This window comes from Peromyscus maniculatus, chromosome 14 (genome assembly GCF_049852395.1).
Source record: "Peromyscus maniculatus bairdii isolate BWxNUB_F1_BW_parent chromosome 14, HU_Pman_BW_mat_3.1, whole genome shotgun sequence".
NCBI classification, from domain to species: Eukaryota; Metazoa; Chordata; class Mammalia; order Rodentia; family Cricetidae; genus Peromyscus; species Peromyscus maniculatus.
The window spans coordinates 6,509,069-6,653,247 of record NC_134865.1 but is presented as its reverse complement, the minus strand read 5'-3'; the positions used below and the strand labels follow the sequence as shown (position 1 = coordinate 6,653,247).

General features: G+C 38.9%; 1 protein-coding gene and 2 long non-coding RNA genes across 10 annotated transcripts; 1 reads left to right on the top strand and 2 right to left on the bottom strand.

Moving 5' to 3' along the window:
- Window positions 1-69,240: 69,240 nt before the first annotated feature.
- Fscb (fibrous sheath CABYR binding protein) lies at window positions 69,241-73,408 on the bottom strand. 8 transcript variants are annotated; one of them, XM_076550578.1, is made up of 2 exons: window positions 71,776-73,408; window positions 69,241-71,697 (listed from the first exon to the last, which is right to left on the bottom strand). In XM_076550578.1, the coding sequence occupies exons 1-2, from the start codon at window positions 73,085-73,087 to the stop codon at window positions 69,416-69,418; spliced, it is 3,594 nt and encodes a 1,197-aa protein (XP_076406693.1). In that variant the 5' UTR covers window positions 73,088-73,408; the 3' UTR covers window positions 69,241-69,415. The 8 variants fall into 8 exon arrangements, with proteins under 8 accessions (XP_076406693.1, XP_076406696.1, XP_076406695.1 ...); XM_076550581.1 differs by having other exon boundaries at window positions 69,241-71,639; window positions 71,793-73,408; XM_076550580.1 differs by having other exon boundaries at window positions 69,241-70,383; window positions 70,501-73,407.
- Window positions 73,378-101,801, top strand: LOC121822293 (uncharacterized). The gene is made up of 3 exons (XR_013044254.1): window positions 73,378-73,537; window positions 80,922-81,055; window positions 100,539-101,801. It is a non-coding gene; the product is annotated as an uncharacterized LOC121822293 (long non-coding RNA).
- LOC121822294 (uncharacterized) lies at window positions 82,061-127,865 on the bottom strand. The gene is made up of 4 exons (XR_013044255.1): window positions 123,563-127,865; window positions 105,235-105,335; window positions 85,636-85,737; window positions 82,061-82,474 (listed from the first exon to the last, which is right to left on the bottom strand). It is a non-coding gene; the product is annotated as an uncharacterized LOC121822294 (long non-coding RNA).
- Between the last annotated feature and the right edge of the window lie 16,314 nt (window positions 127,866-144,179).

Sequence of the window (144,179 nt, the reverse complement as noted above, 5' to 3'; positions counted from 1 at the left end):
GCTAAAAGTAAATTTAAATAATCCTCTTCTATAAACCCTGATGAGCTTTGCATTTTAGTGTTAGTTTTGCCAAAGATTCTATTACTGGAAAGAATGTGGATTTTGGACATATCTTCAAACTTTTCCAGAACTGGAAAGTGGCAAAACAATTAGCAACCTTACAAGGCAGTTTATGTCACATTTGCTGAAAGAATACTGCAGCCTATCAATGTCTTTCCTATCTTAGTGCTGATGGGTTTTTGAAAAGAAAGTTGCCCTACCTCTTTCAACACAAAATCAAGGAAAATATTGAGATAATTTCTTCATAAGCAATTATTGGGCTAGTGAGATAGTTTGTGGATAAGTTGCCTAACCCCAAGTCTAATCATCTGGAATGACACCCTTGAGAGCCACATGATAGGGACAATTGATTCCTACAAGTTGTCACCTAAGTTCTACATGCATGCCATGGTACACACATTTATACAGTGTCTATAAATACACACAGGACTCCAGAAGACACGCACAGCAGCCATGGCAATATCTGGGCTCAGGATACCACCAAGGGCCATGACTTGGTCTGTGACCCTGATGCAGCTGTAGGGGTCTGTGTTGATGTCCATGGCTCCTGTTACTACTGAGAGCCCTGTGGACACTAGGAAGGAGTCTGTACCACCACCTGTGACCAAACTGATGTCCAAGGGATGAGCCCCTCAGGTGCCATGCAAATGGAGGATTCCTGTGCCACCACCCATGACCATGGTGACATCTGGCCCAGACTGCTGCTGGGGGCCATGTCTGGGTTAATGGCCCTGATGTGACTGGGCTCTGAATTGACATCCATGTTGCCCCGAAGGCCATGCACGATGTGAAATTCACAAAGAATCAATAAAAAGTTAAAAACAATACAAACAATGATAACTTCAATTGTACATTAAATCAGAATTATACAAAGGCAAGGTTAGTGTTCTTCAGAATGTGCTCAATTGAGGCACCTGTGGCATCATCCCACTTTAAATTTAGACAGCAGCTTTACATATGTATTAACTTATGCTAGCCCTGAACAGGTCAGGAATGGAAGCCCCTCCAAAAATCTACTGTCAGGACCTGACCTGCTTGGGTTCAAACTAGAAACCAAAAGCACTACATGTTAGGAAGGGGTAAGGCAGTGTCACCATGCATTTCTATCATGTAACATAACTTTCCACTGGGGTTCATGCATTCCTTCACAGGAATCTGATGGCTCCTTGACATCAACATTTAAGATGTATCTAATTAAATTCATGTAAGAGAAACGTGTAAAATAATTAATTCTACTTTATCATTGATAACTCTAACCTTTGGGTTGATTTGTAATAAGCTTATTATTCCTTTCTGAGGCTTTCAAGAAACTTGCTCAAATAATTAGTAATTATTTTGTTTATTTATTCTATGCGTATACTTACTCTAAATTATTAATCATAATAATGGCTAAACTTTATTGGCTGACTGTTACTTGTCAGCAACGTTGAAAGCCAATTAAAATACTCTAGTTCATTCAACAGCCTTAATAACCCAGTGAGGTATATATATTAGTAGCTGAAATCATTTCCAACAGGCTACTTGAGAAAATTGCTCATCTGTGTTCATGAAATCATGGAGTGAGGGCTATTAACCATGAGGGGGTTCTGTTACACTGCCTTCTACAGTGGAACTACTGAGGGGTGGGCAGTCTTCCTCAGTGAATGACAGAATGGTGAAAGGCCCACGTTTTAACAAGTGAGACTGAGACACCACTGACAGATGGATGCTAAAAGAGAGCAAGTTCAAAGGAGTGTGGTGTTCTCTGGCTCCTCTGGGGAATAACGCCTCCACTTGGAATTCTAATTTCAGTCTCTGTTACTAAGGAAGAGGAGCAGCGCCCGACAGCACACGCCATGGAGGAGGAGGAAAGAGAAACCGGGCTGTGAATTCTTAATTAACAGGATGTTCAGGGATGCCAGGGCCAGCTTTTTAAGCCTCCATGGAAGGCTGCGTTTAGCAGAGATACAGAAGCCGCTGCTGCTATTGTTGACTTCAGGAGGTAAAAAGGCACTTTCCAGAGTTCTAGTCGCTGGTGAGAAAGGAAATCATTTCCCCTGAAAACCTTAGATCTCTCTCTCTCTCTCTTTCAAAATGCATTTTCATACTGCTAAATGACTTTGTTAATGGCATGGCTCAGAGGTTCCCAAACTCAGTTTCTGAAACTGATTCAAAATGTATATTCAAGAAATGAAAGAAACAATCTTGTGCAAAAAAAAAAAAAAATGAAACATTACAGGCCCTATTATTTCAACTAATGCTACATTCTCAGGGGAATTAGGGAATTTTTATATATTTGGCGAAAGTAAAAATAGTATCAAATCTCTTTTATCTCTAAGGAAAATTATCAATCAAATAACTATGTAAAATGGTTACTTGTATATGAATGAATGCAATCTGAAACTTTACTAGGTACTAGGCACTGTATTTGGGCAACTAGCTGCTGTGAAGACAGACGTGTATCTGAAGGCAAATGTAGCCAACAGTAGTCTGCTTTCCTCAAGTATACAAACTAGACTAAATGCAGAATACAATATATATGTGTAGAAGGAAGTGCTTGAGGCTTGTTACACTCGTCACTGTCCTCAAAGCTCTGATGACTTCTTAGGTGATGGCTTTGGTCAATGTAATTGTAGTCCACCAGATTTTACTAGGAATCTATACCTGTTAGGCATCACGTCCTGCGTTAGACACAGTAGGGCACGCAGCTGAGAAGAACTCCGCATCCAGTTGGGTTGAGAAATATTCTTGATTACCCTATGTGTAAGGAACACATGTAAGGCCTAGGGTGAACAACCCTGGTCAGGAGTGATAAGCAATAGAATGATGTAAGTAAACCATGAATGGAGTAGTGATAAGCTATAAGCTATGTGTGGAAGTAGGGATAAGACTAGAAACCCAGCCAGGAAAGAATATAAAAGATGAAGCCTCAGATCTGACCAACAGAGCTCGTCAGGCCCTTGCGCGTGACGACTCTCCTCTGCCAGAGACATGAGATCCTGTCCCCAGTGCAGACGTGGCTGACCAGAGGAAGGCTGACCCAAGATCCAGAGGAACAGACGTGGCGAGTCCTGACCTGTACACCTGGAGAGGTACTCCTGCTTCCATTTGGAAGACAGGATGAATATTGCTTGTAATCTTACTGTGTGAATAAATGAGTGCTATACCAAGTCTGAATCAAGAGTGATTATTCCTCCCCCGTAACCAGAGGATGTGCTCGCTATACTATGCCACACATAATTGTCTTCATAGATATATAAATAAACTTCTGAAGGACACTACCTTAGTCTATTATACTTAGTTACTGCTATGAGAAAATAGCATAAACAGGGTGTCTTATTAACAACGTAAGTTCAGTACTTACAACTGACACATGTATGATTTACCCAGGGGTCCCGGGGATTTCACTACATCCGGCATGGGATATCTGAGGGAAAAAAATCTACATATACTATGTTCTTATGTCTGTTAACTTTATTCCTCTAAGACAAAACTTTATCTACACAGCTACAGTTCCATCAGGCATTCAGGACAAGAATAACTCGAGATGCACCAAGCACCTTATCTATCTATTTTATTTCTCTGAGGTGAAATCCTGTCTCCATAGCTTCAGTTCCATCCTGACACTCAGTTCCTCTTTGCCTCAAAGTCCTGCTAACAACTAAGCTCTTGTGCTTCCCACCTCATCTTCGTCCTTTCTTTCCTCCCCCTCCATCTCAACTTGCTCTCTACTCCTGACTCAAGAGTCCTGCCTTACCATCTACATTACCTCTGTGTTCTTCTCTTCTCCCTGATCATGCCATTCTGTCTGCTCTACAGAAAATGCCTGTCCTTTCTTTTTCTAGCCAGGAGGTTCTCTGCCTCCTCAGGAATGTTGCTCTACCTTCCACCTTGATATGTAAAAACCTCTGTTGTTCTCAGTCTGTTGTTCTGGAGACCACTAGGCCTCAAGGCAGGGGGATGGTCTGAGCTTCCTTTGCACAAGAAGCAAAGGTATGCATCTCCTCCAGCTTGTCTTTGCCTACTTGACCTTATCCAAGTACTGGCTCCAGCAGGAAGTTAGTTACCTAAAGTTCAGCAGGTCTGAGGAGCTGAACTGTTTGCCAATTGGTCTGGGAATATTTGGGCACACAAGAATTTCATAGCAGAAGACAGCTGAAATATTAAATGCTGAATAACACCAAATATTCATAATAAATGGCTTGCTTTTTGACAGACCTTGGCCAGTCAACATATAGCTTTAATACACAGCTGAATCTCTATAATATATTCTTGTGGCCTGCCACACACAAGTTGTGTCTGCAGGGGACCATCATTGAAGAAGCCATTATGCCATCACCTCATTTGACAGGCTCATGAGCTCAAATGGCACTGATTCCATTCATTACACTCATAACCAAATCACTTTTCCAAAGATCTTGCCTCTTCACACTATCACCTTGGCTGTTAAAATTTCAACATTTAAAAATGAGAAGGACACAAACCTGAGTCCCCAGAACAAAAGCAAGCCTTCTAGAGTGGAGGAGATAGGTAAGAAGGTGCCTTCCATGGCTCATCATCAAAGTGTGTTGCCTGTCCATGAGAGCAACAGAGAAATCTAAGTGGGGATCCCATGAACTTCGATGATGCTTAAACAAAGGGTGGTGTTCAACAATACCTAGAGAAACTCGGAGAAGAAATGAGGTAAACGTCCAGCTTTCCAACTCACTCTGGAATCTATGCTTCACAGTAGGACTGCCTACAGAGGTCTGAAGATCTCTATTATAAAACTGCTTTAATCAGGACAAGAGTCCACCATCAACATGCACACACGTGGCTCCTTGGTGGCAATCAAACTGATCTTTTCTATAACATGATATGATATAGATCAGCATTGTCATCCCTCTCAAACCATGCCAAGTTTTTTCAGCTTCGTTTGCTTTTGGACTCATCGTCATCCCAAGCACAGATTGAAATCTCCTTCCTGATATTCATTGGGCCCTGGGTTTTCCCAAATCACAGCCTCAACCTCCGTTTTTTTTTTTCCAAAAGTCAGCTCCACATACCACCTACGTTCATCGCCTCTCACAGCAAATACTGGCCATAGGGCTGCAAAATGCTGAAAACACCGGTAGGAAAATAGCTGTTTCCTCCAAAGATAAATTCCAAGAGGTGGTCCTTGCCCAATTCTGCTTGCTCCTCGATAACACTAATGAAGCATATGCAAAGTAGACCCTTGTCTGAGAGCCTTCCACACAGCTCAGGGGAATTGCCTGGTTAACCCTCAGCACCATTAATAATGCCCACATTCAGTACCACAGTGCAGACATAAGTGACTAACATCAGGCATCTCTAAAGCAACAGAGCTGGATGGAGTATGACCCATGCAACAGGAAGTCAGAGCTGTGTACTGCCACTGTCACACACTTCCAGATGGTGGAGGGTGGTTCTGGCAGGTATGTCCCATGTGGGCATGTAAACAAGGTTTGTTAATACGCTCTGACTCCAGAAAATAAAGCAGAAGGTGAAAGTGAAAAGCTAATTTATAGACTCATGGTGCTGACTCCCAGATTAAATGCTAAAAACAACTCTAGGGATGGACGTTGAGGGAGGATTAGAAATAAACATGGTAGGTCCACTTAGATGCCACAAATTTAGGAAATCTAACAAAAAGAACTGTATAGTCAGAAAGGTTAATAAAAAATAGCCAAACAGGTGAAATATGTGATGCCTTTAGTGTATAGCAAACAGTAAAAATCTACCACATATGAAAGATTATTAACTTCCAAGATTATGCCACCAACTGTACCTATAGCAGTTGGTACTGCTATTTTACCCATGTTATTCCTATGACCTATTTCAATATTCTAACACTGATGGCATTCTCATATGGTATTATCTATCAGTCTGTCTATTCTCTCAAGTTTTAATAACTAGGAAAAGTCTACACATCACCCTGTTTTAGGAAATTTTAAAAAGGAATCCATGTTCTCTATGTTTCAGCAATAATAAGCATGTATTGGGGACAGGTTGAAATGTAATCTACTATTAAAAATTTAGAAGTCCTTTTTTTTGGAGGGGAGATTTCCCTAAAAGCTTCTGAAAGAAATTAAAAAGGAAATGGAAAAGTTTATTTTAATCAGCTCACCAAGATGGCATAGAGCAAAGAGTGAAAAACTTTAATAATTCTACAAAGATCAAGGTGAAGAAAGCTTTAATATTTAGGAAGTGTTGCCATAGAGTAGAAAATGAATCCTGGAATACAAAATTCATTTTAGATGGATGCAAAATAGATGTATCCATGCATGTAAAAATTCAAAATTGTACTAGAGACAAGATGACTTTTTGTAAAGCTTTTAAATTCTAATCCCTGGTACAAAATCAAGCTGGAGCCTGCATTTGGGGGCAGGACTTATCTTGGCATCCACAGTATTACATTTCACATTGTCAGCACTACCTGTTGTATGGCCCATCTGTCCACTCTCAGATGATTTACTCCAATTAAGACTTTGCAAGTATTTTCTAGACATGTGAATTAAGCCTCCTTTACTTTAAACTGATGAAATAAACAGACAGACAGACAGATCCTCAATACTCTGTACTCCCTAACAATGATTACATTCTTTCATCATATAAGTTCAAAAATACCAAGTATAATGAACTTTACACAACATTAGCAATTTGTTCCCTGATAAGAAAAATTGCAGTACTCAGATAAAAAGCAGTAGTTGGTAGGCTTTTGTTCCATTATCACATGGCAGTTATAAGACATATCTTTAAGAGCATACTCAACAAAATGAACTTCTTATCATCCCACAGCAAGCATGGGCTTCTGGTTTAGGACTCAGCCTTTCTGGACAACAGTGATCTTTTCATTGCTTGGAAAATTACATAAGGTATGAGAAATAATTATAAGAAAATAGAGGTTATGCATATCCTTAAAGTCAAAACTGTAGAGCCATACCCTTCCTGCTGAAAAATCCTAAGTGATTCCATCCATTACAATTTCCTACCCACCAGCTGTATGTGATTATGTGAAGTACATAAGACATAGGTTATCTGGAGGCAGAAGCCCGTAGTGTGACTTTCCTGGGGTTCTCACTCATGACAAGGTGGGACATTTCAGTGGTGCAATTGCTCCTGCATTGGTAGGAAGCAGTGATAGGAAGAGCTCCACCTCACACTCACATGTGACTCCAAGGTCCTTCCCTCCCCTCATCCTCATAGTCACTCCATCCATTGATTCCAATTATGTCTGCAATTAACATTCTGCTCTCACTGTGTGTTGGAGATCAATTCTGGTGCCCTGAGCACTTGGACTCATGGCTTCACTGCTAAGCTGTGGCTGTGCTGCATAGGAAAGGAAAAATGCTTCAACCTTCCCACAAACCAGATCCACTTGAACTTTAAACATACTCCAACTGAAAGAATATAGGTAATGTCAAGTAATCCAACCAAAGACCTGACACCAAGGAGTGACAGGAATGATGGCATCTGCAAACAAAATTTTTAAAAGTCCCAAAATTTGAACACACCATCGTCATCTCTATTCCCTAAGCAAGACAAGGGTAATTTCTATAATTCATCATAAAAATAATGCTGAAAATCTCACATTAGTTCCCCCCATCACCCACTTCAGAATTCCACATCATAGTGATCCAGAATTCACAACATGATCCAATAACTTAATACAATGAATGAAGGAACAAACCCAATATTAGGTAACAGTGATTAGAAACCCACCTCAAGGTAATTATCAGATAATTCAAATACTATTAGTACTGTGTTGTCTAGACTAATCATGTGTTTTCCAAATGCAAATAAGAAACCTATCCTATGAAACCATTTTAAGGTATAACTTTCAGGAATATTTACTTCAAAGAATTAAAAAAAAAAAAAAAAAAAGTAACCAAAATTGCCCATCTTATTAGTTAAAGTGTGAATTTCTGGAACATTAGTGAAGACTTAATTGAAGTTTTGGAACAATCAGCGAAGTTGATAGGAGGAGAAGGCAATTAAGGTGAATGAGAATAAAGAAAACAACTCTTGAGTCAGCACAAATCTGAGGCCTTTGTAAATTCCAAGTATAGAAGTGAATCAGAATGCAGACTGTCAAAGAGGCATTGTGTCCTGATTTTGACCTTGTCCTAAATGAGCTAGACTGCCCATCTCTGCTACCACACGGCTTTTCTTATTTTACTGCAGGAACTAGCCATACAAAAGAGCAGTAATCGTCAGTCATCTTCCCAAGTACACAGTGAGTCTGCGCTTCAGTTTCCCAGGGATTGCTGCTTCCCTGCTGCTGGCAGTGGTTACCTCACAGAATCCTGTTTCATACACAATAGGGAGGCATACGTTGCATCACCTATTTTGCAGAATCCATAGAGCTTTATAGAAGCAACTGGCACCGGGAAATTAAGTAGAAGTTCCAGGTTGTACAAAGAACAGGTGGGTGCCGGGGAAGTAAGTTTTGATCCATTAATAACTGAGAACAAAACGCCACGGGTAAAATAGAAATCTTGGTTAAGCACCCCAGGCCAAAAACAAGCTTATTTTTAAATATCACACAGCTACATTTGTATTCACTTCTATGTGATCCGTTTTGTACATAGAGCCCCCTTGTTTTATGTCACATGTCTTTTATTCATTTATTCCATGCAGTTATGAAGCCTTTTACTAAACACCTGAATTTTAGACATGGTATCACAGAAATCATTAAGAAACAGTGGCTTTCATGCCTTCGGTGGCATTCATGACTTTTGCCACTAAGATGAGAACCACATGCAGTTCAAGCTGTTAAAATAAGCCAGGACAGACTCTGAACACTAACACCAATAGCACAGTGTTGGAAAACTAAAGTCGGTTTTTCTCATCCAGAAGATTTGGGATCTTCCAGGGGATCCCGTTACATCTTATGCAAGACACAGGAGATGGCCCCACTCACAACTCAGAAGGAGGAGGTAGGAAATAACAAAGGTTGCAAGTTTGACCTGTGAGAAACAGTGGTCCTCACTTCATAGTAAGAGCACTGGAGACTAGGATTTGTGAAAACAAAGTTTATTCTCTTGACCCTTATGAGGTCAGGAGTCAGCCTAGAGAAAAGATAAAGGACTAGTGTGCCATTCTGGAGCAAAGCTGTTTTTCATAGTCCCTGCTGGAGAAGACTTCCTGCCCTCTTTCCTTCATGGCTGGTACTCCAGAGAACTACAATCTCTCCTGCTTGTCTAGCAGAGTCTCTATCCTGAGTTCCTCACCCTCATGGGGATCAAGATCCACCCTGTACTTTGTGACTTGTTGGTACAGTCATGTAGCAAATTGTCTATAATTTTTCAACACTGAGGTAAGTGACAGAGCACCCAGGCAAGCAGGTTCTTGATTCCAGACAGAGAGGACAGGACCCTGCTGTCACCTACTTATCTGTGATTCACTGTTGAGCTCTCAATGCACATCGCACTAAAAAAGGACTATCTCAGTTAGGGTTTCTATTACTGTGAAGAAACACCATGATCAAAGTAAACCATTTAACAGGGGCTGGCTTATAGTTCAGAGGTTTAGTCCATTACTATCATGGCAAGAAGCATGGGCTCACGTAGGCAGACATGTGCTGGAGAAGAGCTGAGAGGTCTACATTTTGATCAGCAGGCAGCAGGAAAAGAGTGAGACACTGGGCCTGGCTTGAGCTTCTGAAACCTCAAACCCCACCCACAGTGGCATATTTCCTTCAGCAAGGCCACACCTACTCCAACAAAGCCATGCCTCATAACCCTTCAAATAGTACCAATCTCTATGAGCCTACCAGAGGGGATGGCATTTTCATTCAAACCACCACATGCACCATAGTGATTTATTACAAACTCTAGTCAGGATGCTGATGTGGCCTTAACAATGAACAGGGAATCATCCTGACACTAAGCCTTGCATGAAGTATTGATCACTTTTATTACACACTCTATGTTTCTGGATTTGCTTAGAATAGCCTTTTTTCTTGTTTCAAATATAACTGCTTTGCCAGTTATATATATTTCAAATATAACTGCTTATACAAAGCAGTAGTACTTATAAAATGTTAGGTATGTGTTTGCTGATTACATGTTATCTCATTAAATCTTTATAATGAATGCTCAGAGGAAGACGTTGTTTCTTGTTCCTACTGCCAAGAAGCCATCATTTCTTCGGTGTTTGGAAAGTACTCCTATTGAAAGTACTTTTTGTTTTTGATTGCTTTGTTTCTTCTAGGAGGTTCTTGAAAGAACCAAGACTGGAACACATACTGTTGCTTATGCTGAGAAACTCATCATGAGTGATGAATTCATTACAACTCAAGGATGGAAATAACATTTGTTGGATAAAATCTATTCTATACTTTAACTAAAAATAGTGTGTTCAAGTACTTACCTCTGAAACTCAAGTTTGAGAAAAAATTAGACATGAAAATTTTAAAGCCAGAATGTATATACATAAACCTCTACATTGCTTCTTGGTTTTGTGTTAATAAAAAGTTTGTACAGAGTAAACCTCTCCTGTGTGTTTTCTAGAGACAATCTCTTTACTAAGTATCTGTATCTGTGCTCACACAATGTACACATCTCTGTCTCACCAGCATATCCTCTGCTTTTCCATAACTCCTCTTTAACCTAATCAAGAACTATAATTTGTGAAATTTGGCTTGTTTTTTTTTAATAACCAGGAATGAATCAACCTTTCTGTTTCATAGCTCTCCTTCCTTGGCAATTTACACATTTAAGAAAGATCAGCTAAAGTTAATGTACCCAAGATCACACAGATTTTTTGTGTGATTGGCAAATTAATATGAATACAGACCCACCTGACACTGACCTATTATTCTCCACCCCCTCAAGGGCTAAGAGAACAAGTGAGAAGTACTACATTAGTATATCAATAGAATAAGCAGATGAATACATGTCTACACAGAAATGAATGTTTTATAAAAAATACAGCATAAAGCAATTATGCTAAATAAGATCTTGCTCTCTTCCTAGTGGGTTTCTGTACCTCAAAAGAACATGAGCAGTACCACCAAGTACACAAAGATGTAAGGAAAGAGAGAGCATCACAATGATGGTTGATATTAGGAAACTGAATGTCTGAGTGGTATCCTCAAATGCATGGAGCACCACATGATGAAATGACCAGAGTGTTAGTGTCTATTTGAGACTTCATTATGCAATGGCTACAAAAGCAGATTCTGAAATTAAACCACTTAAGAATGCCTGGGCCACTTCATCTGCTTTTATGAAAATTACATTATAAACATATTAGTACTTTGCAAACCTACAAAAATAGTTGTTCTTATCATAAATAAATATATTGGCTTTAGAATGAGAGACATATCTATTTCACAATTTCATTTCACTGTTATGTTCAACTAACAAATTCAGACATTCAAAATGAGCATGGTAAATTCTTGTTAAGCAGTTATGTAAGACACATCAGGTTTGAAAGCACACAGGGTGGTTTTGCAGGTAAGATGTGTACATATTACATATCTTTACTCAAAATCTAGAAATCCTGGCAGACAACCTACCTAACACAAAGAAAAGGTCTTCTCTGATATGCATAGGAACTAAGAGATACTAAACCCAAAACTTGAAGAAGTCCTTTAACTGGCAAACATTAGAATGAGGAAATCCAACAGCTGGTGTGTGCTCAACTATTGTTTTACAATGTCTGTGACTATTTCTTCTGTTGCTCTCATTCATGTTCAAGACTGAATAGAATGCTTTTGTCTAAGATATATTCTAAGATCCCAAAATTATCTTTCCAATGGAAGGAATAAAAACCTATGTTTTACACTAATGGATCTGATGTTCACTTGTTTATACATAGTATACATAAGGCTTAAGGCTCAAAAAAAGAAATTTGAAAAGTCTTAAGGGTCTGGAGAGATGGCTCAGTAGTTAAGAGCACGGGTTTCTCTTCCAGAAAAACCTGGGTTCTACTCCCAGCACCCACAATATGGATCACAAGGATCCATAACTCCAGTCCCAGAGGATCTGGTGATCTTTCTGGGCATGAAATGTATGTGGTACACATACATACATGCAACCAAAACAGCCATACACATAAAATAAAATAAATCAAATCAAAAAGTTAAATTAAAAAAGTCTTAAGGAATATAAAATAAAAATTAAATATATTTGGGACTATGACTTCAAATAAAAGCAAAATTTGGTAAAAATAAAGGTGAAATAATAAGGACAGGGAGGCAGCTAAAGTGGTAGAGTATTTACCTCTATTCACAATGCCCTCAGTTTGGCCAGTCATACCAAGAAATAAATAAATAAAGCATAAGCTTTTGTATAACTTTTCTTTAGAGAGCTATGTATTTTGTTACACACAAAAAATATTAATGCCCCAGGCTATAAGTGGTATTTATTACAGCCTTCAGAAGAAAATTTGTAGTACACACATTGTAACAGTCTAAATCTAATTTAACGGGAAAAGGTTATTATAAAAATATTATTTGTAAATGAAATATAAAGAATTCAGACACATAGGAATTCTTTATGGCATCCTAGAGTTGAGGGACTGTACCCCCAGAAAGGCAAACTTGGGAGATGTTTGAATCTTGCAGAAATGGTGTGTTTTAACCATAGGGTAGTATGGAAATTCATTTATTCAATTGGGCAGAAGGTCCTCTGGAGTTTTGGATCGGGAGACTGCAAAAAAATGACATCTTCCAGAGTGCAACTTATGGTGTTGTGTGTGCAATGAGAACAGAAGGTTTTCAGAGCATGCATCACATACAGTTTTCATGTCTGGGGGGAATCAGAAAATCATATTCACCTTAGGCGTCAAGGTCATGCAGTAACTCTCTTCGTAAAGGTCAGTGGATGAAGCCGCAGCAGCCAGCAGACATGATTAAGCCCACATCGGTCTGCATGGGAGTCTGCACAGCAGCTTTTCCTCCTGCTAAGTCCGTTCACATCCTTTTCTGAGAGAGTTTAACTTTATATGCTCTTCAAAGGAGAAATTCCTGGAGGAATGGTATTGTTTATCACAGAGAATATGTTGAAGATTGCATATAGAGCTGAGAGGCAATAAATTAAAAACTGACAGTCAAAGGAACTTTATGAATACTTCCTTGCTATGTTTTCTAGACACTTTTATTCTTTCAAAAATAACTTTTTGAATACTTACTAGTTGTGATAAAAGACTAAAAATACGCCATTCCTGTCTCTAACAGGAGGAGGACATTCAAATAATGAAACTGTTTAAATCCAAGGTTGTGTGTGCCATAGTGTGGTGTGTGTGTGTGTGTGTGTGTGTGTGTGTGTGTGTGCCATAGGTAAGTTCTCACAACACATTTCTGCCTGTGGCATGCAGAAAGGTAACTTTATTATGTTGTAGCACCATAATGTTATGAGGTATACCCAGCAAGTACCACCAAAACCATCCAAGTATTTATGTTTGCATGATCTTATTTTAAGGACTGAATGGAATCAAGCAGTTTCCTCTGAGAGCATCACCATGATTTTCTTGAACATTGATATATTTTCCTGACAGGCATGGGTTTCTTAGAGTCAAAGCAGAAACTATATACCCCAAGTCTGCTGTCCCTAAGCTCAATATGCTTATAGGATTATATTTCATTCACAAAACTGTTACAATTGATGGATATTAAAAGGCATTTGAACCTTAGGCTAGTCTCAGACTTTTATGATCTTGAAATTTCTAATTCAATGCAATTAAAATGAACCAAAACACAGCTGAGTCCAGAGACTGACAGGAGCTGCAAAGTTGATAAAATCTAATAAACAGTCCATTGCACTTTTCAGCCTGAAAATTATGGAGTAGGTAAGAAACTTGGTATACTGGCTTTTGTTCAAGCCATAGGGTTGGCTACAGAGAACATATAAGAAGAAAACTAATTAAGGACTCTCTAGACGCAGATATAGTAATTCTGGGTGTTTGTTGAAGTAATACTTCAGGAGAAAGTGGGTAATAGAAAGACAATGGGGCTGGGCGGTGGTGGCTCATGCCTTTAATCCCAGCACTCGGGAGACAGAGCCAGGCGAATCTCTAGGAGTTCGAGGCCAGCCTGGGCTACCAAGTGAGTTCCAGGAAAGGCACAAAGCTACACAGAGAAACCCTGTCTCGAAAAACCAAAAAAAAAAAAAAAAAAAAGACAATGGGAGTTAAGCAAAAAAGCAATCGAAGATGGTATCCAGCTTCTGCTTAAGCACAATGTTGGTCCCACCTTGAGGCAATTAGGCTAGGCTCTTAGAATAAATCTCCCATTACATGCTGTGTATCATCTGTGGCTCAGGCTGCTTTGGGGAAGGGAACAGGACATGACTTCCTGGTGAGGTAAATCAGCAGATATGTGCTAGTTTCTGCTAGCTGTGGGCAGGTCTTTCCTTTCTCCACTGTGGAAATAACCTCCCGGGCGTATTTTACTAGACTGCTAGGTGCTTCTCAGTGCAATCAAGTTGACCATCAGGAATAACCTGTTTTAAGGAGCAAACAACAACCACAGTTGCTGAATTGAGAACAGTAGCAAGCAGGTGGTCTGGGGATGATAACAACTATGTCTAGTACACACAACCAAAAAGGAACTTTGTGAGATCCATTTGAAATAGAAACCTTGAATAAGAGAGTCCAAGACATCTGAGAGGAAGGAACGGTGTTAGTAATTGTATATAAAAATCACAACAAAATTTAAACTTTGAAAATAGACCAGAGTGAAGCAATTAGAATCTCCTCAGCCAGCACCCTACTTTATCTCTCAGGAGAATATTTTTTAAATTATAAACCTTTCTTAGTGTTTTCTTTTATTGTAAAGAATAATTGATGGAAAACAAAATAAAAGTGGAATTTACACCAAATAGACAAGGAGAGCCACTAAGGAGGGGTCTACTCTCAAAAAAAGGCCATCAGTTACATAGAAGAGAAGCTCACAGTGGTGTCTAGAGTGGCTAGCTTCCCTTGATGCTGTCACTGAGAGGCTTTGAGAGATAAAACAAACAAAAACAAAAAAAACCTTTCACGTGTATTTGCAAATGACAGGCTGAACTCCACTGTAATAAAATAAAAGAGGAACTTGATTATGCATAACCAAATAAGAATATACTGTTTGACAATATCCTAGTGATTTGCAATTTTCTCATCTTAAAAGAAAGTCGCGCTGTATTTTTGACTCATTAAATGGAGATAAGTCTTTCTCCTGACTGAGAAGCTGAAACTTGATTTTCAATTTAACTAAATATTGTTTCCCGTACTAAAACTAGACCGTTTGAAGCAATGGTAATTAACCTCTGATTATTTAATCAAGTCCTAGGAATTATGCACACATGTCTAAGTTCCAAGAAGAATTTAGGATCAAATCAAAACACAATTACGCTTTTACCTCCACTGACCTCTAACTATGGCTGCTGAGGTTAATTTATTCCTTCACTTTTGTCAAGAGACTCTGTCAGACCCATAATTTCCTTGATACCTGTTGAGTGTGTGGTCCTGAGCTACCCACACATACTTTAAATCTACCAGGTAGGTTCAGCTGGGTTTTGCTTATCGCCCGTTTTGTTCTTTGAAGCTAGATAGCATTAGGGTGGGCTCACTACACTTGCACTCCCTAGGCCCACCCAGCATGAATTCACATTCCAGGATACTTACAATCTCCTTTGCCACGATTAATCTGTAAGTCATTTCTAGCTTCTCAAGGGCACGCTCATCACATTAGAAAGAAGGAAGACCACATTTCATCTCTTGTAAAAAAAACCTCCATACATACACACACTTACACACACATATATGTATATATATACATATATATATATACATACATACACACACATATATATACATATATATATATATATGTCAATGGAATTCTGATATCTTACATAGAATCTTTGGGTATTGTGATGGTAAAAATATATCCCAGTTTCAAATAAACCAAAGTAGAGGAAAGAATAGATGTACATACGTTAACCCCACTTCAAAGGAGCAGTTGTTCTAGTCCTTGGGAGAGCTGCAGAGTTCTGTCAGCTCTATCCTTTTCATTTAGAGCATTCTTGGAACAGGGAGGCAACCTGCCTCAGGGTCTCAAGTGTGGATATGGACAAAATAGGTAGCTAGACTCTTAACTAAAAGTTGAGCTTCCTTTTTTGTTTACCAGTGCCTATAAAGATGTCTTTTTTATTTTTAAGCATAAATTACCTATATAGGTACCAACTTTGCTTGGTCGTTGTAAGTAGATTAGGGAAGACTAGCTCAGAGGTCACCTAACACATTTTTTTAGCCTCATTAAACTTAATATTTAAGGAGAATCACTTTTTCACTTAAAGTATTCATGTAATTATTCTAATTTTGTTTCTGCCTACTAGTATGGAACTATCCTGAGCTAAATAGTAAAAAGAAATCTGCAATGAAAATACATCCAATCTTAATAAGATCTGGATAATTAGCTTACAGGATTAAGCCAATACACTTCCCTCAAATTAACAAACTTTTGCATTCAACCACAACTCATAAGATTTCTTTATAATTTGCCTTCCATGTTTTAAAAGCTCTAACAATGTACTCAAAACCACACAGTTTATAAACCAAGGACTGAGCTAATATTTTTACGTTCTTTCTTCAGTGGAAAACACTATCATGGGAGCCTAGAAGGGTATGAAATTTTTCTTCCAAAGCAATAATCTTATATTACACCAGGAAGCTAAAATACTACACTCACAAGTGTCATATTGCAAAGCCTCCACAAGCGATTGAAAGGGTTTCACTTTTGTCTGGAGTCATTATAAAGCAAATCAAATCATTTTATGTAAAACTCAATCCTCGGTAATCTTCCTTTTTTTCTTGTAACTTAGAAAATGAACAAAAGAGAAAATCTTTTTATTTTATCTGTTGCAAGAAAATATGGCAGGACTCAGAAAATACCAATCTCATTTATTAACAGATTTATGGAAAAAGTAGTTTCCCATTCTTTCATCGCCTGAACTGGTAAAATGTGATTAATCCCAGCCTAAAGGTTTGAGGTGGAAAGAAAAAATAAACCAATTTAGTTTCAGGAAAATTTGAATATCTACACCATCCCATACATAAAATGTTAATGTCCCATCTTACTAAGAAATCAATAAGCAATCAAACTCACCTCCAGTATGAATTGCATAGCAACCACCTTTGAAATGTTTACAAATCAACAGTTTCATTGAGAGGGAGCACTCAGCAAATATGGGTTGTTTTTTTTTTTTTTTTCACTAACATCCAATAACATAATGTAACCTAAGTGCATCAAACTCTTTATAAGGATTTTTAATCTCCCCTTGCCTAGTGGAGGAAGTAATCAAAGCAGAGCTCACATTGGAGGGGAGAAAGGTTCTGATGGGCGAGTTAGGGTGATAAGACTCAGATTAGATAAGGGGAAGAAGAGGAAGGCCACTTTAAAATTGTCATTGACATCTGCATGAGGCTTACAGCTGAAAGAAGGTAAGGATTCAGCTTTTGGTTCTTTGTGCAGTGTTGAGGAGAACATGGGCTCACACATGTATCTTAGCCGTTGCCCACAGAGAGTGAACCCCGCAAGTCCTGCTGTATCATCCAGCTTCTTTTTTTGTGGCCTTAACACTTGTGCTCAATATTCCAATAATACCAAATATAAAACTGAGAAAAATGCCTTACAATCACATTTCATGTTCTTACAGTAATAATTGTCAAAGTTTTGCAAAACCTTCTTAAAAATACAATCTATTCTATAAGTTATTACCAAACTTTCTCCAAGGACTTAAGCAAGGAGCTACATTTTGAGAGATGCATCACTTGGTAAGTTTGGAACCATAATGTGGAAATGCTGGCCTAACTTGGGAGCTGATGATCAGATCCTAGCAAAACTATTAATATTATCAAAAATACAGTCAACTTTCAACAATATAGTCAACTTCAACATCTGACAATGAAAGGAACTGATAAAAGATAAAAATGCATAAAATGCAGATAATAGGAAGATAATGACATATCAGCTAGACAGATAGCAGATGACCAAGATAGATAATATATAGATAGATAGATAGATAGATAGATAGATAGATAGATAGATAGATAGATATAGATATAGATATAGATATAGATATAGATATAGATATAGATACGTACACATATATAAAATGAAGTCACACCCATTTCAGGTGACAGTGTTTCCTCCAAGAGTCATATATTAGCTAACAAAACCCAGTGCCAGGCAGGGGAAATCTCCCTTCAAGTTGTTGGTGAGAGGCATCCAAGATACCCCCAACACAATATAGGCAATTGGCATCACCCTTGGCTGCTGCCTTTCAGAACTTGAAGATAATAATTTACTTATTGCAGAAGACACTACATGCTTTAGGCATAGAACTTAGAGTAATTGAGCTCGAACTTATCTGGAAGCCTCCTTCCTGAGGACTAGATATCACATATCTGAAAGTAATGCAAGCTGCCAAGGGAGGAAAGCAATGAAGAGTCCTACCCAGCTGCACATCCCGCAAACCACAACAATGATCAGCATGGCAAAATATATTCATGGGTACAATAGTGGCACTGATGTCTTATAGGTAACCAACAGCTGTCTAACTGGGCGTAAGACCCACTCAATAAGAGGGAATCCATGACTTGTAAGCTTGTTAACTACCTATAGCTGGTGAGATCATGAACCCTAGAGGACATTCTACTATTGCTACTTTTCTAAGTCACTATAATGTCTAATTCCGTTTTAAAACCTTATCCTTTACCCACACATGGGGATATATCTTATCCCTCATCAAAGAAGCTTCTCTCTGAAACAGATAAATCCACAACTGATCAAAAGGCACGGAATAGACCATGGAGTGATGAACAACAACTAACAAATATATAACACAACTCCTAAACCTAAGGCTTATGTATCATCCCACAAGAGGGAATAGAAAGATTATAAAGCCAGAAGACCAGGACATTTACTGCAATATAGTGTTTTCTACATATGATAGCATCCATGAAATCCCACAAGTTGTCATCTAAACAAGACCTGAATTACAATAACACCAGTTGACATGCCAATACAGACAGAGGAGGTCTCACAGGTCCTGCTCCTAGACCAAAAGCAACAAACAATTAATGGGTGGTAGGGTGGATCATTCTTTTCCAGGGAAGAGCTCCCTGACAGATTATCCAATTCCAAATTACTAGCTTTAAATACATTTACATACAAACACTACTAAATGGACTCAGCAGGTTACATGTAAACACACATGTGTTTGTAATTATGTATGTGTGTATATATATATTACACATATATACAATTAAAGATGTCATGAATTTGAGAGGAAGTGGGTGGTACATGGGTGGATTTGGAGGTGGGAAGAGGGAGGGACCAAAATGACATTACAATGGTTCAGATGTAGGGAATTCCTATATATATATATATATATATATATATATATATATATATATATATCACTGTCTCACAACGTGCATGAAATACACATTGAAAAATAGATTTTTCCATTTCATATAATCACCTTTGACACACTTTTCATTGGTATGAACAGCACATTTCAACATGAAAGCATCTCCTTTCCTTTGTTGACTCGGGCAAATTAAATAAGTTAAGAAATAAAACCCCCCTTGAACTTCTTCTACTCTTTTTTCCAAAAATGAAATGAGTAATTTCTCAATAATATGGCCGTATACATGAAAGAGAAAGAGAGAGAGATTAATTCAAGACACTAGAACTCAGTTCCTGCACTGGATTATACAATGGTCATTGTTAGAAAGTTCTTCAATTGGGTATGTTTCACACCGTGATTTAAATTTTTCCTTTATTTTGTACATGGTGGAGATGAAAACATAATTATATACTTTAACGTCCTCATAATGTGCCCTTAAGACAGGAGTTAGCCCTGCAGTGGTTTTCTTTCACTCGAATCGCATACCTTGAGCAGGGTCCCTACGGAGTGCTATTATTCTCTTTGCTCCTTCACTGACGACAGGAATCATTACTAAGGCTCATTTTCCTATGGTGCTTACATTTTCCAGAAGAAAAACTATCTTCAATATAACTTGAAACAGAGAATGATTAAAGTTTAAATTCATTAGGCACACAATAAATGTTTATTGAATTTAGCTGAAGTGCCATGAATTTTTCTATTTTAGACTTCATTATGATTTATTTTCTATTTCATTTATTATGAGAAAACATTTCTATGTTCCAAAGGCTTTGTTATATGTGATTTTCCCCCTGTATTGAATAATTCTTTATTCCCTGTTATTATGTATAATATTTCAAACTAAAGTATTTTTATTTTTAAGTGCCCCATCTCTGTTTCTTTTTCTTGCAACAAAGAATTGTATTAAACATCATTTCCCTTTAATAGTGATTCTTACTACCTACCTGTACATTGTGAAGATTGATGGGCCCATGAATAAGACACTTGAAATTCTTCATTGTTGTTTAGAGCAGAAAAGAGAACTGTAAATGGAGGATGGTGGAATTGCATTTCTAGACATCCTACAATAACTCCTTTAAGAATCCTCCTGTCCTTTTGTCTTTGTAAGAAAATTGTGAGTAAACATGAACTTGACAGAATATGGATCCCATTTAATAAGAGAACATTCATTTCTATTTGTTACAGAAGATAGGTTTACCATTGTCCACTCAATAACAACTAAATGGGGCATGACAAGACCAACTGATTTCAAATTAAGATACAGCAGTTTAACAGTATGCTTCAGCAGTTGGCTTTTTCATAGCTAGCTATCAGCCAAAGGAGAAAATACGGTCTTCTTAAAACCAAGGACTATAAAACTCTTTTATACAGAAATTAGAGGTTTTTCAGGTAAATTCTTTATTATTCTCCTTATTGATTCTCTGTCATTTCTTTGTGGTATAAGACTAAACTTGACATCAGGAACCCTGAATCTAGGCCCGTTCTTGTTAGTAAAGTAACACAACAGAATCAAACCATGTAGAGATCTACTCTTAGAAGTAGATGGCCATGTGAAAATTCTGGATGTAATTGTGGACAGAGTACTGGAAAATCCCAGAGACTTTGGATGCAAAACAGACAAAACACCCCAGAACCAAACAACCAGAAGGGTTTAGTATGTATGAAAGGCAAGCACAGGACTCCATACCAGGCAGAGGTGTGGTATAAACAAAAAGAGTGCCTGGTATCTGCATGCCATGTAGACACAGGAAGCCCTTCATCTTCCTCAGCATGTACTGGCAGTACAGTAGCAAGAGGCCAGCTTGAAAGATCTCTTTTCAGTTTTCTGCCTGTGGGACTCAAGTGCCCCAAAATGTCCCTGTCCTTGGAAATCTTCAGCAAATACTGATCATCTGCCTCAAGAATCAATTTGGCGCCAAGGGAGAGCTTGTAATATAAAAGCACTGAGAACCAGTGGTGGGAAGGAGAAGATCTGGGGCCCAGAAGGTTATGAAATTCACTTTCCCTTAAGAAGATCCACAGCTCATGAAGTTCAGCTGCACCAGTTCCAGCAGATGACTATGTGGTTAAGCATAGGAACTATCGTGGGGACACTATTGACAAAGGACCCGAGTTCCCAGAACGCACTGCTGACACCCTACACTGCAGATAATTCAGCCCCATGTTGTCTTTTCACCCTCTGAGCAGGCTCCACAAAAGGTGCCATAGAGACCAATGAACTTGGGCATCTGGCACCAGCCCTGCCCTGGGACTAAACAATTAAAGAGCACCAGAATGAATCATGTATAGCATCCTGTGCTAGTTTATATTACTTAGGACAGCAGTTAGAGAGGCACTGTAGTTTTTTGTTTGTTTAGAAGGAGGTATTACAACTATATCACTTAACAGGAAAAAAAGTAATCCCATTGAGTACCAAGAAAGAAAGGAAACTTCCAACCTGTGTCCAAAGGATGCCCAGCCTAAGAGGTCATGGAAAGAAATATAGGGTCAGTGAGGACTGCGATCATCATCTCTTGTCACCATAATCAGCCTCCAAAATGGAAAGGAAGCTAATTTTGTTACTAAGACGCTTCGCTCTGTCTCTTTAGATGGCATGGTTGTCCTTTGTCCTCTTTACCTGACATTGAACCCAGGGCCCTGCATAGGTATGTCCTCTACCCCTGAACTACATCCTTCAGCTCCTTTTCATTATTTTGGGAGAAGGGCTACATAAGTTGCCCATGCTGGGCTTGAACTCATCATGTAGCCCAGGCAGGCCTTAAACTCCAACGTATCAAGGATAATTAGTTTGTACCATTATGATTGGCTTTCTGTTTCTTCTTTCTTTCCCTACTTTTTATTTTTTGTCTTTTTAGTTTTTTATCTCATCTATCTGTCTCTTCTTCTAATATTTACTTTGTTTTCTTTTCACATATTTTCTTCTGCTTTACATTCATTTCTCTCCCTCATTCCCCCCTCCCCTTTCCCCTTATTCCTCCTTTTGTACATATGAATTAACTGTTTCCTACAGTGGGATTCTGTGTTATTTTTTTTATACCTTTTATTTGCTGTTAGTGTTGTGGCTGCTCCTGTCTTTTACTTCAGCATTACTGAATTTCACTGCCTTCTCTTTGTATGGAGACACAGTGGCTCAGGCAGACCTTGAACTCTCAGTCCTCTCAAGAGTTCAGATCACAAGCATTTGCACAATTACCCTTCCTATTATTCTATTTCTATGTCTGATTTATGTTTATGTTATGCTTATTCCTGATAAATATTCATATATATGTCATGTTGAAGATGAAGATCAAGCTTGAGACTACATACAGCTGAGCCATACTCATATCTCGTGTTTTTGTTGTCTTCTTTCTAGGCAGCGCTGTGGATCAAACTTAGCATGTTTGATTGCTGTTTTGCTGTAGAGCTATATCCATAGCCCACTTGAGAGGAATTGAGCTTTGATCCAGCCAAGACCTAGTCCTACTTGAACATTAGCATATGTTTCAACTTAAAAATACAGGCAATAAAAGCCTCAAGCTGAAGATCTAGTCCAAAATTGGCATTCAAGGTCTGGCCTGAAATCCTACTCCTAATCAGTGATTCCCATAGCAACATCAGACAGAATTACATATTGTATACAATGCACCAACAAAGGACTTTAGCAGAATTTTTTTTCCTTTCAGACTACACATTACCAACAAGACTAAATGAACACTCACATAGGGTCCATCCTATGTATTCTTCTGTCTATAACATACCTGCCTATACTTTCAGAAAGAGCCTATTTCATTGAGATCTATAGAGAAAGTGAGTCACTCTGGCTGTGATACAGTAATACTGTCTCAAATACCACTAATCACAGCCATAGATGTCACCAAGAAAGCAACAAAAAGAAACCCACTTGGAGTTAGCTCATTATTGTACAAAAAAAGCCAATATTCCAGTGCACATTTATCATTGAAGGCTGGTCCCAAGGAAGATTCTCACATAAAAATGGGAAATAGTTCTACATCAAAAGGCTTCCAGACACCAATATAGAAATAGAATGTGAAAACCAGACAGCATACTCCTAAATGTTTATAATGGTCTACTAATTAAATCCAAAAACACAGAATGAAATGACAAAGGTTTCAAAAGACTGATATTTTTAAATGATCAATGAATTCAAATGGAATAAAAATAAATTGGAGGCCGGGCGGTGGTGGCGCACGCCTTTAATCCCAGCACTCGGGAGGCAGAGGCAGGCGGATCTCCGTGAGTTCGAGGCCAGCCTGGTCTCCAAAGTGAGTTCCAGGAAAGGCGCAAAGCTACACAGAGAAACCCTGTCTCGAAAAACCAAAAAAAAAATAAATAAATAAATAAATTGGATAAAAGTAAAAATAGGATTTAAAAATTGTAAGGAAAAACATTTCAAAATGGTGGAGAGATTCTGAAAAGAAGCTAAATAACAGTCTTGAAAATCAAATGTGGACTAACTCTAACAAAAAGCTCAGAAGATAGCCTGACCAGTAGACTAAAAGCAAATGCTTCAGAGCTAGATGTCAAGGTAGATGGATTATTAAATTCAGATAATAATAATAAAGAAAACAGTAAGAAATTATACACAAAATGAAAATGATGTATAACACATGATAAATGATCAAACAGGAATAATCAGTATAGAATAAATAATCAGTATAGAAAAGAGCTAGAGTATGAACCAAAGGTACTGTGATTTATTTAACTGAACTAACAGCAGAAGTTTCCAAATCTTGAGGAGATTTTTGTCATTGAGGTACATGAGGCATTTAGAACACAAAGAGACATGACCAGAAAATAATGTCTTTATTCCATTAAACTAAAAACAAACAAACAAAAAATACAGAACTAAGAAAGGATCTTAAAACCTGACAAAGGGAAACACCAAGTCACACATAAAGGAAACTGAAATGATAACATCAAACTCCTCATCAGAAATGAGAAAAGCCAAGAGGACAAGGGATAATGTGATTCAATCCTAGGAAGAATGTATCTACCAATCTATAACTGGCAAAATGACCCCGTCAAAGTCAAAGGAGAAATACAAACCCTTTACAATAAGTGTAAAATAAAGGAATTCGTGAGCGCTAAACCAGCACTACAAAAGATACTTAAAGGACTCCTACACATAAAAAAGGAAACAAGAGTCATCAAAATGGATCTGTTGGTAAAGGTGTTGGTTTCCAAGCCTGATGATTCAGTCCCCTGGGAACCACTCAGTGGAAAGAGAGAACCAACTCCCACAATTTGTTCTCTGACTTTCACATGAATGGCATTGCACACACACACACACACACACACACACACACACACACACACACACACACACACCTCTCAAAAATGTAATTAAAAAAGAAAGAAAAGAAAGAAACAAATATAACCACCAAAGCAATTGGAAAGAGTAAATTAACCCCCCTTAAAAGATCAGATGTGCAAATGAAACAGAGGAGAGAACTAAACATGATTAATTCAGAAAACACACGTCTAAGAAAAATAAGAAGGAAAGGAATAAACACAGATGACTCAAGATGAGCAAAAGAGAAACAGCAAGGAGAAAACACATAGGTCTGGGCACTTACCTTTAATAATACCTCTGTCAGCAAATACCCCTGCATCATTTATTTAAAAGAATCAGACTGACAGAATTGATAAAAATTAAATAAGTAAATACTCAGTCTACCAGCAAAGACACATGCAAACTGAAAATGAAAGGAATGGAAAACATTACAAATGAATGGAATCTAAACTCCAGAAAAACCCAGAAGTAGAGAAAGAAAACTTCAGACTAAGAGTAGAAAGGGAGCTGGGTGGTGGTGATGCACACCTTTAATCCCAGCACTTGGAAGGCAGAGGCAGGTGGATCTCTGCAAGTTTGAGGCCAGCCTGGGCTACAGAATGAGTTTCAGGAAAGGTGCAAAGCTACACAGAGAAACCTGTCTCAACCCCCCCCCCAAAAAAAAGAGTAGAAAGGGCGAAGAAAGTTACTACATTTGGATAAAGCCAACAAGACACAAAAAGATGTAACGATGGTAAATATATATGCCCTGAATCTCAGAACATGCATTTCACAAAACAAACATTAAGACATAAAGAGAAATATAGACCCCAAAATTAACTGGATGAATCAGCACTCCATTAACACCAACACATTAAGCACCTAGCCAAAATAATGCAACAATTTTAAGAGTCAATTACATTACAATTTATATAAAATTAATATATTTAAGAAATATCTACAGAATATCCTAGCCAACAGCTGCAGAATACACTTTCTTTTCAGTAGCTCACAGAAGTTTCTCAAATAAAATAGATAATATTTTAGATCACAAATCAAATGCAAGCAAATATGGTTTTTTTGTTTGTTTGCTTGCTTGTTTTTAATTGCATGTATGCATCTGTGTCTGTGTGTGGAGATACACATTTAAGTGCAGCTCCTACAGAAGCCAGAAGGGGACGTAGGATCCCTTGGGACTGGAGTTGCAAGCATCAGTGAGACGCCTGACTGAAGTTCTGGGAACCAAACCTGAGTCTCTACTAGAGCAATATGTGTTCTTAAGCACTGAGCCATCACCTCAGCCTGGTTAAAAACAACAATAATGTGTTTTAATAATTAATGCTTTATTTTTTGAAATTATATGTACATCATTTCTCCCTTCCCTGCTCCCCCTCCAGCCACTCCCATGAACTCTCTTGGCTCTCTCAAACCCATGGCCTCTTTTTCTGGCTTTTTGAACACATAACAATCTAGCACTAGCAGCCAGAGAAATTATAGAAAATGAACAAAACAAGGAGGTTGAACAACACACTGTTCTTTTTTTTAACAAGCAGCAGATCACTGAAGAAGTGCGTATGTGAGGAGAGTAGTTAAGTAGTTAAAGCATCAAATGAAAAGATCAACACAACATACCTGAATCCAAGAGTTATGCTGAGGAAGGTTATAGGTCTGGGTCCAAATGTATCTGCAATAGGTGACCTAATGATTCATCTCAATATCACAGGAAAATGACAACAAAAGTTAGTACAACGAGAGCAGCAGCAAATGAAACAGACGTTAAAGAACTGTATAAAATGTCGTTAGAGGAAGAACAGTTAGTTCCTTTATAAGACAAAGAAAATTGACAAATTCTTAATCCAACTAACAGAAAGAGATGATCCAAATACAGAAAGTTAGAAGCAAAAAAAATGGAAATATTATAACAAATACTACTGAAGTCCTCATGATCATTAAGGGATATTTTAAAACATTATATACAAATAAATTAGAAAATCTACTAGAAATGTACATATTTAAGGGCACATATTTCTTACCAAAACTGAAAAAAGAAGATATAAGAAGTTTAAACAAATCAGTGACAAGTAATGTGGATTAAGTAGTAGTAAAGTCTTAAAACAGCAAGTCCAGGACTAGACACATACATTCCTGAATTTTACCAGGCTTTTGAATAACTAACAGCAATGTTCCTCATACTATTCCATAATGCAGAAAGTGGGGATTCTGCCTCACTAATTCTGTCTCATTCATTCTATGATGCTTGTATTAACCTGTTAACAAAGCCAATTTTTTTTTAAAAAAAAAAAAAAGTAAGACAACCTATAAGCACTTTACTTGATGAGCATAAACAAAAATCCACAATAAAATATTTACCAATTTAATTCAGCGACTAATCTAAAATGACACAAAACATAGTAAAGCTGGTTTCCCTGAAGGAATGCATAGATGGTTTTATAAATCAATCAATAAACATACTACCACATAGAAATAGAATAGAAGATAGTCGTACAATCAATTCAACAGATACAGAAAAGTCCTTTAACAGTTTTGAAGACCTTCAACTCTAAAGCCCTAAGAGGGTAGGTTCATAACAATCTTGTTCCTTGACATGGTAAAGGTAATGTTAAAAAAATTGCTGACAGTATTTCCCTTTAAATAAGGAAGAAGAAAAGCATATTGATTATCTTCAGTTTTATTCAATATTACACTTGAAATTTTAGACAAAGAAACCAAGATTGTTATTTTAAAAATGAAGTTATGCCTGAAAACAGATAATATGAAACCAATATGACCCAATATATCACTCTAGAAGTTCTTAGAAATTATAAAGTAATTCAGGGTAGTAGCTGGATACAAAACCAAAACATAACAATCAGTTTTCTATACAACAATAACCAAAGTGCTATAAAAATTCAGGGAAATGATCTGATAGTGACCTCCAAAAAATACTTAGGAATAAATCTAATCAAGGGACTGAAAGAGCTCTACAAAGAAAACAGTGATACACTTAATTTAAAAAAAAAAAAGTGGAGACATCAGAAAATTCAAAGTCTGAATTCACATGTTCTTAGGTCAGCAGAATTAATATTATGAAAATCGTGCTATTGACAAAAGCAACCAATAGATTCAAAAGCAATATTCATCAAAATTACAATGGCATTCTTCACAGGGTTAAAATTAAAGGAGTCCTAAAATTCACATGTAAACATAGATGGTCCAGAGCAACCCTGACAACTGAGTGAAAAGAATAAAGCTGCCAGTATCGTGGGGGCGGGATTTCCTGCTGCTAAAAGGATTTCACAAAGGAAACGAGGAAAGGCAACCTGTGAGATGGAAAGAATCCTTGTCAGTCACTCATCTGATAGAAGAAGAATACGCAGAATATATAACTGGTTCAAAAAAACCGTCAGTCCCAGAACGAGTAATTCAATCAATACATAGGATAACAATGTCAACAGAAAAAATACAGCTTGCTAGTAAATAAAGATTTTTAAGCATTCTTGGCTACCAAAACTTGAAAGTCAATGCTGCACTCATATTCCATATGTCCTCAACAAGAATGGCTATTATCTAATGTAACTAGAGTTTTCCTGGTCCTGCCTGGCCCACAGTCAGGACAAATCTCTGTCACCCGCCAGTCCCACAGCCACTCAGACCCAACCAAGTAAACACAGAGACTTGCTTTGCTTACAAACTGTATGGCCATGGCAGGCTTCTTGCTAACTGTCCTTATAGCTTAAATTAATCCATTTCTATGAATCTATACCTTGCCACGTGGCTCGTGGCTTACCGGCATCTTCACATGCTGTTTGTCATGGCAGCAACTGGCAGTGACTCCTTCCGCCTTCCTGTTCTTTCTTTTCTCCTCTCTGTTAGTCCCGCCTATACTTCCTGCCTAGCCACTGGCCAATCAGTGTTTTATTTATTAACCAATCAGAGTAATTTGACATACAGACCATCCCACAGCAATCTAAATAGTGACAGAATCATAAGAAGTCATGAGGAAGAGGCAGAGGGAAAGGGACTTACACACTGATGAGGGAACACAAATTGGCATAGTCACTGTGGATATCAACATGGAGATTCTGAAAAAAAAAACACAACTACTAAAATATAAGCTCTACCTCTCTTTGGCATATACTTGAAGAAATAAATATCTGCATACTCATGTTCGTTGTGGCAATAAGTATACTAGCCAAATTGTAGTACCAGATGTGGTGACTGTGTAAATACATAAAGGAAATGTGGCATCTATACACCATGGAGCATCATTCATCAATATAAGAGAATTAAATCGTATCATTCACAGGGAAATTACAGGTCATTGTGCTAGGATAACAAGCCAGAAGCAAAAGGACAAGAATCACATTTTCTCTTACATGTGGAAACTAAAATACATAAATAAAAATTACTTAAAAAGAAAAATAGGGAAAAATAAGGAAGGAAAAGACTAACATGGGCAGGGAAGAGAGTGGGTGAGCAGGATTCCATCATTGTACAATAAGTACATGCACAAGCATGCACAGTGACACCTACTAACCTGTGCTTCTCGTTAGTAATAGTTACAGTAAAAAATGATCTCAAAACTGAAACACAGGCTGGAAGAGACTCAGAGAAAAGAGGGTTCTTAAACACCTATAACACAATTTGCTAAATGGTTTTTCAATAAAAAAACAAAACAATCAAACAAAGAACCCAGAGCCAGAAATTGGGGTGAATGCTGAAAGATCAGAGAAACAAAGGAGCAAGCCACCTCTTACTTCTAGGACTCCTCAGCTTGAAAAAAATCTAGTTCCTTTCTCCTCATGCCTTATATACCTTTCTCTGCCTAGCTGTCCTGGGATTAAAGGAGTGTGTGCTTCCCAAGCAAAGGCATGAGATCTCAAGTGCTGGGATTAAAAGTGTGTGCCACCACTGCCTGGCTCTGTTTCTCTCCTAGACTAAGTCAATCTCATATAGTCCAGGGTGGCTTTGAACTGCCTCCCAAGTGCTAGGATTAAAAGTGTATGTCATCATTGCCTAGCTTCTATGTTTAATCTAGTGGCTTGTTTTGTCCTCTCATCTTCAAATTTTATTAGAGTATTCAATATATCTCCACAGATACCACTTGTCAGAATGTGACTTAGTATAAATATTTTGTAAACTAGTATGGATTACCATGCCTCAAAAAATGCTAAAACATTTATACCATCAATATTGCCACTGGATATACACCTAAGGAAAGTAAATAAGCATCCCCAAAATACACTTACATTCCTTTTGTTTACTAAAGCTCTACCTACAATGTTTAGGATATGAATCAGCCTAAACATCAAGTGTGGTACATGTGTAGAGTAGAATGCTACTCAGCCATAAAAAGACAAGAACTTCTGTCTTTTGTGATAACATAAATGGGTCTAGAGGACATCGCAGGAGGTGAAATATGTCAGATACAGACAAATACTACATTATCTCACACATATGTGTAACAACAACAACAAAATGATCCTATAGAAGTAGAAAGCAGACTACTTGTTATAAGAAGCTAGGAAAAATGGGAGAAAAGGAGATAGCTTGACCAACAGGGACAAAATTATGAATAAGAGGAATAAACGCTATGTTCTGTGGTACAGTAGAATATATGTAGTAAAAAATATAAACCATTTTGAATAGTAAATTAGAAGTGAAGATCATAAATGCACTCACTAGGAAAAAAAGGTAAAAATTTAGGGTATACTAACTATTGTGAATCGATCATTTTCCTTTGTATGCAAAAACCATCACCACATTGTACCATAAATATAAATAAATATCTTGAGCCTATCAGAACAAAAAAGACACAGTGTATAGAACCATGAGAGTTACAAATAATTATCTTTTCAATATAATGTCTTGAATGTTTCAATTTTAATAAAAAAATTATGAGACTCAAAGTGGCATTCAGAGCCAGTTGAGACACATAATTGATTTTTCTCTGTGTTTTAGCTCATTAGGGAACTCAAGATCAACCTGGAGCTCTGCCTTTATATATGGTGAGAATTTACACACACAGGATTTTATAACATGTCCTGGGTTAGTTTTTTTTTACAGATTATTATTATTATTATTATTATTATTATTATTATTATTAATTTACTTTCCTTGCAATATGTCTCATGGTTTTTCATTCCATGGTATATTTAATACAATTTGCTTGTATAGGAAAAGCAAAAATAAGCCATTGGTTTCCTTACAGAAGCTTCCAGCCTCTAAATCTTGGATCACCACCAGTGCCTTGAAATTCCTGAGGCTTCTGTGAGAAATATAAAAACCTTGAAGGGACAGATTTCCTAACTCAGCACATGTTTGATCATCTGAGTGCTTCCTGTCTCTGGGTCAGTAACAATCTGACTCATTCATTAGGTCTTCCCCCACAATTCTACTCTGTGCATTAGACACTCTAGTACTTGTGAGAAACACCCTATAAAGGGCAGGTAATTCCATCATTATAATTTACAGTGAAATGAAATTACTAATGCACAACATGCAAGTACCACTGCCACCACCAAAATTCAAAATCGTGAAGCTACCCATCATAGTGTTTTATCCAGAAATGGTGGCTTCTCTAAAATACCTTGTGGCTCCTTTATTTCAACACTAGGCAGGCCTTGGATGGCAAAAGTTGGAAAGAGGATGCACCTTCGTTAGAGACCTAGAAGTGAAATGTGGAAAGTAATAAAATAAGAGCATATTAGTCATAAATACACACACATTTGGCTTATGCATATTTAACACATATGATATCAATGTACAGAATTATAATTTTAAATCACACTTTAATGACAATTATAAGGAGGAAAAAAAACAGCAAATTTGTACTTTCCAAGATAACATTTTAATAAGCTACAATGGTATGACTTAGGTCAGGGTTGTCTTTGATGTATAAAACTTCAAAAGAAAGAGCCAGGCTCAGCCAAAATATTTATTTAATGCAAATGTATAATAAATATAAGCATTTCTGAAAGATCATTTTGATCAATGAAAATTCCCAATATTTCATTTTCAGCTTTAAATAAATACATGCATGTTTATACAACATTGGGTTTAGCCAAGGTTAATTATTTAGAGCAATAAACCATTAAGTGCCATGAATAGATCTTGTCCTAGCCCTTCAGACATTTTATGTGTAGACTGCAGACCACCTACTTCAGTTGCTTAGGAGGTCTCTTTAAGTTCATGGGACTCATTCAGACCTACAGAATTAAAATCTCTTGGGTTGGGGTTCTGCAACCAGATTTCTTTATTATGGATTACTTTGTGCAATAAAGCCTGAGAGTGTCGACATAAGGAGAATACATGTGGCACTAAATAAATAAATAGCCTCTGTGAAGAGGTTACTTGTAACACAGTGTACAGTATCCAAGACTACAAGTTCCTGGAGGCAAGTAGACAGATAACAAAATGAGATGGGGAATCCCCCACAAATTTATAATGTCATGGGTTTGAAACTTCACTATATGATCACTGTGGGGATTACACATTTTAAAATTAATGACCTAATTGCTGCATTTACAAACTAAGAAAATAATTCTTCATCCCTAGGGTGGTTGAGAGAATTAAGAAAGTTACCACACTAAGTTCTGCTCTATCATTCTGAGTACATGGCCTCCAATCCAATAAGCGAAATCTCTCACTGTCTTTGCTGTAGCCTGAAGCTGTCTGTGCCTCTCCTAGATAGCACTCTTTGCCATCAATCTCAGGGTGATGTGTGGCCTTCCTCTGCTTGGGCTGAATCCCATTTACTTTCACCTAACTTGAAACTTTACTGTGTTTTTTCCTTCCTGTCTTCCCAGACTTCAGTGCTCACTTTATGCCTTGGTTCCATCACCTGTAAGTGAAACCATCTATCACTGCTTAGAGTGTTAGTTTGAATCAGACTGCAACTTCGGATCTGTGCTCTGACATCTACTCCCTCTGCCATGCAAGTCAAACTACCTATCGTCTTTCCGTTCCACCATCTATAAAACAGAATTGATAATAACACTTCATAGGCATCCTGAGAGTCATAAATATAAACACATATAAGGCAATGTGATAGTTAACTTTACGTGTTGATTTGGCTAGCCCACAACACTCAGCTATGTTGTCACTCACTTTTAGATACGATTAACTTTTAAGTCAGTTGTTACTATAAGGAAGTAGATTACTGTCCATGAGACAGGCAGGCCTCTCCTAGGAGAAAGGCTTAAAGAGAAAAATACTGAAGAGCACTTCTTCCCACAAAGAAAAAGGGAATTGATTCTTCCCTGGGTCTCCAGCCTGCCACTAGCCTTGCAGACCTCAGAGGTGGCAACCTCTATAACCCTATGAGCCTGTTTTCTAAAAAAAAAAAAATCTCAGTTTTGCTTCTTACATGTCCATGTTTAATGCTGCACTGTGCACAGTAGCTGAGAAACAGAGCCAGCCCAGATGTCCATCAACTGAAGAATGGATGTGAAAATGTGGTACATAGAAGTGATTTCATTCACCCATAGAGAAAAATGAAATCATGACATCTGCAGGAAAATGGTGGAACTGGAAAGTGTTATGTTATGTGAAATAGGACAGGCTGCAAACACTGTATGGTTTTCTCTCTTAAGTAGATCCTATGTTTTAATGTGTGTGTGGGGGGGGTGTGGGGGTGTGATGGGCAGGGGCGGGGGCGATAGACACTGGACCATGGGAGAGAAAGAAGAGATTTTTAAGGGGAAGGAGAAAAATGAGGATAATACAATACATGTGTCATGTAAGCAGAAAGGAAAAGCTTCTGTGGGACCAGAGTGAGTTTAGCAGGGAAATGAGAGGGAGGGTGAGAAAAAAGAAGTCATCCGACCAAGGATGTGGATAAAAGGTGCTATACTGAAATTCACTGTTTTGGATGATAACTTTGATAACTTTTCAACTAACCTCTATCTATCTATCTTCCTTCCTTCCTTCCTTCCTTCCTTCCTTCCTTCCTTCCTTCTCTCTCTCTCTCTCTCTCTCTCTCTCTCTCTCTCTCTCTCTCTCTCTCTCTCTCTCTCTCTCTCTCTCCTCTCCTACTCCAGATATTGCCTATCTAAAACAGGCAGGATAAAATCTGGCTCAGCCTTCTGAGGAAATATGTGCTTCAGAGCCTAGCTCTCTCTGCCCCTGCTTCTGACTAAACATCCATGCCTCTCCTCAAGAAAACAGTTTGTTCAGAAGTTAGCTCTCAATGGCATCAGAAAGACATTTGTAGAGTCAAAGTGATTCATTGGATTGGGATTCTGTAACCAACAGCTACCTGAAAGTCCCTAGAAACATGTCCTTTCTTGGTCAGAGGTACACAGGGAAATCATCTAGAGCCAAAAGGACCAGTTTGGATGCTTCCCAAGAATATGAAGCATTACAAAAGAAAATGCTTTGTGGTGAAGCTTTTCAGACCCAGGACCATTGTCAGATGAAAATCCACAAAGGATTTTTTTTTCAATTGCATGGTCCTTCTGACATTGTTAAGCAGACTGTTTAGTTCAGTATTGAGCCAGGAGTGAGGTTTAAGTCACATTACAGATATCCATGTCAGTTGTTTTATTAACACATTGACAATTGGTTGTTAACAAAAGAAAGACTGGCACATTGGAAGCACTTAGTTTATAAATAGCACTTTGAACGATAAATGAATTAGTGTATGTAAGTAAAACACTTAATGTAACAGAACATGATAATCAATAGATTTTTTTACCATCATTTCTACACCCCCAGGGCCAAACACACATGGTAGCTGAATGAATGAATGCATGGTTGAACAAAAAAAATGTGAGCAATATAAAGATGTAATATTTTTAAATCCCATATATATATGTGTGTGTGTGTGTGTGTGTGTGTGTTTTGATGTTAACTCCATATCTTAGCCAAGTGCTTGTCTTGCTGGCTTGATGACCTAAGTTTAATCCCCAGAATCTACATAAAAAGCCAGGTATGCTGGTATGTACTTGCAATGTCAGTGCTGAGGAAGTAAAGACAATCAGATCCCTGAGGTCCAACACCTGAAGACTCTGCCCTCCCCACATTTGTACAATATATACATTGCATAGCACAGATGCAAATATGCACATGCACACAAACATACCCATACAAATATGTATTCCCATGCAACTATGCATAAACACATAGTACAGTATTAATCTAGATAATACCATATTTTCACATCCACTGAGTTTAAAAACTGAGAAGGGAAGAGTTTGAAGAAGAGCCATGTTAGTTGCATTTGGGAAAGCAGCCTGTGTACTAAGGCTAAAAATAAGAAATACAGATGCACTGTGGGAGTAGACAATTCAGAGCATTCATACAGGATAGAGCTCTATCTCAAAGACTTTGAGACTGTTGCAATGGCTGAAGAATATTTCAGTGAAAAAGAAAAAAAGAATAAGCTCTGCTGAAACAAAAGGCAGGAAACTTCATAAGACCTGAGCTATGGCAGTGGAATAACTAGTACTAAAGGACCCTGGGAAGGGGAGTTTGGCCAACTGATTAGGCCATCTGTGCTTCCTAAATTGACAAGTTGGCTCCGACCTTCCCACAGAAGCTGGGAAGTGGGGGCTTGTCTTCTCTGATTTTGTTTCAAAGAAATGGTTCACCTGTCCTTGAGAAAGACATTTCTGAGTTATAAGACTGGCTAGGTGATGGGAGACTACACCTCAAAGAGGCAGAGAAATGGCTTGCAAATGCATTTGTAAGTGCTCCAAGCAAAGAGAGGTCAGAGGAAGAGCTCTATGAAAAAATTTAACAAAGTCAAGGGAAACACTAAGGTCATCTTAGTTGGTGACTTCTTTATACATTACATTTTCTTCTTCACTCAAGCTATTTTTAATCTTTCCCCACATCATTCAATCTGCTTAAACCTAAGACTTCACATGCTAAATCTTACAAAGATGTTTGTTTTCCTTGCTTTGTCTACAGCCCTTGCTGCTATTGACTGACATCTCTTGGTTATGTTCAGCTATCCTTAGACTGCAAACACAATATAGATTCTCAGTTCTCCTGTAGCTTTTGACATGGCTTCAAGTGGTTGAAAGTCTTTTGCTCACTTATTTTTAATTTATTCCCCTGACTACTTTTCTCGCCTCCCTTTCCTTTTTCTTTTAACTGTTGCATTCAGCTATGCAATGATTTTTCTTTCACCAAACACCCTTTTCACTATCCTAAGGCAAACATCACAACTTCTAAGAGGAGGAAAATGCTGTGTTCACTAAACAGAGGAAGGACACAGCGGTGTGTTAAATGGGTGGCAAGCTTGGACAGCAAATGCTACCGCTGTGTTTTTCTCTGGCAGTCTCAATTGCAATTCTCCAACATGAGGAAACCACGCACAGAAGAGATAAGTTTACTCTTTTGATAAAATTTTCCATTGCTGCAGAAATTTCAGTTTGTTAGCACACCCACCTTCCCTGTGCAGGCCCACTGTACCCTCTTTCCCCTGGGATGCTTAGGAGCAGCATTCAGGTCTCCTCTCCATTTGAATGTCATAAGCATTTAAAACTCGACAGGCCTCAAGCTCAGTTTATAACCTGCCCTACACCTGTTAATCCCATGATGATCTCCCATTTTATAAGTGACATTTCCATCACTGAGTCCTCATAGGCTCTTTCCTGTCACCCCATATTCAATCCATCACTGAGAACTGTCTGTTTCCTCTCTGTAAGAGCTAGTCATTATTTCTCATCTTAATCCTTGCTGTCTGTCAGTGGTTCCCTTCCACCTTAGCCATTTGTTATCTGGATTATTTCAGGAACTATCTAACAAGGATCCCTATATCCCAAATCCCCTGACTGAAATACATCCTTTATACTCCCATCAAATTCTTATAAAACTGTGTCTCTCATCTTGGTTAGCTTCAAATCTTTCTTCAGACATCCAGTGCCTTCATGAAAAAGTCCAAATTCCTTATGATTGAATAAGGCCCTTCACAACTCTCTACCCATTTCTCTAACATTTATCTCTACTCTTACCCCCAAAAAGCTGCATTCCAGCTGATCTGAGCTGTGTATAGATGTGAGTGTCCTCTATCCCTACTTAGCATGCTTTTCTCTCGTGATGACTAACTAGCTCAAAGACTCCATCACTGGATGTTCACTTATCATACAGCCTTGTCTCAGAATCACTTCCTCATAACCGTCCTCTCTGGGCTTATCCTAGGATCACCTGATAACCTTTCCTCTATTCATTCATGATGACCACATTTGATTCTTCCACAGCCCCTACTGTATTGTATAGCGATAGTTCCTTTCTGGATGGACTGAAAGTACCTGTCCTCTTTCTAACATTTGTCCAGATGAGTCTTATCTAGTCCTGGGCTATAAATTGGGGACAGGGATTGACAAATATTTCTTTATAGTCTTTAATCTTTATAAGATCATGGATGAGTGGCAGTAAACACCCATAATCAAGAATATTGATTATGGAGGATGAAGCCAATAGGAGTTTCTGCCTTTATCAGTATGTTACCTGAGATCCTGGCTAGACTTGTGACCAACTGCTTGAAAGACTGTAATGACTCTACTAATAAGAACTCTCTGTAAATATATGTGAGTCCAAATTCCTTCAATGGAAACATCACACGAGATATTGTGGCTGGGCCTTGGGTTTGCTTGTTTGTCTAATTCTGTCCAGTGTGTGAGAAAGCAACTGAGTGGTGACTTTGGAGGCACCTTGGAATCAGTTTGCCCCATCTTCAATGAGAGGGGGGAGAGAGATTGGGTCAGGGTTGCCTTTTACCTCCCCTCATTCCCTAAAACACCTGGATGAGCATGCCCAATCTGTCACCAAGGAGAAGTTATTATAGTCTAGTCCATCCCATAGAGAGGCCAGACAAAATAGTGGAGTTTCTGCACTCCACTCATGGCTCAGTCCCCAGTCATTTCAAGTTTCCTCCTTTAGTAGGTGATAACCATACAAGCTTCAAGAGGTACCAGAAACTGCATTTACTGACTTCACTAATTTCATGCATGTGATGGACACTGCGCCACTCCAGTCCCACATGATCTAGTAATCAATCTCAGAGCTTGAGACAGAGCCAGATGCACAAAAAAGATGGGTACGTTCCAGCCCCTCAGCCTGTTGTACAGATATCCAGGGGTGTACTAGTGGATGTACAAGTTTTATCTGACTCATTCTGGAACCTACAAACCTACCATTTCAGAGTCATTTGCAGAAATCCCAGAGAAACAATTAGAACTGAATATTTCCTAATTCCAATAGGTAAGAACCAGGGCAATTAAGAACAATTACATTCAGAACTCAGTGTCCATAGTCTGGAACCCACTCAAGGTCTTCTGAGCTTCAATGGACTTGGACAGCTCTACTTCTACAACTCTTCTCTCCACATCACATATAGCTCATCTCACAGGCACAGACAAGTTCCACTCCATAGCTACTGCTGTCCTTGGTGAACATCTTATAGTACTGGTGTCTTCAAAATCAGCACTAGCTGGATGACTCTTACACATTATCAATTTCAGCTACCAGCCTGAGATGTAGCCTTGGCATCTCTAGACCAAGGGCTCAGTTTGCTGACTCTGAAGATACACTTTCTAAAAGATGTCACCTCAATGACACTGGTCTTTTCTTGATCTCAGATGATCGCTCAGCCCCAGTTAACTAGTGTCAATTGTCCCAATTAAGTAAGTAATACACTTTAATGATTCTGGTCATTATTATTCACAGCTTATCCTTCAACACCACATGACCAGACTCACAGATACCTAAACAGCCCTGATAAAGTCTTCACTTTTCTCTGAGACTTCACAATCTAGACTTATTAGCCCATAATCAGTCACAGTTGACAGGCAGCTGACAGGTTTGCCTCTGGTGCTCGTCATATTCCTGTCTAGTACCCAGATAAGCAGGCTACAGATCTTTTGGTGAGACAACTCCTGGTAATACAGGCCTCATAACCTGTGACTTGGCCCCATGTCCAATGGCACCCAACTGAAATACTAATACGCAACTTATTCAACCTACATGACTTGGTCAGCAAGGTCTCAGGACTGTGCAGGGCCTGAATTCAGACCACTGCCATTTACTATCACATTGACTGACCATTTTTATTTAATTTTAAAAGTAATTTTAATGAAAACTATTCCTATCTATATCCACATTCCTTATTACAACTCCCTACATAACCATGAGGTTAAAGGCTGAAGTTTGTAACAAGTAGCAACTGTAACATCATAAGCAAAGGGTGCAATAGGAGTAGCATGCATACCTTGGCAGTGACCAACAGTCAAGTAGTAGACTTGTAGTAGTAAGTAGACTTAAGACCTTCTCAACAAGAGGGAGATCATGCCTGGTACTAGAACCCTAGCTAACTAGTCAGTGCTAGTGAAGTTATGGTTATTGGAGGAGAATTCATAATCACAAATTTACTAGAACAGAATAATCCCTAACAGCAGTCTATAAACTTTTGTCCTTGTACCCATAGGTAAGTGTAGTCCTCAACCCTCAACAAGAAAACTTCTCTTTGCAACAGACAGATACCAATACAGAAAACCACAACCAATCAAAATGTAGTAGTCTGGAGTCCAGTCCCAATGCATATATCTGAAAAACATTAGTGCACCTAAGGCTCAGGAAACACAGTGGAAGAGGATGTAGAAAGATGGTAAGAACCAGAAGGTTGGGAGTTTGCTGCTATTATGTCTCCAATGAATGTCAGAAGCTACACCCATAAAGTCTCACCAACTTGACCATCCAAAGGTGAGTTGAACAAGGATGACACCAATGACCATGTCAAATTGGATGTAGAAAAACCCAAGAGGCCTCAACCCTAAACAAAGTACTATAGGCAACTGAGGAAATCTGGGAATGGAAGAAGTGGCCTTCCCCAGGGAAGAACACACCAATTGGTTGTTCAGTGTTAGTCAGCTCTGAAACATAGCATACAAATAGTAATATAGACTGGACAGGTTATATGTAGGAATATATATGAGTATACATATGCATATATGCATGAAATAACAATTGGTAAATTTAAAATGAGTCTATGATTTGAAGACAATCAAGGAGTGTATGGGAGAATACAGAAGGAGGAAAGGGAAGGGAGAAATATTGTAATTAAATTATAATCTCAAAAATTAAAAAAAAAAATTTAAAGCAGTGGCAAAGAGGGAAACCTCTCAATGAGAGAAGTCTAAAGCCAACCCTGATATGTTGCTGGAGGGCTTCTCTCCAGGTTCCACCAAGCCCCGCAGTCCCACAATCCACGAATAAAATAATCACTCAGACGTGTATATTACTTATAAACTGTATGGCCGTGGCAGGCTTCTTGCTAACTGTTCTTTTATCTTAAATTAGCCCATTTTTATAAATCTATACCTTGCCACATGGCTGGTGGCTTACCGGCGTCTTTACATGTTGCTTGTCCTGGCAGTGGCTGCAGTGTCTCTCTGCCTCAGCCTTCCGCTTCCCAGAATTCTCCTCTCTCCTTGTCCCACCTACTTCCTGCCTGGCCACTGGCCAATCAGTGTTTTATTTATTGACCAATCAACGCAATTCGACATACAGACCATCCCACAGCACTGATACGACATGTTGTATAGAGTTGAAAGGAAAAGTGGTCGTAATCTCAAAGATCATCAGGATAGAAAGGTCTGTGGTACAACTGGTGGACACCTAAAAGGGCACTTTTGGCTGCTAGGATAACACCTCCCTCCGTGAAATTCCATGGACATAGAGATGAAGGCCAAGGCAGGGCAAGACCATGGTGTCTGGAGCGGTAAAGCAGCATCAGTAACAGTGAAACTATACACTGCACCTCCCTTTCTTAACCGTGGACGTTAGAACCTAGAGGAGACTCACCCCATGTGCTCAAAGTACAGCAGAGTTCTCAAGCTTACCCTCTTCTTGTTCTCCAGACTCCACAGTGGTGAGAGGTTTCTGCTATACCTAATGTTGTTTCTTGGGGCTTCCCTGGGAAAGACTTCCTTTATTGACAATAATTGGCATAAAGTATGAAGTACTAAGGAAACATGGAACCTGTAACAGCTTGCCAGAATTCAGTCCATAAGAAACCAGTCCATCTACCTCCCAACACATGCCAGGATCTGCTCAGCTGTAGAAACTTTCTATTTTGGTAGTTTTCACATACTCTGATATTTTCCACTAGAGACCACTGCTTTTAATACTTTAGATTGTATTTAGAAAAGGCAGTGTGCAGAAAAAATATTAGGTGTTCCTTTTTTAAATCCCATAGATTAAAGAGACCCCAATGGGTAAGGACACAGTCTAGCAGAGCCTTTGTTCATGAGTCCACATCTGTATGAGAAAAGAGAATATGTTAGAATGTCTTCCAGATCCTCTCTATTCCCTCTGTGTCCTCTGAAGATTTTATCAAGACAAGCATGGGGACTTGCATCCTCTCCTGCCTCACTAGTGAGCATAAAATAGCAGGAGACCTGTTCAGATTCCATCGTCTGAATAAATGCCTGGCATAAGTGTTCTCTCTGATCCCCCTTTAAATTCAAATTTATAATCTGTAAGAAAGCATGATACTACGCACTTAAGAGTGAATACTTTATCTGTAATCTAGAAAATATGGAATATTTTTTCCCTCAGCCTGCTTAAGTCATAGCAACTTCAAAGTAAAAACAAAAGTGCGGGTGGATGCCTTAGGCATGTCAGGGTGCAAATAAAAATAGCATAGAGGAATAATAGAGGAGAACAAACATAGAGATGCTGGAGAGAAAGAGAAGGCATTAAAACTCAGCAGAGACCTCATCTCCAGTCTTCCACCCAAGTAAGCTGTTACTCATAGAAGCTTGTCTAGCACCTGGCCTTAGGCTGCTGCAAATTCAGTGTTGGAGGTGGAGCCCAGGGAGCCTTTTGTGCATTTAGGCAAGCGTTCTTCCCTTGAGCAGCACCCACATCCCCAGTGATAGCCCCACAGCCAGTGCTCCTAACATTGCCTTCCCTGATTCCCCTGAGCCCAGAGACCTCCCAGTGTCTCCTGCAAAGCCAGCGGAGAGTTCTAAACACACAAACCTGGGGAGCCTGGGCTGGAGAAGGAACACGTGTGAGGAAGGGGCATTGGTCATTCACCTCACAGTCCAGGCAAGGAAGAACCTGTATCTATAATCCTAGCTCCCGCCTCAACGTTCCTATAAGGTGACCACTCTCTCTGAGAGCGAACATCGGTACTTTGTCTCTTGAGAGCTCCAAGGAAGAGCAAAGACAAACCATGATGGTTCTAGGAAAACAGCCCCAACCCCCTCAGGGATGCCAGCAACCAAGAAAGTAAGTATTCCTTCACTGAACTGTCCATTCTAACTCACTCATAGCTGCCACTATTCGAATTTTAGGTACCTCTCACCTTGAACTCTGAGAAAGCTTACTACTACTTTCTTTGCTCTACATTAGAAAGCTTAAAACTATTCCGAATTGCTTATGTACAGATCAAGAAACAGAGAGAAGCTATGTACACTAGCCAGGAGTAAAGAGAAGATCAGCTTTCTTCAATGGAGTGTCACTCATACTCCAGGACAAGCCTTAAGCTCAAGAGTAGTTGGCTAACACAAAATGAACTCAATAGTATTTTTGTGGACTTTCATTTTGTTTTGTTTGAAGACTTTTTTGTCTTAATGGACTTTTGTCTACTTGCTTTAGTTTTAATTCTTGTGTTTTTATTTGTTTCTTGTTTGGTTGGTTTGGTTTTTTAAAAAGAAAGAGAAGGAACACAAGGTTAGGTGTGTAGGGAGGTAGTGGGGATCTGGGGTTAATTAGGGAAGAGGAAATCATGATCAAAATATACTATATAAATATTTTAATAACAAAAAAGAAAGAAAATATTGAGGAAGTCTTCCCTTCCCTCAAACCCCTTACCCCCCAGGTGCTTCCACTTAATATATTTACAGCTCAGGAGCCAGGTATGCATTGAGGAAGCTATCAAGGCAGAGAAATGGCCTTCCCCATGGATCTTTCCTGGGTGTATTGAGTAGAGAGGTGTCTGCCTTCTCCCACCCTTCCTGTGTGAGAAGACTATCATTTCCTTGGGGTCTATTCCCTATCTCTTGACTTAGGGATAGCAGCATAAGCCTCCACCTTGCTGATGCTCTACCACAGCCTCAACAGTAACAACAACAAAATCCTTCCAGCCACAGAATATCCATGTGTCCTACTCCATTAGAGGTAAGTCCCTTCCCTCCCTCCTGCCACTGAAGGTAGGGGCTCACTGGGGTTCCCACTATGTGGGTCATAGACACCAGGAAGGGGCTCTTGGAGTACCAGAAGTCATGAGCACTTTCCTATCTTTCTCTATGATTACCCGTCAACTCCAGGACCCTACATAGAACTCTTGTAAAATTTCAGATGAGCCCTCAACGAAATGAAATGGAGGCGAAGAGGGTTATCTGGGGGTTGTTGAGCTCACTCCCTCATATGAACAAAAATTTAATCACCAAGAAAAACAAAAGACCAAGCCACAGAAAAAGGGGAAAGAAGACAGAGAAAGAAGCCTGAGGCTGGAAGTCTGCTAAACAGATGCTGACTTGGGTATTTTTTAGGGTCCCTCGGTCCTCCACTCTCTGTTTTTCCTGTTTAGATAGCCACCCCTGTGCCTTCCCACCATTTCTCCTTGCAGTCTACTGGAACAAGAAGCCACCATCTTACAGAGCCTGCCTTTGCTTCCTCTGCTTCCCTACATTCCTCTCAGCCGCCCTCTACCTGGACTCTAACTATACCTCACAGTTTCTCCGGTGTCACAACAGTTTCTCCAGTTCTCCACTCTGGGCCAGAGACATGACTGGAGAGAGCAGTTAAGAGCATTTGCAGGAAACCCACAATTTGGTTTCAAACGCCTGTACTGAATTGGGTGGCTCACAACTGCCACTCATTTCAGCTCTAGGGGAACTGAGGCTCCTGGCCTCCTCTGGCATTCCATAGGCACATACACTAGTGTTCACATATCCACATAATTAAAAATAAAACAAATCTCTACAAAAGATATGCAACAAAACACAGGCCAAAAAGACTGGAATCTCTGCCTCATGCTCCAAAGCCAGCTTTTGTCTTGTCCCCTTCCCCTTCCCCTTTCCCCGCCATACTTCTCTCTCCTTCTTCCTCCGCTCTGCCTTTCAATGCCTCTCTATTATGTAGAAAGCATAGATATCTTTTGTATACGCTTAGTTCAACAGGTATCTCCATGCTTGCCTTCTAATCTTGGTGTCAGTTATCTCCAGTCTCCATGCTGGTTGTTACCTCCTAATTTAAGATTTTCATTGTTTCACCCCTTATCCAACCCATCACCAAGCTGTGTCTGTTTCTTCTCACTACCATCCATTCCCTCTCTCGCATCTTTATCCCTGCTGTCAACGTTTTACTTCCGTTCTAAACTATTTCAGTAGCCATATAACAAGTATCCAACAAGAGTTCTCAGGTTATCTGATTCACTAAGGCGAAGGTTTTAAAACTTGGCTGCACCCGAGAAAAAGTGCCTGGAGCTACTTCTGTAAGACCAGGTTCAATCCCTGTGATTATTTTCAATAAGTGAACAGCATAATTACAGTATATCTAATCACTGAAGAGGAACTTAAATGTCACTGTTTAGAGAATGGTTTTTCTCTGCCTTCCATTATATCGGCAATATTTGGGGCTACATAGTTCTCTCTTTTTACAATTTTTCCTACTAAGGATGGGGAAATAAATCTCAGGAAAATTCTGTGACTCAGGGTTACAAAGCATAAGATACCTGATAATGAAATAAATAACAGATAATTCTTCAATAAACCACATTTTCCTTTGAAATGCCACCACATGGAAGCAATATCAAAATGCTGAACAAAGTTAACTACTAAAAGATGTCTGAGGGAGAACTCTTTGCTGTTATTCTGTGTTGATTAAACACATTTGGAAAAAAATAAAATGCAAATAACTACACAGCATAAGGAATTATTGAAACTATCTTTTTGCCAATTAAACACACTTGGAAAAAATAAAATGCAAAGAACTACATAGCATAAGGAATTATTGCAACTATCCTTTTGCCAGGCACAGTGTTTAAAGATCCCTGCTTATCTAGGAATTATTTCCTAAAAGGATTAAAGAGAAATGGTGCTTGTAGAACTAGGTGTTTCAAATGGATCCAGTTTATGTATTACCAGACAGCTTTCCAAACTATTGTTTATGATTTTTTATTTTTATTGTTCACTGTGATATTAAATCTTATTTTTCAACTTAATACAGAGGACCTATCTGCCCATTAATAAACATGTTTCACCTAGAGCAGTTGTTTTCAACCTTCCTAATGCTCCAACCCTTTAATATAGTTCCTCATGATGTGGCGACCCCCAACTATAGAATTATTTTGTTGCTACTTCATAACTGTAATTTTCTACTGTTACAAACTACAATGTAAATATCTGATATGTAGGACTCCTGTTAGAGTCACAACCAACAGGTCGAGAACCACTGACTTAAAAAGTTGGGGGTAGGGCAGGATATAGCTCTCTGATAGAGTGCTTGACTCTCATGTACAAGGTTCCAAGCGCAATGCCCAGTATAGCAATAAATGAATGAACAAATAAACATTTGGGTGTCTTGAAACGATTTAAGTCTCTTGACAGATGCTAAAACTATTTATTAAAATAACTTAAATAATTTTAGCTGAAAATTGGACAAGAAGGACCAAATCGTGATTTAAGTTAGAGGGTATAAAATGATGATAGTGTTATAAAATGGCACAGATATTGGTCTAACAGGTAACAGAAAACCTTGTCATAATTAAACAGTAGGAATAAGGTTCTGTAAAAATACAGAAACAATGAGTCACAGTGATTTCTCACTAGTAACAAACATTTCTACTTAGGAGAAATGTGCCATAATACTCAATGGATATAACACTTAAGTGAATCACAGATAAACTAAGAAAATGTCACTGATGCTTCTGTGTTCAGAGGTCAGTGAGATAGAAAAGTGCATCCCTCAAAGTCGTCATCAGGACTATGACGTTTTGTAAAAGAGACATGGTGAGTAAAGTTACTCCATCTCTGCAGACAAAAGCAGCCTATTAATGATCCTCAGAAATCATGAATGAAAATGTAAAACTGGGAATTGACTGAAACAAATTTTCTAGGTTGCCACATAGATTTGTAATTCAAGCAGACAAAAATGATTCTCAACTGTATTTATTAAGCCATGTTACAGAAAACTTATCTGAGTATCTGTTGTGTCACCAGAGTTTATTGGCAAATATTTTGCAAAGATTGCTTATATATCCTTAGCCAATTCCAAGATCCTGGGAATACTGCCCTCCATGCCATCATATGGCTTTGCAACAGTGGGAAAACATGGTTCCTGAAGACCTCGGTGCCAATTCTAGCTTATCAGTTACTGGCTGACTAATTGACATGGCTTAGATGACTTTAAAATTTCAGACAAATTTAAATTTCTAAAGACTCTGATGAGCAAAATTGATATATAGGATAGGAAAAAGGAAAACATTGATCATGAGAAACAGAAAACATGGAAGATATTACAATAGGCAGATTCTATCACTATTTTTTCCCAGTAGAAAGAATTTATTTATATTCAACAGGTGACACAAGCCTTACTTTAAACATCATTTTTTGAGGATATGACATTTTTATTAATTAAATGTATTCACTTATTTTACATCCCAAGCATAGTTTCTCCTCCCTCTTCTCCTCTGATTCCCTCTGCCACCTCCCCTATGTACCTCCCAATCCATGTTTCTGTTTCTGTTCAGAGAGAGGCTGGCCTGCCATGGGTGTCAACAAAGCACAGCATATCAAGTTGAGGTAGGACTAAGCTCTTCCCCTCATATTAAGGCTTGGTAAGGCAACCCAATATGAGGAATAGGTTCCCCAAAGCCTGCCAAATGTTAATGACAGGCCCTGCTCCCATTGCTAGGAGTACCACAAGTAGACCACAAGCTATACAACTGTTACACATTTGTAGAGGGCCTAGGTCAGTCCCACACAGTCTCGCTCGCTGTCAGTGCAGAGTCTGTGAGCTCCTATGAGCCCAAGGCAGTTGTCTCCGTAGGTTCCTTTGTGATGACAGTCCTACACAATCCTTTCTCCCTCTCTTCAACAGAATTTCCAGAGCTGGGCCCAGTGCTTGCCTGTGGATCTCTGCATCTGCTTCCATCAGTTACTGGATGAAGACTCTCTAATGACAGTTAGGGCAGTCACCAATATGATTACAGGAGATGGCCAGTTCAGGCTACCAGGCTATCTATCCACTATTGCTAGGAGTCTTAGCTAGATGGGGAGAGTAATGAAAGAGATATCTTGATAGGGGTGCATTTTGTGGCCAGGTAGAATCCTGATCCAGGGGAAATTGCCACAAATCTATCACTATTTTTAATAATCTCTTTTATTTTTTGAGCATATAATTACATCACTTTCCCATTTCCATTACTCCCTCCAAACCCTCCTATATATCCCTCCTTGCTCGCCATCAAATTCATGGCCTCTTTTTTCATTAACTGCTATCACACACAAATATGCTTGTGTTCCATGTGTATATATACTTCCTATATATCATATATTAGTTTATTGATTTATGTATTTAGGAATATGTATTTTTATTTATTGATCATATTATTTAGGAATATATGTATGTTCTTTATGTGCTTAGGAATATATTTATTTATTTATTTATGAATTTAGGAATATATATGTACATACATATATAAATTGTTAAATACATAAATTATATCCTGCTTGGTCTGTACAATGTTACTTACATACATGCTTTCAGGGCTGCTCATTTGGTACTGAGTAACTAATTGGTAAGCTCTTCCCTAAGGAAACCTCTTAATCCCACTCAGCATTTGTTAGTTGCCTGTGATTCTTTGTGTATAGTTGAGGCCTCATGTGTACCTCCATCTGTCTATTTTAGCATGTCTGTTGTTGGTGAGACCTTTTGGGTGTAACTTTTGACATTCCCAAAATACACAATCCCACAACAATTTCCCTATTCCTCTGGCTCTTACAATCTTTCTATATCCTCTTCCACAATGTTCCCTAAACTAGAGTTGTATTGGAGGGAGGAGGGTAAGACAACAGTAAGAATGTTTGAAAAGGTCATGAGAAATATTATTAACTACCTAAAAAATACTTACAATACATGTTAGTTGGTGTATAAATATACATGTAGAGTTTAGATGAAGTTTTCCTACTTGGCTGACAATGAGCCTTCCAAGAACCAAAGACCACCTAACAAAACCCACAGAACCAGGCATGAGAAGCCCTTTTGTGAGTTGTTGGTCAAGGCTGTCCAAGAGACTCCCCAACATTATAGGACATTGATATTGCCCTTGGTTTCCCCTAGAAGGTTAAGGGTAAGTATCTGAAGACACCATGCACATCAGACACAGAGACCAGAAGCCCCTTCACTAGAACCAACCCAAATTCCTCTTCCCTGTGCACTAGTGTGGTAATATTTTATCTGTGTACCGCAATAAAGCTTATCTGAGGATCAGAGGAAAAAGCCAGCCACTATATTAAACATAGACATCAGGCAATGGTAGCACACACCTTTAATCCTGTCCCTCGGAAGGCAGAGATCCATCTGGATCTCTGTGAGTTCAAGGCCACACTGGGAACAGAGCCAGGCGTGGTGGTACATACCTTTAATCTCAGCATTTACCATAAAGATCTGGAGTTCTCAGACAGACAGGAAGTGACAGAGCTGAGCAGGAAGAGGAAGTGATGTAGTTGGGTGGAGAGAGGAAATGTGATGGCAAAACAAAAAGCCATATAGGCATGGGTATACAGAAAGTAGCTCTCTTTACCTGAGGATCTCCAAGTGGTGAGAACGTGGCTGGCTTCTTTCTGCCTTTCTGATCTCTCCATTTTAACTCCAATATCTGGCTCCAGGTTTTCCGTTAATAAGACCATTTAGCAATTTGTCTACAGACTAGCTTTTCATGGTACCAGAAAGCACCATGGAAGCTTCCAAGGGAGGGAAGCAACCAACAGTCCTACCCATCTATGATGCTTGTGAACTAAAAGAATGAGAATTATGGCAAAATAACCTGAAGGATGCAGCAGTGGTACCCATACCTGTGCAGGGACTAACGGCTCCCTAATTGTACTAAAGATCAACTTTGAATTTATTTCCATATTATCCCCTTTCTATCATTATTAGAACTATTTATATGTTTATATATCCAGTTATTAAAATAAATAATTTCTCAAACTTAATTTAAAAAATAAATTTTGACATGTGCAAATAAAAAGATACTGTCCTGTCACATATTTAGAATATATATATATATGCATATAAGTACTTAAACATGTGTATAGGTATACATAAATATATGCATATATACATGAATATGCATGTGTGTATAATATATGTGTATATATAAATGTAGAAATACAACTTGCTCAGCCTAATATATATATATATATATATATATATATATATATATATATATATATACTGAATTTATTTCTGTAACTTGTGTGTATATGGCTGCACTGGACAACCAATAAGTGGACTCATACCTGGGAAAGACTAATTTTCCCTCGCCCAGGAATGATTAGTTGTCTGTAGTTCTCAGTATAGGGGTGGGATCTTCTAAAAATTTCCCCTTCCATGTTAACATGTCCGTTGATATCAACAATGTTCCAGTTTGTTTGTACAGCCATTTCCAGCACAGACTGTTTCCCAACAGACTACTTGGTATTCTAGACCTCACAATCTACCCACCCCTCTTCTATGATGTTCCCTAAGCCACAGATTGCAGGAATTATAAAGTAGATTTGTCTGTTGGGAGAGGACTTCCCAAGATCTGCCGATCTCTGCATTATGTCCAGGTGTGGTTTTCTGTGATGGGTTCCAGTAAGTTTATAGCATACAAGGAGTTTTTAAATTTTGATTAAATTATAACCTGGGCTTTTTCTTATCTCTTAATGAAGCAGTTCTCAAAGGAGTATGTTTTTTTTATCCCCAGGGACATTTGGCAATGTCTAGAAACATTTTAACAATTGGGGACACTGTTGGTATCATGTGGTGGGTTAAGGTCAAGGACACTGCTAAACATCCTACAATACACACCACCACCCAGATACATATATTAATAGTATAAAGGTAAGAATCCCTGCTTAGAGAAAAGTTACAGATTCAGAACTTGAATCTTTAAGTTCAGAACAGGGTGATTGCCTCTAGGCTCTGTTGGAAGACATCACCATTCTTCCTAGATATAATGGGAAGCCATACCTTGTAGTTGGAGTTTTCCTGTGTCCACCCAGCTCCTGCAGCCTCTCAGACCCAAGTAAACACACAGAAACTTATATTACTTATAAACTGTATGGCCGTGGCAGGCTTCTTGCTATCTAGTTCCTCTATCTTAAATTAACCCATTTCTATAAATCTATACCTTGCCATGTGGCTCATGGCTTACCAGTAACTTTACATCTTACTTCTCATGGCATCAGTGGCTGGCAGTGTCTCCTGACTCAGCCTTCCTCCTCCCAGAATTCTCCTCTATGCTTATCCTGCCTATCCTATACTTCCTGCCTGGCTACTGGCCAATCAGCTTTTTATTTTATCAGTCAATCAGAGCAACATATTCACAGCATACAGAAAGACATCCCCAGGAATACCCCAAATAGATGCTAGCCTTGTTTGAGGTAAAATTCTTAATAGCTAAGCTTCATAGTAGTTGCACATTAACATCACTTAGAAAAATTAAGACTATGCACTTCCCAGTCTTTTTTTCAGAGATTCTCACTCTGTACATATGTTAAGACCTAAACCACTCATGTGACCATCTCTCTTGGTGCTTCCAACAAGAAACTACATCTGAAAACTGCTAACCTCAAGAAATATCTGGAGTCCTTGTCAAAGATAAAAAATCATCAAAGCTGCACTAGAGCCATTGATCAGAATTTCTAGAGGTAAGGCCTGAGAACCTAGATTTGTAACAATGGTCTCTTTATAACTCTTACTATGGACATGTTTGGGATATAGTGGTCCAAATGATCTTAAAAACTAGGATGTAACTGAAGTTTTCTTGTGTCCCACCTGGCCCATGGGACAAATCTCTCTCACCCACCAGTCCTGCAGCTGCTTGGACACAAACACACAGAGGCTTATATTAATTAAAACTGCTCAGCCATAGCTCAGGCCCACCACTGACTAGTACTTACATTTAAACTAATTCATTATTCTTATTTATGTTTAGCCATGTGGCTTGGTACCTTTTCTCAGTTTTGCCTTCACATCTTGCTTCCTCTATGTTTGGCTGGTGACTCCTGACTCAGCCTTCCTCTTCCCAGGATTCTCCTCTCTGCTTATCCTGCCTATACTATACTTCCTGCCTGGCTACTGGCCAATCAGCATTTTATTTATCAACCAAATCAGAGCAACACACATTCACAGCATATAGAAAGACATCCCCAGCACTAGGATCTGTAAATATGGCCCTCAGAGACAATATCATCATTTCATGAGAATGGGATGACTGAGAGAGGGGAAAAAAGTCAAAGCCAAATTCAGTCTATCAGAAGAGATAATATCATTAAATGAAGGCTAAGAGAGGGAGAATTAGTATTCCTAGGGATGAGCCCCCAATTGATTATGCAATACCAAGTGGTCAGCCCTGAAATGCACATACTAGCCACAATAAACAGGCTGAGCAAGTTGTATTTATACACTTATGTATACATATAGTATACATGTACAAATATACATTTATGTATGTGTGCATATATACATATGCTTGTACATATGCATATATATGTATATATAATAATCAATAACAAGAGGCCATGAACTTAAGAGAAAGAGTAATATGGCATGGGAGGGACTGGAGAGAGGAAAGGAAAGGGGGGAATGATGTAATTTTATTTTAATGAAAATTTAAAGTTATTAAGAAAAGAATGACCCCATGGGATGAAGAATTTGATCTCTCTGCTCTGAAGAGACACTGCTCTGGTTCTGCTCTAATGTGGTTAATTCAAGAAGTGTCTTCAAATCTGTCCCTTTCTGTGGATACTGTAGAGAGACTTTTCCCAGCTGCTGCTTTGGATGTTATGTTCGTATGTGTCAACATTTCCATAATACCTAATAAGGTCAATGAAGAAAGGCAGACACAAGAGCCCATGACATACTCAGTCATTTGCCAGTTTCCTAGGTGACCTCATTATACCTTTGTGCATGGATTCAGCCTCGAAGCACACTCCTGCTAATATTTCTGACATAAGCATTTCAGGAACAGCTCAGGGCTGATGAGAAGTTACACAGTGAGCTGTGTCAGGCTTCCAGCCATCTGATTAGACACCATGAGTGAGTCATATTTTATAAGCAAAGGGAAGGCCAAGTGTTCTGTAGCCACAGAAAATAAACTAATCATCTACATGCCAGCTGTTGCATAAAGCCACGGGCAAAGAAGGAGGCAGTATCCACTGACAACGGCTGCTGGCCTTCAGTTCTCAGTCAACTGTGGATTCAAGCAGTCTTAGCTCAGAGAGAGAATCAACTCTCATCTCACTCAACCACCGTATATTCAAATATTCTGTGACCCTGCCAGCTCAGCAAATCGATGTCAGACTATATGACATATTATCTATCCTAGGATGACTTCCAGTTTGGTTTGGTTTGGTTTAAAATAGGCAGTCTTGAATCAGGACTCGGCCCTACTTTACTAAAATCTCCAGCAATGGTACAATTTCTAGAGCAAAGCTGTATTTTCTGTCTTTGGACAATCTTTGTAAAGTCTTGTTTTATTCTCACAGATTAGTTCTCCATAGCTTCCACCATGGGTTCTAAATCATTCACTTAAGACTTTTGCTTTTGTCTTAGCTAGCTCTCAGTATTTCCATTGTTCAACAAGTGACAAAATATTGAGTCATCTGCTTAGTCTCCCACAAATGTCTCACAGTTAGAGAGCCATAACCCGGGGGAAATGCAACATTCTAATGCAGCACCAAGTGTAGCAGACTTTCTCTCACACTTCACATAGCCAGCTCCCAGGTATTGCATGCATTCTCCACACTGACCTTACCTGAATTAGATCCAAATGCCACTTTGCAATTATTTTACTTCTATCAGATTTCTTTTTCTCCTCTCCCCTCAGAGACTGCTCACAGTCCATTGACTTCCTATTTAATGCTGACCTACTAATCTCACCCCTTTGCTCTTAGTTTAAGGTACTGTCATCAGTATCTTCTGAGGAAGTAGAAATACTGTGTCCCCACCTCACAGAACTAACATTTAAGCTTAACACATAGTACCAAACTACCCAAGCAGAATCACAAACATCAAGGAACTTACCCAATCAAATCTCACATAATAAAACGTAAGTAATCAAAAAAGCATAGAGGAAAGTCTGGAGCATTCTATATGACTATCACATCTTACCTTTTAATGTTGAACTGGTTCCATCTGCCTGAAGAATAGATGAGATCTCTAAATGAGGTTGTAAGCCACTTTATACATTTTGGACTGGTAAGTTTTAAGATCATTGCTTTCTACACACAGACAGCCATAGGAATTACATGACATTTTCACATTTTACAATGTTGTATGTTCTAGGTGATTTTAGCATAATTTTAAGCCAGAAACAAACTATATTGAATATTGCATAGTTGAGGACTCCCCTTCTAGCAAATATCACTGGTCTATTTACCTGAAGGGTCAGTTATCCCATTTACAGAGAGATTAGATGGCATCAGTTGTCCTCATTTTTTTTTTCCCTCAGAAGCATCACCCTGGTACTTAGGGTAGAAATGGTCCACACTTCTCCCTTAAAACTTTTCTCACTGGCATTGTACTGTCCTAGTTTACTTTCTGTTGCCGTGACAAAATATTCTGATCAAAAGAAACTTTTAGAGGAGGTTTATTTCAGCTTAAATTTCAAGGTCATAGACCTTCAATGAGGGAAATTAGAGCAGGAACTCAAGACAGGAGCCTCAACAAGAAACCATGAAGGAATGCTGATTACTCGCCCACTCAGTGGCTCGTGATTTTTGATATATCTCAAGTATACCTGCCCTAGGGATGTTACCACCCACAGTGGGCTGGGCCTTTCTATAGCAATTAGCAATTTTTTAGAAAGTGCCCCACAAATATCCCCACATGCCAATATGACTGAGACAATTTCTCAGTTGAAGTTTCCTTTTCCTAGGTGACTCTAGGATGTGTCAGGCTGGCAAAAAATCAATCAGCACACATGCATGTCCTCATTTATTCTTATTAGAGAGGAATAATCCCGAGTTTATACTAGTAAGTACCCTACATTTGATTCTCTTAGCTGTTCTTTTCACCACACACTCTGATGGGTTTTATTTTCCATTTCTTGGTGTGTCTTCTTTTGCTGTGCCCTCTGATGCAGTTTTAATGTACATGCCAGCATCTTCCCTCTCCCATTACTCCCTCCCTTCCATACCGACCACAGCCTTTTGCTAAGTGCTAGGGATTGATTCTGAAGCTTTACCCTGTGTTCTACCACTGAGCTAAACCTCCAGTCCAGCACCTTTTCTTTACTATATAAATAATTTATTTTCTCCTATTAACAACATTTCTTAGTTAGTTGTTATCCTAAAAGTATTAACATCTCCTTTGTCCTTATGTTTACAACTTGAAATTCAAAGTATTTAGTGTGACTGTTAACTACTAATATGTATCATTTGGGTATTCCCTGAGCTATGTAAGGTATTTTTGGCTGCTCATTAACCATCCCCATCTACATGTTTCATAAGTGCTTGAAACTTCAAAATCTGAAACTGGAAATTGTATCTATTTCCGTTTTCTAGTATGTCTTTATATCTTTTCCAAAACTGTAGTGAGTCAAACGCACATACCTGGATGTGCAGAATAATAGTCATGTAAAATATTCTTTTATCCATTGAGCACGACATCCGCTCAGCAGAAAGCAGTATTATTTCTATCTTCAAGATAACTCTCAAATCTATTTGCCTTTCAGAACAATAAGATTGCTTGCCCTGAGTCATTTATCATGTAAGTCCAGTAACTCAACACCCCCCAAAAGTTGTATCACACATTTTCTAGTCATCATAAGAAATAGCTCCAAATCCTGAACCCAAGGTCTATGAAATCTATCATCCTAGCATGCTGGTTCAGAAACCTCGAGATGGAGAAAATGAGAGAGTAAATAGTAATGCTATGGATTCTGACACTGAGAGTGCTGCATGGTTTCTTTTCATTTGTTCATGTTGTCTTTGTCATCGCTATTGTTTTAGTTTTTGCTCATGTCTATGAGTTGTTTTACGCACAGCAATAGTTTTCCTGATCTTCAGTTCCCCTGGTAACAATTTTAAGCAATATTTGGAGGTAGATAACAGAATTGTGAAATCCCAAATACATAATTCAGGTTGGTACGACTTTGGACCTCTGCAGGAAAGCCAAAATGATAATTTTCCATTAAGAAATCATGTTAGTATCTAGTTCTCAGAATTCTCTAACAAGTCTTAAGTGGTTAGAAATGCACCAGACTCAGTTGTGTTCTTTCCCTTAAGTCTGGGCATGTTTATAATAAATACACATTATATATGCATAATAGTGCAAATGTACAGAAACACTATATTTATAGGGGAAACCTGCAAGCTGGGAACTTATCATGAGTTGGCTGATGCTACAATCTTGAGACAGAAATTCCTTCACTAGACAACCTCAGTTTGGAATTTTAAGCTCTTCATCTGACTAAATGAGGCTCACTCACACTGGGAAAGGCAATACAACTTAAATATCACACACAGAAAGAAAATGGAAAGAAATAAATGAAAATATTCTTTAGTGTGATAATGGCTGTATCAGTTTTTAAAAAAACTCTCAAACTATGTCACTGACCTAGCATATATCAAGCCACTGAATTCAATCCCTAGCATTACAGAAGTAAACAAATAAACTATGAAAATTATTGTAGACATTAATCACACCTGCATAGCATTATCCAAGCACCTGTATTAGTATTTGATTATCCACTGGACACTATTTACTAGCTAAAGCAATATATAAAAAAATAATTCTCAAAACCCACAAACTCATGGAAACTGAATAATACCCACCTGAAACATCAATGGGTCAAGGAAGAAATAAAGACAGAAATTAAAGAGTTCCTAGAATTCAATGAAAATGAAAGTACAACATACCCAAACTTATGGGACACTATGAAAGCAGTGCTAAGAGGAAAATTCATAGCTCTAAATGCACACATAAAGATGATGGAGCAATCCCATACCAATGAATTAACAGCACAACTGAAAGCTCTAGAACAAAAAGAAACAAACTCACCCAGGAGAAATAGACGCCAGGAAATAATCAAATTGAGGGCTGAAATCAACGAAATAGAAAACAAGAGAACAATACAAAAAATCAATGAAACAAAGAGTTGGTTCTTTGAAAAAATCAACAAGATAGACAAACCACTAGCCAAATTAACCAAAAGGCAAAGAGAGAACACCCAAATTCACAAAATCAGAAATGAAAAGGGAGACATAACAACAGACAATGAGGAAATCCAGAGAATCATCAGATCATACTTCAAAAACCTGTACTCCACAAAAATGGAAAACCAGGAAGAAATGGACAATTTTCTGGATAAATACCAAATACCAAAATTAAATCAAGACCAGATAAACCATTTAAATAGACCAATAACCCCTAAAGAAATAGAAACAGTCATCAAAAGTCTCCCAACTAAAAAAAGCCCAGGACCAGATGGTTTCAGTGCAGAATTCTACCTGACTTTCAAAGAAGAACTAATACCAATCCTCTTCAAAGTGTTCCACACAATAGAAACAGAAGGAACACTACCAAACTCTTTTTATGAGGCTACAATTACCCTGATACCCAAACCACACAAAGATGCAACAAAGAAAGAGAACTACAGACCAATCTCCCTCATGAACATTGATGCAAAAATACTCAACAAAATATTGGCAAACCGAATCCAAGAATACATCAAAACAATCATCCATCACGACCAAGTAGGATTCATCCCAGGGATGCAAGGATGGTTCAACGTACGGAAATCAGTCAATGTAATACACCATATAAACAAACTGAAAGAAAAAAACCACATGATCATCTCCCTAGATGCTGAAAAAGCCTTTGACAAAATCCAACACCCCTTCATGATAAAGGTCTTAGAAAGAATAGGAATACAAGGAACATTTCTAAACATAATAAAAGCAATTTATAGCAAGCCAACAGCAAACATCAAATTAAATGGAGAGAAACTCAAAGCGATACCACTAAATTCAGGAACAAGACAAGGCTGTCCACTCTCCCCATATTTATTCAATATAGTACTAGAAGTTCTAGCTAGAGCAATAAGACAACAAAAGGAGATCAAAGGGATACAAATTGGCAAGGAAGAAGTCAAACTTTCACTATTTGCAGATGATATGATAGTATACATAAGTGACCCCAAAAACTCTACCAGGGAACTTCTACAGCTGATAAACTCCTTCAGTAAAGTGGCAGGATACAAGATCAACTCAAAAAAATCAGTAGCCCTCCTATACACAAATGATAAAAGGGCTGAGAAAGAAGTCAGAGAAACATCACCCTTTACAATAGCCACAAATAATATAAAATACCTTGGGATAACACTAACTAAACAAGTGAAAGACCTTTTTGATAAGAACTTTAAATCTCTAAAGAAAGAAATTGAAGAAGATATCAGAAAATGGAAGGATCTCCCATGCTCATGGATAGGTAGGATTAACATAGTAAAAATGGCAATCTTACCAAAAGCAATCTACAGATTCAATGCAATCCCCATCAAAATCCCAACACAATTCTTCACAGACTTGGAAAGAAAAATACTCAACTTTATATGGAAAAACAAAAGACCCAGGATAGCTAAAAGAATTCTATACGATAAAGCAACCCTTGGAGGCATCACCATCCCGGACCTCAAACTCTACTATAGAGCTATAGTAATAAAAACAGCTTGGTACTGGTATAAAAACCGACATACGGACCAATGGAATCGAATTGAAGACCCTGACATTAATCCATGCACATATGAACACCTGGTTTTTGACAAAGGAGCCAAAACTATACAATGGAACAAAGAAAGTATCTTCAACAAATGGTGCTGGCATAACTGGATGTCAATATGTAAAAGATTACAAATAGATCCATATCTGTCACCATGCACAAAACTCAAGTCCAAGTGGATCAAAGACCTAAACATAAATCCAGTTACACTAAACTTAATAGAAAAGAAGATAGGAAGCACTCTTGAACGCATTGGCACTGGAGACCATTTCCTAAATAAAACACCGACAGCACAGACCCTGAGCACAACCATTAATAAATGGGACCTCTCAAAACTGAGAAGCTTTTGCAGGGCAAAAGACACAGTCAATAAGACAAAAAGACAGCCAACAGATTGGGAAAAGATCTTCACCAACCCCACATCTGACAGAGGATTGATCTCCACAATATATAAAGAACTCAAGAAACTAGACATCAAAGCACTGAACAGTCCAATTAAAAAATGGGCTAAAGAGCTAAACAGAGAATTCACAAAACAAGAACTACAAATGGCTGAAAGACATTTAAAGAAATGCTCAACATCCTTAATCATCAGAGAAATGCAAATCAAAACGACTCTGAGATACCACCTTACACCTGTTAGAATGGCTAAGATCAAAAACACCAATGACAACCAATGTTGGAGAGGATGTGGAGCAAAGGGAACACTCCTCCACTGTTGGTGGGAATGTAAACTTGTACAACCACTATGGAAATCAGTATGGCGGTTTCTCAGAAAATTAGGAATCAAACTACCTCAAGACCCAGCCATCCCACTCTTGGGCATATACCCAAAGAATGCTGATACATACCATAAAGATACATGCTCAGCTATGTTCATAGCAGCACTATTTGTAATAGCCAGAACCTGGAAACAACCTAGATGCCCATCAACGGAAGAATGGATGAAAAAAATGTGGTACATATACACAATGGAGTACTACTCAGCAGAGAAAAACAATGAAAGCATGAAATTTGCAGGCAAATGGATGGAACTAGAAAATATCATCCTGAGTGAGGTAACCCAAACCCAGAAAGACAGTTATGGTATGTACTCACTCATTGGTGGATTCTAGATATAAAATGAACAATCAGACCACAACCCATAGAACCATAGAGGCTATATATATATAGCATGGAGGTCCGTAGGACGACTGTGGCATATAATAAATTTCAGTTTTACTCAATTATTGAAAAAAACAATAGCCAAATGAATGGAAACACATGAACTATGAACCAAAGACTGAGGGGCTCCCAGCTGGATCAGACCCTCTGAATAGGTGAGACAGTTGATTGGCTTGATCAGTTTGGGAGGCATTTAGGCAGTGGGACCAAGTCCTGTGCTCATTCCATGAGTTGCCTGTTTGAAACCAGGAACTTATGCAGGGACACTTGGCTCAGTCTGGGAGGAAGGGACTGGACCTCCCTGGACTGAGTCTACCAAGTCGATCACAGTCCTCGGGGGAGGACTTGTCCTGGAGGAGATGGGAATGGAGGGTGGGCTGGGGGTAAGGGGAGGGCGTGGGAGGGGGGAGAATAGGGGAACCCATGGCTGATATGTAGAACTGAATGGTATTGTAAAATAAAAAATATATATCACGGCCGGGCGTTGGTGGCGCACGCCTTTAATCCCAGCACTCGGGAGGCAGAGCCAGGCGGATCTCTGTGAGTTCGAGGCCAGCCTGGGCTACCAAGTGAGCTCCAGGAAAGGCGCAAAGCTACACAGAGAAACCCTGTCTCGAAAAACCAAAAAAAAAAAAAAAAAAAAAAAAAAAAAAAAAAAAAAAAAAAAAATATATATCACAAAAAAAAAATAATTCTCGCAACCATATGACAAGTTCTTCTGATTTTTCCTCTCTGGGCATAATTAATATGACCCATGTAAAAGCCAAGATAAAAATCTGTCAAAGGGGCCCCCAACTGGATTAGGCCCTCTGAATAGGTGAGACAGTTGATTGGCTTGTTCTGTTTGGGAGGCATCCAGGCAGTGGAACTGGGTTCTGTGCTTAGTGCATAAGTTGGCTGTTTGAAACCTGGGGCTTATTCAGGGAAGCTTGGCTCAGCCTGGGAGGAGAGGACTGGACCTGCCTGGACTGAGTCTACCAGGTTGATCTTAATCCTTGGGGGAGGCTTTGCCCTGGAGGAGGTGGGAATGGGGGGTGGGTTGGGGGGAAGGGGATGAGGCCAGGAGTGGGGAGAACAAGGGAATCCATGGCCAATACGTAGAACTAAATTATATTGTAAAATAAAATTAAATTAAATTTAAAAAAAGAACAAACAAAAAAATCTGTCAAAAGGGGAAGCATTTTAGAGAAGAACTTCTTGAATTGAAGAGTATATAATTATTTTTAAGTTTTCATTCATATGCTGTTAAGGATGGAAACACTAGCATTTCACAGTCCCAGAAATGTGCTTTGTTATGCCAGTTCAATTATGAGAACTTGGTATCACAAAGAACTCCTCAGATGATCTGTGAGGTGGTATTGTGTTTCCCAAAATATTGTGCACCCTAATAAACTTATCTGGGGTCAGAGACAGAACAGCCACAATATTAAACATGAGGATAGGCAGTGGTAGCACACGCCTTTAATCCTAGCATTCCAGAGGCAGAAATCCATGTGTTCAAGGATATAGCCACGCATGGTGTGACTCACACCCTTAATCCCAGAAAGCCAGCCTTTAATCCCAAGGAGTGATGGTAAAAAGCAGAAAGGTATATAAGGTGTGAGGACCAGAAACTAGAAGCATTTGGCTGGTTAAGCATTTGGCCTGGTTAAGCATTCAGGCTTTTGAGCAGCAGCAATTCAGCTGAGACCCATTCTGGATGAGGACTCAGAGGCCTCCAGTCTGAGGAAGCAAGACCAGCTGAGGATCCGGCGAGGTAAGGTAGCTGTGGCTTGTTCTGGCTCTCTGATCTTCCAGTGTTCACCCCAATAACTGGTCTCAGGTTTGATTTTATTAATAAGAACTTTTAAGATTCATGTTACAGATCTGGGAATAATACCTGGAGATGTAAACCATGATCATACATATAGAACTGAGTCACACTATTAGGCAAGTTCACCAAAGAAGTGAATGTAGATACAGAAAAGAAGAGACACTAGAACAGATCCCCTGTATTCTCTAGGATTCGGGAACTCAGAGATGATGAGAAACACCAAAGCTACTTAAGCATCACCCACCCAGTTAGAGGGGGAAAACATTCTAGTAGCAAAGGGAACATAAATTAAAGAAGAGAGCATATCAAATGCAAATAATCTGCTGTAATAGGTGAAGTTATCAGGCTAAATAAAAGGAGCATGGGCACTGATTATTGAATCTGATAGTCATTATGGGGGACCTTTCACATGCATTTTTACTGGAAACTGATTGTGTCAGGCTTTCCTCACAATGCAGACTAGTAAGTGAAGTCATAGCTAGAATGTAGAGCCATGGAAGGATTATTTATCTACTTGTGTAAGAATAATAAAAATAAGTGTGTAGGAAAGCTAATGAGGGACCTTGAAAATTGTAATGGGAAATGATGATAAAAGTGGAGAGCTGAAAAACTTCTGTCTTCAAAAAGGCAAAAAAGGATAGGATGGAGTCTCTGTGGAGGAGTCAGCTTTGATAGGAGCGGAAGTATATTGGTAATGGTCATCCAGGTACAGCTCTGTGAAGACAGACACTGACATCAGTGAGTAGCTGTGGAAATGCTGGCTAAGCTGGCTGAGTCTCACAGGATAAACAGGACCACGTGAGTTAGAGACAGTGGATGAGCAGGAGCCCACCAGATAAGAAGACAAAACCTTTAACTCCCAGCACCATGACACTCAGTTCTCCTATCCAACTCTGCTAAGTCCAACTATAAATGCTTCTCTACAGCAAGAGACAACTAAGAGAGAACTCAGAAAAGCAGAGAGCAGACGCTGAAGTGCTCATGGACATAAGAACCAGAGAAATAGCCAAATAGCATGAACAGCCCTCCCCAATCCATAAAAGCTGATTCTGGCAACTGTTTGCCAGTTTTCAGCCTAGCAAGGGAGGGCAGTCCAGGTAGGTTTCTTCCTTCCACTGAACATCAAAGATGTCCCATCATGAAGAGCAGGGAAGCTTTGTGGGAATTTTCTCCATAGATGGACTTGAATAATTGTTAACAAGAGCCAAAGGAAGACCTCTCAACCCCTGCTGCCACTTTGTCCCCATTTACAGACACTGGTGGCACCGAGAGAAGGAATTCTGCAATAATACTTTACCCCGAAGTCCCTTGTTCCTAAGGATATGAGACTCAGTTTTTTTTCCTGATAAAATACTGGGTAACTGCAAAATCCAAGTACCTGACAACAGTAAGAGGTTCTGACTGCAAAATGACCAAAAGCAAATTCAGAATCAATGGTATAATGAATCTGAGGTGTTTCCAACAAAGCTTACACATGTTGTGTCATGAGACTTCATCACAGCGTTGGTTCTGAATACATAAAAGACATTGCACTGTGCAAGACACCATATCACATGACACCTTGACCACTGAAATGGTTTTAAGATTATTAAATGTCATGAACTGAAGTGCTTTACTCTCTGTAAAAAAAAGTTTTCTGCTTTTACAGAAAAAATATTTAATTATGAAAAACAAAGACATTTTATATTTTCCTTCCATTACTCTTCAGAATTTTGATATCAAATTAGTATATGGCTGGCTTCTATTGTTAGAATATTTGACCTGAAAAAAAATATTTGAGTTGCTACAATGAGTTTCATTTTTTAAAACTTAGCTGAGCTGGGTATGATGGCACATGCCCTTGATCTCTGTACTTGGGAGACAGAGGCAGGTGGATCTCTGTGAATTCAAGGCCAGCCTGGTCAACATTGCAAGTTCTAGGACAGTCAAGACTCTATAGTGAGACCCTGCCTCATAAACAAACAAACAAACAAACAAATAAATAAATAAATAAATAAATCTATTTTAAAAAATTGACTGGATTTTTACTTTGAAATAGGAGATAATGCCCTATATTGCTACTGCCATTTTATACTATATGTTTATTGAAAGTGGTGTTTTCAGCATTGACAATGAAATCAAAATATTGATCAACTCGGAAAAATATTGAACATGCTCTATGTTCTTTAGTATCCCAGATTGAGGTGAGATTTAGTTCCTTATGTAAAAATAAACAAGCACACCTGCCTCATTAGCTTGTAAAGTAGCTTTTTTTCTTCTAGAAACAGTAAAATTATATGTATACCACAGAATTTTTTAAAGAATTTATTCATGGTTTGCTATCAATAAATGATTGACTTGTATACCTATTTTATATGTCTATATACCCAGGTCACATAAAATACTTCTTAGATTTTGAGGGGATCAGGAGTAGAAAAGGTTAAGAAGTCCTGATCTAGAGTCTCCATGCCTGGGGTGGGGGGTGGAGTACTCTTATTAGGAAGCAGTTGCTGGCCCAGGGTAAATGAATCAAAACAAAATAGCACCACAAAGACTTTGAAAGTTAAATTTTATTTAAACTGTGACCCACAAAAATAGTTCAGGGCTAAAAGCTGAAGAAAGGGATTCTGAGTCCCAAAATAAAAGATTTAAATAAGACTCTGTCTCCTAACATAACAGCAAAATGATGGACTGAGATTGTCTAAACTATGTGCCATGGAGTGGGGAGAGAGAAGTTTGGAAATTATGTAAATATAGTACATTTACATGACATTCTCAAAAAAAATTAATGAAAAACTACCTCTGGAAATAAGAAATTAAGAAAAGAAAATTAGGAAGGCAGAAAATGTCCATAGTAAACAAAAAAAAAGCAGTATCCAGGACTCATAGAATACAAGTGATAGTGTCACTGAGAAAGCTGTTACTAGATGTAAACAGGTTTTTCGAAAGACAACTTTGAGATATTTCTATAGCCGACTGCAAATTATCGAAGTATATGAGCACAAGATGCTGCATGGCTGTATTCCCAGCACTAGAGAAGATGAAACAGGAGAATTAGAAATGTGAAAGTCAATCAAGAAAGTAAATGACTAAATCAGTACCCTAGAGTTCCATACAATGATACTAGAAAAATGGTACATATATAAAATTTAACAGGAGGAAATAAATGATAAAGATAAAAAAAGCAATGAACCATGGGGGTTGGGGGTCTCAATGAAACCTAAAGCTAGTTCTCTGGCAAGATCAATAAAACTAATCACAAGACATATGGTTTGAGAAGTGTTAATAATTATACCAAAGGTAGAGAAACCTGTAGTAGAATATTATTTTAAGGTGTGTTACTTTTGCTTATGTTGCATTTGTTTAATTCTGTGAAGCTGTGTTACTGTGCCTGTGTAAACACCTGATGGTCTAATAAAGAACTGAATGGCCAGTAGCAAGGCAGGAGAAAAGATAGGCAGGGCTGGCAGGCAGAGAGAATAAATAGAAGGAGAAATCTGGGAAGAGGGATCTAAGATCTAGCAGACAGAGGAGGAGGAGGACATCAGGGGTGAGCCACCCAGCTACACAACTTGAAAGCCATGGAGTAAGAGTAAGACTTACAGAAGTAAGAGAACAGGAAAAGCCCATAGACAAAAGACAGATGGAATAAGTTAAAGAAAGCTGGCAAGAAAGAAGCCAAGCTAAGGCCAGATGTTCATAAGTATAAACCTCTGTGTGTGATTTATTTGGGAGCTGGGTCGTGCCCCCCCCCCCGAGAAAAGAGCAAAAGCAAACAACAATAGAAACCATTATAGACCATGTGGTCATAGAAGAGATTAAATTATTTGACAGGAATACAAAAAGCCTTATCTATATTCAGGAAACAGAACACTTCTTTTAAAACTTTCCCTGAAACAAAAGTCTAAGCCTAGGTAACATCACCGATGAAGTCTATAAAACACAATGGGAAAACTATTGTCATTATGAAACAATATCCTTTAGAAAAATAAAATTCATCATATGAGGCTCCATTACACAAATACCAAACCAGACAAAAACATGAGAAAAAAATTACTATTGGTTTTCTTCCTCATAAAACTAAGTTGTCAAAATTATTAGTAATTCATTGATCAATAAGTGTTAAGTTAGAGTTAGATGACTATGAGCATTCTTAACTATCAAGTAAGTGAAAATTGAAACTACTTTGACATCCCATGTCACCTTGGCTTTGACCAAGAAAACAAATGACACAAAATGCAGGCAAGGATGTGGAGAGACTGGAACAAGCTACTCATTGCTGGTAGGAATGCAAACTAGGATAGCTGTTTTGGAAATCTTGTGGAGGTTCCTCAAAACATTGAATTCTCTCCCCCCTCACACACACACACACACAATTTGTTTTCCTCAGGAGACAGAGGCTAGTGGATCTCTGTAGGTTTGAGGCCAGCTTGGTCAACATAGTATATCCCAGGAAAACCAGAGCTATATAGAGAGACCCTGTCTCAATAATAATAACAATAATAATAATAATACAAGTACAATATTACCCAGCTATGCCACACCTCTCAGTTACTCAAAGGATTCTACAGCCTGCCACAGCTAGATAATTTACACATCCCTGGTTTGTTTTTTTTTTTTTTGCTGCATTATTCATAATAGCAAGAAAATGGAACCAGCCTAGATGTCTCAACAAAAGAATGGATAATTAAAGTGTAGTGTATGCCCATAAAGGAATTTTACTCAGCTGTAAAGAAAATAAATTTATGGAATCTTCTGAAAAAGGAAAACAGATGAATCTAGAAACTGTTAAGTGGTAAACTCAGAAGACAAAAATTACATCTTCTCATGTATGGATCCCAACTTTTAATGTTTGTGTAAATGTACATAAAGAGCTGTCTGTCAGCAGCTAACAGTTAGATAAAGCCCTGTGAGTCCCTCCCTGATCCATAATTCACTATGATAGGCCAGTCTTTCATAGGATCATTATAGACAGCTGATACAAGTTCAGGACTGCGGTGGCTGTGCCATACCCAGGAGACAGCGATTCACAACTCCAACTCCTGATTTCCAGCTCTTAGATTCTTTCCGCTTCCTTCTCCACAATATCCCTGAGCCATAAAGGAGGTAGCACAAATGTCCTTGTTAGGAGCAGTGATTGTCTTCTGCTGTGTATCCACTGAGACACACACTAGGATAGTTCCAAGCCCATGTTATTAAATATAGATGATCCTGGTTAAATGTAATGATTCTAAATAAATAAAAAAAACCATAAATATGGGGAAGGGACATGTGGAGGATTTTTATAGGAGTGAGAGGGAGATTAAAAAGAGTTGAAGATTGAATATAGTCATAAAAACGTACTTTCTACATCATGAAATTATAAAAAGAGCATATTCAATCAATTTATTTTAATTCAATAGAGGGGTGTGATAGTGAGTTAGGCTATGAAACTAGGTATAAGACCATGTGAGCAAGAGTTCTGGGAAATGTAAAGAACATAGGTGACGTGAAAGTAGAAGGGAGGGGACTGGGGGTGGCACGAGGGGAAAGGGAAATTTGAGAGAAACAGAGAGACGAGAAACAAAAACAAATCTTATTTGAGATTGCCATAATGAAATTTAATTCTTTGCATTACAATAAAATTTGTACTAAAATAAAAATTTTCAAACGTTGCAGTCAAATAAGAAAAATGTAATGTGTATTATACAGCAGGGTGAGTAGACATTTACTTCCCCTAAAATATCTGGGAGAAAGGACTTTGACTATGTAAACCATAAGTGGTGAATCTTTGAGGAGTTAGAAATGTTTGCCCTGATTTAACCAGTTCACAATATACTTGAATCAAAAACACACATAGTACCCCATATCATGAACAATTTTATGACTCTTATTTTCAAAATTAGCACTTAGAATTTATAAGCATATAAAGGAAGAGTATATCTTGACCAAATAAGGATGTGTAAGGATATGAAGTGTTGGTTTAATGTGTGAAAATCATAGAGGACAGAGAGATAGCTCAGTGGTTAAGAGTGTTTGTTGCTCTTCCAAAGGACCTGAGCTGTTTCAACGCTCACATCAAGTTGCATCCAGCTACCTCCAACTCCAGTTCCAATATATCTGACATTATTCTCACACAGAGACAAACCCAAAATCATATAAAATAAAAATAAAACGTTAACATTTGAAAACTAGCCAAAAAGCCTCACCACGTTAGCACATCAAAAATGATATATGTATCAATCATCTCAGCAGATGAGAAAACCTGGCAGTGAGAAAACTGCCAAGGAACTAGAAATGGAAATTGACTTTCTAAATCAGAAAAAAAAAATCACCCATGGAAAACCCACAGCAAGCCTCATATTTAATAATAGAATTCAGAACTATTTCCCATACAGTTGGGAATAAGGATAGTATGTTTGCTCATGCATTTTTACTAAAAAAATCTACCTAGTGCATTCTTTAAAAAGTATTCATTTTTAGATTAAAACATAATTACATAATTTCCCCTTCCCTTTCTCCCCTCCAAAACCTCTCATATATCTCTCCTTGCTCTCTTTGGTCCCTTTTTTCATTAACTGTTTACATACATATAAATATATATTTCTAAATGCGTAAATACAACCTACTTGTCTGTATATTGCTTGTTTTTATGGTTTCCCTGACAACCAATCGGTGTGCTCTTCTCTGTGGAAGATTATATCTACTTCTCTCAGTATTCCTCGGTTGCCTGTAGTTCTTTGCCTAGGGCTGAGGCCTCCTAGGCATTCCTTCATTCATGATTAGCATGTTTATTGCTGTCTTCCTTTTTCATCTCATGGTTAGGTAGCCATGTTCATGGGTGTACATTCTAGCATTCCTAGGAGATACAGTCTCATAGAAAACTGCCTGTTCCACTAGCTCGTACAGTCTTTCCACCCCCTCTTGTGAAATGGCCCAGGAGACTCAGGTGCAGCATTGTATTGTGGAAGTGTCGTGTGGGGCTAGGCTTTGTGACTCTGCATTGTGATTGGTTGTCCTTTTCTGTAGTGGTGTCAGTCTTTTGCAAGGAAACATTTCCTTGATGGGGAGTAAGGACTATACTTTTCTATGAGTCTGAAGACAAATATTGAGAAGGTCGTTAAGGACTGTGCTGGTTTAGTAAAGCAGTGGTTGTATGCTCTCCTCCAAGACCGATGACTTCACTAGCCCTAGATAGTTAAGGGCAGGTTAGGCAATTAATCCTAAGGGCAATTAGAGAGCTGTTGGTTACTGCCAAAGTGTGCATATCACTTCTGCAGCCCCCTGTTGTGCTCATCATTGTTTTAGTTCATAGGTGACGCAGCTGGGCAGGACTGTTGGTTGCTTCCCTCGTTTGGAAATACCAAGGCTACGAAAGCTAGTCTTTAAGAGAGAAGTTTTGAGATCATTTCCAGCCCAGGGGTCTGTCTCTGGGTTTTGTGTCTGAATTGTGTGGTATCCTCACAATAGGAACGTACCTTTCACCTCTAGGGGGCAACCAAGGGCAATAGCAATAACATAGCCTGTATGTTCGGGCAGTCTCTTGGACAACCCTATCCAACAATTGAAAAGAAGGAGGTTTCTCATACCTGGTGTTGGGGTCTTTTGGCTCTTGGAGGGAGCATCGTCAGCCCAGACGGAAAAATTTCATTTATACATCAATTTACATGTATTATAGAAATTTGTAGCTTGTATAGTATGGTTCTTTATGATTTTTTTCAGACATACTGTTATTTTACCTTCCTTATGCCTTCTTTTGTATATATTTCTCTCCCACCCATTAATTAAAATCCCTTTTTTTCAATCTGATCTATAAATTACTTTTACCCTTCTATTTTCCTCTGTATTTTTCCACACTCCCTCCCCCTACAATATCCATTTATACTTTCATGGTTTCTATAGTTACTCTAAGTTATGTACTCATAGCTGAAGGTTTCCATCTAGATGCCTCAGCTGAGAGGAAGGATGTGACATTTGACTCTCTGGGTTTGAGTTACCTCATTCACTATGAACTTTTCTCATTCTATTTAACTGCACATTTCATAATTTCATTTTTCTTCACAGCTGAATAGTATTCCATAGTGTATATGAATCATATTTTCATTATCCATTCATCAGTTGAAGGTCATTTAGGTTGTTTTCATTTTTATTTATTGTGAGTCAAGTACCAATGAATATGGCTGGCAAAGTGTATGTAGAGTAGGATGTTGAGTCCTTCGGGCATATGCCAAAAAGTGATATGCCTGAGTAAAATTTATTTTTATCTTTCTGAAAATTATCCACACTGATTTCCACAGCAGCTGTATCAGGAAAGCAATGCTTGTCTCAGAAGGAGTCAATGGAAAGAGAATAAAAGATAGGATGAATCATAACCAGAGAAAAGAACATCATGTAAGTTTAAATGTGCATATAAAACTCAAGGAATCGAAAGCTGGTGACAGCTTCCAGGAAGAAACTGTCATTTCTCCTGCTTATCACGAAAAGGAACAGAGAGGGAAAGAGCTTCAGAACAAACAACTGTTGTCCATAGATTTACTATATAAAGTGTATTTTAAGTAATAATGATAACCATAAATTCACTTCATTTCAGAATAATTATTTTCCATGCTATAGATGTGAGTGAAAATAACACAAGGGACTTTGAACTGCGATGGCTTTTATTCATTGTCCAACCTGCATGCTCAGTCTCTTGGGATCCTTTTCCTTTAATCTGCTCATGAAAGTTCTTCCAGGTAGCATCTCATTTTCTAAAGACTGCACTTCTAGAATCTCCTAGCGTATGGTTGCAAGCTTAAGTTAGGACCTGGCTATAACTCAGGAGGAGGGGTTTTTTAACTCTATTTTAATGGTACCTTCTATTTTGAAAGTGGAGATCGGCTCCTCCTTGCTCCTAGACACATCGGCAGGAACAGGATCTGCTCCTTCAGAGTTTCTATCACCTGTCAAAGAAGACTCTAATTCTTTCTCTGAGACATTTGCTACTGGGGACAATTGACGTTCTTTTAGTAGAGCCTTATCTTCAGGGGTTTGTTCAGAAGATGCAAGTGGAGCTTCAGCTGGTGTCTCTTCCGTGGGCAACTCTTGAATAGGAACCGCGTCAGTTTTGGAAGGCTGTTTAACAACAGGAGACTCTTCTGCAGGGGTCTCAGGTGGTGGGAGCTGAACTTCAACCGAAGCCTTTTCAAGGCTCTCCTTAACTGATGTCAACTGGGCTTCCTTAGTAGTTTCTTCTATAGTATCCCCTTCAGATGAAGGAAACCCAATTTCAGCTGCAGGGCCCTCTTCAACGGGGACCACTTTGGTAAAGACCTCCTCAACTGGTAGAGATTGAACTTCAACAGGATCCCCTTCTAGAGGAGTCTCTTCAGTTTGTGGAATTCGAACCTCTGCAGGGTCCCCATCTACAGGAGCCAACGATAGAGGCTGAACTTCAGAAGCCTCTTCTGCAGGAACCACTTCAGCTGCTGGAAGCTGAACATCAGCGGGGGCTTCTTCTATTGGAGCACCCTCAAATGATGAAGGCTGGACTTCAGCAGTGGCCTCTCTTGCAGGGACCCCTTCTGCAACATCCTCCTCAGCTGGCAGTGGCTGCATTTCAACAGGTAAATATTCTAGAGGGGTCTCTTCAGCTTGTGGAATCACAACTTCTTCTTCTAGAGGAAGACCTTCAAGAGGAGCCCTCTCAAGGGAAGGAGGCTGAACTTCTGTAGGAGCCATTTCTGCAGAAGCCCCATCAGCTGGTGGAAGTGGAACTTCTGTGGGACCCTCCTCAGTTGGTGGAGGTGGAACTTCTTCTGTGGGACCCTCCTCAGTTGGTGGGGGTGGAACTTCTTCTGTGGGACCCTCCTCAGTTGGTGGGGGTGGAACTTCTTCTGTGGGACCCTCCTCAGTTGGTGGAGGTAGAACTTCTTCTGCAGGGGCCTCCTCAGTTGGTGGAGGTGGAACTTCTTCTACAGAGGCCTCCTCAGTTGGTGGGGGTGGAGCTTCTACAGGGGCCTCCTCAGTTGGTGGAGGTGGAACTTCTTCTACAGGGGCCTCCTCAGTTGGTGGAGGTGGAACTTCTTCTACAAGGGCCTCCTCAGTTGGTGGGGGTGGAGCTTCTTCTACAGAGGCCTCCTCAGTTGGTGGGGGTGGAGCTTCTTCTACAGAGGCCTCCTCAGTTGGTGGGGGTGGAGCTTCTTCTACAGAGGCCTCCTCAGTTGGTGGGGGTGGAGCTTCTTCTACAGGGGCCTCCTCAGTTGGTGGAGGTGGAACTTCTTCTGCAGGGGCCTCCTCAGTTGGTGGAGGTGGAACTTCTTCTGCAGGGACCTCCTCAGTTGGTGGAGGTGGAGCTTCTTCTACAGGGGCCTCCTCAGTTGGTGGAGGTGGAACTTCTTCTGCAGGGGCCTCCTCAGTTGGTGGGGGTGGAACTTCTTCTGCAGGGGCCTCCTCAGTTGGTGGAGGTGGAACTTCTTCTACAGGGGCCTCCTCAGGTGGTGGGGGTTGAGCTTCTTCTGCAGGGGCCTCCTCAGTTGGTGGAGGTGGAACTTCTTCTGCAGGGGCCTCCTCAGTTGGTGGAGGTGGAACTTCTACAGGGGCTTCCTCAGTTGGTGGAGGTGGAACTTCTACAGGGGCCTCCTCAGTTGGTGGGGGTGGAACTTCTTCTACAGGGGCCTCCTCAGTTGGTGGAGGTGGAACTTCTTCTGCAGGGGCCTCCTCAGTTGGTGGGGGTGGAGCTTCTTCTACAGGGGCCTCCTCAGTTAGTGAAGGTGGAGCTTCTTCTGCAGGGGCTTCCTCAGTTGGTGGAGGTGGAACTTCTTCTACAGGGGCCTCCTCAGTTGGTGGGGGTGGAGCTTCTTCTACAAGGGCCTCCTCAGTTGGTGGAGGTGGAACTTCTTCTACAGAGGCCTCCTCAGTTGGTGGGGGTGGAATTTCTTCAGGGGCCTCCTCAGTTGGTGGAGGTGGAACTTCTTCTACAGGGGCCTCCTCAGTTAGTGGAGGTGGAACTTCTTCTACAGGGGCCTCCTCAGTTGGTGGGGGTGGAACTTCTTCTGCAGGGGCCTCCTCAGTTGGTGAGGGTGGAACTTCTTCTACAAGGGTGTCTTCAGTTGGTAGAGGTGGAACTTCTTCTGCAGGGGCTTCCTCAGCTGGTAGAGGTGGAACTTCTTCTGCAGGGGCCTCCTCAGTTAGTGGAGGTGGAATTTCTGCAGGGATGTCTTCTACAAGGGTGTCTTCAGTTGGTGGAGGTGGAACTTCTGCAGAAGTCTCTTCCCCAGGGGCTTCCTCAGCTGGTGGAGGCGTAACTTCTGCAGGAGCCTTCTCTGCAGGGACTTCCTCGGTTGATGGAGGCTGACCTCCTTCAAAGACCTCTTCTGCAGGCAATTTCTCATCTAGTACAAGAACAATTTCTGCAGGCACTGCTTCTATTGCTTGCTCATCTAATGGTGGCTGAACTTCCACAGGTATTTCTTTAGAAGCCTCTTCAGATGGTAGAGATTGAACTCCATCAGTGGACTCCTCAGCATCAGCAAGCTCTACCTTGCCTGAGCTTTCAAGGAGAGCCTCAGTTGCTAAATTTTGGACTTTCGCAAGCACTTCTTGTGAGAGTGCAACCAGAATTTCAGTAGGAACTTCTGAAGGAGCCACTTCAGCTCCTTGGGATTTCTGTTGATCATCAGACTTGCCTGAAAGAGCCCCTTGCACTGACAGATGGCTGATGTCAACAGGAGCTTCTACAGAAGGAAGCTCATCAGCTGGTAGAGCCTGGATCTCGCCAGAAAACTCCCCTTCAGTGAAAGGCATTATGGCATCTGGGATTTTTTCAGTTGACAGTACCTCTATTTCAAGACAACCATTTACTTCCAACAAGGAACCCTCTTGGGCAACAGGTACTGTTTCCTCCTTTGACTTAATCAGGGAACTGTCTGGCATAGACATGATAGTAATTTCTAACTCACTAAAGTATGTCTGCTGTTCTTTGTCCACTTTATCTATAGAGCAAATGTTCAACAAATTCCAGTCACCAGTACAGCTGGTCTGCTGAGATCTGTCTATTAAGTGAGTTGTGGGTCTGTTTGTTGGGATCTCTACTTCTGGAACACTCTGTGGTAATTCAGAAGCTGTTTCTCCAACACTGGCTGGAGGTTCTTCAAGGGTAAGGGTTTTATCAATGAATAGGACTTTTTCTTCCACAGGAACGTCTGTCTGTAGAGATTTATCAGTCATTTCCATGCCTCGCTTTCTCTTTGTCCAAGTTTGCTGAAGTTGAGAAGAAAGTCTAAGAGACTCATATTCTTTACTAGAGGGGTTGCCTTTGCTTCCAGAAATACTACCAATACTGAGGGTAGCTTTAGGGGCAGGAGGTTGTACTACAGCCACAGGTTTCTTTTTTTCTGTCACATCTGTCTGCTGGGACTTGTCTACCATTGGTTGGCTGGGTCGTCTTCTCCTTCTAAATTCCTGCCTCCCTAAGGAGATAGGCTGTTCAGGTTCATCACTTTCTTCCATTTCTATGACCAATGATATCCAAATTTCTCAGTCTTCAAATTATTAATCATTAAGAATCGTAAATGTACCCAGTGGTTAAGTCTTTGCCCTCCTTCATTGAGTTTTTCTATTGAGCTCAGGAAAAAAATAATTCATAAGTTATTTCATTCTTCACTACCCTCTTGTTGGATCCCACCTTATTCATTCATCATCTTTCTTGGTTAGTCTCTATGAGGATAACCTCACTTTTAGAAGTTTCCCTCAAGGGTCTGTGACATCACAGCCACTTCTCCTTATAAGGTTCCGGAAGTTATATTCTCAGCAGTCTTAAGCTTGGTGTATTCACATAAGCAATGACTAAAAGTGAGGTGTCTAGCTTTAAAAAAAAAAAAAAAGAAAACAGGTTGAAAGAGACATTTCTTTCCCAAATGAACAAGAATTTAACTCCAAGAATACCACTAATTGTTAAAGGTGATGCTTTTTAGCTTGCAACTTCTTTTCCTCTTACTAACAAATCATAATACAGAACTCAGTATGCTGGAGAAGGTTGTCAATTATTAGAGTTAACATATGTGTAGAAATGTCTGCTAAACGGATGTTTATAGGACTTGAAAAAAGCTGCTACTTTTTAGAAGACTCGTGATTTGAAAGTCAATATCCACGGAAGATCCATATCTTTGCTTTTAACCTTCAGTGACCACAGCCATGTACTACCAAAAGATAATTCATGTTTTCAGTCTCAAACAACTTAAGGTATTTCTAATTTTATTTCTAGTTATTGTAGAAAGTAGTTTTACCCAAAGTTTTAAAGATGTGAAGCTACTGAACCTAAATATATGCCAAGGTGAAAAAAATGTTTTTAAAGCAGTCTCTATAGATTGTGCTGAACAACCACATGAAATGAATGCTACAACTGGAAAAAAATCATCTTTCTAGTAATGAATGGGACTGGTTTTATTGAGGGGTTTGATAGGGACAAAAGGAGAATGAGGGAGGCTGAGAGGGGAGGGCATTCAGAATATATTGTATACAATTTATGAAACTATCAAATAACAAATTAACTGATAAAAATTTGTATTGAATTGGAAAAGAGAAAACCCACAGAGGCATATCATAGGTGGCAAGTTCAGATTTTATCACATTCAATATATACGTGTGTGTGTGTGTGTGTGTGTTATTATATAAATAACCTATTACTCATATATAACACAAAAACACTACAAGATATAGATTGATCAAAAGACATGAAAAAATACTATTTAGCTGACAAAAGCAGGCAAGAAAAGAATAAAGTTTTAAAATGCACTCACAAGGGTCAAAATAATGAATGTTTGCTAAATAATAGCATTAATCCAAAAATATTTCAAAATTTTCTTTATTGCTTCTAGACAACATGAAAGCAAATTGAACAATGCCTGTTGACACACAGTGGTGCTATGGATGATATATACAAGGGTGCTATCCCTTGTATCTTCCTCCAAATTCATATATTGAAACCTAAGCCCAGAGGTTCTTCTAGAACCTTCTAAAATAAAACCATCTACAAAGTAGAAACACAGATCAACTGACACACTGATTACCTTAGACTTTCAAGTCTCCAGAACTCTGAAAATACATACTTGACAACTGACTTTAAATTCAAAATAATCAATGAATATTCCCAATACAAAAATATATTTATTTATGATATGATGTCATATCATATTACAAATACCTGTGATGATAGATATGCCAGTTATTCTAATCATTACACATTGAATTCATACATTGAAAGTCAACATATGATTGAATCTTAACCCATGTGTTACAATTACTATGTCAATTAAAAATAAAAATACATAAGAACTTTATCTTACCTAATTATGACTGAATTCTTTTAGTATATTCTTTGTTTCTACTAGTAATAGTGAGCTCATAGCCACGACTGATCATGCATATACAATCAATTAATGATTCTACCTAAGATTCTAAACAGGCTTGTGAGGCACTTCATGGAACATTTTCTCATGCTATTTTTTTTCTTCTTCTTCTTCTTTTTTTTTTTTTTACTGAAAATATATTCTTTTCTCAAACAATATATCCTGATTACAGTTTCCCCTCCCTCTACTCTTCCAAGCTCCTCCCCCACCTCCCCTCCTTTACAGATCTACTCCCTTTCTGTCTCTCCTTAGAAAACAGCTGACTTCTAAGAAGAGGTAGCAGCCAAACATGACAAAATAAAATATAATAAGATAAAACAAAAACCATCACATCATGGTTGGACAAGCAACTCAATAGAAGGAAAAGAGCCTCAAGAACAGGCACAAAAGTCAGAGACATGCTCATCCACACACTCAGGAGTCCCATAAAAATACTAAGCCGAAAACACATGTATGCAGAGGACATGGTGTAGACCAGGTTAGACTCTGCACTTGCTGCTTCAGTATCTTTAAGTTCATATAAGCCTTGCTCAATTGATTCAGGGGGCCTTATTCTTCCGGTGTCCTCCATACCCTCTGACATGGACACTCTTTCTTCTCTGTGGTCCCCTGAGCTTTGAGGGGAGGGATTTGATGGAGATATCCCATTTAGACCAATGTGTTTCCAAGGACTGTCTCTTGCTGTGGATCTCAGCATCTGTTTCTGTCCACACCAGGAAAAGCTTCTCTGATAATCTCATACTTTTTCTTAAGGCCTACAGATGCTTTCACAGATGTTTCAAGTGGTGATCTCATTACTCTCTGTTTAAGGTTTGGAATTTAACCCTTTTTCTTGGTAATCTCACATGACTTAGAACTTCTCACTTGATTCACATCTATTGATTTTTAAACTATGATTCCCAAATGAAATTGAAATTCTAATTTTATTACCTGTAGATGTGACATTATTTAAGAATAGGGTGTTGACGGGGGGGCATGAAGATATACTCCTTTAATCTCAGCACTTAAGAGACAGAGGCAGGCAGATCTCTGTTGAAAGCCAACCTGGTCTACAAACAGGTTCTAGGGCCAGACAGAGCTACACAGGGAGACCTGATCTTTTTTTTTTTTAAGTCTCTGCATATGTAGTCAAATTAAAATGCTAGTCTTATGGGAAGAAGAATATTTAGACACAAAGACAGAGAAGATGGGGGTAGAAAGAGGAGTTTGCAACACAAGGTGGGAGGTGTCCAAAGTTACCAGAACACATGAGGGATAATGAAGCTGAACCCCAGGAGAGTGCCTACCTCTGCCACCAACTTTATTCGGGATTTGTAGCCTTCAGGAATGTGAGAAAATGTATGTCTGTTGTTGAAACCCACTTTTGGGAACTTCCTTGTAGAAGCACTAGTAACTACTGTAGCATGGTTTCCCAGCTCCACACTCATGACTTCTGCCTTGCTGGCACTTCTGGCTGAATAACTGGGGCATTTATATTCAGACTCAGAACTGACAAGTATTTTGATACTGTACATGACATATTCCCATAATCAAAGAACCAGAGGGGTTTTCTAAAAGGCTTCTGCCAGTTAATTTGCATTTAATTTTACCAAAAATAAATTTTCTGAATAGCACTTAATTTCATTTAGAATTTTAATGAATTTGAAAGCCATAATTTAGAGGTATCAGACATGCTTCAAATTAATATGGACCTAATATATAAACTGTGACCTATAATGCTTTGTTCCTAACTGACTAGATCAGATAAGATAAAGCCTGGAATATGTTCTTAGATCAATGGATGATAAGGGCAGTGGGTATAAAATGTAAATCTCTGTGTGCCTAAAAGTAAATTAAATTAATGTCAGGAGAAACCATAAAATTATGCCAAAATATCACATAAAGATCCTTAATGTCCAAAACACTTTAGGAATCAATATGAAGATAGAGACAGTAGAAGACCAAAGACCACTAGTAAAAACAAAATTATAGATGAAAACAGATGACCAAAAAAATACATGAGAAAGATTACCAACAATTATATTTTCAAGAAACTTGAATATTGGAAATAATAGCTACCTCAAGGAATATTTTTCACATGTATATATTCCAAAGATATTTCAGATGTTAGGAAAAAACAAACAAAACAAGATGGCATGGTTTCCTGCCCTCATGGACCTTACTTTTCTATAGGAAAACTTAGTGTACACAACCTTAACCAGACATCTGCAATGAAACCATGCGCTGGTGGGTCTGCAGGAATCATTGTGTATATGAACTCACTGCAGCTCTGTAGTGGGTAGCCATTCCAGCTTGGATCTGGAAGTTCCAACCCCCATTGAGACTCTGGCAACTGTCACGCCTAGGAGGCAGGTGGGGCCAGGGGAGGCGCCTGGAGACCCCAGAGCTGGATGGGCCAGCGCTCTCTCTCTCTCTGTGCACTCTCTCTGTGTCGGGACGCTGAACTGTGGACCACATGCTGCTGGTCAAGGCGGTGGCTGGCAGTGTCTCTCTGCCTCAGCCTTCTGCTTCCCAGAATTCTCCTCTCTCCTTGTCCCACCTACTTCCTGCCTGGCCACTGGCGAATCAGTGTTTTATTTATTGAACAATCAGAGCAATTTGACATACAGACCATCCCACAGCACACTACATCTGGTGTCAGAAGTGGGATGGGCCAGCGCTCTCTCTGTGCGCTCTCTCTGTGCGCTCTCTCTGTGCCGGGACGCTGAAAGGTGGAGATTGAAACTTCCAGATCCAAGCTGGAATGGCTACCCACTACACAGCTCTGACTGTATGCGTAAGACCCGCACAAGATCATGTCAGTGAAAGCTCTCAGCAGGAATCGGATAGGGGCTTATGAAATCCCACCTCTAGCTGAAGAGCTATTGGTACTTGATGGCTTCTGGGAGGAGAAAATTCAGTATTCGGTGGGGATATGGCCCCCAAAAGACTCCCCATGCTCCAGCAGAGTGTCCTACACCTATACCCATACAGGTAGCCCTAAGTGAACTCTATAGATTGTTTTAAAGAAGAGCACATGAAGTTGGTACGGAAAAGTATGTGGAGAGAGGAGAGAAACTGGAGGGGAAGGAATGGGGGCTAGACTTGATCAAAACCTATGTGTGAAATACTCAAACAAAAATGTGAATTGTTAGAAGTACTTTTAGAGGATGAGGAGAGAAGGATTTGTAGGAAAGAGTATGGAATTGAGAAACAATAAAAAGTGGGGGTTGTGTTAAGAAGCAATGTCCACATTCTTGGGAATTATGAAAGGAAGGAGGCCAGGAGTGGTGTGGTGGTACATAAAATGTGCTGGAAAAAGTTAATAAGAGGCACCATGACTTATAGAATATATCAAGAAATACTGTTTTGTTTTAAACACTAGAAAATTATTTTTGTCCTCTGTATTCAGATTGTTATGGGAAGAGGGGAGATGAGAATTCACTGCTGCATTGTAAATGGCCACAAATGTAGCATCTTTTTTTTTTTTTTCATGCAATAGCAAACTTTATTCAGGGCATCAGACAATTTATAGTCTCTGTGTTAGAAGAGTCACTTGAGTAAAGTGTAACATCTTAAACCAATACAGATGTACTATCTCACAGTTTCGATAAGAGCCAAGGCTAAGAGCAGAGGCAATCAACTGAATGTACCAGGCTTTGCTAACTCCCCATGGGAGGCCGGACCTTTTCAGAGCAGGGAATGGTGAGTGGGTTGGAAGTGGGGGGGAGCTGGGGAGTGGGAAGAGAGGTGAGAGGAGGATCTGTGGTTGGTATGTAAAATGAAAAAAAAAATCTTAATAAAGAAAAAATATACAAAAAAAAGAGCTGAGGCAAAGATGAGCAGAATTGTCTGTTATGAATCCCAGCAGGCTAAATTGTATCATTTGGGGGAGAAATTGTGATCTGTGTTCAGAGCCTCTTTCTGGCTCACTGAGCACCAGCAGAATGCTTCAGAATGCCTCTAGCCCTGTTTTTCTTGCTGGCAGACAACTGGATCAGCTTTCAACTGCTATCACGTCCTGGTCAAAATAGTCACCTTACAACATGGAAGGTTACAAGGACAATCTCTTTTCAGTGTGCTAGAGGAGAACCTTGCACTTTGCCATACAGCAAAACCTAAGTAGGAAAGTGAATAGTCCGTGTGATTTAGAGACTCCATGCACACACATGTTGTATAACGGCAGGGTGTGGGGTAGGGATCTTGGAGGTCATCATAGAGGTTTATGTGTCATGAAGGTAAGAATAAAATTCCAACAAGAAGGTACAATGCTAACAAGAAAGGAAAACCCATAGCAAAGCCCTTACCAGCATGCTTTTAAAAGCCAGGTAGAATTGGGACTGGAAAATATGACTGCAAGTAAATAATGAATGGACAGCAGTGTGGATAGAAATGAGAAGAGCGGATATATTGGTCCATGTTGTAATTAACAAGAATTGGATTAGAACTAGAGGACAAAGGAAATGCTGGCTTCTGGGGAAGAGAGAGTCGGTTTTCTTCAGGCATGTGCCCTATGCTCCGGTGGACCACATTCATACCAATGTACATGTGGGCAATACTAATTAGACTCTGGTTATAAAGGGAACTGGGGAGGGAAAAAATTGTCATAAAGTTCAGAGGGGGTATGGTGATGGCATCTACAAAGAGGGATGGGTAGGATCAAAATGCATTAAATAAGTGTATGAAATCCTCAATAAACAAAGATATTTTCAAAGGGATGATTGTCTAGCTAGTGGCTTCTAAAGCTGTGTGAATGGAAATACCATTTACTGAAATGGTGAGAGAGTGAGAAACAAGGATCAGCTCGTAAAAACAATATCCAGGCTTAAATTTGAACATTTTTTTTTGAGATGCCTATGGAAAGAAAAATGGAGGTGTTAGGAGATTTACTGGATGAACAACTCCAGATATCATAGGGACAGCATGAGATACACTTGTGACATCATTGGAAATACAGGCAATACTGACAGTCATGAGTTGGATGTGCTGACCTAACAAAGTCCAAAAAGATACCTACGATTGAGCCTGCTAACCAGTAGAGTAGTTAATGTAAGACAGGAAAAGAAGCCAGCAAAAAACATAACTGAAGGTGAACATTCATAAATAGAAAACTGGGAAGCTGTGCTGTAGACACTACAGCAGAAAATGGTTGAACATAGTGGCTACTCTTGTTGGATGATGTGAGGGGTCTGATCTCTATCTGTCAGTGTGGTTGTTAACTGAATGGACCTAAGGTATTCTCATCGAAAAGTTTAGCTTGGAGCTATGTGGCATATACTGGAAGAAGGAATCTGCTCACAGGTAGACAACTCTCAAAAAGCTTTAAGCTAAAGGGAAAAAATATTTGTTATACTAAAAATTGGATGCTTCCAATTTTAATCATAAGGGAATAGCAAATAGCATACTTTTATTTTTAAATATTGTGTAACCATTAAGAACTATGCTACTAAAAATAGTAGACAGATAATAACCATGAATACATACTAATTTTAAAAGGAAGACACAAATTTTAATAAGCTTATTTTCACAAGATAAATATATTACACATATATATGCATATGTTTGTGTATACATGTTATATACACAAAGTTCTCACTGAAAGAAATAAAATGATACAGTTATAGGCTATATAATAAAGGATACATAAGTTATTTTGTTTTTTATCTTTTCTATGTTTCCATATGTTTCACAGTAAATAGTGTTTTCATTTTCATTGGAAAAGGTAAGGACTATTATGATATAGTAAAGTTCTGAAGCAATTAAAATATATACTGTAAAAAAATAGTAGAACTGATCAGCATTAACAGAACGTTGTCATTGAAGCATAAGTAAAAACCATCTAATCAGTTGAATCTTCAAGCCTTACAATTGTTTTTTCCAACTGTGGTCAGGAAACCTGTCTACAAATTCATAGAATCATAATAATTACATTGCTTCGCATTTTGGATGTTTTCCAGGGTAATGGAGCAGAGAAGTACAAAGGAACTGGAGACTAAATACAACCTAAAGCCATGTAGGATGTAAGACAAGTGCAAAGTGAAATTCAGAAAGAAAATGATAAAGAGGAAGTAAAGCTCAATGGGGAGAACTGGTAAGTCATGGAAATAACAAATAAGGAGGGCAGTCACAGTACTATGTGCTTGGGATAAAGTCAAGAGTGTACTTGAAATGAAATTGAAGTGTTAATTTGAAGAATTCAAAGACATTTTAAAATTAGACGTTGAGATAATCAAAGACAATTGACTGAGAATAGTGACTCCCCACTCAGTCTGAAAACTATCATTTCAGTACATATGCAGAAAAAGCCAAGAAACTCTCTGCTACAGAGACAAGAGGAGACAGAGACTGAGACAGACTGAGCTACAGCAGGGAGAAATTCAGTGGTCCCTTCATGTCTATATTTTCTCTGTCTACGGAGTCAATCAAAAACATTCATAAAGTGGGATAGAGAGTTGGCTCTGTGGTTAAGAGTACTTGTTGCTCATGCAGAGAACCTAGATTTGGTTCCCACCAACTACATGGTGGGTCATAACCATCTGCAACTCCAGTTTTAAGGGGTTCATTGCCCTTTACTGACCTCTAAGGGCACCAGTCATGTATACATGCAGGCAAAACTCATACATACAAAACAAAGCAAAACAAAAAAACCTAACAAAAATTATTTTTATGTTTCATGAAAAAATGTGACAGACATGTATGGTCTTTTTTATGTCATTATTTCCTAAACAATTATCTATACAGCATTTACATTGTATTAGGTAATGTAAGTAGTTTAGAGATGACTTAAAATTTATGGGATGATGTGCATAAATTATATAAAAATATTGGGCCTCTTTTTCTTTTATTATTATTATTATTGTTATATATGTGCATATATATATATAGTCACCTACTGTTAAAGTTCACATGAGCTACCATCTTGGGGTAAAAGAAAATTAAAAAGAGGGAAGAAAAGATCTGTAATGGTAGATAGAATACATCAGAATAATACATAATTTAACATTTAAAATACACACACACACACACACACACACACATATATATATATATATATATATATATATATATATATATATATATATATATATATACACACACAGTATATATACACTACTGAGTCCATTTTATTGTCGTACATAAAAGATTTTAAGGCTGACAATTCTGATGAACAACCAATAAGGGGCTCATCACCAGGAGAGTGTAATTCTCCTTCTCTCATTACTTGCCTGTAGTTCTTTGTCCAGGTGTGAGGTCCTGAAAATTTCCCCCTCTTCCATGCTAATATGTCCATCGATATTGCCACCTTCCAGTCTGGTTCTTGGAATCATTTTTAGAAGAAACTGTTTCACTACAGACTTCTTGGTATTGTGGCTCTGACGGTCTTTTGGCCTCCCCCTTCCACAATGTTCCATGAACCATAGATTCAGGAGCAGTGATGTAGATGTGTAGGTTGGGGCTTGGTTCCTTCTTTCCACTGATCTCTGCATTGTACCTCACCAGCTTCCCAGGGCTAGTGGGGACATGGGATGTAGAAAACAATCTACTACCACCATTTCACTAGGCCAGCATGATCCCTTGCAACATTTTAAATCTTATTTATCCTTACACCCACAGAGAAGTATAGCTACCACTCACTTCCTCTGAGAGTTAATATTTTAAAAAATAATTTCATAAAACATCATTCAAGGAGAAACAGTATTCATATTAACAATTCGCAAATATTCAGAAATCATTTACCACCTACTTAAATTTTTAAATTACATATTATTCTGATGTATTCTATCTACCATTACAGATCATCTCTTCCCTCTTTTAAATATCTTTTACCCCAAGATTGCAGATCATGTGAACTATAACAATCGATGACTTTACTTTTTTGGACTTTGGTTATATTCAGCAAATTAAGGGCATTTGGTAAAAGGCCTGATGGAGACTGAATAGCGAGGATCCTTGGCTCCCGAACTGAAGAGTTGCTTGGAAAAGGCCTAGTGAGGTATTTTCTCAGCCAAATGTCACAGCTTCTGTAAGATCTCACATACCCCTATGCATACAGTGAATGTGTGTGTGTGTGTGTGTGTGTGTGTGTGTGTGTGTGTGTGTGGTGTGTCTCCGTTTGTCTTTCATGTATTTATCCTTCCTTCCCCATTCCATCTTTCTCTTAATTTTATTTTTACTTTCCACATGGATAGTGATATTACTGGTTTCAGTTAACTGTCCTATTACTCTAGAAAGACATATATATATATATATATATATATATATATATATATATATATATATATAAATTTGGCCACTTATTTATGGTAAATTGGTCAAATGGATTATTTCCCTATGAAACCATTGAACAACAGATCCTTTATAAATGTAATGGTCTGAAGATCTTTTAATGTCATAACCTTTGATGTGATTATATGGCATATAGTTTAAATTATAACTTCCAATTGAAAAGAATAAGCAGGCACCAAAATTCTTCTTCCTCTGACTTTAGAAAATGGTTCTGTTTTCTTAGAGTTCAGAATGTTCACAACCTGCTCTAACCAGACAAAGGAGCTGAAAAGGCAGTTTATAACAATTTTTTAAAAAATAAGCTCACATAATAAAATGAAATGAAATATTAATTTTATTATACCAGGCCCTTAATAAACAAGCCACATTCTAGGGGCCAGAGGAGGGCCTAGGAGAATGGTTAGCCTAGTTCCTCTCCAATGATGCAGGAATTCCCCTTCACAATGGAGAGAACTTGGCAATGAAGACAAAGTAACCACGATGCAAGGAAAACGATGTGAAGAAACAAGACACACAAACTGGGAGTCCCAGCCTCTGGTCAGAACTCAACTGCTTACAGAATAATGTCTCTTCCTTGGCCCAACCCAAAAATTAGCAACTCTAGCTGCTTTAATTTATTCAGAAAATGTTCTAATACAAAGGACTGAGAACTTTTCTAGGGCACAGTCATTTACCATTGAAAGAATCTTTTTTTTTTAAAGAGATTTTTCTATTCATTTTACATACCAACCACAGATTCCTTTGTCCTCCCTCCTCCCACCCCCTAGCCTTCTCCCTCCAACCCATCCCCCCATTCCCACCTCCTCCAAGGCAAGGTCTCCCATGGCGAGTCAGCAGAGCCTGGTACTTTCAGATGAAGCAGGTCCAAGCCCCTCCTTCCTGCACCAAGGCTTCGCAAAGTGTCTCACCATAGGCACTAGGCTCCAAAAAGCCAGCTCATGCACGAGGAACAGGTCCCGATCCCACTGCCTGGGGGCCCCCTAAATAGTTCAAGCTAAACAACTGTCTTGCTTATCCAGAGGGACTAGTCAGTACCAAGAGGGCTCCTCAGCTATTAATTCACAGTTCATGTGTTTCCACTAGTTTGGCTAGTTGTCCCTGTACTTTTTCCAGTCATGGTCTTGATATCTCTTGCTCATAAAATCCCTCCTCTCTCTTGTCGATGGGACTCCTGGAGCTCCGCCTGGGACCCGGCCGTAAATCTCTGCATCTGCTTCCATCAGTCACTGGATGAGGATTCTATGATGACAGTTAGGGTATTCAGCCATCCGATCACCAGAGTAGGTCAGCTTAGGCACCCTCTCGACCATTGCGAGTAGTCTATGGTAGAGTCTTTGTAGATTCTTGGGAACCTCCCTAGTACACTGTTTCTCCCTATTCCCATGGTGTCATCATTTATCATGGTATCTCTTTCCTTGTTCTCCCACTCTGTTCCCACTCCAGCTTGAACTTCCCACTCCCCTAAGCTCTCATTCCCCTGTCCCTTGCCCTCCATTATGCTCCCCCACAGTTTGCTCATGTAGATCTCATCCATTTCTCTATCACTGGGTGATCCGTGTGTCTTTCCTAGGTTCCTCCTTACTAGCTAGCCTCCCTGGAGTTGTGGTTTGCAGTCTGGTTATCATTTGCTTTACATTTAGTATCCACTTATGAGTGAGTACATACCATGTTTGTCCTTCTGAATCTGGGTTACCTCACTCAGGATGATATTTTCTAGTTCCATCCATTTGCCTGCAAATCTCATGATATCATTGTTTTTCTCTGCTGAGTAGTACTCCTTTGTGTATATACACCACATTTTCTTGATCCATTCTTCAGTGGAGGGGCATCTAGGTTGTTTCCAGATTCTGGTTATTACACATAATGCTGCTATGAACATGGTTGAGCATGTATCCTTGTGGTATGATTGAGCATTCCTTGGGTATATGCCTGAGTGGTGTAGCTGGGTCTTGAGGAAGATTGATTCTCAATTTTCTGAGAAACCGCCCTACTGATTTCCAAAGTGGTTGTACAAGTTTGCACTCCCACCAACAGTGTAGGAGAGTTCGCCTTGCTACTCATCCTCTCCAGCATAAGCTGTCTTCAGTGTTTTTGATCTTAGCCATTCTGACAGGTGTAAGATGGTATCTCAGAGTTGTTTTGATTTGCATTTCCCTGATGACTAAGGATGTTGAGCAGATGATAATGATAGTATACATAAGTGGCCCCAAAAATTCGACCAAGAAATATCTTTTTCTTCACCCAAGGATGTAGGATCCCTACATGGATTTAACATTTGTTCCCAATTCCTATTTCTTGAAAAGCTAACAGCAAAGAGAAATTTCTGTTTGTTTGTTTGTTTATTTTTGTTTTTCAAGACAGGATTTCTCTGTGTAGTTTTGGTACCTGTCCTGGGTCTTGCTCTGTAGACCAGGCTGGCCTCACAGAGATCTGCCTGGCTCTGCTTCCCGAGTGCTGGGAATAAAGGCATGTGCCACCACTGCCCAGCTGCAAAGAGAAATTTTTAAAAGCACATTTTTAGATTATAAACTATACATATATAAAATATTATATTTTTCTTCCAGACAATTTATAAGTACAGAGCATTACTTCTCCCAATATGGAAAATATAGGAGTTAAAATCTTATTAATGTGTTTGTAGAATGTGGTTACTTGCAGGACTCCTGTTAAGTTCAGTCTTTTCCTGAACTACTAATATATGACCCTGTTTGAGGAAATAATTATTCCATGTATAGCAATATGAATGAATTACTTGAATGAAAATTGTGTTATTCCATCAATACTTTTTAAAACTTTTTATTTCAAATTATATAGATGGGGCATCATGTAAACATGAAAATGCCTAAGCTCTTCTTGGACTTTTTCTAATTATAACAGAAGCAGGAATGCTCAGACAGAAAAGAAACTATTGAAAATGCAAATTCAGCTATTTGAAAGGCTATTAAAAATTCTTTATTATAAAAAGAAACCTAAAGATTTTAAACATGCCAAGGAAAAATGTTCTTAGAATAATCCTCTAGGGACAAATTATAAACTTGCTGAGAAAGAACTTCAGCGGGATGTAAGCATCCCTGCTACCCATTCTGACTTGAAATCGTGGAAGACTTGCAGATCGTTTGCACAAACATAAGCCCCAGCAGTTTCTGTAGAAAGAACATCAGACTTCAGTTTTACTCAGAGAAAATCTGAGTGGAAATCATCCACTTATAACCTCCCTTCTAGCCCTCTTCCCTCTGTGACATTTCACTTGATGATAAACTGACACATTTTAGAAAGAAAAAAAAAAAGCTTTTGCAATAGGATTGTAGGGCTTAAGCTATAGCTTAATTTTATCCAAGTAGCAGAGGAACTCAAAAACTTGAGTGAACCTTGACTGTTTTTCTCACAGGGACAGAACATCCCAATTGTCACTCAACACTTGTTTGCTTTATACAGCTCTGTATTACCAATTTTTTTAATCTTCACATCTACTATTTCTGAAAGCATAAAGCCCAACATACATATAACAAGAAACCATTACAACAATTGAGAAAAATATAAGACAATTAACTTATTTTATGGAAATTTCATGTATGAATACTGTATTTAAATCATTTCCCCCATCCTCTCAACTCCTCCTGTGTTACCCCCATTCACTCTCAAATTCATATGTTTGAGACCCCTTAATGTATATAAATATGTATTTTACATACACATATGACCTACTGAGTCCATTTAGTGTTGCTCAAAATCATATGTGTTTAGGGCTGAGCACTTGGTATTGAATAACCTATCAGGGTGTTTGTCGGTGGAGAAGACTGATTCTCCCTTTCTCAGTGGTTCATTGATTACTTGTAACTCTTCACCTAGGGGATGAGGCCTTGCAAGATTCCCTACATCCATGTTGGTATGTCATCTGGTGTTGTCCTTAAGTATGTCTTGTTTAGGCAACCATACTGTTGAGATTTCGTGGGTAAAGCCTCTTGTCATATATAGAAGACACTATCACGGGGTACCTATATGGGTCCTCTGGTCTGACAATCTTTCATGCTGTCTTCTACAATGTTCCCTAATATGTATGTGTAGAAATTTTGTTGGAAATGTATCATCTGGAGTTGGGCAGCCCATGGTTTGTTGTTCTCTGCATATTCACCAGTGGTAGATTCCTGATTGCTGTTCACAGGGAGTCCAAGAGATTTCTGGAACAGTAGGCTCGTTTCCTCTAAGGACATAAAGGAAAAGCCCTATAGCTCAAGACACAGCGTACTTAGGACACAGTACTTGGAAGAATCCGGCTAGAAACAAAACAGAACGCCTTCTACCTAAGGACTAGCTTTCCTAGAATCTAAAACTGTTATTCAAAATGCTGAAGGAGGAAAGCAATATTCCTACCAAAGTGTAATTCCTATGGTAATTCCTACCACAGACCATTGTGGAAAGATATCCACAAGGGTGAAATAGCAGCACTTTTATCTTGGTGGTAATGAACAGATATCTAATCAGACTTATGGCCCACTTATGGCCTGGTATCATAAACCTAGCCAACTACCTGGGGCTGGTGAAGTAATATACTCTAAAGAACCTACTATTGCAATTTCATTAAATGCTTATAATTTCTGTGTTCTAAATAGTTATCCTTATACCCACAGAGAAGTATAGCTTCCTCCTCTCATCAAAGGAGTTTCCTTTTGCAGCAGAAGGGGACCATTACTAAAATATTCTTGTCTACTGGATTGAATGCATAAAAGAACTAAAGCTCTAACTCAGCATAATCAAGCAAGTCCTTATACTAGATGTGCCCAGCCCTTGCTAAAAGGCCAAAGCTCTCTGGAGACAATAGAGGCGATTTGCACACACAAATGGAGCACAGCACATGACTCTGGAGATTCACTCTAAAAGTCTGACTTGTCAGCTCTAGCATTACAAAGCACTAAACCCAAACACTGTTCTCCAATGATAACATTGTTCCTAACTACTTGGCACCAAGAGTCGGGCTGGAAACCACTGACAGCAATAAAAAGCAAACCGAGAAAATGGGATCCCTTTTCTCTCACATTTTGACATGGCATTACACTGTATGTGTTCAGCACACAGCTAAATCCTTTTAGCTAAGCATGAAGCCCTCAGGGCTTGAAAGAAAAGTTTGATGATGCATTTAGAAACACTGGAACATATCAACTCAGTGTAAGTTTTTCTGCTTCAATTACGCAAACAAGCCACTATATACCACCCTCCTATTTCGTGATCAGTTATAAGAGAGCTGTGTAGAACAATTCTAATGGCACCTTCAGAGTAAATGCCAAATCAATTAACAGATATCAAATCAAAATTGGCTCAACCTGCAGCAGTGAATTCAAGACCGGCATGAACTGAAATTGGGTATATTTGACACACCCTGAATACTGATGTTGCATCAAACAAGAAGAGGAATTTCTAAATTTTGAATAATGCAACTGGATCCAGGTTACACGAGTCACACAGTACATCTGGATCTGTAGAGTGGTTATTCTACACAGACATTTATGCAATTGTAAACAAAGGCCTAATTCTAATGCTGAAATTTCCCTTAATAAGATGCAAAATGACTGCATAAGACATATAGTCTAAAACAAAGGTCTTTCTGAGAAGAAAAGTATTGATTCAATTTTCTAGTTAGCTTGTAAATATGTGTGGTTTTTTTCCTTTCATCAGCTCAGACTTGGATAGTGAAAAGAAGAAAAAAAATGAATAGATCCTAGCAATCTTTTAAAGAGCACCATAGGTGGTATGAGTAGAAAAGGCAGAAGATCCTGCCAGTAAATGTAAGTTATTTCAAAATATTCTCAAAGTTTGGCTTCATTGTGGAAAACCATTTCGAAATGCACTAATATATCAAAGCCCCTATTCCTCTCTGTGTTCAAGCATATCATTTAAAATTGTCAACCTGCACAATGAGAACACCAGTTGACAGGCAGACATGGATAAAGGGAATTCCCACAAGGCCTCATCTCCAGGTGAAGAGCTACAGACAACTGACCACGGCTGAGAAAGGAAAACCGGAGTTCCTCACTCATGATCCCCCTAATTATTTACTCAATATCAAGTTGTCGGCCCTAAAATCATAGACATACCAAAAAGATAAAACAGACTCAGGAAATTGCCCTTATATATTGGTATATACATTTACATGTCACAATAATAAAGAAAAAAGTAGTAAGCTAGCGCAGGGTTCTAGGACTATCCCTACCATGGACAAGGCCCTGGGTTTAATCCTCATAACTGAGAAGAAAGAAAGAAGGAAAAGAAAGAAAAGCAAACCAAACAATTAAATCAAATATAACTTTCCAGTGTGTAACAATAACATATAGGCAAAAGTAATTCCCAGATCAGTTTGTGCTTCTGTTGAGGAGAAATTTTCTTTTTTTAATTAATAAAATTTATTTATTCTATGTGTTTTTCACGTCATGTATCTTGATCCCATTCATTTCCCCATCCCTTCACATCCACCCTCCACCCCCTGCACGCCCTCCAAAAAAATAAACAAAATTCAAGAGAAAAAAAAATGAAGAAAATAAAATGAGAAAAAATTTAAAGGGAAGGAATTAAAAATCTCGTCATGGAAGCTGCAGTGTAACCCAACAAGTCATGCCCTATGCCTCTTCGTCCATACATCTCTACTTGCAAGTGTGTTCACTGAAAGAGTCCTTGGTCTGATTTAAGGCTCCTGATCTACATTACACATTCGATGCTGGGCCCCTACTGGGACTCTTCCTGGAGATCCTGCTCTTGCCCTGTGTTGTGGAGATCTTGCAGATCTGGGTCTGCAGGTCAGGTCCCTTCATGTGCCCCAGCAGATCTTAGATGGGGTGGATGTTGGGGCAGGCCAAGTCATAACCCTGAGTCTGGTCCTGGGCAGCCGTAGAGCTGGTCCACTAGATGGGGAATGGGAACAGCTGTCCCATGCTCATGATTTCGGGTGTGACTCACCCACACCTCCACTGGCAGGGTTGGATCTGCTGTGCTTCCCTGGCAGGGTACAGAGCCTGTTCTCCTGAGTGTTGCAGCTGGTGGGGATCGGAGACAGCTCTCCCACTCTTGAACCAGCTCTCCCACCTGCCCCAGGCATTGGTGCGCAGTGGGAAGGCTTCTTGGCCCCGTCCATACTACCACAAGACAGACGGAAAATGGGCATCTCTATTAACAGGGTTGACTATCATTTGGCTTTGTTGAGGTTCAGGGCTGGCTTGAGGAGCAATTTTCAATACTGAGCAGATAAAATCTCAAGAACACTGAGCTACCAAATTAAAAATATTACCAATTTTCCTGAGTGATTATGAATGACCCTGAAATAAATGATTTACATATATTCAGTTAATTGAATAATACCAATGTCAGAACACCCGGTGGAATTTTAAATAATGGTGGCATACTTATAATAAAAAGACACAATTTTGGGGCACAAATTTCCACAATAGAAAATTCAGATAAAGCCTAAAGAATAAAGATGAACCAGGACCATAGGGATATATGGAGGTGGACATGCTCCTTTTCCCCAGCCAAAAATAGTCTATACACACAATGTTTACCTAAATTCTTCAGAGTGATTTATTCTTTTTTGATCAACTAAGATGTTTGGATGACTTTGGGGGATGCTGAAAAATAGAATTTGATAATGGCCTACTTCATGTCAAGGAGAATGCTAAGCATTTCATCTGAATTATTTACTTGGTAAATATCTATTGAATATAGTAGGAATACTAATAGCCTGCCCCAAGAAGTCTATGTGCTAATATCCAGAACATGTGAACATACTTGTTTACATGGCAAGGGAGAATGGAAGTTGCATACAGAATTAACATTGTTAATCAGCTCAACTTGAAATGAGGAATTATCATGGGTTATCTTGGAAACCAAAATGCAACTATGGAAATCTTATAAGTCAGAAATACTGGCGTAAGTGATTTATAAAGGCTGTACAGGTAGAGTGAGGGGTAGAAAAAGCCACAAGCCAAGGAATAGAGAAGCCAGTAGAAGTTGACAAAGGCATGAAATACCCACGTAATACTGTGCTGCACTTCTTACACAGCTTGACTTGTCCAGAAACTCAGTACTCCAACTCCCTGCCATGCATTTATTTTAGTAAAAGTGTCCATCAAATCCAAGAAGGTTTGGAGAGAAACTCAGGAGAAATAAGTCCTGTTGTTCAATTTTATACTGGGGTGAATACAGTTAACAGTAACAAACTGCTTATTTTTTTTAAGGCTAGAAAAGAACTTAATTACTTTTATGCTTTCATGCATCTGTCAAAACAAGTTTAATTTAGGGGTTCAGGAGATGGTTCAATGGGTAAGAATGCTCATTCTCCAAGCACAAGGACCTGAATTCAAACTCCAATGCCCACTTTAAAAAGCAGACATGGCTGTACATGCCAACAGTTCTAGCATGTGAGGACAAAGATGGGTGAATCCTGAAAGCGCCCTGGCCAGCATAGCTGAAAAGTCAGGCTCCCCACTCAGTGACAGTCTCTGTCTTGAGGCAACAACGAGAGCAAAAGAGAAAAACCAGTGCCCTGCTGTGGTCTCTACTTGGGTTCACAAGCATGCACACCCACACACTAATGCGCAAGCATCACACACAACGTGCACCATGCATAGCTGCATGCACACCACACACATAAAAATAGATGCATTTAATTTTTAAAGGGAAAAAAATAAGCTTTAAACTTAACAAAGAAAGTGGTAACTCTAAGGTCTTGCTGTGTATCAGCGCATGCAACGCTGGTGCAGAATGGGACGCTCTGAACCCAGACTGGATGGGAGCGTGGTTTAAAACAGTGGGACAGTGACTGAGAGCAGGAGGGCCAGCCACGTCCTGGTGAGCAATGAGGCAAGGAGGCAGCTGACAGCTGCTGATGACAAGCAGATTGGTTCCTGCAACCCATCAGACTCCATCAATGACAACAGGACTCTCAGTAATGGCTCCTACCAGGAAAGACAACCGATACCATTTCTCAGTGTTGACAGACGTAAAACAAACATTCCTATTTCTGGTGACTTGTCGAACAGAGGCAGTATAATGTATGGACTGACACCCCCTGGACATAGATTCCTCTGTTGAAGAACATTAATGTGCCTCACACTCTATATCATTTGAAGTGTGATTTTTTTTCCCTTTCTGGTTTTTGTTATTTTTCATGGAAATAGGCTTTGAATGATGTCTCACACTAAGCATGAATCCACTCAGATGCCCCCATTCCAGGTCTTCCAGTTCTCTCACACATAACCAAACCAGATAAATTGTAACTTGTATAATTACAATCTCAACAAGTAAATTGTGTATCTAGTTGCCAGGAAAGTCCCTTGAATAATAAATCCCTTTAAAATTCTCTCAGGATCTCCGGGACAGGTTTCAGTTGTATGTAAGGGCTTAGCATGAATGTCTTCTGAGCACGCCCCCAACCCCAATGTAATTTAAAGAAGTCACCCCATGCCCAAGTGCATTCAGTCATCATTACTGTCATCCTGGCCCGCAGCTACAGATGCTGCCTCTGTGATTAGGCACATGCACAGGAACACATGAAAACCCGATTGATCTTGGTAGCGCCACATACCACGGATAACTGATATCCTTTTACACATGTGCTCAGAGCTGAGCACTGCATTCACACTCAAGGACAACACAAGGCCAATCCCCCAAGTCTCATCTCCGAAAGATCAATAAACTCTCATCTGAAAGATACTCAGGAGACAACAACGATGCCAAGTCGGGGCATAAAAATTCTAATATGAAAAAATATTAAACACCTATTAGAAAATTGAAAAGGCAAAAGGGAATATTAATAAGCCAGAGAAATAGTCGTGCAGCAGCTAACACTCATGGCAGTTAGAGGAACAAAGAAAATGTAATGAGAAAAAATGTAGACGCTTAGAGGAGAAATCCATAGAGCTGGAGATGCAAAGGCCCACGGCCCTTGGTGCTGAGGGATGGGGGGACTGCTTGTGTCTCGGCAACCGTTCAGAACAGAACAGCAAGCTAGTGACAGTCACCGCCATGGGAAAGGACTTCTAGAAAGAAACTGCTTAGCTGAGGTGAGACAGTTGTTCTGGGGAACTACTGAATAAAGTAGGCACTGGAGAAGGAGTGGTTCTCCGCACCTGCTCCTCTAGCCTTACAGAATTCTAGAGCTCCTTAACCCAGCCCTAACAGGAGCCAGCCTGCCTGCAGCAGGAAGGAATCTTGCGGTGCCCGGACTCAGACTCAGCAGCGAGGCAGCTGCTAAGGTACCAGCATGTGGTGTCCTGTTTGCTTGTTTGTCCATTTGTTCACTCATTCATTCGGATGTCTTTTAAATGTCTAGCATATTCTAGGCATTTCTAATGACTAAACAGAAGAACAAAGTCTCCGTTTTTCATGGAGCTGACATTCTGATAGGGAGATAATAATAAGCAATATGTAAATATTTACTATTTGGGCTGTTAAAATGCTTTGAGGACAGGTACACTGAGGTAAAGGGGTATACAGAAACAGAGACAGAAGGAGTACAGACAAAGGCAGTGTTGTGGCCTGAATGGGAAATCGCCCCCCATTGCTACTGTGTTTGAATACTGGTTATCCAGCAAGCTGTGCTGTTTGGGAAAGTTCTAGAACCTTTACAGTGGAACTTCGCAGAGGACATGACAGGGGGATGGGTCTTGGTAGATTTTATAGCGAGGTCCCAATCGCTGTCCACTTTCCGCTTCCTGACTACAGATGCAGTGTGGCCTGCTGGCCTCCCGGTCCTGTTCCCATCCTTCCCTGACTGTTGTCGCGTCTGTCCCCATCACGATAGACTCCACCTCCAAATGGCAAACCTTTTGTAAACACTTCCTCTGTAAGTCGCTTCTCTCAGGGTAACTTGTCACAGAGGCCAGAAAAGTAACCAATGCAGGCAGTGTAGACAAATGGTGGCGAGAAAAGCCATGCTACCTGGATGGGACTCCTAGCTCATGACCTTAGGCAAGCTCCTTAACCCCTCCCTTCTACCTCATTTGCTTTGTCTCACGGAAGAATAATTATGACCATAAAATATCAGCTTCATTAACTGCTGTGAGCATTAAATGTGCAGGTACCTAGAAAGAATTCAGAACACAATAGGATTTTGTTAAAGAGTTTTATACTAAGATAATAAAGGTATAAATAGCCCGGGATAGTAGATATATATAAAGGAAGACACAAAGATGCTGAAATAGTAACAAGGAAGAAACTCTTCTCCAGGTCAAAACAAATCCTTCAAGTAAAGGAGATTCAGGAGGGAAAACCACGACCTTTGAGAGGGCTGTGGATGAGGTGAGCTCTTCACAGAGGAACCAGGTTTAAGGTGGACTGAAACTATGAAAGCTGGGCTGGAGAGAGGGCTCAGCAGTTAAGAGCACTCATTGATCTTCCAGAGGACCCGGGTTCCATGCTTAGCATTCAAGTAGGGTGGCTGATGGCTCACAACTACCTATAAGTACAGTTCTGGGGGATCTGACACCTTCCCCTGGCCTCAACAGGCACCCATTCACGCATAGCAGGCATTCACACAAAACACAAGAATAAAAATAAATCCTTTGTAAAAATATGGACAGGGCTAAGAGCACCACATAATAAATAGTTATGGGAGAATTTTAGAGACAGGGCAGAGAAGAGGGAAGGAAACATTTATCACTTGCTACTTTACTTTTAACAAAAAGAAAACAACACGCTAAAATAACAGTAGTCTCCTGATGGTAAGAACAACAAAACAGTTATTACACGCAATAACAGGTATTTCCATAGCACCATCCAGTTCACAAAGTGTTTCCCCATCTACTCTTCTGTTGCTCAGAATAAAAACTGTGAAACTGGTGGATAACATGTATCTGCAGTGAAAGGTGAAGAGATGGGTAAACCTTGTGTTACCCATCTTGTGTTACTAACTACCAAATATTTGACAAGTGCTAGGGGAGGGAATAGATACAGAAAGCTGAAACGAAGCCTTAGAGAACATGTGAGAGACAGTAAGATGCCTCCATATCATATGTGTGAGACTGTAAGTGGCTTCTAAGCTAACGCAATATCTAAACTTAAAAAAGAACCTCACCATGCAATGCTGACAACCTGGGTTTGATCCTAGGCACCTGTGGTGGAAGGAGAAAACTGACTCCTGAATGCTGTCCTCTGAACTCTACAGGTGTGCCATGGGACATGTGTACCCACACTTACACACATTATACACAATAATAATAATAATAATAATAATAATAACAATAACAATAAAAGTCTTTAAAACCCTGTAGTAGAACAGTATTCCAGTTAAAGTCACAAATTACCTGGCAGGTAGTATGGACCTTTGGTGGTTCAATCACAAGGCCACTTCACAGACATCCTGCCGTACTGAAAAACACCTCACAACCATGACTTCTCCACATCCATTAACATTCTGAAGCCATAATGTGACAAAGGCTGAGAGCCCACCCACTGTCCTATCTATGGTGACTCATGGTGTCACTTCCAGAAACTCCTGGGGAATGGCCATGTGTGTTTCACACAGATTAAGAATTCAGAATGCCACGAATGGATTCATAGCAGCTTTTCTAGGATAATAGAGTCAGACTTGGTTTCCTAGAGCTGAGCCGGGTCTTAAAGACCATCATCCAGTCTTTCGGTTTACTGCGTTTGTACACTGAGATAGAGTAAAGTGACCTAGTCAAGACCACAGGCTCGAAGTTGGATAGTGGCAGAGGGAGAACTAGATTCTCATATCCTATAATGAATATGGAATCCAGTATTTTTTTAGCTGTGTGTGACTGCTAAAGAGCCCTGGGAGGATTGGACAAGAAAGAGAAACAACCCGAAATCAAAACAGATGCAGGAGAACAAAGAGCAGTGGGCAGGATAGGTGAGACAAAGGTACCACATCAGTCTGTTGGGTCGTTGTGAAATGTGGACAGATTTCTCAAATGATGGTGTCCAGAATTTAATGCCCACAGCTTTTATCATCCCTACATTCATATTCATTTGTAGATAAGGCAAATTGTGACTTCATTTCTCAGTGTTGGTATTCCCTCAAACCCAGCTCAAAGCTGGGCACACGGACATTAATAGTTTCATCCTATTTAACTGCTTAAAACATCTGCCAATATACCCAATTAAATATGTGGTTTACAACATTTTCCTTGGCTCATCAAAGCAATATTTATAATTATACCCTAAAGGGGTCTACCGATGTTTTGGTTTATCCTACTCAATATCAACTCCAAAGATTGTTAGTTTATTTAGAAAACACTTGTTTTTATGTCATCAGTTGGGATTTTTGTTAAAAAAAAAAAGCATCAAAATTAGGATTTAGATTAATATAAAGCAACACATTTGAAGGTTATGGAGCTTTATTTCATGAAAAATTAATTTAAGGAAAGGTTATTCTACACAAAATGCCACATAGCAATTTATCAGACTTCAAAAGCAAGGAGGAAGAAGAAAATACACAGAGAGCTACATGCCAATGGAGCACTTCTAGTTTCTATGGTAACCAACATAAATGAATACCTTTTTTTAAATGAACTAGCAAAGTCAGTGAGATGTAAATTTATAACCACAGAAAACTAAAGGCCCAATCCTGTGGACAGTAAGAAGTTGAGAGTTTTTCCACAAATGGAATTATGTCTAAAGATATATGTTTGTATGGAGTGGCTGTTCATAGGACTTTTTAAATTCATTGTATTACAATTGTCTACAGCATAAACATTTTTCTATAATTAGAAATGACTTTCTCATTGCTTCCAAATCACTGAATATAATTCTAGTGGAGAGGCCAATGAAATCAAATTCATAATTCTCTATCAATCCTTTCTTCCCGTACGTGGCATACTAACTCCAGAAACCAGGACATCTGAAGGAAAACTGTTTAAAGAGGCTAAAATACTAATAATAAAGCCAAAAGGATCAAAGTCATGCATATCATCTGCTTCTCTCTTATCCACACCTGTGAAACACTCTCTTTGCTGTAAAGACTGTACTAGATATATTTTCAGCCTCATCGATGCAGAAAAGGGAAGAATTTGTAATTATTTTCAGAAGCAAACCAGAAAACAATGCCTAGGTGCTCTGTTGGTTTTTTGCTAATATATTCCCGATTTAGAGAGACATCAGTTTATTCTCTAAGTGGATGGAGCTGGAGAAAAAAATAATGTATCTAAGGAATCTAATAACCATGAGTTACAATGATGATGATGACCAGCAATGGCAAAATTTTATGTAAAATTGTCGGGAAGAGAGGAAAATTCCACAGCGAGCACCATGAAATACTCTCATTCCAATCTTGTCTCATTAGTCTAGGGTTGTCTAGAAGTAAGTCGGTGTCCTCGGGCTTACTGAGTTAGAATTTCAACACCCCAGTTCTCCTACTCTCTATGTCCGCTCCATCACTTCAAAAGGAATGATATCTAAAGCTGTTTCCATGTGTTGTTGCCTGGGAATGAACTGATGATGCAGCTTCTCTAAGTCTTGTTGTGTTGTGGTGTGTGGTGTGTGTGTGGTGTGTGTGTGTGTGTGTGTGTGTGTGTGTGTGTGTGTGGTGTGTGGTGTGAAGGTGCACACGTGGTCAGATGAGATATATGTGGAGGCTAAAGGACGATCTCGGATTTTCTTCTTCCACAGGGACCATCAACCTTGTTTGTTGAGACCGTCTCCTCCTGTCCTGAGAGTCACCAACAAGGATAGACTGGCTGGTCCATGAGCCCAGTCTCCTGTCTCTACCTTACCAGATCTGGGATTACAAGCACATATTGCCGTATCTTGTTGTTGTTGGTTTTTGTTTTTTTTTTTTCAAACATGGGGTCTGAGGAATGAAGCTCAGGTCCTAATGCTTAGCCTAACAAGCACTTTACCAAGCAAGCTATCATCCCAGCCCCTAAGTTTCCTATTGTAACAAGCTATTCCTACGTTATCTACAAAGGCAGCTTTTTATACATGACGGTTCACTAAGACATTCTCATTTCTCACTAGCCCGCAGTCTCTGGAAACCAACACTTCACTTTTGCTTCTGTGAATTCAATACCATGTATGCATGCTTCATGTAACATGGTGTTTTCCAAGCTCATGTATGTTGTCATAAATGTCAGGACTTCTTTCTTACAGCTGAATATATCCACTGTTTCATATGACAAAAAAAAAATGTGTTGTTTGTATAGCTTGGTTATTCCAAATAATCCTCTGTGTACATGGGTAATTCATCTCTTTTTGAGATACTGGTTTCATTTTCAATAAATATTACCTAGAAGTGGGATTGCTAGATTATATAGTAACTTTTTTGTTACTTAATAGGTGAATGATGATATCCTCTTTTGTTTTGATTTGCATTTATGGTTAATGGTTTTGATCATTCTTTTCATTCTTTTCATATATCTGCTGTCTATGTTCCTTTGGGTGTGTATTTTATTTATTTATTTATTTATTTATTTATTTATTTATTTATTTATTTATTTATTTATTTATTTTTGGTTTTTCCAGACAGGGTTTCTCTGTGTAGCTTTGTGCCTTTCCTGGAACTTGCTTTGGAGACCAGGCTGGCCTCGAACTCACAGAGATCCACCTGGCTCTGCCTCCCGAGTGCTGGGATTAATTCCCTTTCCCATTTATTTTAAACATTCTCTCTCTCTCTCTCTCTCTCTCTCTCTCTCTCTCTCTCTCTCTCTCTCTCTCTCTCTCTCTCTCTGTAGTGCCTTTGGAGGCCAGAAGAGGATGTTGGATCCTCTGAGGCTGAAGTTGCAGGAGCTGGTTGGAAACTGCCTGATATGGGTTCTGGTAAAAGAACTCAAGTCCTTTTCAATAGCAGCAAGTATTCTTAACCACTGAATCATGTCTCTTTTGCTCATTTTTAAATGGGCTCTGGTTTTATTTTGCTGATAAGTTGCATGAATTCCTTAACTATTTTAGATACTTGCCTTTCATTGACTACATAACTGGCACATAGTTCCTCTCATTCTATGTGTTTCCTCACCACTTCATTCTTTCTTTTCACAGAAGCTTGCTGGTTTCACACAGTTCCATTAACCTTCCATGAGACATGTGTGATGGACTATATTGTTTGTGTCTCTCTGCTTCGTGCCTTTATGCTTTATTGTGCATGTTGTAAGAAAGATAAAAATATAACAGGATGCTAAGAAAACAACTTTGGGGTCATCCACAGTGGAGGCTAATTTTCCCTCTTTCAGCGGTCATTAGTTGTTTGTAGGTTTTTTTGCTTTGGTTTGGGTTGGGTTGAGTTATGTTTTTCTTCCTGAGCCAGAATCTCACTAGGTAGCCCTGGCTGGCCTGGAACTTGCTATGTAGTCCAGGCTGGCCTGGAACTCAGAGATCCACCCTCTTGCCTCTATCTCTCTGTCTATCTGCCTCCTGCCTCCTGCCTCCTGCCTCCTGCCTCTGCCAATTGCTGTGATTAAACGAATGGACCAACACATATGACTAGTGGTAGGACCCCATGAGATATCCTTTTTTCAAGTTAGCACATCTATTTATATTATCATTTTTAGGTCCTGTTTAAGTAGGCATGTGGTTGAGGTGTCATGGGTGTAGCTTTCTTGTCATTTCTAGAAGACAATCCCATAACAGATGTTTCGGTCCTTTGGCTTTTAGAATTTTTCCTCCGCCTTTGTCTTGGTGCTCCCTGAGCTTTGGGTGTAGGAATGGTACTGCAGATACATCTAGTTAAGGCTGAGCACCACAGATCCATTGCTTTAGTTCTATGATCTGTTGTGGTTTTCTGTGACGGTCTCTGCTCACTGTAAAAAGGAGCTTCCTTGATGAGTGGTTATCCAATACAAAGTGGACAGCCCAGGTATCATAGAAAGCCAACCCACACTAAGTGGACTCTGCAACTGTATTTATGAATATATATGTAACAAAAATCAAAAAATGACATCAATTCCAAGAGTCAGGGAAGAAATGGGATGGGTAGAGGGAGGGGATATGAGAGAGGTTACAGGGAGGACACGGAAGGAAGGATGTGATTCAGTTATATTTTGATTCAAAATATTTTAATAAAAATATAATATGGGAATTTATTTAAAAAAGAAAGAAAATAACTTTGTGGCTGAATCAACAAGCAACTGTGTGTGTGTGTGTGTATGTGTGTGTGTGTGTGTGTGTGTGTGTGTGTGTGTGTGCACATATATATGTATATGTATCATACCTTAAAGGATATAACAGAAATATTCACATAATTTACACAATTTCACAGCTTCTATACCCTTTACTCATACTGAGGTTCTAGAATGATTTAAAATTTTGAGGGATATGAAAGGAATTATTAACAAAATGTCCTTCCACCCCAGGGAGAAGATCTCGGCAAGGAACTTCAGCCTATTTGCTCTGTCCTTTACCACTGGTGTTCGCACAAACCTGTGTGATTAGCTCACAAGGTCATTCAGTCTGGCTACTATGCCAGCAACAGAGTGAGGCAAGAATCCCTGAATTGCACCTAGTCATCTCTGATTTTAGGCTTCGTCCACAAAAGGCATTCCATGGAACAAAACCCATCACTGCAAATCCGAATGTTTATAAGAAACTGAAAAAGAAGCAAATGGCTAGCTATGAATTTGATGCACAGTCCTGTTTAAGGAAGATGGTCATCACTGAAATATCCCTGGCACCTCTGAAAAACAGACCTATTCATAAGTATCTGTCAAGCACAGAAGAGAGCACGAAGTCCAGATCAAGATGACAATGTCAGCGAAAAGAACTTGACTACTTCTTTGCTATGGCCTTGCCTCCTGCAGGGCCACTAATAGGGCTTGTAAAGAAAAGAAGGAAGAAATAAAGTGTGCACTAGGAAAACCTCTAACTTTAGAAAGAGTACAGAAGTTCAATTATGAAAACTGAGGGTTTTTTTTTATTGCTATATAGAAACCTATCTGTGAGCTCTAGCAACCAGCTTCTGCATTCCCTAATAGGGATGACATACATCATGGTATCAGTGCACTTTCCAATCAGTGGACAAAAGAAAAAATAAGTCCAGAGTTTAGATTTCAAAGTATTACATATGGGATGAGTTATAAAGAGTTAGACTTATTTAATCCTACAGATTGTTCTTGGTCAAAACAAACGCTATACAATAAACTATGAAAGGTAAATCATGAGTGAAGGGTGGCTACTAAATATATAAAGCTAAGTTACAATTTAGGTACTGCTGAAGCATACCATGATAATTAATGAGAAGAATAAATTTTATTTGTAAGTGCATATAAACACAGAAAACAACTGCAGTTTTGCTCAAGAGGATAATTAAAGTGAAAACAAGAGGAAGCCTATTATGAGCTTTTATTTACAGCTCTTCATGGTGCCCTTTCAGTTGTTGCTTAATTTTAGCAACTCTATTCCTTTCAGTGCAAACATTTTAATTCCAGCAATGTTTCATAATCTAACCTGTAAAGTCACATTAAGATAATGCATGATTAAACTGTATCTTCACTTTTTTTTACACTCATTATACACAATAGAATAGACTCCAAAGAAATAAGGAATTATCACATTATGTATTGTGTCCATTTATTTGTGGAACTGGAGCATGAAATAAACTCTTTAGCTCATTAACTCAAGTAGAGAGCCTTGAACAAGTATGTTGTACATTGATTTCTGGTAACCAGTGTTTAGCACGCAGGCAGGCATGACTGTGAACATGATTAAAGGATGTAGAATCACCTTGATAAAATCATAGTATATGCCACTTTTATGTCTGAATCATCACAGTGCCTTTTGTGATAGGGATTAGTTAAATAATAGTTTTACATATATTTTAAAAAATAGATTTTGAAATTTTCTAATACTGTACCCTTTTAAACCTCCCCCCATGATAATTCAAATGAAATTTTACAAAATATATTATACAACCAGTTAAAGCTCTGGCTCCCTTTGTCCAGACATATTCTGTTACTCATGAGCTCTTGTAACAAGTCATTGATGTTTCTTTCAAGAATGAACCTGATAAACAGTGGTTAACCCTACTTAGTAATGCTAGAAGGAAATCATATACACAGCATGTTAAAATCATCACTTTCTTTAAGGTTAAAATACTAAAGGTGCCGGGCGGTGGTGACGCACGCCTTTAATCCCAGCACTCGGGAGGCAGAGCCAGGTCATCTCTATGAGTTCGAGGCCAGCCTGGGCTACCAAGTGAGTCCCAGGAAAGGCGCAAAGCTACACAGAGAAACCCTGTCTCAAAAAACCAAAAAAAAAAAAAAAAATACCAAAGGTAAATCAGTTAGAGAAGAGGATAATGTTATGTTCTCAGACATTACCAACAAGACAATTTCTGCTACAAATGTGCTACTTCATAAATACACTTCCCAGTTTGTGTGTGTGTGTGTGTGTGTGTGTGTGTGTGTGTGTGTGTGTGTGTGCATTTATGTGTGGTGAATGCAAGTGTGTACAGGTATATGTGTGGGCATGTGTAGAGGCCACAGGTTGTCCTTAGGTTTCTTCCTCTATCATTTTTCACCTTGAGTTTTGAGACAGCATCTCTCACAGCACATGGGGCTGGCCAATTCAGTTAGATTGGCTCACCAATCAGCCCCCAGGATTCTCTTGTGCCCATCTCCCCGCTCTGAGATTACAGTTTTTTATGTGATGAATAGAAACCCAAGCCCTCATGTTCATGTTTGGGCAGCCCTTATTCACAGAGTCATATCTCTAGCCTCAGACATCCCAATTTAAATAGCAAAGCTATCGATTCAGTTTTTAAAAAATATTATCAAAATAGTAATAAAAAGCAAACGCCAAAGTTTCTATGGCAGCTGACCAATAAATTGGTATAGTCACTCAATGGAATACAAAGCAAAGAGAATGGATCCTTTACAAGTTGACATTAAGATTAGTCACATAAACATATTAAGCCAGAAGGGACTCTAAAGAATATATGATGTATGGTTACACTTTCACAAAATACAAAAATAAAAAGAAAATAAAAACTAAGTTGCAAAATTAGAGATAAGAACTCAGTTGTCTTTGGTGAACACGACAGTGACAGGAAAGAATAGAAGAAAAGAACGTGACAGAGGTTCTGGGATGCTGATTGCAACCTCTCCGTGAGATACTAGCTCATGGGTAATGTTGCCTTTTAGAAACCTCAGTGGTGTGTATGTGTAAGATACATGCTGCTTTTTATATGTATATGTCAATAAAAACTTAAAATGTAATCTTACAGATTAAACATTATTTAGGTTCTATCCTTCATAATCACAAATCTGTGTGAAGGACTAGAAAACAAATGTCCCACGCTAGAAGACAACAAATAAACAACAGAGAGAGGACACATCAGCTGAGAGAGATAAGAAGAGAAAGACAGACTTATGGCATCTGAAGGTATCCGTAGCATCAGAGAAACACCAAGGCATCTAAAATGCAAGCAGTGAGTGGTCATCACTGATGGAATTACCTAATGTTCTCTGCCTTTTTCTTTTCGTTCTTTCTTGCAACTGAGGAAAATACTGGCCTTTCTAGAAGATGTGAATCAGGGAGGGGTGTGTGTGGGTGTGTGTGTGCAAGAGAGAGAGAGAAAGGGGAAGGGAGGGAATGGAAGGGCAGAGAGGAGAGGGAGAAGAGAAAACAAAGGAGAGGAGGGTTGGGGAGGAGAGGAGAGGGAGAGGGAGAGAAAAACAGCTAGAGCCACAGGAAATGAAATATGAAAAAAAGGTAACCTACCATATCTTTTGGGTTTCAGGTACCCTAGACTATTTCTCTTTTCTACTCCAATGTAATTTAGTCGTAGCTGCCTTTTATGACATATTTAAATAGATCTAGTCTGCACTCAATTTGCTGTCTCTGAATATGTCAAAATTGCATCCCCAGGATCCAGTGGCTGTGGAATTTAGATATTTGCCTCAAGCTTGCCACTTCACTCTGTCTGATAGTCCTCTGACACTTACATATTCTGACACCTCAGCCCTGATCCTCCCACCTCAGGTTCTTACAAAGAGCCCAAGTTTGGACATGACTCTGACCTGACCTCAAAACTTGCTTTCTCTGCAGTTTTTATTAATTATTATTATTATTATTATTATTATTATTATCATTATTAATCTCTTCCACTGATGCATATAAATCCTCTTCATGTCTTGATCTCCAGGAATGGTTTTGAAACACAAAATAACACAAAATATTCACTAAGGCTGTCTCTTCCATCTTACCAGGGAACCAGCTTCAACCAAAAAAAAAAACCTGTGTTGGTAAACTCAGAAAACTTAAGAAGTACTTGTTCTGGATTTCAATGTAAATAATTTCTCCAATCTATTTACACATACAGGATATGGAGAAATTATTTACATTGAAATATATAAGATATAAATACTCATAAAATACCAGTGAGGAGTAATCATTATTAATTTTAAGAGTAATAGCATTTAACGAGCATTTTACTTACCTAACGTGGTAATGTTATAATGAAATGGCACAGTCAAACAATGGGATACACAGAATAGTGAGAATGAAATACCTAATTTAAGTCTCTCAGATGACAAAGATCTTTCCTTAGCCAAACTTTAATCAGGCTCCCCTGAGTGCTCTTCGTGAGTCCTAGACACTGACTCTTAGTCTGCTTCAGTCTAGCTCAGATGGAACAAGAATCCTACTAGGTCAATTTAATGAGAAAGTGCCCACCCTCCCTATCTATTCAAATTCATCATCTCCTCCTCTTGATGTGGAAATTATCGACCTGATTTTATCAAGAATCCCACTAGACCAATTTAACAAGAACCTCCCTGTTCTTCCTAGTAATTTTTTTCTTCACTGTTCCCTTCTCTCTGGACTTGGCTATAAACCCCAGCTGCCAGCTGTATTCCGAATAAGTTCCGTCACTTTCTGCTGCTAGGAGCATGACTTATATTACAATAATCTTGTACCAGGACTTCTTTGCAGTTTTAGCAAGTGTCAGAATAACCATTCTTCAGCACAGCTCTTCTATAAAGTATAACATTGGTATCCCCGCTCTATCAAGTGAAAACTTTGAGAGTTCAAATAAAGCATTCAGGTACTCACAGTAGGATCCTGGATTTAAAGTAAGACCTGGTGACTTCAGGGAATGATCTTCAACATTACTCTTAGATGAAAATGCTATTCAGCTTCAAAATATGTTTTATCTGCAGAGTTCAGGGAGGATAATGTTAGGCTCGGCTTTGATAGCTTATGAAGACAGATGTTCAGAAAAAAAGAGAAGCAGACTATTTTTCAGACAACTTCCATAGAATTAGAACTCAGCGCCATGAAAATTTAGCAAGTGAGAGTTAAATAGGAGAAATACTGCTTTAACAATACTTGGTGATAGTAAAAACCTTTGCATTCTGTAGGTTTTGGTTGACAAAATGTAGTCTCTGTTGCTGAGAATATTAATGAAAGCAAACATGATAGTTTTTACCCTTAGGTAAGTGAAATACACATCAGGGACCATTTTATTACATTCCCAGGAAGCCTTTCATTAGATGGAATTTAGTTCCTTCAGTCTCCATGCAAGGCAGTTTGGGAGGTTAAAACAATTTCATGGGTGTTTCTAAAAGTCGCACTTGGGGTTGGAGCAATGGGTTTCAGAGGTCATCTACCCATAATAACAAAAAGAATTTTATTCCCACTCAATCAACTAACAACAGTATGGTAAGGAAACACTTGCAGTATCAACTGTGAAGAAAATGGGGCATGGGCTCAAGAGGTCTAAGACGAGAAGAAAAGGAAAGTCTGGAAATCAAGAAAGTCACTGATCTTGACCTGCAAGTTCAGGCTTCTGAGGACTCGCCCAGGAGCCTGGGTCTAGGTCATTTCTCAAGTTTTCAGAGACTATCTCTTAGCCTGCAGAAGGTGTCGTATCTCCATACTAAAGACATCTACATAAATTTCCTAGTATATGAGTATGGTTGGTAAAAAGCTGTATCTTCTCCCATTCTACCAGTTGGTCATGGAGTCCCACATTTTCACTGGGAAGATGGCCTACTAACTGAAGCTACCCTCACCAGGCTTCCTTTCAGATACTTGTGTTCTTTCCAATAGACTTGACTGTGAGTAGAAGAAAGGTGCATGTATTCTGAGACTAGTCTACAAAACAGATAAAGATGTTCTTTTGCTTTGCCCTCCTCCCAGATAGTCCCTTGTAATGTGGTCAAGATGCATGCAAGCCCGTTCCATTCAAGAACCAGACACAGATCAGTGACTTTCAAAGTGCTATTTGTATACCAGAAATATCAACATCTTCTGGAAAAAGTCAGAAACACAAACTCTCCAGACCCAGGCCTGACCAGATCGGCAATACCTTGCAGGTGGCTCTAATGTATTATAATGATAGCCAACTCAGCGATAGGAGAACAATAAATTGAAAAGAACCGAGGTCTTTAAATTATCTTGGGGAGCAAATTTCTTACACATCCTAAATTTCCACCTATTTCCAGGTTATGACACAAAAAGTATTGGGGGTTCACTTTTTTTTTAGCAGCTAAGTCTGCATGCTAATTAATACAGAGCTCAAATCAAAGTCATTGGCCCAACTCCAGTCAACAAATGAAAGGCTCTGGGTGTTTTGGCACTTCAGATTCTATCTAGTCCCAAACAGGGCTCTGTGTCAATTCTAATTATTACCACAGCTTACTGAGACAGACATGGGGAATTTTTCACAGCCTTGAAAATGATTCTGGGCACTGCTTCCAAGATAACTCCAAATTAACTGATTCTTGGTCCGAAAAATGAGAGAGACAGGAACAAAAGTACCCTTGATGATAAGCCACAGGAAATTCCAGCCCTGTGACTAAGATAGTCTCAGGTGGAGAAGAAGAACCTAAATATACTGTAGCTAGAATTTCTTGCCTTGCCCACAGTCAGGACAAATCTTTGTCACCCGCCAGTCCCACAGCCGCTCAGACCCAACCAAGTAAACACAGAGACTTATATTGCTTACAAACTGTATGGCCGTGGCAGGCTTCTTGGTAACTGTTCTTTTATCTTAAATTAACCATTTCCATAAATCTATACCTTGCCACGTGGCTGGTGGCTTACCGGCGTCTTCACATGCTGCTGGTCATGGCGGCGGCTGCAGTGACTCTCCGCCTCAGCCTTCTGCTTCCCACAATTCTCCTCTCTCCTTGTCCCACCTACTTCCTGCCTGGCCACTGGCCAATCAGTGTTTTATTTATTGACCAATCAGAGCAATTTGACATACAGACCGTCCCACAGCAATATACCCCTTATCTTAATACATGCAGATCCACAGACAGTAAAATCCTCGGATTCCACCAAAACAGTTACACCATCACCTTAGCTACACAACTCATCACTCAAAGGCCAAAGACCTTCAGTTAAATTCTCATGAAGCAAGCCGGGCGGTGGTGGTGCACATCTTTAATCCCAGCACTCAGGAGGCAGAGCCAGGCAGATCTCTGTGAGTTTGGGGCCAGCCTGGACTACCAAGTGAGTTCCAGGAAAGGTACAAAGCTACACAGAGAAACCCTGTCTCAAAAAACCACAAAAAAACCCAAAATCTCATGAAGCAGTGATGTTTCAGCTCCAACTCTCTCAGATAAATTTGATCTGTATTTATTTATTCCTCTACCAAACAGATATTTATAGATAGCTACTTTATACTAGTGTCTTAGTCCATTTTGCACTGCTACAACTAAACACGTTAGGCTGGGTATTTTATAAGGAAAAAAAAATTCTAACACATGGGTTTGGGAGACTGAAAGTCCATAATCAGTCCCATCTGGTTACCACTGGTGAGTCTTTTAGCTACCTCATGACACAGTAGATAGCATCACATAATGGGAACATATGAGACAGCGAGTGGTCACATATCAAGAAAGCAAGAGCTCAGGTTACTCCTCTATAACAACCCAATCTTGCAGAAACTAATCCACACTGGCGAGACCTAACCCACTTTTCAAGATTCATGAGCATTAACTGCTCATGAGGGCAGTCATGACTCAAAGACCACTCTAAGGTCCACCTATTTTAGGTCTCATCCCCTTTTGAGAGTGTTACACTGGGGCCAGACTATCATCCAGCACTTGAACTTTTGGGATACATACAAACACTAAATTACAGCAGCCAGTTATGTTACTCCTCTGAACACAACAAGGCTTATAAGTCAGGTGATCAGATTTACAAACAAAAACACTCTCAGCTATAATGCAATAAAATAATGACTGGAGTATGTTTGCAAATATTCTCTGGGAAATCATAAGACAAAAATCCTATCAAAACATGAACAGATTTCGTAATGGTGTTGGTGCCTGGATTATTTCTTGATGGAACATCAGAAAGAAGATAAAGTAATTTCTGGGACAATAAAAACATGGATAAAATTACAAAACAGGACTGGTGTGGTAGCACAGTAGATAAAGGTATTTGCAAGCAAGCTTGAGAACCTGGATTTCTATCCAATGACCTATATAAGAGAAGAACAGAACAACTTCCAAAGTTGTCCTCTGACCTCCACTTACATGCCTTGAAGCATGCACACACACACACACACACACACACACACACACACACACACACACACACAGGTACAGGGAGAAGAGAGAGAGATTTAAATTCTCAGCTTCATTCAGACAAGAATACATTTTCTTTATTCTTGCCATGTCATCACTGATAGATGAGATGATCCAACTCAACACATTCTCACCATAACCATTGTCTTCCTTACCAACCCACAGCCCCTTTTTCCCTACCTCATCAACTTTAGTCTTGCACCAACAGAATCCATTCTTCATTTGGCAAGGAAATCAGAATGTATGAATTAATTAATTAGAACTGATTCAGAAAATATTCCAGAAACACAGCTGTCCTAAAAAGCAAGATATCATCAAAGTTCTCCGGAAAGAATGAGAGCCTGAGAGAAAGGTTGTGGAGTATTACAGCGTAAAGCAAGCATTATTGACTATACTCCAGACTCACGGGTCCAAAGTCAAACTCTCGGCATTTACCAGCTGTGTGCCTCTGCGGAAATGCCTTACCTCTCTGTGTCTAGTTCTTTATCCCTCACAGGGACACCAACAGCACTTTCATTGTAGATTTGTGGTGCAGGGTAATTATGGGAGTTAATATAACAAAGTGCCTAAAACATCTCCTGTCATATAGGACTTTCTACCAATCCTGACAACCAATTAATAGGCTTCTATCAATCCTGACAACCACTGTGCCATGCTGCCTCCTAAGACAAAAAAGATGGTAAAACAATGGAACATTGGAATCCTGACTCTGTCCTTCACTGACTGTGGCCTAAGACAAAGTGCTTGATGATAATGTAGATGACACCTACTCCATAACTTTCTTAGAAAGAGTACAGAAAACAGCAAATATCCATTCTTCAGAATCAGCTAGCTATTACTGGTCATAGAAGCTATCTCAGGGTATAAAGGAACGGAGAGGTAAACATGAAACACGCACAAAAATACAAATGCTGATGGAACTCATGCAGGTTATAATGTCACACTGCTTAATTGACAGTTCTGCTAAGAAAACAAGCTAAGGGTGAAGAAGAATGGATAAATAGGAATTAATAAAGTGAAATGGCATTGTTCCCAAAATCAACCTCTATACCCACTGATTCTAAGAACATTTAAGATCTTCTCTTGTTCTAAGATGCAAAATCGCCCTGCTTGTTACTATTCAGCATGAAATTTAAGAAGCAACTGTCAATCTTCAATGACAACTTAGAACAAGGGTCTTGATTCCTAATATGAGCTTTTTCAAAGCTTTGCAGTCTTTTAAAAATGTATCTATCATAACAGAAAATTAAGTTAGGTTATAAAAATCGCCTCTTAAATTTTATAGATTATGCAATTGAGAGCATACAAATCTACCCAAGTCCCATGACTTAAAAACAACAGACCTAAATTGTCCTGATTTATGATTTACGATTCCCTGGTCTTTCACCCATGTTTTCTCTCTTCTCTTTCCTCTGTCTCATGTTTAGTCTGGTACCAGAAAGATGTTTTTCCTCTTTTATTGATTCATTTCTTTGGAATGCACGCATCTCTTTATCCCTGGGAAGGTGAAACTAGCACACACAGAAAGTAAAATTAAATGCAGGAACACAGAAAGTGGCCATGCTTCATTAAGATCAAATGGAGTGAGCCTATGTGTAGCAGAGCAACGATTTTGCCATAGCTATCTGATTTTCCATCTTACAGAATCTGTATGTTCCCTCCTCATGTCTCATTAAAAGTTGCCATTACTTCCCTGGGGTGATTTAAAAACTCGGCAAGACATGGGCTAAACTTACTGTCCGACACATGTGAACTTAATTGCACTGGAGGTTTGTTAACCTATTTACTTTCTTCAGTACATTTTTGTGCTTATGGTAATGAGGACTTGGAATAGGCCCTGGTCAGTAGGAAAGACAGCATCACCTGCTTTTCAATTAAATTATCCAGCTCAACAATTTCTTATTTACACTAATGTGACCACCAGATGGAAGGGAGGGCCTAGCGTATCTACAGCTGACGCTCTATTTTCTTTTCCAGATCCTAAGCCCTTATAATATCCCTCATTCCAATCTGCTGGAGGAAAATGTCCATTTTCTTATTTTAAGAGCATGATATCTTGGTGGAGGTAAAATTAAAACCTTAGTAAAGTATACATCTTTGGAAAAGATTTTAAAAAAATCAAACCCTAAACTTTTTATTGCACTTGCTTCTCAGAATATAAAAAATGCCTAATAAACAAGTTATATTTCACTGCTACCATAAAGACGACTAAACACATTATTTTTTCAAAATATACAACTTAGCACCATGTAATATATTTGCCAACAATGATAATACTTATTTATTACTAGATAAATATGGCAAAAATAAACAAAAAAGTTCTCACAGCCCCACTTTACTTGTCCACAGATCTTCATATCATAATGGACCACAGATAAGAACCGGTAATAACTGAGGTCTCAATGGTCAGCCACACAGAACTTCTGTACCCTTTTAAGTACTAGTTCAGAAGGCACTGTAGGGCCTTCTTGGGCCTATTTTGGGCCGATTATGACAACAAAATACTCTGCTATAGATATTCCAAACTCTATGTACCTCCAACCTAACACTGTTTTCAGGAACTAAAAACTGCCCTGCCAAGGAAGTAAACAATACACCTCCCAGCCTCTGGAAACTATAACGAGGGGCTGGTTAGTCACCATTCCTACAATTCCTGAGAACATTTTGTTCTTTATGAGGTACTTCAGTTAATGTGTTCAATTAAAAAAACAGCCAGCTAGCCATAAGCAAATAGTCCACAGAACTCTCTGACCAAAAGGATGCCTTTTACCATAGCTTATCCACAGCCCAGCCAGGAGTAATTACCTAGGTAGCATAACCTTCCTCGTCCTCTATAATAATAGAAGTCTTCAGGACATCAGGCAAAACTGCCGCCTAGCCTTAGTCACATTTCAGGTTGAGCATCTGCGCTGTCAAGACGGCTCAGAGGGTGGAGGCACCTGTCACCAAGCCTGACAACCTGAGTTCAGTTGCTAGCCCAGGTGATAGGAGGAGAGAACCGACCCCTGCAAATTGTCCTCAGATCTCCACATATGCCCTGTACATGTATACATGCACATGCATGCGCATAAGTAGACACCACACTCAAATAAAAATCATAACCTCATCTTAGACTGTATATACACAGTATTTATATTTATTATAACTTACTTATGAACAAAGTTTATTGGAATTGCATTAAATGTGCACAATTTCCTTCAAGCCCTACATTTGCTCTCTTTCCAATTGCAGTTGGGGAGATTGTTCCTCTACCCATTTTCTGCCCTTGTAAGTATATTTTATCAGTTCTCTGTGTTTACTATGGGCTGTCTTTATCAGAGAGCAACACTGAAAAGCCCAGGTGGTTTAATTTCGGACACACAGCTGCAGGTTACAGATACATGACCCATGGTGTGAAACCAAAGAGCATTAATCACAAGAAGATTTCTTATAGTGTCAGAAGAGAGAAGTCTGTGCCCTAAAGAGGCAGTGGATCAAGGAAACATGGAGAGGGGTGGCTGCCTAGCCTGCCTGAAATCCAATACTGAATCTTCAGAATCTCGCTTTATCACAGATAGGCAGCTCTGTTCTAAGTCTGACCTGTGTCTGGAACCTCTAGTGATGTGAGTCAATAAACTCATTTGCCCTTAGGCTAGATTATATTACATATAATATAGGGGCTTCTCCATGACATAATTTTTATTAAACAATTTTAGTGACATTTAAATAATACTTTCCAGGTAAATCACAATGCAAACTTTTAAAAGAAAGTTAATTTTAGTAAAGACACTCCCCCAAAATATGTAAAGTCCATCTGTCTTCACCATAAATGCAGATAATTTGTTAGTATCCCTCGGGAAAGGGAGTAATGTGGTGAATGCCACCGAGAAAAATTGCATTATTTCATATCTTAAATTAGACCAAAAGTGACTCTGTGAAACACATCTGAAAATTTTCAAAATAGCATTAAAATCTGGAGATAGCAAACCAAAGAATACATTTTTATCATAATGAGACCCATCTAAATTTCTATGAAAAAACAAATCTCAAAGACCATACATTAAATAGTAATAACAGTTTTACTCAAAATGCATAAGACCTCTGCAGTCACTGTTTTGTCTGTAATGCATGAAGAAGCCTTGCCTTGTTGACATTGTAAAGGGAGGACAGGTGGAGACGTTGCAATCCTCTCTATTCTAAAAAGGGAAATATTTGCATCAAAACTAATAATTTTCTGTCGCGCTATGAGAAAGGATCATTCTCATTCCCTGTGTCTCTTCAGAGCTGACACAGAATGAGTAGCGAATGAAAGAAGTGTTTAAAGGAGCTCATTTTCATGCACTACAGGTTCTAACCTTGTCTCCGGGAGCCAAGGTTGGTGTGTCCCATGCCAAATTAAATCTAAGATGCATGCGGCAATGAAAGGGGCAGCATTCCGTGAAAAACTCCACTTTTCAGTTAAAGTAGCCAAGGTTTATTAAATATGCACAAATTACAATGGCAGTGTAACATTGCAAATTGGGGTTTTCTTGAAATGTTTAAGCACTGTACTGTAAAGAACGAAACAGCTGAAGGCTTTCACAGCTTGTTACCTGCATCTTTCCCTCGGAGCCTGCACTAGTAAGTAAGCCACACATTTACCAAAGATAAGGAATTTTTGTTCATATTCCAGCTAGCAACTTACTGAATATATTTGAGCAAATTGTCTTTGTCCAATGACCCTGACTAATTCTCCTGCTCCTTGGATCAGTGTTACACACCTTGGCACTTGATGACTCACAAGCATTATGTTTCTGAATTACTACAGCCTCCCCATGCAGCCCGGCCCTGAGCACAAAGACTGTGTATATTAGAGTAAGATGCAACTCATTTTTTAAACCAAGATTAACAAAAGCTTAAGGAAACAGAAAACAAATAAAATGAAAGATCTAAAATAAATGTGTTTGAATACAGCAACTAGCTGGGTTTTTTTTTTCTTTGAAAGTTAACTCTTTCTTTTGCAGATGACAAATGTAAAGAAGTTCCATAGGAAAAAATGTAGGAAATGTAGAAAATTAAAAGAAAAAAATTATTTTCATAATCTGTCTATCTAAACATATTACAACTCTAAAGACATAACATTTTTCTCAGAATGTTAAAATTGAGATAAAGGGATAAACTGAGATAATCTTGTCTGTTTTTTTCTCATATAATATATCCCAATTGCAATTCCCCCCCCCCCCCCCGCTCCACTTCTCCCAGTTCTAACTCCCCTCTCCCCCAAATCCACTCCTCCTCCATTTCCCTTCAGAAAAGAGCAGGCCTCCCAGGGATATCAACCAAATATGACATAACAAGACACAATAAGACTAAACACAAACCCCCATATCAAGGCTAGATGGGGCAACCCAGTAGGAGGAAAAGGGTCCCAAGAGCAGGAAAAAGAGTCAAGTAGAAAACATTTTTCAAAATGTTATATTTAAATATGATTTTTAATATCTTTTAAATTAAAACTTTTATCTATTTATTGAGTGGCATGAGAGGTATGGCATAGTGTGTAGTGGAGGTCAGAGGACAGCTTCCAGGAATCACTTCTCACCTTACACCTTGCTGTGGAAGGCTTTCTTTTATTGTGTAGGTACAGAGTGCTCTAAGCTCTCTAGCCTGTTTGTGCCTCCCATCGCACCTTAGGACTGCAGGGATAACAGATTTCATGCCACCACATCCAGTCTTTTGGTGGGTCCTGAGAATGGAAATTAGGCTTGAGGGGAAGCTGCTTTTACTTATTCAGTATTGTATATCACATGTATCATGAACAATTCTTACATTGTTAATTATAAAATATTGTTATTAACATATTTATTAGATCTTTTACTTTAACTTTTACATTGAATATATATTTAATAACCAACTCCCAGAACAGTGCAGAAGACAGCCAGCATTAAAAACATGTACTTGAATGTAGGACAACTCAAAAAGTGTTGTGAATGGAGCATATGATGGAGATGCTGCAAACAGCATTTAGTTGCCATCAGGGAGAAATTTATTTATTTCCTTTTGTTTTGTTAATCCAAATGCTGATATCCAAAAAAAAATTGTGTGTCTGTTTATGGCTATTATCAAGTAGAAATGTGTTCACTGGAACACTCAGAATTACATTAACGTTTTACATACCCACATTTGAATTAAAAATCCACACAATGAAAATGGAAGAATGGCCAGCACCCATAATCTTGTATTTGTCTGATTTACAATACTATCAGAAAGGGAGGGACAGTAATTTTAAGAATGTGATGTTTTCTCTTATAATGACTTCTTAAGCTCATCCTCATATTGTATGGGAGCTGTTCATATTTTGACATAACTGTCACACATGGATAGCCCATAGGTCATTGTCTTTGAAAATGCCCACCAGACAGGATTCATCTGCCAGATTTGCCCGGAGCCCTTCCTATTTTCTCCTGCTTCCTATCTGTCATAGAGTAAGTGATTTTACTCCATTGTACCCTCCTATCATGATGTACACCACAGGTTTAAAGGCAATGGAGCAAGCTGTTCATGCATTGAAATCTCCCACCCCACCCTTTGCCCTGCTGTCTTAGCATTTGTCACAGCAGCAGAAGCATACATTATATAACAGTTACATATCTTCACATGCAACGTGGAGCAAAGCCATCATCCAAACTCCCAACACAGAGTAAAAGACAGTGAGAGAGAAAGAGGGTAAAGGTAGAAAAGGCCAGAGGTGTGTCAACATGAAACCATCTTTGTTGAGCACAAGAAAGAGAGATCGCCAGTGTTAAGGGTAGAGATGAATTGAATGCTACATAAAAATTTTGAGATTTCCTTAAGTAATTCAAAATTTCAGTGATGCAAGCATGCAAAATGTTAGCAAGCTGAGTTGTCTAGAGCTGAATTTGTTCTGTCAGTAAATCAAGGAGAAAGAAGAAAGGGCCACTGAAGTTGTGTAGTTGAGGAACTACATGAACAATGAACTTGAAGCTGGATACAGTGAGAATGGTAGGAAATTGCTGTTCTGAGATCAGACTTTAGTGAATTTGTGTAACTGAACATTTAATTTGCTTGCATTTTACTTGGGTATTTAAATTGTGTACCTGTAAAAATAAATCTTCGGTACAAACTTTTTGTTTGTTTGTTTTTTTGAGACAGGGTTTCCCTGTGTAGTCCTGGCTGTCCTGGATCTCACACTGTAGACCAGGCTGGCCTCAAACTCACAGAGATCCACCTGCCTCTGCCTCCCAAGTGCTGGGACTAAAGGTCTGCGCCACCACCATCCAGCTGAGATATTATCATTATTAACTGCTGCTTGTTTCATAGCCAGAAATGATAGAATTCTTAGGAAACTTACTAAAATGGAAAAAACTGATCATTTTTGGACTAACTAAAATATAATCTTTATGATCCTTTTTTCAAATAAATTGAAAAATAATTCATTGATATCAATATTTCAACACAAATAAATAAAATTTAAAGTTATCAACATTCTTGAATCATATTTTGTCTTCAGATAATTCCTCTTAGTCCATCTACATTTTTCTCCCTTAAATTTTTCAAATGTTTTAATTATGTGTATGTGTGTGGGTGTGTGCACATGAATGCCAGTGCCTCAGGATACCAGAGGTATCAGATGCCTTTGGAGCTGGTATTTCAGGTAGATGTGAGCTGCCAAATGTGGGTTCTGTGAACCAAACTTAGGTCCTCAGTAAGTACAGTACATTCTCTTAACTGATGATCTAGCTCTCCCACACCCCATAATTTTTAATCTTTTTAAAACAGTGTCTCAGTGTGTAACTCTGGCTGTCTTAGAACTCACCATATTGAGCAGGCTGGCCTCAAACTCAAAGATCCTCTTGCCTCTGCTTCTCTGCTTCTCTCTCTCTGCCTTGTGTTGGGATTAAAGCCATGCACCACTATACCCAGCTAAATATTTGTTCATTTTTATTTTATGTATGTGAGTGTTTTGCCTGCATGTGTGTCTGTTGATTGCATGCATGCACGGTACCTATGGAGGTCAAAAGAGGGCACTGGATCTTCTGAAACTGGACTTACAGATGGTTGTGAGCCATCTTGGTGCTGGGAACTAAACCCAGGTCCTTGGCAACAGCAGCTAATGCTCTTAATTGAGAAGCCATCTCTCCAACACCAATTTTCAATCTTTTTAATCCTATTTTTTAGTGAGTGTTGGAATGGATGTCTGGCGAGTCATGTCTGGCACAAAAATGCTCATTCATATATGTCATGAGGGAGTTAACATTGACAAAGACATAAAGATTGATTTTTCTACTGTTCTATGATTTCTCTGTATGACTTAGAAATACACTTTAAAAAAATAAATAAAGGCAGCTTGCCCTCAAGTCATTTACAGTTTGGTTGGAAAGACAACTGCCTTAGCAAAAATTTATTAAAAGTGACTGCCAAGGAAACACCTATGTGAACACAAATTATTAAAAACCCAGCCAGAACAAGCTTCAAAAATTCTGAGGAAAATAAAGCAGAAGTGGGTCACCTGTGTCATATTGTTCCGCTGCTGCTCCTCTTCCCTGACCCTCGACCTCGCCCTGCTGTGTTTCCTGTCTCTAATATGCCCACCCAATTGCAGGCACTAGAACCTGAGCAGCCTCCCTGATGCGCCTGCATTATTTCTCATTTGGCTAATCTGATCCATAGTCTGACTCACAGCAAGCTTGATTTTCAGTTAGTCATACGAGGCTCCCTGTTCCATTTGGAAAGAACAGGATGAACAGTTCACTTTCAGGGAGATTTCCTCTCTAGATAGAAGAAAATGGTCCTCTAAAAATCTTCCAGTGGTGGGAAAAGATTGAAGGAGAAAACATCATTACATCTTCACCAAGGGACAAAATCCAGAAACTCCCAACTTAAATTCTCTCTCCTCTTTAGATAATAAGAGTTGTACTCATGTGTGATAGTGTTGACTGTGTTGTTTGATCAAATATTCTATTCTCACAGCCCATGGTTCCATTGTATGTTGATCACACCCATTCTGTAGACAAAGATCCTTTAAATCTTCATAGAGTTAAGACATGTATAGAGTTAAATAATATAAAGTTATTGTGGACTTGCCTCTAATGGCTGCAATAAAAATGAGAGAACAATAATCAGGGAAACAGAAAATCAAAATATATAAGAAACAAATAAAAAAGGAAAAGAATGTGCCTGTTGAGTATATTAGAAACACTCCAGTATCTGTTCAGACAGAAAGTGGAAAATCTGACCACAAAAAAGAACAAACAAGTCAACTTTTTTTTCATTTAATAAATGGGTGCTTGGCAACTGAAGCCATAGATAGGGAGCTGTAATTAATGGCAGAGACATCCCATTCAGGAATTATACAGACATCCCAAGTTCTTCCCCAAGGTCTAGCCTGGTAAGTAGCCTGACCTGACCCTCATTTTCCCAGAACCTGCCAGATCTAGCCTGGGTCTTACAGCCAGTGCCCAGACCTAGTTTGACCACTCAGGATGCACTACTGCAAACTAGGCTTCCATCTGGTATTGTTTGTTTTCCTTAACAATACCTGAACAGTGGTGTGGTTTGGGAGTTGTTTGCTTATTTGTTTTTGTATGATTGTTTGTCTACATTGGTACTATCAAGATTAAATTAAGAAAATTGACATAAGGTGCAAAGAAACCACATGCAGGCCTGAAATTCTAGCATTTCAAGAGCGAGAGGCAGAGAAGGATGATCCCTGTATATTTAAGGCCAGCCTAGAATGCATTATGAACTCTAGAAAAGGAAGAGTCGCATAGCAAAACCTTATCTCAAAACTCTACAAGGGTGAGGAGGGGCAGACTTCTGTTGGTTAAATCCAAGATAGTTCCTAGAAACTGCATCCCAAATTGAAAATGTGCCCTGAGCATGGTCCTGGCTTCATTCATCAGCATCACTCAACTCTCATTGAGGTCCAGCTTTCCATGGCCACCTTGTTGGTCTTCAAATCCTCATTCACAAATCTACAAATCAATGCTTCTCTAATATGCCACCTGCACTGAGCATTTCTGAAAGCTCTCCTTTGAAGCAGGAAGCTACCAAGGCCTACCTGGAAAGAGAAAATTTGGGATAACCACATATTGACTTCAAATCTTAGGTTTGATTATGGTAAGAGTGTACCCTGAACTTTAGTTATAAAATGAGGAATATTTTTGAGCTCCCCTCATAGAATCCTAATAAAGACTACATTTTATTTTATATATATATATATATATATATATATATATATATATATATATATATATATATATGTATTATAAAATATGCAATAAGTGAATAGATATTTTATGGTCCTATTCCTGTGTCTCTTCTAATTCCATCTCATCTAATTTTCTTCTGTCTCATCTTCTGCTGAGATCTATGCTCCACAGAATGACTTCATAGTATACAGCATTATCTTCATGTGTTAATTATTACTTTGGTTTGGTTGGTTATTTAGTTGGTTTTTGAGACAGGGTTTCCCTGTACAATCAGCCTGACCTCACAATTCTCCTATCTCAGTCTCCCAAATATGGTGATTTCAGATGTGCACCATCACTCCCAGGAATCAGTTTTTAAGTGGAGAAGAAGACTGATGCATTTAAAGCCTAATTACTGAGCTCCCTTGTACCCCAAACAATTGATAGCCTATATTGTATGCATTATTTATATAATACCAATGTTTCTATTTTTCCTTCCTTTCCCAACCTAATTTATCAAAAAGAAATTATCCTCAAAAAAAAAGTTATTGCATCAGTAACTGTTTAGAGGCACCTACTGAGCTCAGCTGTGGATTAATTCCACGTAACCACCACTTACTGCATAGATTAAAAAGTAAAATTATGCACTCTACTATAGAATCTATTTGTCTATTTGTTTACAGATTACAGTCTGTCATTAGGGAACCAAAGGCAGGAACTGAACCAGGAGGCAGGAACTGAAGCAAAGGCCAAGCTTCTTGGCTTGCTACCCCTGGGATGGCCATCTCACATCAATCAGCAGTCAAGAAAACAGCCCATGGACATGCCAACAGACCAGCCTGATGAAGAGCATTTCTTAACTGAGATTCCTCTTCTCAGGTGTGTCTAAGTTTGTGTCATATTTACAAATACTAAATATAGCACATATTAATCTTCAGATGTTCAACTTGCCTTTGCAAACTAGCCAATCAGAATAGGTCATTCCTCTGCTTCATGACAGTGCAGTGAGGGAGCAGAATGAATGAGTGTTAGAACTGAGAAGTTTGAGTATTAGTATGAGAAATTTACTATTCTAACAAAATCACAATGAAGGCTTTAATCAAACTTTCCCCAGATCCTTTCAGCCAACATTTACAAACAGACTACCCATTTTTTATTAAGACATTTTCTGTTCATTTTACGTACCAACCATAGATCCCCCTCTCCTCCCTCCTCCGCCGCCCCACCCCCAGCTGTCCCTCACAACCCACCCCCAGTTTCCACCTTCTCCAAGGCAAGAACTTCCATGGGGAGTCAGCAGAGCCTGGTTCATTCAGTTGAAGCAGGTCCAAGGCCCTCCCTCTGAACCAAGACTGTGTAAGGTGTCCCACCATAGGTACTAGGCTCCAAAAACCCAGTTCATGCACCAGGAATGGATCCTGATCCCACTGCCAGGGCAGCCTTAAACAGGTCAAGCTAACAACTGTCTCACCCATGCAGAGGGTCTAGCCCAGTTTCACAGAAGCTCCACGGTTATTGGTCCATAGTTCATGGGTTCCTACTAGTTTGGTTTGGTTCTCTGTACGTTACCCCATCATGATCTTGACACCCCTTGCTCATAGAATCTCTCCTCTCTCTTTGACTGGACTCCTGGAGCTCAGCCTGGTGATTGGCTGTGGGTCTCTGCATCTGCTTCCATCAGTTACCAGATGGAGGCTCTATGATGATAGAGTATTCACCAATCTGACTACCAGAGCAGGTCAGTTCACATACCCTCTCCACTATTGCTAGTAGTCTAAGCTGAGGTCATCCTTGTGGATTCCTGGGAACTTCCCTAGTACCCCATTTCTCCCTGTTTCCTTGATGTCTCCCTCTATTATGGAATCTCTTTCCTTGCTCTCCCACTCTGTCCCTGTTCCAGCTCAACCATCCCATTCCCTTATGTTCTCATCCCCCATCCCCCACCATCCATTGCCCCCCCCCACCTCCAGTTTGCTCATGGATATGTCATCTATTTCCTCTTCCCTGGGCTATCCATGCATCCCTCTTAGGATTCTCCTTGTTAGCTAGCTTCTCTGGAGCTGTGGGTTGTAAACAGACTTGTAGTGGGAAGCCATTCCAGCTTGGATCTGGAAGTTCCAACCCCCATTGAGACTCTGGCAACTGTCACGCCTACGAGGCGGGGTGAGGGGAGGTGCCTGGGGACCCAAGAGCTGGATGGGCCAGCGCTCTCTCTGTGCACTCTCTGTGCCGGGACGCTGAACGGTGAAGGTGGACTGTGCAGAGCTCCGGAGAACACCGCTGGACTGCGTTACACCTTCCCCAGACCCTGCGACCTACCCATTACTTAATTTGTGAGTTACGCCATTAAATAAATATCCTTTTAACTATGTGGAGTGGCCAAAATAATTTCTCCAATACAGACTACCCTTTAATTATAACCTTTAAAATAGCTAAATTTATGCAAACTTTTTTCACTTCTAAATAATTTTTAACATGATTAATTTTTTGACTCCAGTACTAAACAATAAATATCAGTCTGTCTACTATTATTATCCATATAACACACTGCTAGGTCACTTTATTCTCCATATAAAACCAAATAAAATAATTAAACTACTCTATAATCTTTAAGTATTCATGTCTTAAGCTATTTCGATCTATCGTAGACACACCCTACTAGCATTCTAACTTCATAAATACTTTCAAAACTATATTGTTTCTCTTCAGTGATCTTTTCCAAGAAAAGGTAAAATATATTCTGAAAAGAAAGGCTATGTAAAGGAACAACCAAAACAAATGTTTTCCTTAGATGTATTTTGGACAAGAAAATGTGATTAGAATGAAAATAAAACATTCAAGATATTATGCATCATATACTTCCCTACTACTATGTAGTTTAGATTGCATAAGTTCATAAACATATTTTTTAAATTTATACATATTTGATTATGTATCTCAAACCATTTTTACTATTAATTCTTGCTCTCTAAGGAAGAAACTATGACAAATCTCCATTATTGTCTGGCATTTCTGGTGCCAAAAAATCCAATAAATCTATTGCATAATGTGTTCTGAATGCAAATTTTATATTGAAAGCGAGAGAATTCTGTTCCTTTACATTTATTTAGTGAACATCACCATGGTAACTGAACACTTTCAGAAACCTAATTTGTGACATATACAAAAAAAATGCAAAGAAAGATTTTATATTTTCTATGTTTTGCAGATTCAAAGAAAAATAGGGGCTGATACTTCTTTGGGAAGAAAAGAATCAGAGAAGCAATATGGACAGAAGTAAATTCTTCTGTTATAAATAAAGATTATGGTCTCTCAAGTCTATGATAAAAGAAATCCCTGGAGTCTCTGAGGCCTACTATGATGGCTATTCTTGGTGTAAACTTGATCACATCTGGAAATAATTTAACCCAAGTGTCTGGGTACACTTATGAGGAATTTTTCTTAATTAAATTATTTGCAGTTAGGAAGAACTCCATTTAATCTGAATCTTTTGAAATAGAAAGATCACCTTTATCTGCACCTTTTGAGGTGGGAAGTCCACTTTTATTTAATCTGGACTATCCCTTCTGTTATATATACCTATACAAAGAATATGGGCAAAGGAAGCTCTTTGTTAGATGTCTGCTGGCCCCCATTCTGGCTGGCAAGTTCATTCCTTCACTGAGATTAGAACCTACCCCTTCAAGATTCTGGCATAAACTAAAGACTAGCTGGATTCTTAGACTTTCTGTTGGTATACAGCCATTGCTGGACTAGAGGACCACAGCCTGTAAGAAGCTACTATAGTAAATCCCCTCTAAATATGTAATATATATATATATATATATATATATATATATATATATATATATAAAATACATCTACTCTGAAGCAATCTACAGGTAATGTATATGCATACAGAGCCCAATCTCAAACCAAAGCCACTGCCTCTTGGCCATCTACTCCTCCACACAATCATATTTCAGATCAACCAACTGCTGTGGGATGTCCTGTATACTGTGAATATATGTTACAATGATTGATTGATAAATAAAATGCTGATTGGCCAGTAGCCAGGCAGGAAGGATAGTGTAGGCAGGACAAGGAGAGAGGAGAATGCTGGGTGGAAGGTGGCTGAGACAGAGAGATGCTGCCAGCTGTCACCATGGGGAACAGGATGTAAAGTACTGGTAAGCCACGAGCCACATGGCAAGGTATAGATTTATAGAAATAGGTTAATTTAAGATATAAGAACTATATAGCAAGAAGCCTGAGCCATTAGGCCAAACAGTTTAAATAATATAAGTGTCTGTGTGTTTACTTGGAGGACGCTAATGGGAGATGTTTGCCCTGACAGCAGGTAGGCCAGGACACAGGAAAACTCCAGCTACACCCACATCTACCAATATCATCATTAAAACACTTTGGATGAGAAGTCTTTAAATGTGATTCAGAATACAATTAATTTTTCAAATGCTGGTTTTAAAATATTTACTGTAATAACAAGAGGAATAATAGATTCCAGGATAAAACATATGATTTTATGAATTGTGAGGGTCACTGTGGTTAGATGCTAACAGATTAGCCTCTCAGTTTCATAATAGCAATAGAAGATCTAAGACTGCAGTATCAGAAATAAAAAGTAATTTCTTCCTCAGAAAAATAGTAACATTTGCATTATGCATCTAAACTTACCTTGCAGTGATAAAATAAACTAGGCCAGTGATGTTAACACATTCAGTGAGCTGTCACAGAAAAAAAAATCCAAGTTTAGGATATCAGTGTTTCTTCAGCAAGCATACCTAATCTCTGCTCAAGAGGGAGACTCTATGTTTAGCGTTGTGCACAATGTTCTAGAATCTGATATTGTTTGTATCTTCTGAGGCTATTTGCTATGGAACTATCTTTGAATAAATATTCCAGATCAGTCAGCAGATGCCTTGATTACAAAGTATAAAATACATTTGGAGGACTGTCTATAAATAATAACTACTTGTTGGTGTTAAACTGTCTTAGCCTCTCTGGAACAATTTTCCTATGGATATAGTACTCCATCAGCCATGTAATTAACTTGAGTAAGAGAATAAATCAGATGTTCTGCTTAGTTTTGCTAGTGAAGTGTCAGTAGATTACGTGTATTGTTTGTGGCTAACTTGATTCTTTTGGCAACAGACTCACTGTGCTTTGACTGTCATCCCATTGTTATGGGACTTTTGTATATCACTGGCAGATATCAAATAGTGTAAAAAGTCAAATATATAATATACATATTAGTTTCAATGGTCACAAAGACATGACCAGATTCACCTTCATTCATGAACAATCAAAGTTTACAGTTGAGATGATTTGAGAAAATGTTTACCAACTGTGGACCCAAAAAAATGGACATACCTTAGGGAAAAGGCTGGCTTTCCCACATGTATTTATTTATTGTTTTAATAGAAACAACAGAGAGGTGATATGGTAACTAAGGATGAAGCAGCAAATGCACAAACTCTGTCTTGGTCTATAGATAAGAAGAGCAAGATGATGCCCGTAACAGTTATAACCTGACTTACGTCTGTAACCAGGTGACTTTGGGTAACTGAATATTCTCCTATATCCAGACATGACTGATCACTTGATAACTACTAGTGGACAGGTGGAAGCAAGATAGAAAGGATACATGAAGGCGAAGAAACCCATCATCCCTCATCTAGCTCACTATTTTTGTTGTTGATATTAAGTTAATGCCTAACATTTCCACAAGACATACAATCCCAAATCCACATGGTGCCTTGGAAAGATTGTGACATTTACATCACAAGGGATTCCAAGAAGTACCTACACTTGCTAGAAGACAAAATTTGAAAGTTTTCTTCAGTATGATCTCCTGGACAGCTCATAACTTTAAGGTTCCCAGTCCCAGTAAAACAACTGAGTTTTGCCATTGTTATTCAGAGAACTGTAATAAATCCAACTTTTATTTTTATCTAACAGTAACAAGGGTAGTATGCACCTACCTTTCCTGGGCCTACATACATTAGTAACTACCTCACTAAAGTGTATAGGACAGAAGAAGGTGAGAATGGTACTGATATAAATAGTTTTAAGACAGTTTCTGAAGAGATGGTTGAATACTTAAGAGTCTCTGCAGATGGCAGAAGGTCCATAAACTCCATCAAATACCCAGATAATAAGTTCATTATGGATAGAGTGTGTGATGAAATAAACATCACTGTCAGGCTGCAAATGGCCTCAGGGGTATAACACAATTATTTTCAATGGTATGTCCATAGTCAGATAATCAGACAAAAATATTTGTTTCATAATCAGAGTAAAAGAGAGTGTCCACAGCAGGGAATCAAGATCACCTCCTAAGTATAGTCATCCTGCAAGCTGCTGAGGGCTCCCATTCCATATAATGTAGTATCCATCGTTACAAGATAAATGAGCTAATTTGGAGCAGGCATTACAGATCTTTTATGCAAAAGTAGTATCTATGTTATAAATACAGAGTCCTTTAATTCACACCTAATCTAGATGGGTGAATGTGTTACCATGACAATGACAGACATAGGAAAAAATGATAACTATATAGGCAGAATAAGCTTTATCAGTAGCTTAATTCTAGTATTTTTTTTAACCAGACAATGAACCCTCACCATGGATACCTACATGAGTGACCCAAACAATTAGAGCCACAGCTACAATTCAATCCCATGGTTTCTTAAACTCAAAGAGTATTTGTTTAACTTGCCTGTCATAATTTTCTCTGTGGCTGATCAGCATCTAGAATATTTATCTTGCCTAATAGCTGATAGAAATATAACAAGTTTTGTCAAGAGGAGCATTGACCAGAGGCATGAGAATTGCCTAGAGTCTTGTCCATGGTGTAAAGTAACCACGCACATTTCTACTTTCAGCTGGTACTGGAGATGAACAGCAAAGCTAAGATTTATAAGTCAGACTGTTTGAACCATCCTAAGAAACACAGGAAAATCTCTGTGACTAAAGGGTTCTCAGCCTCCAGAGAAATGCTATTGATGGGTGATATTGTTCTGTATGCTGTAAATATGTGTTGCTCTGATTGGTTGATAAATAAAGCTGTTTGGCCAATGGTGAAGCAGAATAAAGTCAGGCAGGACATTTTTAACTAGAGAGAGATGAAGGAGAAAGACAGCAGAGAAGACCCTGTTAGCTGCCACCAGGAGAAGCAAGATGTAAAGGTACTGGTAAGCCACAAGCCACGTGGCAAAATATAGATTTATAAAAATGGGTTAATTTAAGATGTAAGAGCCAGCTAGCATGAAGCCTGAGCCATTAGGCCATACAATTCATAATTAATATAAGCCTCTGTGTGTTTATTTGGGTCTGAGCTGCTGCAGACCAAGCAGGGCACAGGAAAACTTTCAGTTACATGCTATAATAACTCTTGGTAATAAAAGCAAAAGTCTATTCACCTCAGATAGGGCATTGACAATAGGCCAAACAAGTCATTCCACCCAAGTCCATCTCTGTGAACCAATGGGTTTATTGACATGACTTATGATAGCATCAGTGGCAGGTTTTTCCCGGTCCAATTTTCAGGTAGCACTACTCAACAGTCTTCCTTTCTCCAGCAATTGTCTACTGCTTATGTAACCTTGGGGAGGGAACTTGTGGGTTTTGTACCTCTCTGGGATCCCTTAACCATGTATATTTTATTAGCTTGGGGGCATAACTCTTCCCTCAAGGATGAATGTTTCAATTCACAGGCCATATAAAGCACCATGACTACTTCATACACAGATAACATATTACTCAGATCACACTGTCTGCAATTTTTGATAAATCATTTCATTTGACAAGTGAGATATTTATGCCCCTTCATATCTTATTAGTTGTAACTGAATTATTCCACCACAAAATAGAAATAGCATGATAACTCTATATAGATGAGAGTCTATCCAGATGAGACATTCAGTTTTGCAGAGCCTAGTAACAAATTAGTAGGATCTTGTCAAAGAGATGTACCTATATCAATACAAGGAAAGTCATACATCTATAACCTCATGGCTGCCTACAAGTGAACATGGCTTCCCTTTTCCAGAGGCTCCAGGGGAGGAAGTCAGGAATCACTTGTGCTTTAAAGGGTTGTCAGGACATTGCTGCTGCTGCTGTTGCTGTTATAGCAATGGCGCACACCGCTGCTACTGTTTCTGGGATTACCATTTCATGATTGCTTACTACAGCCAGCACAGTGGAGACCCTGGCAACAAAAGTAGCTATCACAGTTAGTTAATCTTTTATTCTATTGGCCATGATAAATGTAATTCAGTACTTATATACATCTCAATTGGCTTTGAAAATTATAAATTTATAAACTCAAGTTCCAGTTGCTTTTGGGATACTATCTTACAAGGACTCCAACGTACAGTATGGCTCGTTAAGAAAGGGAATGGCTCAGTTGCCTTTAGCCTACTGGCTATGGGTGAGATAGGACCTCTGTTGGTCTTTTCTGTATTGAACACACAGATTGCAAGCCCTGTGTCACTTTGAGATCTTTGGCAGCAATTAACTATGCAGCTCACACATGATTGAGCCTGTATGATAATGAGTATTCAGAGACAGGTAATGCATGGGGGGTGGCGCTCACCAACCTAAGACAGAGCATCTGTGTGGCCTGGGCAGGCATCTCCATGACAGGTAAGGTGACCTGCTGACGTCCCACACAACCCAAGTCAGAAGCTCATTTTTTAATAAAAGGGGGACCTGTAGAGCCCTGGCCCCCATTTTGGGTAACTGTTGCTTTGCTTGTGGACCTTGACCTTGATATCCTCCCTATGCTAATTCCCTGCCAGGTTCCACCCTCCTGAATGCTTAAGGGAAGTTCCTTGTCTGTGTATCCTGAATAATGGACATTAACAGCTTAAATGCAAGATTGTAAAACATCAGTAGCGAACTTCTGCCTTCCGGGGTCCTCCCATTGTGCTGTAAGCCTGTATTTAAGACCTCCTCCCCCCTTCAAGAAATGACATTAGGCATTTAAAATTTAAATATATATATATGTGTATATGTGTGTGTGATATATATATATATATATATATATATATTTGAATGAATACTGCAAATGTAATCTATGAATACCACAAATGTGATTAATATCATGAGTATAATTAATGAATATCATGAGTGTAATTTTAAAAATTAATTAATTAATTAATTTAAAAAACATTTTATAAAAGGGTTGTCAGGATTGTACAACCTCAAACATACAATTGTTTTATGAAAATAGTTGTTTCTAATCAGAATTTCATTTGGTACTTATATAATGAGACTTTCCAAGAATACTTACAACAGTTTCTCCTACATATTCAGATGTAGACGTAACAACAAAGTATAATGAATTGATCCAAAGTGCCCAACCACACAGTTTCATTAGTTTCTCTTTATCCAGTGATCAGTTGACTTTGAGCTTTCTCTCCATTTCAGGACCAGGTAGAATTCTGGACACCTATATTGAATAAAATCCTAACAGTTTGAATCCTTTCCCTCCCTTAAATTCCTTAGCATACATGTTTGGGTAGGCATATTCTTTGATCTCTCTCACAAACTAGGGAATCTCAGAATCAATCTTATATGCCTTTCTTCATAAGGGAGCTGAGAGGACAAGGAAAGTAAAGAAGTCAAGAGGGAGGTTTTATAAGGAAATCTGAAAGGAGAAGGAGACTAGTCCTGCAAGACTCACTTGCAGTTTTAAGTGGTATAGCTCACCACTCAACCAAATGGACTCATGCTCTCTTCTATCTGCCCAATACTCTGTGTCAGGTGATAAACACCTCATGGCCAGTAACATCATCTATTTCAACACAGGAAACCCCTTGAAGTATCAGCCACAGCCATAGCTACATAGCATTTTGGTTGGGCTACTAGGGGTATTCCCTTTGCCTGACTCAAGGCTGACTTACAACAGTCTCAGTCTCCAGTAGGTCATCTTTATCATAATTTTAAGGCCAATTTGTATTGGTAAAACCTTAAATAATTATTAATGTCTTACCTACAATTATCATGAGAATGTGTAACAAGAAAACCTCCCAAAGAAGCTTAAGGATCCCTCATGACACAATTGAAGGAAATGAAAAACCCTGAGGATTTTTATTATCCTCTCTGAATGAGTCTGAGACTAGCATGATAGATAAAGGAAAGCAAACTGTATGATGGCCCTGCCTTCCTCACTTAACAAGAATTGTGTATCCTGTCCCTCACCTTTTAGGCAAACCCACTGAACTAGCCATTTGCCTGTTTTCTTAGCAAAGAGTTGCAAACTGTTGTCCTCTTTGAAACTCCCAGGAATGGGTATTTATAACTGTCATTAGATAGAGATCAAAACTTTCTACCCTCTCCAACATGAATCTTAAGAACTGTTATAGTGAGTAGACGTGGCTGACCACAGAATGATAAAAGTAGTCCTTCTGCAGAGGCATGCTAGAAACAACCAGGGCACCACCCGTAATACTTCCTCTAGACTAAGTTAGTTCATAGTCTCCAACCTGCAGCAACCTCTTTAGCCTCGCTTCATTCACTGTCCAGTTAGCTAATTCACACAACATGTCTGTCATCATGGAGTTCCTTTCAGCACTATTTATGAACCACAAGGACCTCACTTTTCTTCCAAAAAGCTATGTCTCTCTCAGGCTCCAGTTTTCACCACCAAAACTATCAAGAACTTCTCATGGTCTGACATATTTCAAACATACAAGTTAGGCAGTCATAATTTCATGAACATGGAAAAAAAGCCACAAAACTCTTACTAAGGAAACAAAGATCAGTTCATTGCATATAGCAATAAGATTAGCTATAGTGACAACATCCACACCGTATCTGTATACTTCAGTCCCCAAGAGTGATGTCAAGAAGGTCTATACAATGAATTAGATGATAGGAGAGAGACCCTATACTTAGGAAGCCCAAATCATTTGTAATGAACAATATGCATATCGCTCTTTCTCCCACACTAAAGCACTATCTCTTTCACACCAGACAGCAAATAAGCCTGTCCTTTGTCTCAAAGGCAGACAACATTTCCATCTCCTGAGGCTGCTCATAACATGCCATTGAAAGAACTGCATGGACAAGACTACCTGGTCCTTTGCCCACAAAATATACAGAAAAGTGACATATCCATGATATGCCTCCAATCATGCAAACAGTTAATGAAGTCACTTTAAAGTATAATCTCTGTTTAAACTAATTGTCTAATACATTAAGTTTTACTGTATTGACTGAAGGTAAATGGACAATAGGCTGCATATTTTAGGGTAGAGATTTTACTCACTTTTACAGTTTTTAAATTTATTACTGCATGAGTGTCTGTGTATGTGGGGGGAAAGGTGGGCACACACACACATGCTTCCATGTGGTAGTCAAAGGACAAATGTTATGGAGTTGATCCCTTAGTCCACCTTTATTTGGAGTTCTAGGGATTGGACTCAGCTCATCAATCTTGCATTGTAGAACAGCAAGGCTTTCATTAACTCTCACTGGTCCATTTTGCTGACTTTTGACATGTGTGTACACCATGAAGCCAAGAGCATGACCAAGTTTGCATCCATGACCATCTCCTTCCAGAGTTTTGTTACAATCTCTTTCTAGTTAGTTCTGCCTTATGTTAAATATCAGATGATTTTTTTAACCAAAACAGATAAAATTAGCTGAATTTCCAATTTCTCCTTGGAGATAGAAATTATATTTTTACTAGAGAAAGCTTGATAAGTGATCCATGGTGGGTGTAAGTATGTGCTTTGGGGCTCAAATCTGACTAAAGGGTTGCACTAAAAGAAAGCAGGAAATTTTTCCATCATAATTCTCAATGCCATGCAGATAAGACATTGAAACAGTTATTAAGTTTAACTTTAGTCAATGGAAATTTTCATTTTGAGATTTTTTTCCTGTCAAACATGATCTTCTTGCAATATTTAGATAATTGCAGGAATATAATGCCTTGATTTTCTTTCAAGAAGTTTTTTGTCTATTTTTTTCCTCAGAGTTAGTTCTCAAGAAAGAAAAGCAGTTCTGTGATATTCTTATGAAGGCAAATGAGGATAATTTAAATGTTCTTTTCATCTTTTAAGGAATCATAGCTTTTCTTGTTTTGGTGCTTTCCAAAGAAAAGATGATTTTATCATCATAGTCTTTGGAATAAAAAAAAGAAATAAAATGTCATAGTTACATGTCACTCTAACACAGTATGAAGCCATGGCTAAATAAAGTCATATTCATATATATATATATATATATATATATATATATATATATATATGATTTATCATATTATAAATTAAGTATGACTTGAACAGTTAAGCACTGATAATCTTACCTTGCATTATGCATCATGAAGTCTGGATACCTGAAAATTATCTGAGCTGGAATTTTCCTTGCAATGAGTCTTAGCATGAATTCTTATTCAGGAGAAAAAGTTCAACTGTAATATTTAATTGTCTTAAGTTTGATGACCCAAGGAAGATCATCAGAATAATATTTGCTCAGTAATGAATAGTACACAGTCTATATGCAACATGTCATGTAGTATTTGTCACAGGGTTAATATTTCATTATGTGCTTTTTTTTGGTGGCATCTTTAAAAAGAGTGTCCTCTTTTATTATCATAATTCCAAAACACATCCTAAGAACTTGGGTGTAACACAAATCCTAATTGGTCTTATAATAAAAATCCAGAGCCAGATATTGGGGTAAATGCTGAAAGATCAGAGGAAATAAGCCACAGCCACTTCTCACCTCACCAACTCCTCAGCCAAGAGGGGAAGATCCTGTCTCCATGAATCTTCAGACTGAATGCCCCTGAGTGCTCAACCAAAAGGACTCAGTTCCATCTCCTTCCACCTTTATGCCTGACTCTGCCCAGTCATATATCAACCTTTCGAGTGCTGGGATTAGTGGTCTGTGTGCTTCCCAAGACTGGGAACAAAGGCATGAGATCCCAAGTACTGGAACTGAAGGTGTGTGCCACCACTGCCTGGCTCTGTTTCTCTTTTAAACTGCATTAATCTCATGTAGTCCAGGGTGACTTTGAATTCACAGAGACCCAGATAGATCTCTGCCTTCTGACTGCTAGAATTAAAGGTGTGTGCCACCACTGCCTGGCCTCTATATTTGATCTAGTAGCTGGCTCTGTCCTCTGATCTTCAGGCAAATTTTATTTGTTAAAGCACAAACAAAATGTCACCACACTTGGGCCTTATTTCATCTGGAAAAATAACACCAAAAAATGTATTATAAAGAAAATATTAATGTATTTACATATAAGCCTTAAAGATGCTTACAAAAACTGGAAGTAAATGATCAATGTTCATTGCTTTGCTATCTTGATGACAGCTTGACAGGAGGAACTGTAAGATTTTCTGAAATTAAAATGATTTTCAATCTATTAGATAATCACAATCTTCAAGAAAGTTTTTAAATAGGCAAAAAAAATTTACTAATCAAAAATTATTTAGTGGAATTCCCATACCTGAAAACTAGTAACACATAAGTGAGTGAAACTTAGAGGGAAAAAAATGATAGGAAATGATGAAATCTACCCATATAGCACTGAGTTACTTTGTTATAATTTTGCCTCTTTTCCTCCCTTACTCTATCTTACTAAAAAGCAGAAGATGTTCATTAGACACTGGGAGGAATTTTCAAACTTCTTGGTGGAATTTGCATCATTCCTTACTCTATGGCATCTCTCCACTTCCTAATTGGTCCATGGATAACACTCCACTGTCATCTCTGTACCATAAATCTTCTACTTAGGACATATTCTCAGCGGATGCCATGAAATGGGCTTACCTCTCCAGTCAAATCTTCTCCAGCCTGTTAAATTACTTTCCCTACCTACCTTAAGTGCCAGTTTTATCCTTAAGCCGGAAAGAACCCTGCACAAAACAGTGAACTAGCAAAGGATTCTTTAAAGAAATTACGAACAGATATTTTCTTCCCTAAGTGCTGAGTATGAATTCTGAAATCAAAGAGAGATAAAGGGGGGTGGCAAGAGGTAGATATGGTGATAGTTGTGTGTTGTGAGTGTGTATAGTCTTACTGAAGCATGGACTTAAAATAGTTGCCATAATAAAATCAAATTAAAAATTATGACAAAAGCATTGACTTTGGAGCCAGCCAGACTTTGGCTAGTCCCCTTCTGGTTTATAAAGTAAATTATTTAACTTCTCTAGCCATAGAATCTCTCTGCTGTAAAGTGAGAATGATATGATTAATATAGTGGTGGTGGGACAGTTCACTGTGGGTGGTATGAACACTGAACAGATGGTCCTGAGCTATATAAAGAAGCAAGCTGAGGAACGGAAAAAATGGCTCTGAGGTTAAGAACACTGGGTGCTCTTCCAAAAGACCTAAGTTTGATTCCCACACCCATGGTGGCCCACAACTGTCTTTAATTACAGCACCTTCTTCTGGCTTTCAGGAGCACCAAGTATACAAGCAGTGCACAAACATACATTCAAGCAAAACACCCAAACAGATAAAAATTTAAAATAAAAAGTAAAGCAAGCTAAGAAAGCCATGGAGAGCAAGCCAGTAAGGATTGTTCCCCCATGGACTTTGCTTTGGTGCCTGTACCCTGGTTCTTCTTGAGCTCTTTCCCTGGCTTTCCTTGATGGCGGACTTTATCCTATAAGATGTAATAAACCCATTCCAACCCACAGTGTTTTACGATAGCGGCAGAAAATGAACTCGAACAAAGGGCAAGATAAAGGAATTGCACATAGCAAATATCAAATAAGTGTTGGATATTCATTGAAATTAGATTCGAAGAACTTAATTGTGGCTTGTATTGGAGATTTATTAGACTTGCGACTCCCGGGAGAAAATGGAGAGCTGGCCATGGTGCTGAACTTGCTCTCTTTCCATTACCCTACAATGGGACAACACAATTTGAGGAGATTGGATACAACTGTTAGTGGGCAAAGTATTTTTCTCTCCCCTCTGGTACTGGCTTCCCAAGAAGCTTATACACAGATGTCAATTCCATGTACTTTCAAATATTTGCTCTTTGAATAAAACTTTAAACAACTGAGCATTAAGAAAATGATTGATGGCAACCCCGCTTAGTTCTTTCCTGCCAATCTTCTCAGGCTTCCCTGCTAGACTACCTCAGTTCCTTTAAGTCAACCACCAATGTGCAAAAACACTTTTTACCAGAGACGCTCTCTTGTCACACTGGGCAGGGAGTCACATTGCAATCTCCATTACCCTTCCTGTGTCCCTTTCTGGTCTTAGCAGACTTCCTCTTGGCCGATAGCAGCCTGTTTGCTGGAGTCCCTCCTTCCACCCCAGTATCATTCCCTGGGGACTTTGCCTCATGGTGAGGTTTCCCCTAGCCCTTTCGCTCTTGTCCCTCCAGACTTACACTTTGTCTCAGTGCAGTCTACCTGCAATAACCCCTCCACCCATCCTACCTCCATCACCTGGAGACAGCTCTCTACAGCACAATCCACCTAAATACTAAAGAATATACATTTTTCTCAGCAGCTCATGGAACTTTCTCCAAAACTGACCACATACAAGGACACAAAGCAAGTCTTTTTTTCCCAAAAAAAAATAATGAATATAATTGACATTATGTAAATCATAGTTAATTATCCCCTCATTTAATTGTTCCATTTTTTAAACCATCCATCATGGAATTATATAAAGACCTAACTCCTTCCATCATAATATTGTTTCCCATTTTTAACATGGGAAAAAAACTTTCGCCTTTTGCCTTACCCTAACTGAGGAGTGGATGAAGTGAAGAGGAGAGGAACAGAGTGAAAGGAGGGGAGAAATGGGAACTGTGGCATCGTATGGATTTTTGACAAAGAAGCCAAAAATGCACACTGGAGAAAAGAGACCATGTTCAACAAATGGTGTTGGTCAAACTGGATGGCTTCATGTTAAGAATGAAAATAGATCCATATTTCACTCTGCATGAAACACACCTCCAAGTAGATAAAGGACCTTGACATAAGACAATACACCCTGAATCTGAAAAGAATAGAATGAGGAATAGACTTGAACTAATTGGCACAGGAAAGAACTTTTGGAACTGGACAACAACATCGCAGGTACAAGACCAACAATGAGATCTCATGAAGCTGAAAAACTCTGAATGGCAAAGGATAACATCATCCGGGCAAAATGGCAGCCTACAAAATGTAAAAATATTTTACCAATTATATATCTGATAGATGATTAGTATCTAACATATAAAGAACTTTAAAAATTGAATATCAAGAAAATAACCAACTTTAAAAATAGGCTATAGAACTAAGCAGAGAATTCTCAAAAGGTAAAACTGCTGAGAAACACTTAAAGAAATATTCAACATTCTTAGACATCAAGAAAATGCAAATTAAAACTACTTAGAAATGTAATCTTACACCAGTCATAATGGCCAAGATTAATAAAACAAATGACAGTTCATGCTGGCAAGGATGTGGGGTAAGGAAAATACTCATCCATTGTTGACGGGACTGCAAACTTGTACAGCCACTATGAAAATTAGCATAGCAGTTCATCAAGAAACTAGAGACTAATCTAACTCAGGACCCAGCGATACCATTCTTATACATATACCCAAAGCCTTCTACATCATGCTACAGACAGAAATACTTGCTCTTCCATGTTCATTGCAGCTTTATTCTAATAACCAGAACTGTAAACAGCCTAGATCACCTGATGAGTGGATAAAGAAACAGTGGTATATTTACAAGTTGAAATATTATTTATCGGTTAAAAAGAAAACAAAATCATGAAATTCACAGGTAAATTGATGGAGCTAGAAAAACTCATCCTGAGTGAGGCAACCCAGACACAGAAAGAGAAATATGGTCTATATAGGTATTAGCTGTTAAGTCAACAATAACCAAGCCACAATGTGTAGAACTACAGATGTACCCAAGGTCCCAAAACAACAAATATTTTATGTTTTCTCCATGTGGATATTGCCGTTTAAGTTTTTTATATGTTTTCTACAATCTGAATAACCACAGAGCTAAGGTCCTAGTAAGAGAGTGGGAAAATGGAGAGGACCTCCCAAGGAAGAGGAAACAGACTATGATGGCATGGAGAGACAAATGGAAAGCTAGAATAGAAGGATTAAATAGGGAAGAGGATGGGAGAGAAGAGTAAAGGAGAGGATATGAGGAATGACAGCTGTCTTAGTTAGGGTTTCTATTGCTGTGAAGAGACACCATGATCATGGCAACTCTTGTAAAGGAAAAACATTTAATTGTTCTGGCTTACAGTTCGAAAGGTTTAGTACATTATCATCATGGTGGGACATGGCAGCAGGCAGGTGGACATGGTGATAGAGTGCTACACCCTGATCCACAGGCAGCAGGAAGTGAACTCTGTGCCACACCATGCATAGCTTAACATAGGAGACCTCAGAGCCCATCCCCACAGTGGCACACTTCCTCTAACAAGGCCACATCTCCTTATAGTGCCACCCCCTTTGGGGGCCACTTTTTTTCAAATCACCACAACAACTAACACTGAAGGCCATTTGAAAAACATGTGGAAACCCACTACTATAGAAGCTTCCTGAAATACATAAATACATGAAGAATCTCAATGGGGTTACCAAATGATAAGAGAGACAATACTCCAACTAGGCATCTTATGCCACTTGTGTCCTGACATGGATTAGGGCATGTTCCCCAGAAAACTCCACTGAAATGCATTACTTTGGAAAAAAATGTACTTATCCATTACCATGTATGTATACAGAATGTTTCACTAACAGCAAATATTAGAACAGGCATCTGAGAGTGTGCCCAGATTTTTTCTTTTTTCTTTTTCTTTTTCTTTTCTTTGGTTTTTTTTTTTCCCCAAGACAGGGTTTCTCTGTGTAACCCTGACTGACTGTCCTGGCACTAACTCTGTAGACCAAGCTGGTCTCGAATTTATAGAGATCTGCCTGCCTCTCCCTCCTGAGTGCTGGGATTAAAGGCATGCACTACCACCACCTGGCATCCCATATCTTCTCATGGGATAAATATTATCCCAGGAAAATACTAACCCATCACTGGCTAATGAAGGAGGGAAAAATTAACTAGGTAACATATTTTGTCCATGCTGGTTCTGGGTAGGTTTTATTTAATTGGTTATATTTCCTCAAAAAATGCCTTCCTAAAGGGAAAAGAAAGTTTTATAAGACTCAGGAAGTTAATAAAGACTAAAAGTCTCAGAAAGCCCACAAAACTTACAAGATTCAGGAAGCTCATAAAATTACAAGGTCAAGAAGACCTCCATGGATGTTATATAAGCAATAATAATTGGTAAAGAAAAGAAGACTCCTCAGTGAGGCCACTTGAAACATGGACAGGAAGCTCTGTGTATGCCACTTTCATGAGTCATGCTTGGTTAGGCCTTTCAGTGAAAGAACTGTCTTGAACCATCCATGTTCCTGTATGTAACTGCAATAAACTTTTGGTTCACCAAGCCATCCTTGGGTGAAATCCTTTCTTTGGTTTCCTCACTGCTCTGTTTGTGGTGAATAAACATCTGTTCATGTCTTCCCAAGAAAAGTCATGAGAATTATAAATCCGGAAAAGGCTAGTGGGAAAGACTGAGGGAAAACTTTTCAATCAACAATTTGCGACGGTCCAAACTTATACTCACAACAGCAGGTAGCTTCCTTTGGAGAGAAAAGTTAGTTTAACACTAGGAATGTCAAACTTTGATATAATTAATTAATGAGAACAAAAATAACTTGACAGTTATAAATATTAAATGTGTTATATTTCCCATACTATTACTTCTCATTTGTAGTGTGAATGGTTCAGTTAGTACAGAACTTCGAATTAAAAGTTAAAAATATTCACCAACTTACGACAGAAACACATTTAAGTGACCCATTAGATACCCTTCTAGTGTCCTTACCAAAAATGCATATTAAAAATTTTTAAGTTACTTCTATTTAGGAAAAGAAATTTTTTCAGAAGTAAAACACTGCATGAAAAAAAAGAATGTTTTACATTAAACTGGCCCCATTTACCTTTATTGCCCACAGTGTGAGCTGAGTCAGGAGAAAGACACTGAAGACAGCAGGACCCAGTGGCCTCACTGGCAAAGATATATTGGCACTGCTACCCAGAAGTGCTCAGGGAGGCAGGTGGGATGTTAACTTTGACACCAGGGTGGAAAGGGGAGTCACTGAGAGTTGACCTGGATAAGCCATAAGGAATTACATTGCTCCCATGGCCACACTTGAGAAATTGTTTCACAATAGAGCACAAATACATTTCGCAGAACATGGGTTTCTTTGTCAGCCTTGTTGTGCTATAACTTTATAGAAATAAAATTCCTGACTCTCAGTCTCAAATAATCCCTCCCAAGAATGCTTACAAAAAGTGTTCTTTGAAGCTGTGGTGAACTGTGAAACTATTCAATAAAAAGAAAATGCATTTCTATTGTGCTTTCCATGGAGAAATTAACACACCCACTTTGTTCAACGTGGGACAGCATATGACTTGCTTTGGACACTGAAATACAAGAGGGAAGCTTTGGGAGCCACGCATGATTTGTCAATCTACTGCTCCTGATTCCCTAACAATTGTCAAATTTTATACATTAGTCTAGATCCTAGAGTTAAGATAGCATGAACAGAGTAACAGGCCATCCTTACTGCATATAAAGCATGGAATAAGATAAGGACTATTTTTTTCTTTAAGAGGCTGAGATTGGGCTGGAAGATAGCTTAGTTGGTAAACTGCTTGCCACATGGGCATGAGAAGCTCTATTCAAACCACAGCACCCACATGAAAAAGCTGAGCATGGTGGTGTTATTCTACCTGTATTGTAATATATTTTATATTATGTTATGTTATGTTATGTTATGTTATGTTTGTTTATTATATTATATTATATTATATTATATTATATTATATTATATTATATTATATTATATTATATTATATTATATTATATTATATTATAATCTTAGCACTGGGGGGTAGAAAGAGGTGAATCCCTAGGGTATAGGGACAGCCAGACTAGTCTTTCTGGCAAGTTCTAGGCCACTGAAAAACACTGTCGCAGAAAACAGGGTAGAATTACCTAACGACTACCCATGCATGTTCACCTGCACCCTACATACACACACACACAGAGAGAGAGAGAGAGAGAGAGAGAGAGAGAGAGAGAGAGAGAGAGAGAGAGAGATGCACAGTAAAAAAGAGGCAGAGATTTGGAGGGCTGTTACCTCTGCATAGCTCTGACTAATAAAGATGCCATTTCTCAAACTGCCATGCAGAAGGCCAAAGAGAAGACTGCTTGATATATACACTTATTAATATTTTATTGCTATATACATGGCTATATACCATCAGGAAATGGAACTGTTAAAAATGAGAAAATATGCACTTTGTTTCTAAAACAAGCAGGCTTCCCAAAGATAAAGCCACCATGCATTTAAATCAAAAGTAATTCTCAATTTAAAAGCAAGCTATGTTCAAAAACATAACTTTAGGTCAGAATACATCTTACAAAAGAACAGTGCTTTTAAAATGCATCTTGAATATGTTAGTGCCTTCATATTTAATTTTAAAAAGTTAGTATAATTTAGTGGCTTACAAATTAAAATGATAAATGATATGTAGTTAGCATACTGGTGAGGGTTCTCCAAAGAAATAGTTCCAAAAGGATATACATATGTGTGTGTGTGTGTGTGTGTGTGTGTGTGTGTGTGTGTGTGTGTGTGTGTCTGTATACCTCTGTGTTTGTGATATATGATACAGATATGGATTATATAAAGTATAGATACTTACATATAGATATGATAAATTTTATAGATATACTTATAGCATTAATGAAATAATTACACATAAAGGGAAGTATAGGAAACCTGGCTCATCTAATTATGGAAGCTGATAAGCCCAAGATCGACATTAGCATACAGACAGCCTACTATTACTAAAAGTGTGAGTTTCAATGAACTATGAGTTTGAGTTCAAAGGCAGAACTATGCCCCTGCTCAAAAGTAATCATGCTGATAGAATATACTCTTTCTTACTCAATTTTAATTCCATCCGCACCTCTAACAAACTGTATGGCCCATACTCAGTCAGAAGGCAACTGTCTTTACTCACTTGCCACATTAAATGTTAATCTCATTTCCAAAATAAAACATATTCAAAAACAGTACAAGCATTATATTTGAACAAATAGCTGGACACTCCATGGTACAGCCAAGTGGATATACAAATTAACTGTTACAATTTGTAAGATACTGAGATTAACTAAAAATAACAACTTTGTAATTCCAGCCAAGTGGATATATAAAATTAACTGTCACAGTTTGTAAGATATTGAGATTAACTAAAAATAACAACTTTGTAACTCAAAGGACCAAACATGCATCTCTCAAATACCACAGAGTCAGTAAGAGCAGCATTTTAATATTTGTTTTTATGTTCATTAGCTTCAGGCTATATTTGTGTTTTGGTTCTGGAATAAGAGCAGGGACTCCCTCTCTATCCTCAAGTACTCACTAATTCATGTTAGTATCAGGCCTTAAGTTTCGAGGAACTATAACGCTATCAGCAAGCATTGACAATTTGATTGGAAGGGCATAAAGTTTCCCAGATACCACCGCATTATTTATGATTATGCTGTCCCAGAACAACATCCTAAAAGGAATAAGCATGCACTCTATGAGTCAATATATTTTAGCTGCATGGTTCTAGATCAGGGTTGTTCAGTGACTGTGATCAAGATTTCAGCTCAGGAATCTGGGAAGATGGCTCCAGAAGTGAAGTGTCTGCTGCACAGCATGAGGGCGTGAGTTTGAATGCGCAGCAGCCATATTTTAAAAAAAAATGAGCATGGTTGCGTGCATCTTTCACCTTAGCTCTGGGAGTAGAGATAGGTGAATCCCTGGAGCTCACCAGCTAGCGACCTTGCTCTCATCTGAGTTTTGCTCACCACACTCGCTCAATGTTCTCGTCACTCACTGGCCTTAGCCCAGTAAGACACGTAGATCCACCTCAATTCACTCTAGTTTTAGTGATATCTCAACATTACGACAACCTTGTGAAAGAGGAAAGTACCACACAAACTCTTTTGCTCTATATTCTTTTAATGAAGAGCTTCCTTTCAAGTTCCTTTAGCCAAAGAGTCACAGGATTCTTCTTGTTGATCTTGCTCATCACCTTGGGTATCTGCCAACCCGGCCCACCCTCTGGTATTCTCTTTCACACCTTATTTGCTGACCTACCCTTTACATGAAAGAATGCTAGAATCCTATCAGTCAGTGCTCAGTGCACCCAGTCCTCTACAGAAGAGAGTTATCCTATATTTCTTGAAAAAGATATCCATACTCCTATATCTAATTACCCATCGGACCCTCAATTACCCTACTCACCCTACCCTTATATTTGTATCCATCTGCTAATGAAACCACTAAAAATAGGACCATCAATTGTCCTTGTCAAAGCCAGTGAAAACTTGTTCCTCAAGAGGTTCTTCATCCAATGCTTCCTCATCCCTTCTGCCCAATAGGCCCTTATTTCAAACCCGGTCTTCCAGCAACCTAGTGTGTGATATGACAATTTTTGCCCATATAGTCAAGAGACCCGTGATGGTCTTGGGCTGGGCTGTTTCTGCCTCCGCATTCTGCTCGTTATGAGTCATAGCTCCCAGCAGTAATTGTACCCTTTTGAGTTCTTAGAATCTTCCCCCAAAGAAGAGTTCTCTCCTCTAATCCCTGGATTTCGTTCCAACATGGCTTTAGTTTCCCTATTTCATATGTAAGACTTTATTCTCCACAGGAGAAAACTTCCTGTTGCCAGTTTCCTGCTTCTGAGCCTAGAGTTCAACAGCTCTATGTCATCAGCTGGTGTTGGGAACCAAAGTCCCTTTTTATCCTCGGGACATATTCCAAGTTATAAAATGGATACCTAAAACTTTGGACAACATTAAATTGCACATATACTGTGGTAGTTTGAATGAAAATGGTCTCCAAAGGGAGTGGCACTATTAGGAGGTGTGGTCTTGTTGGAGGAAATATGTCACTGTGGGGGCAGACTTTGAGGTCTTTTTTGCTCAAGCTTCTTTCGGTGTGACAATCGATCCACTTTCTGTTGCCTGCAAGCCAAGATGCAGCCGGCACCATGTCTGCCAGCATGCTGCCATGCTCCCTGACATGGACTGAACCTCTGAAACTGTAAGCAAACCACCCCAATTAATTTTTTTCGTTATAAGAGTTGCCAGGGTCATGGTGCCTCTTCACAGTAATAGAAAACCTGAAGATATGTACTCTAGTTTTCTCTGTACATACATATACAAATTTAACATCTTTTCCACCTGAACTAGAAGATTATCATGTACCATGAGCAGACCTTTTGTGTTCTAAGGTGTGACCACAAAACTAACACAAGTTTATTTTTTCCTTCACAGTTTTACAGAGAGCAACTTTTTTTCCACAATAGATCTTAGCAACCTCATCATACAGGTTTTTGGGTTTTTTTTTTCTCATCTCTCCTTATTTAATCAGGAGTGTTTACCTTTTCATTTAAAGAATAATTTATAGTATATATACGTGTGTGTGTGTGTGTGTGTGTGTGTGTGTGTGTGTGTTTTCAGCATGACTATCCTTGTGGCAAGGCACCATTATTAAGTATGCCAAGAGTATTAGAATAAAAGCACTGTGATGTTACAACATTAATCTCATAATAAAGACACCTACTAAGAATTGATGGAAAAGCAGTACATAAGATATGCCAGAATAAAAATGAAAAGTGGGATGATGGGAAATTTCATTACACTAATCAGAATTGTACACATTGTCACAATGTGAATAATCTCACAAAAATTGCATAAAATTTCCATTTGTGAACTATAGTTGACCACAATTAAACAAAACTATTAAAATCAAAAAGTATGGATAACGGAGGACCACTAAGTCTGCATCATATCTGGCCTGTAAAAACATCTATCCCGCTTTTAGCCTGAGTCTTCTCTGTATGGTGTTGTCCTTCTACATAGCATTAACAATGTGACTTTGTAGGTTTATAAGAAAGTGCCAGAACATGATGCCTAACAGACACATACAACAATTCTCAGTTCCACAGAGCTGTAATAGAGATAAAACACTATAGAGAAAGTAAAACTTGTAAGCATCGGGGTTTATACAAATGGTAATGAACAACAATAGGCACAGACTCTCAAGGCAGAACTAAGAGAGCTCATTAAAACACAATGACTAGCCTTTCTACTTCATATCTGGAACAGGGATAATGAAAGGCTGTCAGCACTATGGAGAAGTCTAAGGAGAAAGACCATGAGCATCAGTGGTGATCACTAGCTCAGTGTCAGTCTGTGCCTCCCCTGTAAAATGATAAGAATGATAATGGACTAGATTAAATTAACCAGACCTGAACAATCACTTGAGATGGCCCAACTAATCAGGCTGTTGTATGCTTAACTTCTAAATCCTAGTGTGGATAGGGAAGGGCCTGAGGTAAGCACAGGCTGGAGACAAAATACTACTTTCTTTTCTAAGATCACATTCCAATGGCCCCATTTCTGGGTACTTACACGTCAAAAATATCTGCTTACTTGTAAGCATTTGTACTGGAGAAGAAGGAAGAGTTGAGAGTAACTTAGCAAAGGAAGTTTTTGTTTTAATAATATGCTAATTTATTCCAGTATAGGCAATTGAGTCAACGGTTCTCATTTGTTTGACTCCTTTAAAACATCTTATGGGCTATTTCCAAGGAGAAAAGAAAATTCCATATTGAAAAATAAATCATTCTTTCTCCTATATAAAGAGCAAAGGCCTAGAGTACAGTTAGGGAGGGTTAAAACTGTGAAGTGACTCTTACTGTTTGAACAGCCATTCCAATTAAAAAGCACCCTGGGATCGGTAGAGCACAGCCACCGCGGAAAGCAGGCATAAAGAGATCTGCTGGGAGCACCTGGAGAGTCATTTTGGCGAGGGCCCTCCTAGAGCCAGCTGATCAATAGTATTCCTCACCTGTGTCGGAATACAGCAGGCATCACGGACGCTAACAAAGTGCAACACCTTCTTACTAAGACCACATTAACCCAAACTCAGTTGCTCCCGTCCCAGCTCCTGGGAATCAGCCCTCCTGAGGTCACACAGGCTGCGGGCAGTATGGCAGAGAGGTTTGAAACTGCTTCAGCCACAGTCTGGGGGAGCCCCTCAGAAGCATGCCAGCCCTGTCATTTTTCTCTGCTCCTCAGAAGTCCTTTATGGGGCTCAGTGGGTCATCAGGCACATTTCATGCCCAGCTATAAACAAAAGGAGCAGATGTATGAGGGATTG

What these genes read in the sequence shown, in the direction of transcription:
- Fscb (XM_076550577.1), bottom strand. Translation starts at nt 73,087, where the DNA reads ATGGAAGAAAGTGATGAACCTGAACAGCCTATCTCCTTAGGGAGGCAG.